The 144,179-nt window shown below is 48.2% G+C and overlaps 4 protein-coding genes across 6 annotated transcripts in view; 3 read left to right on the top strand and 1 right to left on the bottom strand.

Moving 5' to 3' along the window:
* Nucleotides 1-10,283, top strand: part of LOC134966748 (pannexin-3-like) — a 13,222-nt gene extending 2,939 nt beyond the window's left edge. The window contains exons 2-5 of the mRNA XM_063943732.1: nucleotides 5,046-5,188; nucleotides 6,703-6,917; nucleotides 8,805-9,469; nucleotides 9,956-10,283. Coding sequence (XP_063799802.1) covers nucleotides 5,046-5,188; nucleotides 6,703-6,917; nucleotides 8,805-9,469; nucleotides 9,956-9,981 — 1,049 coding nt within the window. The 3' untranslated portion in view covers nucleotides 9,982-10,283. The remainder of the gene's footprint in view (nucleotides 1-5,045; nucleotides 5,189-6,702; nucleotides 6,918-8,804; nucleotides 9,470-9,955) is intronic.
* An 8,935-nt stretch (nucleotides 10,284-19,218) lies between these two features.
* Nucleotides 19,219-24,475, top strand: LOC134965394 (pannexin-3-like; the record flags this gene model as incomplete). Its single annotated transcript, XM_063941856.1, has 4 exons — nucleotides 19,219-19,380; nucleotides 20,895-21,109; nucleotides 22,997-23,661; nucleotides 24,148-24,475. Coding segments are annotated over 4 exons (1,068 nt in total), but the record flags the coding sequence as incomplete, so codon positions are not given.
* Nucleotides 24,476-44,630: 20,155 nt separating this feature from the next.
* TBRG1 (transforming growth factor beta regulator 1) lies at nucleotides 44,631-90,567 on the bottom strand. Its single transcript, XM_063943731.1, has 10 exons — nucleotides 90,453-90,567; nucleotides 76,985-77,129; nucleotides 69,542-69,612; nucleotides 49,134-49,342; nucleotides 48,870-49,009; nucleotides 47,494-47,640; nucleotides 46,856-46,953; nucleotides 45,519-45,629; nucleotides 45,259-45,401; nucleotides 44,631-44,849 (listed from the first exon to the last, which is right to left on the bottom strand). The coding sequence occupies exons 2-10, from the start codon at nucleotides 77,111-77,113 to the stop codon at nucleotides 44,719-44,721; spliced, it is 1,179 nt and encodes a 392-aa protein (XP_063799801.1). The 5' UTR covers nucleotides 77,114-77,129; nucleotides 90,453-90,567; the 3' UTR covers nucleotides 44,631-44,718.
* Nucleotides 90,525-110,051, top strand: LOC134966746 (zinc finger BED domain-containing protein 4-like). Of its 3 annotated transcripts, XR_010188702.1 has the most exons (5): nucleotides 90,525-93,762; nucleotides 96,247-96,366; nucleotides 98,220-98,262; nucleotides 99,915-100,041; nucleotides 109,296-109,380. XR_010188702.1 is itself a non-coding variant. In XM_063943730.1 (4 exons), the coding sequence occupies exons 1-4, from the start codon at nucleotides 91,965-91,967 to the stop codon at nucleotides 109,330-109,332; spliced, it is 1,998 nt and encodes a 665-aa protein (XP_063799800.1). In that variant the 5' UTR covers nucleotides 90,525-91,964; the 3' UTR covers nucleotides 109,333-109,433. The 3 variants fall into 3 exon arrangements, 2 of the variants coding, with proteins under 2 accessions (XP_063799800.1, XP_063799799.1); XM_063943730.1 differs by lacking the exon at nucleotides 99,915-100,041 and having other exon boundaries at nucleotides 109,296-109,433; XM_063943729.1 differs by lacking the exons at nucleotides 98,220-98,262; nucleotides 99,915-100,041 and having other exon boundaries at nucleotides 90,530-93,762; nucleotides 109,296-110,051.
* The last annotated feature ends 34,128 nt before the right edge of the window (nucleotides 110,052-144,179 follow it).

The following is a 144,179-nucleotide window of genomic DNA, read 5'->3' as shown; positions in this document are numbered from 1 at the left end:
GTACAGGGGCTCGTTCTCCTAATGCCACAGAAAGGGGGGTCTGTATACCCAGGAGGGGGGTCTGTATACCCAGGAGGAGGGTCTGTACACCCAGGAGGGGGGTCTGTACAGCCAGGAGGGGGGTCTGTATACCCAGGAGGGGGGTCTGTACAGCCAGGAGGGGGGTCTGTACAGCCAGGAGGAGGGTCTGTACAGCCAGGAGGGGGGTCTGTACAGCCAGGAGGGGGGTCTGTACAGCCAGGAGGAGGGTCTGTACAGCCAGGAGGGGGGTCTGTACACCCAGGAGGGGGGTCTGTACAGCCAGGAGGAGGGTCTGTACAGCCAGGAGGGGGGTCTGTACACCTAGGAGGGGGGTCTGTATACCCAGGAGGGGGGTCTGTACAGCCAGGAGGGGGGTCTGTACAGCCAGGAGGGGGGTCTGTATACCCAGGAGGAGGGTCTGTACACCCAGGAGGGGGGTCTGTATACCCAGGAGGGGGGTCTGTATACCCAGGAGGGGGGTCTGTACAGCCAGGAGGGGGGTCTGTACAGCCAGGAGGGGGGTCTATACACCCAGGAGGAGGTTCTGTACACCCAGGAGGGGGGGTCTGTACACCCAGGAGGAGGGTCTGTACACCCAGGAGGGGGGTCTGTACACCCAGGAGGGGGGGAGGGGGTCTGTACACCCAGGAGGGGAAGGGGGTATGTACACCCAGGAGGAGGGTCTATACACCCAGGAGGGGGGTCTGTACAACCAGGAGGGGGGTCTGTACACCCAGGAGGGGGGTCTGTACACCCAGGAGGGGGGGGGGTATGTACACCCAGGAGGAGGGTCTATACACCCAGGAGGGGGGTCTGTACACCCAGGAGGGGGGGGGGTCTGTACACCCAGGAGGGGGGTCTGTACACCCAGGAGGGGGGGGGGTCTGTACACCCAGGAGGGGGGGGTCTGTACACCCAGGAGGGGGGTCTATACACCCAGGAGGGGGGTCTGTACACCCAGGAGGGGGGTCTGTACAGCCAGGAGGGGGGTCTGTATACCCAGGAGGGTCTGTACACCCAGGAGGGTCTGTACACCCAGGAGGGGGGTCTGTATACCCAGGAGGGGGGTCTGTATACCCAGGAGGGGGGGTCTGTATACCCAGGAGGAGGGTCTGTACACCCAGGAGGAGGGTCTGTATACCCAGGAGGGGGGTCTGTATACCCAGAAGGGGGGGCGGGTATGTACACCCAGGAGGAGGGTCTATACACCCAGGAGGGGGGTCTGTACACCCAGAAGGGGGGGGGTCTGTACACCCAGGAGGGTCTATACACCCAGGAGGGGGGTCTGTACACCCAGGAGGGGGGGGGGGGGGTCTGTACACCCAGAAGGAGGGTCTATACACCCAGGAGGGGGGTCTGTACACCCAGGAGGGGGGGGGGGGTCTGTACACCCAGGAGGGGGGTCTGTACACCCAGGAGGGGGGTCTGTACAGCCAGGAGGGGGGTCTGTACAGCCAGGAGGGGGGTCTATACACCCAGGAGGAGGTTCTGTACACCCAGGAGGGGGGGTCTGTACACCCAGGAGGAGGGTCTGTACACCCAGGAGGGGGGTCTGTACACCCAGGAGGGGGGGAGGGGGTCTGTACACCCAGGAGGGGAAGGGGGTATGTACACCCAGGAGGAGGGTCTATACACCCAGGAGGGGGGTCTGTACACCCAGGAGGGGGGTCTGTACACCCAGGAGGGGGGGGGGTCTGTACACCCAGGAGGGGGGGGGGGTCTGTACACCCAGGAGGGGGGGGGGGTCTGTACACCCAGGAGGGGGGTCTATACACCCAGGAGGGGGGTCTGTACACCCAGGAGGAGGGTCTGTACACCCAGGAGGGGGGTCTGTACACCCAGGAGGGGGGTCTGTACAGCCAGGAGGGGGGTCTGTACAGCCAGGAGGGGGGTCTGTACACCCAGGAGGAGGGTCTGTACACCCAGGAGGGGGGTCTGTATACCCAGGAGGGGGGTCTGTATACCCAGGAGGAGGGTCTGTACACCCAGGAGGGGGGTCTGTACAGCCAGGAGGGGGGTCTGTACAGCCAGGAGGGGGGTCTGTACAGCCAGGAGGGGGGTCTATACACCCAGGAGGAGGGTCTGTACACCCAGGAGGGGGGGTCTGTACACCCAGGAGGAGGGTCTATACACCCAGGAGGAGGGTCTGTACACCCAGGAGGAGAGTCTATACACCCAGGAGGGGGGTCTGTACACCCAGGAGGAGGGTCTATACACCCAGGAGGGGGGTCTATACACCCAGGAGGGTCTGTACACCCAGGAGGAGGGTCTATACACCCAGGAGGGGGGTCTGTACACCCAGGAGGGGGGGGTCTGTACACCCAGGAGGGGGGGGATGTACACCCAGGAGGAGGGTCTATACACCCAGGAGGGGGGTATGTACACCCAGGAGGAGGGTCTATACACCCAGGAGGGGGGTCTGTACACCCAGGAGGGGGGGGGGGGGACTGTACACCCAGGAGGGGGGGGGGGTATGTACACCCAGGAGGGGGGTCTATACACCCAGGAGGGGGGTCTGTACACCCAGGAGGGGGGTCTGTACACCCAGGAGGGGGGTCTGTACACCCAGGAGGGGGGTCTGTACACCTAGGAGGGGGAGTCTGTACACCCAGGAGGGGGGTCTGTACACCCAGGAGGGGGGGGGGGTCTGTACACCCAGGAGGGGGGTCTATACACCCAGGAGTGGGGTCTGTACACCCAGGAGGAGGGTCTATACACCCAGGAGGGGGGTCTGTACACCCAGGAGGGGGGTCTGTACACCCAGGAGGGGGGTCTGTACACCCAGGAGGAGGGTCTATACACCCAGGAGGGGGGTCTGTACACCCAGGAGGGGGGTCTGTACACCCAGGAGGGGGGTCTGTACACCCAGGAGGAGGGTCTATACACCCAGGAGGGGGGTCTGTACACCCAGGAGGGGGGGGGGGGGGTCTGTACACCCAGGAGGGGGGGGGGTATGTACACCCAGGAGGTGGGTCTATACACCCAGGAGGGGGGTCTGTACACCCAGGAGGAGGGTCTATACACCCAGGAGGGGGGATCTATACACCCAGGAGGGGGGATCTATACACCCAGGAGGGGGGTCTGTACACCCAGGAGGGGGGTCTGTACACCCAGGAGGGGGGTCTGTACACCCAGGAGGAGGGTCTATACACCCAGGAGGAGGGTCTATACACCCAGGAGGGGGTCTATACACCCAGGAGGGGGATCTCAATGTTTCAGGATGTATGCATTTGTCCATGGCCATAGTGCCGACACGGCAATGCAGACAGCGGAATTACAAACACGGCATGCCGACACGGCACTAATGTGATTTACAGCATTGAGCTGTGTCGGCATTAGAAATTAAACACAACACGGCATACTGATGTCCAATGTTTCACCAGCGAAAACACCCCATTCACGAACACACCCGCTACTACCATAAACCACAGTAAACCGGCTGCCGAGAAGTGTGTGGGGTCATATCCCAGCAGTACCTACACACTGGTGGCTATACCCAAGCTCAGCCATGTCTATTCTGGTACTTCTAGTTCCACAGCCTAACCTTTGTTATAAGCCACAGACAGGAATAAATACATCAGGGTTACTGTGCTCAGGGGTCACGCCCATGTGGGATGCATCACTACTTCCTACAGGCCATGTGTCATACCGTCTATTCCCGCTGTATGGGCCCCATTCCCCAGTGCACCCCATTCCCCAGTGATACCTCATACCCTGGTGCACCCCATCCACCAGTGACACCCCATACCACAGTGCTCCCCATCCACCAGTGATATCCCATACCACAGTGCATTCCATCCACCAGTGATACCCCATACCCTGGTGCACCCCATCCACCAGTGATATCCTATACCACAGTGCATTCCATCCACCAGTGATACCCCATACCCTGGTGCACCCCATCCACCAGTGATAGCCCATACCACAGTGTACCCCATCCACCAGTGATACCCCATACCACAGTGTACCCCATCCACCAGTGATACCCCATACCACAGTGTACCCCATCCACCAGTGATAGCCCATACCACAGTGTACCCCATCCACCAGTGATACCCCATACCACAGTGCACCCCATCCACCAGTGATACCCCATACCCTGGTGCACCCCATACCACAGTGATACCCCATCCACCAGTGATACCCCATACCACAGTGCACCCCATCCACCAGTGATACCCCATACCACAGTGCACCCCATCCACCAGTGATACCCCATACCCTGGTGCACCCCATACCACAGTGATACCCCATCCACCAGTGATACCCCATACCACAGTGCACCCCATCCACCAGTGATACCCCATACCACAGTGTACCCCATCCACCAGTGATACCCCATACCCTGGTGCACCCCATACCACAGTGTACCCCATCCACCAGTGATACCCCATACCACAGTGTACCCCATACCCTGGTGCACCCCATCCACCAGTGATACCCCATACCACAGTGATACCCCATACCACAGTGATACCCCATACCCTGGTGCACCCCATCCACCAGTGATACCCCATACCCTGGTGCACCCCATCCACCAGTGATACCCCATACCACAGTGTACCCCATCCACCAGTGATACCCCATACCCTGGTGCACCCCATCCACCAGTGATACCCCATACCCTGGTGCACCCCATCCACCAGTGATACCCCATACCCTGGTGCACCCCATCCACCAGTGATACCCCATACCACAGTGTACCCCATCCACCAGTGATACCCCATACCACAGTGTACCCCATCCACCAGTGATACCCCATACCCTGGTGCACCCCATCCACTAGTGACACCCCATACCACAGTGCTCCCCATCCACCAGTAACACCCCATACCACAGTGCTCCCCATCCACCAGTGACACCCCATACCACAGTGCACCCCATCCACCAATGATACCCCATACCCTGGAGCACCCCATCCACCAGTGACACCCCATACCACAGTACACCCCCTCCCCCAGTGACAACCAATCAGAGCACAGAGAGCCTGCAGCCCCACCTGTGACGTGTTCTCTCTATTTCAGGGTCACAAATCCTCTGCTTCCCTCCAAATAATTTTACAGAGAAACAAGTCCAGTATGTAGACAAGCACTGCTGGCAGTCCCTCACCCACCACGACTTCTCCTCTGCCAGCAACCCGTACGTCAGGTCGCTATGGATACATAAGGTGAGAACTGCATCAATAAACATTTATTGTCTTTGCCCCCGCCCAAGCTGCATCACCAGGGAATATAGAGGTCAATCATCTACAGATATAGGAAGTCACACCTCCTGACCTGGGGGCGGTGGTGGGGTATGGAGAGCGGCGCTGGGGGAGGAGCAGCTGTTGAGAGAACAAGCAATAACTTACATAGAGATTAATAGTATGCTGGTGCTGTTATAGTGTGGTGTGGGTTATAGTACCTGTCATTTAAGTACCTCTGATTTATTTTTATTGTCTTACGGGGTACCAGAGCAAACAATTTTGGTCAGCAGACCACACATGCACAGTAGCGCTGCGGAGGCACAAAACAGAAGTGAAATGACCCCTAATATGATCACTTTGTTTCTTACACATCACAGGGATGAGCTCCTTTAGGAGTACCTGCATGTGTTATATAATACATTCATGTGAAGTTTATACCCCCTGTGAAGGCTTCTGGCGTGTCTGCAATCTTTGCTTGTAACTTCCTATTGTAAGTTATTTTAGTCCAGGGAGAGGCAGAGGGTGACAGGGGGATGCAGGATGCAGAGGGTGACAGGGAGATGCAGGGAGTGACAGGGGGATACAGGATGCAGAGGGTGACAGGGGGATGCAGGATGCAGAGGGTGACAGGGGGATGCAGGATGCAGAGGGTGACAGGGGGATGCAGAGAGTGACGGGAAGAGGCATTGAATGACAGGGGGAGGCAGAGAGTGACAGGTGGATACAAGATGCACAGAGTGACGGGAAGAGGCAATGAATGACAGGGGGGGAGGCAGAGAGTGGCAGGAGGATACAGGATGCAGAAGCCGACAGGGGGATACAGGATGCAGAGGGTGCCAGGAAGAGGCATTGAATGACAGGGGGGAGGCAGAGAGTGACAGGGGGATACAGGATGCAGAGGGTGACAGGGGGATGCAGAGAGTGACGGGAAGAGGCATTGAATGACAGGGGGAGGCATAGAGTGACAGGGGGATACAGAATGCAGAGGGTGACAGGGAGAGGCAGTGAATGACAGTGGAGAGGTACTGGATGACAGGGCAGGCAGAGGATGATAAGGAAAGGATGGGTGACAGGGAGAGTCAGTGGATGACAGGGGGAAACAGATAGTGACAGGGGGAGGCAGTCAGAGACAGAGGGCGGATGATAAGGGGAGGCACTGGGTGACAAGGGAGGCAGAGGGTGATCGGGAGAGGATGACAAGGAGAGGCGCTGGGTGAGGGAGATGTAGAGGGGGGCAGGTGACGGGAGACAGTGAGTGTTTAAATGATGTGTGCCACCTGTCCCATTTTATATTTAATTAATGCGTGCTTGAATTAATTTATTCCACATGCCCCCTTACATGTTTACGTTGTTGCACCTGCCGCCCCTTACATATTTAATTACATTGTGCCACCTGCCCACCCCTTCTATATTTTAACATTTAAGTTGTGCCCCGTCCCCCCTTACATATTTAATTTGTGCCCCGTCTTCCCTTCTATATTATCTTATTCCTCCAGGTGTTTCCCTTTACATTGACGATTGTGGCTATTGCGATGTATATTCCGGTCGCTCTCTGGAAATATATTTCCAAGTCCGCACTTTACCCAGATCTGCTCTTTATTATTGATGAACTGGACAAGTCTTACAACCGGTCAATCAAACTGGTGCAACACTTACTGAAGACTCACCGGACCTGCCCGGACCCGCAGCTGTTCTGGGAGGAGCTGAAAAGGTGCCGAGCATTGCTCTTGCTATAATAATCTGTGCCACTAGACCTGTATTTATACATTCATTACACCAGGTACCCACCATAATAAGGGCTCATCCCCACCAGCGCTGTAACGTGATGTGCACGAGCTTGGAAATGGGTTTACATTTAAAACACCTGTATTGTTAGTCACATGTGTTGTAGAATAAATATAAATAAAAATTTAGGGCGCTATTTACGAAGCGGCGGCTTATCTTCCTGGCGGCTTGAAGATGAAAAGTAAAAATGGCATCTGCAGGTAGAGTAAAGTGCGCCAGGCTTTAAATCAACTGCGAGTGCCGATTTACATTTTCACCCCAACCCGCCAATAAGCGTCAGCTTACATAAGCCGGCGTTTCGTAAATAAATCACGCAGAGCATAAATTTCATTGTGGAGAACAAGCCATGAGAATAATCATACAGCAACTTTTCACACACACATGCAGAGGCCCCACCTGCGGAGACATACAGATTGGCAAGGGAAGTGCTCAGTCTTCTATGAGGAGCTGCGCAAAGGGCGGAGCCACACCTTGCACATACAATCATTTCCACATTGCTGAATTTGGGGCCACAGGACGTAACGTAACTGTCCCCCAGCACCTACGCCAGTCTACTCTGTAAGGCTCTGTCAGTAATAACCTCATATTGGGTGCGATTCAGAGGTGGGCGCAGATCAGGTGCGGCCCCGATTTCTCACGGATTCTCAAGTGCAAAAATATGCAAATGTGAGTATAAACATTCCTCGGGTACTAGGGTGCGTCGGACTCCGCAAGCCCTGCAACGTCCACTTTGCACCATCGGACGCGACAAACTTTTTGAGCTGTCCCTGCCTGACAGAGTCTCCTATGTAACTTTAAGATATGGCCGCTGTGGCGCTGCAAACGAGATCCCAGCCGCATGCTGAGACACGCCCATGGCGCCTTCTCTTTCTGCAAAGACTTTAGGTCACTTCCCAGTCTACACCCTAATTGTCCCACAGATCGCAGAAGCAGTCTCAGAAAATAGCGATGTCATACACAAGTGTTTACGCCACTGCACTTTTTCGCTGGTGCACAATACGGATTTCTTCTGTGCTGCGTATACGCAGTTTGCCGGTCATCGCTCCTAACGCGCGATCTCTCAACTGCATCCACCACTGAATCAGGGAACATTAAAAGAGGCTAGATCAGAGGTTCTTCAACGCGGTCCTCAAGGCAAACCAATGGTCCAGATGTTGGCTCAGATCCAAGGCTCAGTACAGATGGTTAAATCAAATTGACTGTGGCCAAGCATGGATATACTTAAAACCTAGACCGTTGGGGTGGCTTGAGGACTACGTTTGAGAACCTCTGGGTTAGATGAAAAATTTGTAGAAAACTCCTAGGACCCAGGACAGACATAACATAACAAAGTGTTTCCCAACTCTAGTCCTCAGGGACCCCTAACAGTCCATATTATACAGATCTCCCCAGTATCACGGGTGAGATAATCAGCACCACCTGCAGGTCTTTTAAAATGTGTCAGCCAGTAATGGGAACACCTGTGCACCAACTAGGAGATCTGGAAAACATGCACTGTTAGGGGTCCCTGAGGACTGGAGTTGGGGAACACTGACATGACGGATAAAGCAGAGCCGGATCATCTATCAGGTTCCCTGGGGCCCAACAAGCACTGAGGGGCCCCGATTATTTTATCACGTTCTTATTTGGGCTCTTTTGACTATCAGGTGTGAAGGCTCCAAACCTATGGTGCCTAAGGCAGAGGCACCAAGTGATGGCATATCTAATTGCACAGATATTATACCCAGAACATTATATTGCATATAGGGTGTATTCTGGCATGAGTGTTGGGTTTATTTGGAATAATGGGCACTAAATCGGGGCTGTTTTTCAGTGCTCGCCACGTGCGCTACTTTGAGTTCCCCCTGTTGGAGAAGTACCTGACCTGCAAGCAGCACTCACATTACATCGCACTGACTTACGTCATGAGGAACATCCTCCTCCTCATCCTCATTGTCTTCACCTGTTTCTACCTGGGATTCTTTCACCTCAACATCTTCCACCAAGAGGAGTTCAACTGCCACGTAACGCCCGACTTCCACTCGTCCGCAGCCACGTTCGTCAAGTGCAAATTAATATCATTATCTATATTCCAAATCATTAGCGTGGTGAATGCGGTCATCTACGTTCTCTTGGTGCCCGTCATCCTTTATAACATAAGCAAGCTCTTCCACTGGGACAAGCAGTTCTTAAATGTCTACGAGATGCTTCCGGCTTTTGACCTCCTGAGTAAGAAGATGCTCGGCTGCCCCATCAACGACTTAAACATTATTATTATGTTCCTTCGGGCCAATATCTCCCAGCTGAAGTCCTTCAGCCGGCTCAGCGTTCTCTGTACGCTCAAAGACAAGACCAAGAACAAGGAGAATATCGACACAGTTGTGGACTTTATGACTCTGCTGGTGGGGATGGACGAAGATATCGAAACGCTCAACAATGCAGGGTGCGACGGGAACGGAGTGACTGGGCACCAGCCAACGGCGAAAGCAGAGATCTATGGTAAGGCTTGTCTTCTGTTGTGGGACTGGTCAACGCTACAACGCACTGCCTTCTGGGACATGGACCAGTGGTGGCACCATGGTCGCTCTGATGGGTCCATATTAATGGTTTCAGGGCCAGTAAGACACAGGGCTGAGAGCACAATACTTGGATTCAGGTGATTTATTTGTATTTAATTCATGATTGCGACCTATTATTACTCACCTAATATTGCACCAAAACCTGTTTACTAACCCAAGGTATTAGCCTCATTTGTGAGCTAGGAGCGCTCTTCGGCTTGGAAGGCGCTGTCCAGCATGCGACGGGGAAAACTTTTCCTCCTTCTCTGGAGCCACCCAAGGCTTCAATTTAGCCTGTAAGAACTCTGCGCTATCCTCGCTGTAGAGCGTTGAGAATCGCAGATGCGTGCCGCAATCCTGCTACCCTGCCGTAATTACATTGTGTTTATTGGTGAATAACGCATGTATACATTTATATCTTTTACAGAAATGGAAAGAAAAGACCAAAAATAGAAGAAAGCCGAACCTGGGAGAAGGTTTTCCGATTATCTTTCACTTCTGTCCTTTTATTTAATTTTCTTACTTAAATTAAAATGTGTTTAATCATCGGAATTTAGTAACGATCGGTGACACGGTTTAATTTTATAGATACGAATGTTAATGTATATTATGGACATTTATTAATTAAAAAAGAAAAATGTACAGACTTCTCCTAGCTTCCTGACCGGGCCACTTCTATAAATTACACTGGCCATTCCTTAATTAATTATTGACTGTTTAATTATGGTGTATGAAAAACAGAAACAATACAAAAAACAACAACAAAATAACCATGAATAAAATACGGCTAAAGAAGTAATAAATAAAAGAAATCCAACAGAGGAGAATCAGAAGCCACTAAGTAGTGTTGTGAACATACGGTGTTACATAATGAGTGTTACTGTATATTATTATCCGTTATTTATATGGCGCCACAAGGGGTCCGCAGCGCCCATTACACAGTACATAATCAAATGAGCAGACAAGATTACGGCACTTACAGTACAAGACAGTATAGGACAGGTATAGAAAACCCGGGGTCAGGTGACATCAAAGGGGGTATGGAGTATAAGATACTGTAAGTAAGAGAAGGAAAGGCACATGAGGAAAGAAGTCCCTGCTCTTATGAGCTTACAATCTAAAAGGTGAGGGGCTAATAGACCGGAGTGACACAGGAGGGGTAGACAGTGAGCATAGACAAGAGGGTTAGGAGGAGAGTTGGCTGGGTTTGGTGAAGAAGTGGGTCTTGAGAGCCCATTTGAAGTTTTGTAGAGAGGGGGAGAGTCTGAGGGGGAGAGGTAGGGAATTCCAGAGAGAGGGAGCAGCACGTGAGAGGTAGGTAGGAATGGGAGGAGGTAATCCGTTGGCAGGAGAGACGACGTGCATTAGCAGAGCAAAGAGGACGGGTGGGAATGTAAAGAGAGATAAGGTCAGAGATGTAGATGGGAGAGGAATGGGTGAGGGCTTTGTATGTATCATCAGTCCCGGGACTTACATACAGTAGGTCCTGGGACACCAAGTGGCTTCTAACATCCTTTTATCTTACAGCAGGGGAACAATATTCCTTATATTACATTACACCAAGTGACTTGTCTGAGATGATTCCCAAATCCGGATGTGTGTTACCATCAGTCACCGTCTTACTGTACACAGTGATTCAGACTCAGTTAGACACTAGGGGGGAAACGTCAAAATACTGGCGAATCTGATGTTTTAAAGTGGCAAGCAATTACAAGGCATAACTAGGTTGGTTTTGCCTTTGAAATTAATCCCACTTTAAAAACACTGGACAGACTCGCTGATGCCTGCAAGTTTCAGGCTATTATATCCCCCCCCAGGTGTGTTAATACTCAGGGAGATATTACTCTAGGGAAACCTCGCTCATCAATGCTTGCAAATAGAAGAAATTGTTTTGCCTACCGTAATAACCAGGACAGAGGACCATGGTGGCTAATCAAAGATGACCTCATCATGTGACACTGTCACATGATGTCACTGTCATGTGACATCACTACTCTCCAAATAGAACAGGCCTGGTCATCCTGTGGCTCTCCAGCTGTTGTGAAACTACAAGTCCCAACATGCTCTGCCATAGTTTTGCTATTAAGGAATGCTAAATCTGTGGCAGGGCATGCTGGGATGTGTAGTTTCACAACAGCTGGAGAGCCACAGGTTGGCCAGGCCTGAAATAGAACATATAATACATACATGACATTTTAGTGACGTATAAAAAATAAAATAAAATAATGGGGCAGATGTACTAAGCCGTGGAGAGAGATAAAGTACAGCCTGTAACATGGCATTTAGGAGTGAATTGGCTGCTACTTTATCTCTCTCCACGGCGCTGAGTAGTAAATCTGGATGGACAATAGAACTTCCGTACTGTCCTCATATTAAGTCGCCCACTTACACGTGTTATTTTGGAGCAGTGCTGTCAGTTTTGATATACTGCGCTCATATCAGGAGTGACAGGCTATCCGAGGCTGGCCACGTGTACAAATTGTCACAATCCTAAAATATGCTGCTACCTGTTGATTTTAGGAAAGCACTGAAACAAAACACGGCATAGTACTACGCCAAATGTCCTAAAAACGTGGAGAAGTGTGAGACACGTGGGTTTATTGTAAATAAATATAGAGATATACACATAAAACGAGACAAGCGAAACGCGTCGTGCATCCTCACTCTGGAGACTCTGACGGACTGTAGTGGTTAGAGGAGGATTTCAGATGCTGGGAGGGAGACAGAAACATTTCCTGGTACGTGGAGATATAATCGTGTGAGGCCTGGATTTCCAGGAGATCCAGCGTTCCTGGGGGTAAAGAACATTTCACGGTTATCATGAACGCCGAAACGCAGAAATCCGGACATAGGGGGTAATTCAGAGTTGATCGTAGCAGCAAATTTGTTAGCAGTTGGGCAAAACCATGTGCACTGCAGGTGGGGCAGATATAACATGTGCAGAGACAGTTAGATTTGGGTGGGGTGTGTTCAAACTGAAATCTAAATTGCAGTGTAAAAATAAAGCAGCCAGTATTTACCCTGCACAGAAACAATATAACCCACCCAAATCTAACTCTCTCTGCACGTTACATCTGCCCCACCTGCAGTGCACATGGTTTTGCCCAACTGCTAACAAATTTGCTGCTACGATCAGGTCTGAATTACCCCAAATGGCTGGATTTGTATGGAAATCCCCCCAACAGTTGGTGACGCTACCTACCTGCTAGCACATTGTCCGGTTTAATCCCATCAAACGACTGTCTTTGGAAAGCCTCAAAGTTTATTGAGGCGCTATTCTCAGACAGCTCCTGTGGAACGGGACCGTCACCCGGCTTCCATACTTCAAACTTCACCCACTCGTAGCTGAAATATAAAAGGGACGCTGTACTGGGAAACACTTGCGCATTGTATGAGGCCTACAGACAAATGTCAGGGTAAGGGATTCTTCTGTTAATGTACCCCAGTGATGGTAAAGCTCACCTTGCACATTTGCGGGCCCCAGGGCAGCTTTGTATTAAATGCTGAATAGTGGGGTGTGAGAAGCCGAAGAAATAGGCACCGGCGTTTTCCGGCGACGTGACCCCTTGTCCACTGGGAAAGAGAAGAAACCCCGTATTACGGTACGGGCAGGAGAGACACATAGCAGGAGAGATACTGTTAGGTGATCAGCTGTGATTAAAGTCTTGATATTATTTTGTTATATTACTAGTATGATGGACCCGCTCAGTCCTGCCGCCTCTCTGCTGTTCCCCGCTCGGTCGCGGCTCCTCTGGCCCGAATACTGCGCCCCCCTCCAGTTGGCAAACATCTTTTAACAGTCATTTTACCGACCCTCAGTGAGATGTCGGCCGACCTTGGACGTTTTTTTAATGGGTAATCACTTACAGGGCATGGTTTTGCCTTGTTAGTTTCTGCCCCTTTAAAAAAAATTTGATTGGCCGACATCTCGCACCTCCTGCGATTTCGGACTCAATTACATCCCGCCGTGTGTTTGAAAAATGACAATTAGGAGCCGATTGGTTGGTAGTTTCTCTCTCTCCAAGGGTTGATACATCTCCCCCTGAATTTGACGATCCTGAAAACAACTGAACCTCCTGCCAGCTGGGAGAATGCTGGGATGACCTTAGTCTTGTCGGTGTATACCGGGGAAGAAACGCCTGATCTGCAGACACAGTCCATATTATCAGCAGAGTGGAGGTCGGAGCAGGGAAACTGCGCGTTTCTGCTGCGAGGCTCCAGCGTCAGCGAGAGTTATGTCACCATCTATTAGCCAGCAAGTGGAAAAGCCTAAGGAAGGGCATTCCAGACATTTGGGCCTATCCCTTCAGGGCCTGGGACGTCCACACTCCTTCCTGTCGGCTGTGAGACGTGCTTATTGAGAGAGAGAACATAGGCTTCAATCCACCAGAGCGTCACGGTTATCTCTGCTAAGGTGTATCGATACGCTGACCGATGTATGTTACTGGACTTGTAACCCCGATTGAGGCACAGTAGATTGTACTTTGCAGAAGACCCAATAACCAGTTGTGTCACTGCAGGGGCATCTTCATGGCAAGAGACTAAACTAAGACACACGGCCACCTATCCTCAGTAAAAACCCTTTATGTTACATGGCTAATCTGGAAACACAGCAGTAAAGCACTGCTGCCTTTCTGGCGATTTACTATCGCTCCTCCAGCAGTCCACCAATGAGTTCAGGGACATTCCTGGAGAATTGAGGAGCTCGTAAAGGCAAACGTGTAGGTGGAAAGACCTATACCCCAGGTTGGCTGTGTCTCCCAATAGTCCTGCATGTAAAGAGGTAAGGTCCCACTCACCGGACAGCGGCAATATTTTTCAGAAGGGTGGCGTGACATTCAGCGGCCGAGACGGAAATAATGGAATTCTGAGGATCATCCTCCGGCACAATCTCGAACTGGGAAAAAGAAACGATTTCTTAGCACTGAGAAATGACGGAAGGTCTGACGCTCGCTTTAGAAGTGTGAAATTATCTGCCGTACACCAGTCAGCACACACCCTGCGTAGTTACACAGCGTTGGGGGCACTACTGGGGTCAAGGAAATAAAACATCTAAACTAGCTCTGTCCTTTACATTTGCTGATAGCAGACACAGGGCCTAAGTCAGACCTGATCACAGCAGCAAAATCCTTCTCTAATGGGCAAAACCATGTGCACTGCAGGTGGGGCAGATGGGGGGGTCTGTACACCCAGGAGGGGGGTCTGTACACCCAGGAGGGGGGGGGTCTGTACACCCAGGAGGTGGGGGGTCTGTACACCCAGGAGGGGGGTCTGTACACCCAGGAGGGGGGTCTGTACAGCCAGGAGGGGGGTCTGTACAGCCAGGAGGGGGGTCTGTACACCCAGGAGGGGGGTCTGTATACCCAGGAGGGGGGTCTGTATACCCAGGAGGGGGGTCTGTATACCCAGGAGGGGGGTCTGTATACCCAGGAGGAGGGTCTGTACACCCAGGAGGAGGGTCTGTATACCCAGGAGGGGGGTCTGTATACCCAGGAGGGGGGGGGGTATGTACACCCAGGAGGAGGGTCTATACACCCAGGAGGGGGGTCTGTACACCCAGAAGGGGGGGGGGGTCTGTACACCCAGGAGGGGGGTCTGTACACCCAGGAGGGGGGTCTGTACACCCAGGAGGGGGGGGGGGGTCTGTACACCCAGAAGGAGGGTCTATACACCCAGGAGGGGGGTCTGTACACCCAGGAGGGGGGGGGGTCTGTACACCCAGGAGGGGGGTCTGTACACCCAGGAGGGGGGTCTGTACAGCCAGGAGGGGGGTCTGTACAGCCAGGAGGGGGGTCTATACACCCAGGAGGAGGTTCTGTACACCCAGGAGGGGGGGGTCTGTACACCCAGGAGGGGGGTCTATACACCCAGGAGGGGGGGAGGGGGTCTGTACACCCAGGAGGGGAAGGGGGTATGTACACCCAGGAGGAGGGTCTATACACCCAGGAGGGGGGTCTGTACACCCAGGAGGGGGGTCTGTACACCCAGGAGGGGGGGGGGGGGGGGTCTGTACACCCAGGAGGGGGGGGGGGTCTGTACACCCAGGAGGGGGGGGGGGGGGTCTGTACACCCAGGAGGGGGGGGGGGGGGTCTGTACACCCAGGAGGGGGGTCTATACACCCAGGAGGGGGGTCTGTACACCCAGGAGGGGGGTCTGTACACCCAGGAGGGGGGTCTGTACAGCCAGGAGGGGGGTCTGTACACCCAGGAGGAGGGTCTGTACACCCAGGAGGGGGGTCTGTATACCCAGGAGGGGGGTCTGTATACCCAGGAGGAGGGTCTGTACACCCAGGAGGGGGGTCTGTACAGCCAGGAGGGGGGTCTGTACAGCCAGGAGGGGGGTCTGTACAGCCAGGAGGGGGGTCTATACACCCAGGAGGAGGGTCTGTACACCCAGGAGGGGGGGTCTGTACACCCAGGAGGAGGGTCTATACACCCAGGAGGAGGGTCTGTACACCCAGGAGGAGAGTCTATACACCCAGGAGGGGGGTCTGTACACCCAGGAGGAGGGTCTATACACCCAGGAGGGGGGTCTATACACCCAGGAGGGTCTGTACACCCAGGAGGAGGGTCTGTACACCCAGGAGGGGGGGGGGATGTACACCCAGGAGGAGGGTCTATACACCCAGGAGGGGGGTATGTACACCCAGGAGGAGGGTCTATACACCCAGGAGGGGGGTCTGTACACCCAGGAGGAGAGTCTATACACCCAGGAGGGGGGTCTGTACACCCAGGAGGAGGGTCTGTACACCCAGGAGGGGGGGGGGGATGTACACCCAGGAGGAGGGTCTATACACCCAGGAGGGGGGGTCTGTACACCCAGGAGGAGGGTCTATACACCCAGGAGGAGGGTCTGTACACCCAGGAGGAGAGTCTATACACCCAGGAGGGGGGTCTGTACACCCAGGAGGAGGGTCTATACACCCAGGAGGGGGGTCTATACACCCAGGAGGGTCTGTACACCCAGGAGGAGGGTCTGTACACCCAGGAGGGGGGGGGGGATGTACACCCAGGAGGAGGGTCTATACACCCAGGAGGGGGGTATGTACACCCAGGAGGAGGGTCTATACACCCAGGAGGGGGGTCTGTACACCCAGGAGGAGGGGGGGTACTGTACACCAAGGAGGGGGGGGGGTATGTACACCCAGGAGGGGGGTCTATACACCCAGGAGGGGGGTCTGTACACCCAGGAGGGGGGTCTGTACACCTAGGAGGGGGGTCTGTACACCTAGGAGGGGGAGTCTGTACACCCAGGAGGGGGGTCTGTACACCCAGGAGGGGGGGGGGGGTCTGTACACCCAGGAGGGGGGTCTATACATCCAGGAGTGGGGTCTGTACACCCAGGAGGAGGGTCTATACACCCAGGAGGGGGGTCTGTACACCCAGGAGGGGGGTCTGTACACCCAGGAGGGGGGTCTGTACACCCAGGAGGGGGGTCTGTACACCCAGGAGGGGGGTCTGTACACCCAGGAGGAGGGTCTGTACACCCAGGAGGGTCTATACACCCAGGAGGGGGGTCTGTACACCCAGGAGGGGGGTCTGTACACCCAGGAGGGGGGTCTGTACACCCAGGAGGAGGGTCTATACACCCAGGAGGGGGGTCTGTACACCCAGGAGGGGGGGGGGGGGGTCTGTACACCCAGGAGGGGGGGGGGGTATGTACACCCAGGAGGTGGGTCTATACACCCAGGAGGGGGGTCTGTACACCCAGGAGGAGGGTCTATACACCCAGGAGGGGGGATCTATACACCCAGGAGGGGGGTCTGTACACCCAGGAGGGGGGTCTGTACACCCAGGAGGGGGGTCTGTACACCCAGGAGGGGGGTCTGTACACCCAGGAGGAGGGTCTATACACCCAGGAGGAGGGTCTATACACCCAGGAGGGGGTCTATACACCCAGGAGGGGGATCTCAATGTTTCAGGATGTATGCATTTGTCCATGGCCATAGTGCCGACACGGCAATGCAGACAGCGGAATTACAAACACGGCATGCCGACACGGCACTAATGTGATTTACAGCATTGAGCTGTGTCGGCATTAGAAATTAAACACAACACGGCATACTGATGTCCAATGTTTCACCAGCGAAAACACCCCATTCACGAACACACCCGCTACTACCATAAACCACAGTAAACCGGCTGCCGAGAAGTGTGTGGGGTCATATCCCAGCAGTACCTACACACTGGTGGCTATACCCAAGCTCAGCCATGTCTATTCTGGTACTTCTAGTTCCACAGCCTAACCTTTGTTATAAGCCACAGACAGGAATAAATACATCAGGGTTACTGTGCTCAGGGGTCACGCCCATGTGGGATGCATCACTACTTCCTACAGGCCATGTGTCATACCGTCTATTCCCGCTGTATGGGCCCCATTCCCCAGTGCACCCCATTCCCCAGTGATACCTCATACCCTGGTGCACCCCATCCACCAGTGACACCCCATACCACAGTGCTCCCCATCCACCAGTGATATCCCATACCAAAGTGCATTCCATCCACCAGTGATACCCCATACCCTGGTGCACCCCATCCACCAGTGATATCCTATACCACAGTGCATTCCATCCACCAGTGATACCCCATACCCTGGTGCACCCCATCCACCAGTGATAGCCCATACCACAGTGTACCCCATCCACCAGTGATACCCCATACCACAGTGTACCCCATCCACCAGTGATACCCCATACCACAGTGTACCCCATCCACCAGTGATAGCCCATACCACAGTGTACCCCATCCACCAGTGATACCCCATACCACAGTGCACCCCATCCACCAGTGATACCCCATACCCTGGTGCACCCCATACCACAGTGATACCCCATCCACCAGTGATACCCCATACCACAGTGCACCCCATCCACCAGTGATACCCCATACCACAGTGCACCCCATCCACCAGTGATACCCCATACCCTGGTGCACCCCATACCACAGTGATACCCCATCCACCAGTGATACCCCATACCACAGTGCACCCCATCCACCAGTGATACCCCATACCACAGTGTACCCCATCCACCAGTGATACCCCATACCCTGGTGCACCCCATACCACAGTGTACCCCATCCACCAGTGATACCCCATACCACAGTGTACCCCATACCCTGGTGCACCCCATCCACCAGTGATACCCCATACCACAGTGATACCCCATACCCTGGTGCACCCCATCCACCAGTGATACCCCATACCCTGGTGCACCCCATCCACCAGTGATACCCCATACCACAGTGTACCCCATCCACCAGTGATACCCCATACCCTGGTGCACCCCATCCACCAGTGATACCCCATACCCTGGTGCACCCCATCCACCAGTGATACCCCATACCCTGGTGCACCCCATCCACCAGTGATACCCCATACCACAGTGTACCCCATCCACCAGTGATACCCCATACCACAGTGTACCCCATCCACCAGTGATACCCCATACCCTGGTGCACCCCATCCACTAGTGACACCCCATACCACAGTGCTCCCCATCCACCAGTAACACCCCATACCACAGTGCTCCCCATCCACCAGTGACACCCCATACCACAGTGCACCCCATCCACCAATGATACCCCATACCCTGGAGCACCCCATCCACCAGTGACACCCCATACCACAGTACACCCCCTCCCCCAGTGACAACCAATCAGAGCACAGAGAGCCTGCAGCCCCACCTGTGACGTGTTCTCTCTATTTCAGGGTCACAAATCCTCTGCTTCCCTCCAAATAATTTTACAGAGAAACAAGTCCAGTATGTAGACAAGCACTGCTGGCAGTCCCTCACCCACCACGACTTCTCCTCTGCCAGCAACCCGTACGTCAGGTCGCTATGGATACATAAGGTGAGAACTGCATCAATAAACATTTATTGTCTTTGCCCCCGCCCAAGCTGCATCACCAGGGAATATAGAGGTCAATCATCTACAGATATAGGAAGTCACACCTCCTGACCTGGGGGCGGTGGTGGGGTATGGAGAGCGGCGCTGGGGGAGGAGCAGCTGTTGAGAGAACAAGCAATAACTTACATAGAGATTAATAGTATGCTGGTGCTGTTATAGTGTGGTGTGGGTTATAGTACCTGTCATTTAAGTACCTCTGATTTATTTTTATTGTCTTACGGGGTACCAGAGCAAACAATTTTGGTCAGCAGACCACACATGTACAGTAGCGCTGCGGAGGCACAAAACAGAAGTGAAATGACCCCTAATATGATCACTTTGTTTCTTACACATCACAGGGATGAGCTCCTTTAGGAGTACCTGCATGTGTTATATAATACATTCATGTGAAGTTTATACCCCCTGTGAAGGCTTCTGGCGTGTCTGCAATCTTTGCTTGTAACTTCCTATTGTAAGTTATTTTAGTCCAGGGAGAGGCAGAGGGTGACAGGGGGATGCAGGATGCAGAGGGTGACAGGGAGATGCAGGGAGTGACAGGGGGATACAGGATGCAGAGGGTGACAGGGGGATGCAGGATGCAGAGGGTGACAGGGGGATGCAGGATGCAGAGGGTGACAGGGGGATGCAGAGAGTGACGGGAAGAGGCATTGAATGACAGGGGGAGGCAGAGAGTGACAGGTGGATAGAAGATGCACAGAGTGACGGGAAGAGGCAATGAATGACAGGGGGGGAGGCAGAGAGTGGCAGGAGGATACAGGATGCAGAAGCCGACAGGGGGATACAGGATGCAGAGGGTGCCAGGAAGAGGCATTGAATGACAGGGGGGAGGCAGAGAGTGACAGGGGGATACAGGATGCAGAGGGTGACAGGGGGATGCAGAGAGTGACGGGAAGAGGCATTGAATGACAGGGGGAGGCATAGAGTGACAGGGGGATACAGAATGCAGAGGGTGACAGGGAGAGGCAGTGAATGACAGTGGAGAGGTACTGGATGACAGGGCAGGCAGAGGATGATAAGGAAAGGATGGGTGACAGGGAGAGTCAGTGGATGACAGGGGGAAACAGATAGTGACAGGGGGAGGCAGTCAGAGACAGAGGGCGGATGATAAGGGGAGGCACTGGGTGACAAGGGAGGCAGAGGGTGATCGGGAGAGGATGACAAGGAGAGGCGCTGGGTGAGGGAGATGTAGAGGGGGGCAGGTGACGGGAGACAGTGAGTGTTTAAATGATGTGTGCCACCTGTCCCATTTTATATTTAATTAATGCGTGCTTGAATTAATTTATTCCACATGCCCCCTTACATGTTTACGTTGTTGCACCTGCCGCCCCTTACATATTTAATTACATTGTGCCACCTGCCCACCCCTTCTATATTTTAACATTTAAGTTGTGCCCCGTCCCCCCTTACATATTTAATTTGTGCCCCGTCTTCCCTTCTATATTATCTTATTCCTCCAGGTGTTTCCCTTTACATTGACGATTGTGGCTATTGCGATGTATATTCCGGTCGCTCTCTGGAAATATATTTCCAAGTCCGCACTTTACCCAGATCTGCTCTTTATTATTGATGAACTGGACAAGTCTTACAACCGGTCAATCAAACTGGTGCAACACTTACTGAAGACTCACCGGACCTGCCCGGACCCGCAGCTGTTCTGGGAGGAGCTGAAAAGGTGCCGAGCATTGCTCTTGCTATAATAATCTGTGCCACTAGACCTGTATTTATACATTCATTACACCAGGTACCCACCATAATAAGGGCTCATCCCCACCAGCGCTGTAACGTGATGTGCACGAGCTTGGAAATGGGTTTACATTTAAAACACCTGTATTGTTAGTCACATGTGTTGTAGAATAAATATAAATAAAAATTTAGGGCGCTATTTACGAAGCGGCGGCTTATCTTCCTGGCGGCTTGAAGATGAAAAGTAAAAATGGCATCTGCAGGTAGAGTAAAGTGCGCCAGGCTTTAAATCAACTGCGAGTGCCGATTTACATTTTCACCCCAACCCGCCAATAAGCGTCAGCTTACATAAGCCGGCGTTTCGTAAATAAATCACGCAGAGCATAAATTTCATTGTGGAGAACAAGCCATGAGAATAATCATACAGCAACTTTTCACACACACATGCAGAGGCCCCACCTGCGGAGACATACAGATTGGCAAGGGAAGTGCTCAGTCTTCTATGAGGAGCTGCGCAAAGGGCGGAGCCACACCTTGCACATACAATCATTTCCACATTGCTGAATTTGGGGCCACAGGACGTAACGTAACTGTCCCCCAGCACCTACGCCAGTCTACTCTGTAAGGCTCTGTCAGTAATAACCTCATATTGGGTGCGATTCAGAGGTGGGCGCAGATCAGGTGCGGCCCCGATTTCTCACGGATTCTCAAGTGCAAAAATATGCAAATGTGAGTATAAACATTCCTCGGGTACTAGGGTGCGTCGGACTCCGCAAGCCCTGCAACGTCCACTTTGCACCATCGGACGCGACAAACTTTTTGAGCTGTCCCTGCCTGACAGAGTCTCCTATGTAACTTTAAGATATGGCCGCTGTGGCGCTGCAAACGAGATCCCAGCCGCATGCTGAGACACGCCCATGGCGCCTTCTCTTTCTGCAAAGACTTTAGGTCACTTCCCAGTCTACACCCTAATTGTCCCACAGATCGCAGAAGCAGTCTCAGAAAATAGCGATGTCATACACAAGTGTTTACGCCACTGCACTTTTTCGCTGGTGCACAATACGGATTTCTTCTGTGCTGCGTATACGCAGTTTGCCGGTCATCGCTCCTAACGCGCGATCTCTCAACTGCATCCACCACTGAATCAGGGAACATTAAAAGAGGCTAGATCAGAGGTTCTTCAACGCGGTCCTCAAGGCAAACCAATGGTCCAGATGTTGGCTCAGATCCAAGGCTCAGTACAGATGGTTAAATCAAATTGACTGTGGCCAAGCATGGATATACTTAAAACCTAGACCGTTGGGGTGGCTTGAGGACTACGTTTGAGAACCTCTGGGTTAGATGAAAAATTTGTAGAAAACTCCTAGGACCCAGGACAGACATAACATAACAAAGTGTTTCCCAACTCTAGTCCTCAGGGACCCCTAACAGTCCATATTATACAGATCTCCCCAGTATCACGGGTGAGATAATCAGCACCACCTGCAGGTCTTTTAAAATGTGTCAGCCAGTAATGGGAACACCTGTGCACCAACTAGGAGATCTGGAAAACATGCACTGTTAGGGGTCCCTGAGGACTGGAGTTGGGGAACACTGACATGACGGATAAAGCAGAGCCGGATCATCTATCAGGTTCCCTGGGGCCCAACAAGCACTGAGGGGCCCCGATTATTTTATCACGTTCTTATTTGGGCTCTTTTGACTATCAGGTGTGAAGGCTCCAAACCTATGGTGCCTAAGGCAGAGGCACCAAGTGATGGCATATCTAATTGCACAGATATTATACCCAGAACATTATATTGCATATAGGGTGTATTCTGGCATGAGTGTTGGGTTTATTTGGAATAATGGGCACTAAATCGGGGCTGTTTTTCAGTGCTCGCCACGTGCGCTACTTTGAGTTCCCCCTGTTGGAGAAGTACCTGACCTGCAAGCAGCACTCACATTACATCGCACTGACTTACGTCATGAGGAACATCCTCCTCCTCATCCTCATTGTCTTCACCTGTTTCTACCTGGGATTCTTTCACCTCAACATCTTCCACCAAGAGGAGTTCAACTGCCACGTAACGCCCGACTTCCACTCGTCCGCAGCCACGTTCGTCAAGTGCAAATTAATATCATTATCTATATTCCAAATCATTAGCGTGGTGAATGCGGTCATCTACGTTCTCTTGGTGCCCGTCATCCTTTATAACATAAGCAAGCTCTTCCACTGGGACAAGCAGTTCTTAAATGTCTACGAGATGCTTCCGGCTTTTGACCTCCTGAGTAAGAAGATGCTCGGCTGCCCCATCAACGACTTAAACATTATTATTATGTTCCTTCGGGCCAATATCTCCCAGCTGAAGTCCTTCAGCCGGCTCAGCGTTCTCTGTACGCTCAAAGACAAGACCAAGAACAAGGAGAATATCGACACAGTTGTGGACTTTATGACTCTGCTGGTGGGGATGGACGAAGATATCGAAACGCTCAACAATGCAGGGTGCGACGGGAACGGAGTGACTGGGCACCAGCCAACGGCGAAAGCAGAGATCTATGGTAAGGCTTGTCTTCTGTTGTGGGACTGGTCAACGCTACAACGCACTGCCTTCTGGGACATGGACCAGTGGTGGCACCATGGTCGCTCTGATGGGTCCATATTAATGGTTTCAGGGCCAGTAAGACACAGGGCTGTGAGCACAATACTTGGATTCAGGTGATTTATTTGTATTTAATTCATGATTGCGACCTATTATTACTCACCTAATATTGCACCAAAACCTGTTTACTAACCCAAGGTATTAGCCTCATTTGTGAGCTAGGAGCGCTCTTCGGCTTGGAAGGCGCTGTCCAGCATGCGACGGGGAAAACTTTTCCTCCTTCTCTGGAGCCACCCAAGGCTTCAATTTAGCCTGTAAGAACTCTGCGCTATCCTCGCTGTAGAGCGCTGAGAATCGCAGATGCGTGCCGCAATCCTGCTACCCTGCCGTAATTACATTGTGTTTATTGGTGAATAACGCATGTATACATTTATATCTTTTACAGAAATGGAAAGAAAAGACCAAAAATAGAAGAAAGCCGAACCTGGGAGAAGGTTTTCCGATTATCTTTCACTTCTGTCCTTTTATTTAATTTTCTTACTTAAATTAAAATGTGTTTAATCATCGGAATTTAGTAACGATCGGTGACACGGTTTAATTTTATAGATACGAATGTTAATGTATATTATGGACATTTATTAATTAAAAAAGAAAAATGTACAGACTTCTCCTAGCTTCCTGACCGGGCCACTTCTATAAATTACACTGGCCATTCCTTAATTAATTATTGACTGTTTAATTATGGTGTATGAAAAACAGAAACAATACAAAAAACAACAACAAAATAACCATGAATAAAATACGGCTAAAGAAGTAATAAATAAAAGAAATCCAACAGAGGAGAATCAGAAGCCACTAAGTAGTGTTGTGAACATACGGTGTTACATAATGAGTGTTACTGTATATTATTATCCGTTATTTATATGGCGCCACAAGGGGTCCGCAGCGCCCATTACACAGTACATAATCAAATGAGCAGACAAGATTACAGCACTTACAGTTCAAGACAATACAGGACAGGTATAGAAAACCCGTTAGGTGACATCAAAGAGAGTATGGAGTATAAGATAGTGTAAGTAAGAGAAGGAAAGGCACATGAGGAAAGAAGTCCCTGCTCTTGGGAGCTTACAATCTAAAAGGTGAGGGGCTAACAGAGTCGGGTGACACAGAAGGGGCACACAGTGAGCATAGACAAGAGGGTTAGGAGGAGAGTTGGCTGGGTTTGGAGAAGAAGTGGGTCTTGAGAGCCCGTTTGAAGTTTTGTAGAGAGGTGGAGAGTCGGATGGGGAAAGGCAGAGAATTCCAGAGAGAGGGAGCAGCACGTGAGAAATCTTGTAGGTAGGAGTGGGAGGAGGTAATTAGTTGGCAGGAGAGTCGGCGTGCATTAGCAAAGTGAAGAGGACAGGTGGGAGTTGACAATGCAAAATTCCTTTGTCGTATAACAACCCTTTATGAAGCTAAGAACACTGTACGCTGTTTACTTAAGAAGTACCGTAATGGTACGCTAGTTGCGTAACGATCGCTCAGCCGTAGGCGAGACGCTCAAGCGTCACGTTCGCTCACGGCCCAGCGATCACAGGACACGTTATTGGCTATGTCTAGGGTAATGATTCGCTATGGCGTAGCTTACGCTCGAGACCACGAGGAGGTCACCAGCGATGCAGACGCTCACAACACTATACCTTAATGTTTAAACCTTATACCAAAGAAATACAAAGAATACCTTAATGTGAGTACAGGGTGTAAGTGCAACCTTGTGTAACCTGACTAACTACAAAGCTGCTTGAGCGTCACCGACACTCAAGTGAACACTTAACACTATAGGAAATACACAGATGCTGGTTTAGGTTCCAAAGCCTATTAACTGTATTATATCTAATATACTTGTAAAAGGGGATAACAGTACAAATGATACACTACAATATAACAGAGACTTCCTAACCACAGAACTAAACAATAAATACAAAAAAGACAATACTACACTGACCTAAATGCAATACAATACAATACTATCTAATACAATACAATACTAGCCTAGTCTAGGGGAGATATGAGAGAACAGGACAGAGAGAGAGAGAGCGAGAGAGAGAGAGAGAGAGATTGGCTCACAGAAAGACAATGATAACGGAGAGAAACTTACGCACAAAGGGTATGATCGCCTGCGCCTCGATATCCAGCTCCCGGCTATCAGCAGATAACCGTTGATGAGAGAGTGAGAGCTGGATGTGGTCGGCCTGCCTATTTATGCCCCACACACAATGCAATCTCCTGGTCCTACAATCCCATTGTCCATTGGCCGAAGGAATTCGGCCCTGCATCATAACAAAAGGTCATAGGGTGATTCATACAGGTGGGCTGTGACGATTTCCAACAGCTCAGGTGGGTGGGAAACTGGGTTTCCCGCCGCATACCTGAGTATGTGTAATTAATAGAAATGGACATAAACTTCTTATGTCCATAACTATTCGCACGAGCGATTAATACGCTCCAAACCAACACCGGAATATTGCTAATTAAATACTCTTCCGATGGGTACCAAACACTGCTGTATGATTCCTGTTAGACCCTTCGTACGATATAAAGAGGGATTCCTCAGCTCTGGGGCATTGTATTTTAACCAAACTTTCAGAATCTATCAAAGGGACCATGATCTATAAACTACATTAATTGTGAAAATATGTAACGAATGAGTCGCACGCTACGACTATATAAACTCTACCGTAAATACGCATACCGCGCCTGCGAGTGCACGCTATTGCGGGTATGCGCCTCCACGGGAGAGCGTACGCACGCGCAGCGCGGACCAGTGTGCGGTGCAAATATGGCAACGTGCATTGAGACATTTTTCTGACTTTGACAGTCCACCCTTTGGCAGTCAATAATAACTGCCACAAAACATTTAAGGAGAAAAATGTAAGTCAGGGGTTAATTGATTTCCATGGTTGGGTAAGGGAGGAGAGAGGAGAAGGTGTGAAGAGGGTATGACCTAGTGAGATAGCAGAAGCATGTGTGTATGAATCCATGTTTGGGGGGTCATGTATCATCGTGCCGTACGTGTTGTAAATCAAGCTTCGAGGTATTGCGAAGTATACATTTGAATTCCTTCTTATCCTGTGGTACAGGTCTGTGGATGGGCTGTCAAACTTTACCGAGCTCATTTCGGCTGTGGTTGTAACAAAATGGGGATGCACATTTTAGTTGATGATACATGAATGGGGGAGGTATGTGGTTGCTGATATCTGTGCCTGTATTCCCTATCGTCTATGTGTGTCGTTACCTGAGGGTTGTAGAGATGAAGATAAAGAACACTTACGAAAAATGCAATGATATTCTATGTCAGGGAAATGTACATCTGTTGTTGAAGTTGTGTTCGGTATCTGTTGAGAGTCGTCTTCTTTGCGCTGTTTTGCTCCTTAGGCATGAGCAACAAGCTTTGTCAGTGCCATCAGATTTACAAAAATGTTGGGCTAGCGTGAGTTTAAAAATACTAGGGAAACTGGGGATCCATGGCAAAGTTCATCAAGTGTCCATATTTAAAGTTGTCAAATCTTCTTCTTTGGTCAATCCGTTGTCTGTATACATCTCGTCTCGTCAGCTTCCTCGTCCAAGGGGGTCTTTGTATCTTGGAGAAAAGCAGAAGAACAGGTGAAAGAAACGGACCGTATAATCGCATTTTCATCACATCCTGGTTTCTATCATTGGGTCATAAATCAAATCCAGGTTAATTACGGTTTCCTCACTCCTCAAGCTCATCACTTTTGTACTTTGTTTGCACCTCATTAAAGCCTGCCCGCATCTAAATATCAATCCAATCGATATAACGACACCCAAGATACATAGTAGAAACTTTCCAACATCCATTATGACTCCTTGAGCCCACTCTCCCAAACCGGAGAACCAATTCCGCGGGTTCAACCATGACACCCAACCAGTCAGCTCATTACCTACAGCAGCAAGGGTGAGATTGTGTTTTCGACGAAATTCCCACTTCAATTGGAGAATATCATCCATCTTTTGGTCTATGACCTCTACCGGGTCCTCGGTGCTATTCGTGATATACGTGCAACACTTTATGCCGTACTGTGTTGCCAATGTAACACAATATCCGCCTGTTACTGCTGTAAGATAATTAAGAACCATCCTATGCTGAACTAGTTCTGTTTTATAAGCTTGAAGTTCTCTTCCAGTGTATCTAAACGTGTCATCATACATTTCAGTGATATTATCTAACAAATTGGCGAGTGCGGAAATGTATCTATAATTCATCACTCCCCGAGCGGTACGAGTGAAATCTAACGCTACCAGAACCTGAATCCCGGTGGATTCATGGATAAGATCAGAGGCCGGATGCTCTAACCTTTCTGACAGTTGTCTTTTAACTCGGTGCTCGTAATGAGTGTGAGTATAAGGAGCTTGGGCACCACGGTGTATGTCCTTCATTTTGTCATGTGTAACAGTCATCACTTCAGGCAATACTTTTCCAATATAACACAATCCTTCAGAGTTTGGGGCAAGCCACTTGTACGCCTTTCTCCCGCATATGAAATATGCATCATCGGGGAGAACATAAGGGACGGAGAAGGACATGATCATGTTACAAACCTTCCAGGTGAAATCTCCTGACCCTAATTCTTCCATCTGCTTAATGCACGTATCGGTTTGTACGATATGTGCACAGTATCCTGGTGATACCTCTCCAACTCTAGTAATCCTATTTCCTAAGGTATATCGATACCGGAAAGATTTTCCTCTACTGGCTATGTGGCGTACGAGCTCTGTATCTGTAGGCATTCTATCTGCTCTGTGTGAAAAGGTCATGGTAAGGTTGCTCCATGACACTTCCCAATTTCCCGGTTTTCTGGGATTGGAGATGTTAAAACATATGAGGGACCTATCCACATGGTATTGGTGGAGCTTCAAACTAGGAGGGCTGGAGATGTTAAACCTCCGGTCCACCGGTCTCCCACCACTTAGCTCAAGTACCTCCCCTAACGTTAAAGGAAACGGTACTAGCCCTGATTTGCTGTGACCCTGAGGTACTTGAGAGCATACCCAACAATCTGTTTGGTTTAACACGTTACCCACTAAGGAGTGATAGTCACTCAATGGATGCCGGTCTATATGGATATTAAAACTAGATTGGCATTTCTTTATGCATCCATCTTCAACCAGATTATCACAGAGCCTACAGATACAATTTTCTTCAGCTAACAATCCATCACAATTTCTTCTATCGGATCGTTTTCTGATACTCGCCTTTGCTTGTTGGTTTGGTTGATCTTGGAAAACTACGCCTCCATCATCATAATCGGAACCCATTCCAGAACCTCTTTCGACCTCTATGGTACTCTCGCCGGAACAGACTGCTCTGGTCAACATCATGGTTAACATCAAAATCCGGATCACAGTCTCTTGGGGCAAGTCCATCTTTGAGGAGGAAATAGAGAAGAATGAGAAGGGGGAAAAAGAAATTTTAAGGGAGAGGGGCTGGGAAGTGGAGAAAAACAATAAAAGGGAGAAGGGAGTCGACAACTGCTTTCGGTCTTCAAGGCTCAGGTGCCGCCTCAGTCCTCCTGGAACAGACACTCCAGTGATACAACCTCTACCGTCTGTTCCTTATCACGGGACTTCTCTGGATCGGCCACCTTTTTGCAGTGGGATGAATGGACCCAAGTCTCTCTCTCAGCAACCTTCAATGCTGTGGTGCTAGTCAATAAGACCTGGTATGGTCCTTCCCATCTATCAATAAGACAACCTGAGCGTAGAAAATTTCGTATCATTACATAATCCCCAGGTTCAATGTCATGACAATTACTATCTGGTAAATCAGGAATCATCAACTTCAGATTATCATTTTGATTCCTCAACTGCTTACTCATGTTAATCAAGTACTTTACAGTTACTTCATTGTTACATTTCAAATCATCCTGAGGGTTAATCATGACATGCGGTTGTCGACCAAACAAGATTTCAAAAGGGGACAGATTAAGAGGGGACCTGGGAGTGGTTCTGATGCTATACAAAACAATGGGTAAAGCTTCTGGCCACGTCAATCCTGTCTCTGCCATTACTTTACTCAATTTATTTTTAATAGTGCTGTTCACTCTTTCGACCTTCGCACTCGCCTGTGGACGGTACGGAGTGTGCAGCTTGCTATCAATACCCATCAATTTACACATTCCTTGAAAGACATCACCTGTAAAATGGGTACCCCTATCACTTTCAATGATTCTAGGGATACCATATCTACATACAAATTCCTGCACAATTTTCTTAGCTGTAAACATAGCGGTATTTGTAGCTGCTGGAAAAGCCTCGACCCAATTCGAGAAAACATCTATACAAACAAGTACATATTTCAAATTTCGACATGGGGGCAATTGAATGAAGTCAATTTGTATTACCTGGAAAGGGCCGCCGGCAGGTGGGATATGGGATGGTTCTGTAGGTATTGCTTTTCCAATATTCTTTCTCAGACAGGTAAGGCATGACATTGCTCTTTTACCCGCATGAGAGGAGAATCCTGGGGCGCACCAGTATGCTCTTACCAATTTGCACATCCCCTCCTTGCCTAGATGAGTCAGCCCGTGAGCTGCTTCAGCCAGACATGGAAGGTATGCCCTGGGGGCCACTGGTTTACCATGTCCATCCGTCCAGAGCCCTGAGGACTCCTGGCCATATCCCTTTGCCTTCCAGACTGCTCTTTCCTGTGTGGAACACAAATTCTGCATCTCACACAACTTCTGTGTGTTGATGGTATTAAATACCATCAACTGTGTGGTGTTTGTCCGTGTGGGGGTAGCAGCTGCAAGCTTTGCGGCTTCGTCTGCTCGGCTGTTACCAAGGGATACTGGGTCTTGGCTATATGTATGTGCTTTACATTTGATAACAGCCACTCTGTCGGGTTCCTGTATCGCTGTTAGAAGCCTTTTTATGTGAGCTGCATGCGCTATCGGTGTACCAGCTGCCGTCATGAAATTTCTGAGCCGCCATAGCGCTCCGAAATCATGGACTACCCCGAACGCGTATCTGGAATCGGTGTAGATATTGGCTGACTTACCCTTAGCCAATTCACATGCTCTGGTTAGGGCGACCAGTTCAGCAACCTGGGCTGAGTGAGGTGGGCCTAGCGGTTCCGCTTCTATGGTGTCTTGGTCATCTATGACTGCGTATCCAGTACACAAGTCTCCCGAGTCTGACTGTCTGTGACAACTACCGTCCGTGTAGAACGTGAGTTCTGCATCTTCTAGTGGATTGTCACTGATGTCAGGCCTTGCGGTAAAATTTTGGGTCAAATATTCCATACAATCATGTGTATCTTCCTTTGCATTAAATCCTCCTTCCCCATCACTCTCACCTTCCACCCTTTGTGTCTGACCAGGCACACCTGGGAGAAATGTTGCAGGATTTAATGCGCTGCATCTCCTTATGGTGATGTTTACGGGGGCCATTAATGCCAATTCCCATCTTGTAAACCTTGCTGATGAGACGTGTCTGGTTTGGGCAGAATTCAATAAGGCAGATACCGCATGCGGTGTATGGATTGTGAGGTTGTGGCCTAGCACAACATCTTCGCTTTTCGTCACTAGCAATGCTATCGCCGCAACGCTACGCAAGCATGTGGGGAGGGATCGCGCTACCGTGTCTAGCTGAGCGCTGTAGTATGCAATTGGCCTGCTGGCATCACCGTGTTTTTGTGTTAGTACACCTGCTGCGCACCCAGCACTTTCTGTTCCGTATAGTTCAAAGGGTTTCCCATAGTCTGGCATACCTAGTGCTGGTGCCTGCGTTAGGCACTGTTTGAGTCTCTCAAATGCTGTTTCAGATTCGTCTGTATGCGAAATCCGATCAGGTTTGTTTGAAGAGACCATTTCCTGCAAAGGTAGCGCCAATATGGAAAACCCTGGGATCCAATTACGGCAATACCCACACATTCCTAAAAACGTCCTGATCTGTTGCTGGGTTTGTGGCAGTGTCATGTCTCTAATGGCTTGGATTCTATCAGCGGTCAGGTGTCTCAGTCCTTGTGTTAGACAGTGTCCCAAATATTTTACCTTAGCTTGGCATAATTGCAACTTGTCTTTGGAAACCTTGTGACCTGTGTCTGAAAGATGAAACAGGAGCTGTTTCGTATCCTTCAGAGATGCTTCCAGTGAATCTGAACACAGTAATAAATCGTCCACATACTGTATCAATACTGATCCACTGTCTGGTCGGAAAGACTGTAAACAATCATGCAAAGCCTGAGAAAATATACTTGGACTATCTATGAAACCTTGGGGTAACCGAGTCCACGTGTATTGGACTCCTCTGTATGTGAATGCAAACAAATATTGGCTGTCAGGGTGCAGAGGTACCGAAAAGAAAGCGGAGCAGAGGTCAATAACAGTGAAAAATTTGGCAGTGGGAGGAATTTGCATTAGGATGACAGCTGGATTTGGCACTACGGGGAACTGACTCTCAACTATTTTGTTAATCCCCCTTAGATCCTGCACTAGCCTGTAACCCCTCCCCCCACTCTTTTTAACAGGGAAGATGGGACTATTTGCTGTGCTGGACGTTCTTACTAGAATGCCCTGTTGTAGCAAGCGCTCTATTACGGGAAAAACTCCTAACTCCACCTCTGGCTTCAGAGGATACTGTGGGATTTTTGGAGCTATCCTACCATCTTTTACTTGCACAACTACTGGAGCTACGTTTGCCATTAATCCAGTGTCCTGTCCATCTTTTGTCCAAAGTGACTCTGGTATCTGAGATATCATCTCTTCTACTTGGGATGGATTCCTATTTGTCATAATGGAATGTGACATTAATTTTGATGGGGAGTCTAACATGTCTCGTACTTCCTGAGCGTGATTCTCAGGGATGTCCAAGAATACACCTTCAGGAGTACAATAAATGACGCAACCCATTTTACATAGTAAGTCTCTTCCCAGGAGATTGGTTGGTGCCGATGCAGCCAGCAAAAAGGAATGCTTGGTATGCAAAGGCCCTATTGTAATCTCGGCTGGTTTGCTAACAGGGTAGTGCTGGACTACTCCTGTTACTCCCATGGCTGGAATTGTCCTACCAGTGGTTCTCATGCCCACTGTCGAATTTATCACTGACTTGGCCGCCCCTGTGTCTACAAGAAAGTTTAAAGTTTTACCAGCCACATTGATTGCAATCTCTGGTTCGCTTCCAAGACTGGCAATCAACTTAACTGGCTGCAGATTACAGGTATGGCCACACCCCTATTGGGTATGCTGACCTCCCTGAATCCCGCTGGCAGCAACTACTTGTGAGGGAGTTAGCTGGGAACTACCAGAGGCATGCCAATCTCTGTTCGGGGGATATCTTTTTGTTTCCCCTGTATGTGGCTCAAAACTCCGCCTCTGTGGACCCTGCTCCCAATGTCGTGTGTTGTGTTGTTGTCTAGGGGGTTGAAAAGATCTTTGTACATTCTTTGTTCTACATTCTCGTGCAAAGTGTCCCGGTCTGTTACAAGAAAAACATGTTATTACACTTGCCTTACCCACAGGATTCGGTGGTACATACGCAGGCTGCCTTGTGGTCAGCGCCTGTATACTTACGGACATCAACTTATCACTTTGCGATTCCCTGTGCCTAGTGATGTTTCTGTCGTGATCAATAGCAGCCTTTCTCAATGTGGACACTGACAGACCTCGCCAACATGGTTGTGTGGTCTGTACCCTAGCTTTTAATGTTTCTTTCAAACCATCCATCAGTACAGATACTGCTACTTCTCGATGGTTTGGGTTGGTCTTAATGTCTTCTATACCAGTGTACTTTGCCATTTCTAATAGTGCCCGGTGAAAATATTCTGTTGCCGTTTCGGACTCCTTTTGCTTAATGGAAAATATTTTATTCCATTTAACAACGGCTGGGAAATACTCCTTTAGCTGTAAATTTATCCTTTTTACATTATCCTTGTTGTACACGTCTGTAAGCGGTACATCTTTATCCAATGCACAATCAGCTAAAAACTGAGTTGCATCAACATTGGAAGGTAAACAAGCTCTTAGCAGTATCTGCCAATCCTTGTTGTTGGGTTCTACAGTGTTACCTAGATCCCTGATGTATTTTTGGCTAGCAACTAAATCCTTCCTGGGGTCAGGAAATTCGGACACTATTGTTCTTAATTCCATTCTGGAAAATGGAGTGTACATGGCAATGTTCCTTATGGGAGTGGCTCCAGACACATCTGTTTTTCCATTGGGAACTGCTATTACCCTTACAGGAGCAATTCTAACAGCCTCTTCCTGTGTAGATTCTACAGCTTGTTGTGGTACAATTGTTTCAGTGTAGTGCATGGTGCCGTACTTACCCGTTGACACGACCTCACCTATCCCTCCGCTAGGGGCTTTCACTAATCTCGTGGGTGTCGCTGTGCCTACTGTGGTTTCTGCTATGGTGGCTGCAAGAGAGAGAGCTGAAATTGTTGCTGAATCGTCTTCTTGATCACACTCCTGAGGAAGGTTCAAAACAGGGTACATCTTGCACGGGTTAATACTTGCATGAGTTATTTGGTTAACATCATTAACATTTACAGTGTTACTAAGAGTTTGTGTTTTACAACCCAGTGCGTTTCTCTCCGCAATCAACTTCTCTCCTGCAATGTATGGTGGAGGAGGAGCTGTGGCAATCAACTTCCTGACTGCCCCAGATCCTGCCGCCAGAGCCAAACCTCTCTGTATCTCACCTTCCTGGTGCCATAACTGTAAACAATCATGATGTTGAATTCGTCTCTTTGTTGATTTTACGAGACATATCCTCCTCCTTAAATTTTGTAACACTTCTGGACTGAAGCTACCTATTCTTGGGAATTTGTCCCTGTCTTGTACAGTCATTCTCTCCCATTCATCACATAAAGATTCGGTGTGAATTCCATATTTTTCACACATTACATATCGTGCCGACCCAATTGGTCGGTTCACAGAATCAACCTGAACCAGGGTTGATCGCCCCCTACCTGAGCAACTGGCCCCCATAGTCTGCAGGTGTTGCTTAGTCCTCCTTGGATCTCTGTATCAAGGTTTTCAGCAAGCCTTTACAGACAACCAAATTACTCCACAGTAGGCCGGCGGTGGCGGTTTACCGAGTACCCCACTCACTCGCCCACCTCGACCAATACGACCTGATCACACCGATATGGTGCTGGCGTACTCGATACAGGGCCCCTATGGAACCTTCAGTTTACTGGAACATATGAGGGTTACCCGCAGGACACTTACTCTTTCCAGTAAAGTTGGGGTTGTTAGATAGTTCCTGAGTGACCAGCGAACTTCCCTTCCAAAAATAAAAAATTACACAAATCACGTCAGAATGTACAGATAGCGTTTGTGACCACTTTACTCTAATGGTATTAGGTCAGATTACTAACTACTGCACACAATTACGTGTGGTCCAATCGTTCAGTACACGAGCACTACTTGTCATGTACTGAAAGATCAATGGAATCGATGTTTCCGGCCGCGATTCCTTCAGCAAGAGCTTATGGCCTATATGGGTTCTGCACCAACACCCCAGGCGTTGTGCCACTGGACTTTTATAGCGGACCTTTTACCTTACGACCTCCTGGTCTTGTTACCTTATGACCTCCTGGTCTTGTTACCTTATGGTCCGCTATACTCTAATGCTCAAATATTATTTAACCAGGGATGCCTCCCTAGCCACCGTATATGTCACTTACACGTATGTCCCTTGACGAGTACCCGGCTTTCCTTTTGGTTCCACCTTAAAGTTATATAAACTTTTGTATACAAAACACACTCACTCAACACATGTACACTTTTGTTTCTATATCTATTTCTGCGCAGAAATTGTCTTTAGGCCAAAAGTGTTACCAATTAGGAGCAGGATCTGTTAAACTAAATTTCAGATTTTTCCAAAAATAGATTTGCGTTATTTACCGCGTCGCGTTATCTACCGCTGTGCGTTAATTATCGCCTTGCGCTAATTATCGCTTTGCGCTAATTCAACTTTTTCGTGACTTGAGCTACGTGAGCGTAACCAGACGCTACGTTGCGTAATGAACGCTGCGTGCGTCTGCCTTTGGATTGCGTACGCTAGTCTTTGTTAGCGACACGTGTACGCAATATAAAGATCCACCGTAACACAATTTCTATTTTTATCAATGTAAATGATCCCTGATCATCTACCGCAATCCACACTGACTGCCTTGTATCTCAGACAAACCGTGTGTTGTTCTATACTTTAACTATTACCTCTACTATTAAATAACAGCAAATCTCTTTTTAGCACTTTCTATCAACTATAAAATTGGCAAACAGGAATAGTGATATACGAAAATGAAACAGAAATGCAGATATATGCGTGCGTACGCAAGACAAAAGAAAAATAAACAGTTTTAAAAAGACACAAGCGTTTTGTTCTTACTTCCGGTTCCCGGATTCCTTCAGCACTCTTTATCTAAGCGAAGCAGACGCTTATCCCGCCAGCACTATGAGACAACCTCCCACCCTTTGCTGGAGGGATAATGTCTGCTGATCTACCTAGTGCAGATATGAGAAGGATAGGACGAGTCCCCAATTGACAATGCAAAATTCCTTTGTCGTATAACAACCCTTTATGAAGCTAAGAACACTGTACGCTGTTTACTTAAGAAGTACCGTAATGGTACGCTAGTTGCGTAACGATCGCTCAGCCGTAGGCGAGACGCTCAAGCGTCACGTTCGCTCACGGCCCAGCGATCACAGGACACGTTATTGGCTATGTCTAGGGTAATGATTCGCTATGGCGTAGCTTACGCTCGAGACCACGAGGAGGTCACCAGCGATGCAGACGCTCACAACACTATACCTTAATGTTTAAACCTTATACCAAAGAAATACAAAGAATACCTTAATGTGAGTACAGGGTGTAAGTGCAACCTTGTGTAACCTGACTAACTACAAAGCTGCTTGAGCGTCACCGACACTCAAGTGAACACTTAACACTATAGGAAATACACAGATGCTGGTTTAGGTTCCAAAGCCTATTAACTGTATTATATCTAATATACTTGTAAAAGGGGATAACAGTACAAATGATACACTACAATATAACAGAGACTTCCTAACCACAGAACTAAACAATAAATACAAAAAAGACAATACTACACTGACCTAAATGCAATACAATACAATACTATCTAATACAATACAATACTAGCCTAGTCTAGGGGAGATATGAGAGAACAGGACAGAGAGAGAGAGAGCGAGAGAGAGAGAGAGAGAGATTGGCTCACAGAAAGACAATGATAACGGAGAGAAACTTACGCACAAAGGGTATGATCGCCTGCGCCTCGATATCCAGCTCCCGGCTATCAGCAGATAACCGTTGATGAGAGAGTGAGAGCTGGATGTGGTCGGCCTGCCTATTTATGCCCCACACACAATGCAATCTCCTGGTCCTACAATCCCATTGTCCATTGGCCGAAGGAATTCGGCCCTGCATCATAACAAAAGGTCATAGGGTGATTCATACAGGTGGGCTGTGACGATTTCCAACAGCTCAGGTGGGTGGGAAACTGGGTTTCCCGCCGCATACCTGAGTATGTGTAATTAATAGAAATGGACATAAACTTCTTATGTCCATAACTATTCGCACGAGCGATTAATACGCTCCAAACCAACACCGGAATATTGCTAATTAAATACTCTTCCGATGGGTACCAAACACTGCTGTATGATTCCTGTTAGACCCTTCGTACGATATAAAGAGGGATTCCTCAGCTCTGGGGCATTGTATTTTAACCAAACTTTCAGAATCTATCAAAGGGACCATGATCTATAAACTACATTAATTGTGAAAATATGTAACGAATGAGTCGCACGCTACGACTATATAAACTCTACCGTAAATACGCATACCGCGCCTGCGAGTGCACGCTATTGCGGGTATGCGCCTCCACGGGAGAGCGTACGCACGCGCAGCGCGGACCAGTGTGCGGTGCAAATATGGCAACGTGCATTGAGACATTTTTCTGACTTTGACAGAGTGTAAAGAGAGATAAGGTCAGAGATGTAAGAGGGAGACGAGTGGGTGAGGGCTTTGTAGGTGAGTGTATGTATCATCAGTCCCGGGACATACATACAGTAGGTCCTGGGACACCAAGTGGCTTCTAACACCCTTTTATCTTACAGCAGGGGAACAATGGCCCTCATTCCGAGTTGATCGCTAGCTGCTGTTGTTCGCAGCGCAGCGATCAGGCTGAAAATCAGCATTTCTGCGCATGCGTATGGTGCGCACTGCGCACGCGTGACATACTTTCACAACAGCCGATGCAGTTTCACACAAGGTCTAGCGACGCTTTTCAGTCGCACTGCTGGCCGCAGAGTGATTGACAGGAACTGGGTGTTTCTGGGAGGTAACTGACCGTTTTCGGGGAGTGAGTGAAAAAACGCAGGCGTGTCGGATAAAAACGCAGGAGTGGCTGGGGAAACGTAGGCGTGGCTGGCCGAACGCAGGGCGTGTTTGTAAAATCAAAACAGGAACTAAACAGTCTGAAGTGATCGCTAGCTAGGAGTAAGTCTCGAGCTACTCTGAAACTGCACAATCATTTTTTGCAGCAATGCTGCGATCCTTTCATTCACACTTCTGCTAAGCTAAGATACACTCCCAGAGGGCGGCGGCCTAGCGTTTGCACTGCTGCTAATAGCAGCTAGCGAGCGATCAACTCGGAATGAGGGCCAATATTTCTTATATAACATTACATTACATTACACCAAGTGACTTGTCTGAGATGATTCCCAAATCCGGATGTGTGTTACCATCAGTCACCGTTATACTGTACACAGTGATTCAGACTCAGTTAGACACTAGGGGGAAAACGTCAAAATCCTGGCGAATCTGATGTTTTAAAGTGGCAAGCAATTACAAGGCATAACTAGGTTGGTTTTTCCTTTGAAGTTAATGCCACTTTAAAAACATTGGACAGACTCGCTGATGCCTGCAAGTTTCAGGCTATTATATCCCCCCCAGGTGTGTTAATACTCAGGGAGATATTACTCTAGGGAAACCTTGCTCATCAATGCTTGCAAATAGAAGAAATTGTTTTGCCTACCGTAATAACCAGGACAGAGGACCATGGTGGCTAATCAAATATGACCCCATCATGTGACACTGTCACATGATGTCACTGTCATGTGACATCACTACTCTCCAAATAGAACAGGCCTGGTCATCCTGTGGCTCTCCAGCTGTTGTGAAACTACAAGTCCCAACATGCTCTGCAATAGTTTTGCTATTAAGGAATGCTAAATCTGTGGCAGGGCATGCTGGGATGTGTAGTTTCACAACAGCTGGAGAGCCACAGGTTGGCCAGGCCTGAAATAGAACATTTCTCTGACGTCCTAGTGGATGCTGGGAACTCCGTAAGGACCATGGGGAATAGCGGGCTCCGAAGGAGGCTGGGCACTCTAGAAAGATCTTAGACTACCTGGTGTGCACTGGCTCCTCCCACTATGACCCTCCTCCAAGCCTCAGTTAGATTTCGTGCCCGGCCGAGGTTGGATGCACACTAGGGGCTCTCCTGAGCTCTTAGAAAGAAATAGACTTAGGTTTTTTTATTTTCAGTGAGACCTGCTGGCAACAGGCTCACTGCAGCGAGGGACTAAGGGGAGAAGAAGCGAACTCGCCTGCTTGCAGCCGGATTGGGCTTCTTAGGCTACTGGACACCATTAGCTCCAGAGGGATCGACCGCAGGCCCAGTCCTTGGTGTTCGGTCCCGGAGCCGCGCCGCCGTCCCCCTTACAGAGCCAGAAGCAAGAAGATGGTCAGGAAAATCGGCGGCATGAAGACTCAGTCTTCACCAAGGTAGCGCACAGCACTGCAGCTGTGCGCCATTGCTCCTCTCACACTTCACACTCCGGTCACTGAGGGTGCAGGGCGCTGGGGGGGGGGGGGCGCCCTGAGGCAGCAATAAAAACACCTTGGCTGGCAAAAATACCTCAATATATAGCCCCAGGGGCTATATATGAGGTAAATACCCCTGCCAGATTCCATAAAAAAGCGGGAGAATAGGCCCCGGAAAAGGGGCGGAGCTATCTCCCTCAAGCACACTGGCGCCATTTTCCCTCACAGCTCCGATGGAGGGAAGCTCCCTAGCTCTCCCCTGCAGTTTACAACACAGAAAAGGGTTAAAAAAGAGAGGGGGGGGCATTTAATTTAGGCACAGTATACATTATATAAAAAAAGCAGCTATAGGGGACATAACTCAGTTAGTCCCTGCATTATATAGCGCTCTGGTGTGTGCTGGCATAATCTCACTCTGTCCCCACAAAGGGCTTTTGTGGGTCCTGTCCTCGTTTAGAGCATTCCCTGTGTGTCTGCGGTGTGTCGGTACGGCTGTGTCGACATGTTGAATGAGGAGGCTTATATGGTGACGGAGCAGAGGCCGATATATGTGATGTAGCCCCCTGTGGGGCCGACACCAGAGTGGATGGATAGGTGAAAGGTATTAACCGACAGTGTCAACTCCTTACATAAAAGGGTGGATGACGTAACAGCTGTGGGACAGCCGGCTTCTCAGCCCGCGCCTGCCCAGGCGTCTCAAAGGCCATCAGGGGCTCAAAAACGCCCGCTCTCTTAGATGGCAGACACAGATGTCGACACGGAGTCTGACTCCAGTGTCGACAAGGTTGAGACATATACACAATCCACTAGGAACATCCGTGACTTGATCCCAGCAATAAAAAATGTGTTACACATTTCTGACATTAACCCAAGCACCTCTAAAAATGGGTTTTTAGGTTTGGGGAGAAAAAACAGGCAGTGTTTTGTTCCCCCATCAGATGAATAAATGAAGTGTGTGAAAAGCGTGGGTTCCCCCGTTTAGAAAATGGTAATTTCTAAAAAGTTACTGATGGCGTACCCTTTCCCGCCAGGAGGATAAGTTACGCTGGGAGATATCCCCTAGGGTGGATAAGGCGCTCACACGGTTGTCAAAAAAGGTGGCACTGCCGTTTTAGGAACGGCCACTTTGAAGGTACCTGTTGATAAAAGACAGGAGGATATCCTGAAGTCTGTATTTACACACTCAGGTACTAGACGGAGACCTGCAGATCGTGCTGCTGCAGCGTGGTCGGTGACCCTGTCAAACATGAGAACATATTAAAGACGTCGTCTTATATATGAGGGATGCACAGAGGGATATTTTGCCGGCTGGCATCCAAAATGAATGTAATGTCCATTCTGTCAGGAGGGTATTAGGATCCCTGTTTCTTTCAAGAAGTATGTCAGGGGTACAAGCTGGAATTCGAGATGTCTCCCCCCCGCCGTTTCCTAGATTATGGCTTGCCGACAACTCCCTCAGGCAGGGAGGCTGTACTAAAGGCAATTAATAAGCAGTATTCCCAACAGGTAATACTCAAGTGCCCCTACTTCAACAAGGACGGGGTTACTATTCTACACGGGTTGGGGTACCGAAACCGCATGGTTCGGTGTGACCCATTTATATTAAAATCCTTGAACACATACATAAAAAAATTCAAGTTCAAGATGGAATCGCTCGGGGCGGTTACTGCAAGCCTGGACGAGGGGGATTACATGGTATCCCAGGACATCAAGGATGCTTACCTGCATGTCCCCATTTACCATCCTCGCCAGAAGTACCTCAGATTTGTGGTACAGGATTACCATTACCAAGTCCAGACAGGACTGTACAAGGCACCGAGGGTGTTTACCGGGGTAATGGCCGAAATGATGATACTCCTTCGAAAAAAGGGAGTTTTAATTATCCCGTACTTGGACAATCTCCTTATAAGGGCGAGGTCCAAGGAGCAGTTGCTAGTCGGGGCAGCACTATTTTGGAAAGTGCTACAACAGCAGAGTTGGATTCTAAACAGTCCAAAGTCACAGCTGGTTCCTATGACACGTCTACTGTTCCTGGGGATGGTTCTGGACACAGACCAGAAATAAGTGTTTCTCCGGGAGGAGAAAGCCAAGGAGCTGTCATCTCTAGTCAGAGACCTCCTGAAGCCAAAACAGGTATCGGTGCATCATTGCACGCGAATCCTGGGAAAAAGGGTAGCTTCCTACGAAGCAATCCCATTCGGCAGGTTCCATGCAAGAACTTTTCAGTGGGACCTGTTGGACAAGTGGTCCGGATCGCATCTTCAAATGCATCGGCTGATAACCCTGTCTCCAAGGACCAGGGTATCTCTAAAATGGTGGCTGCAGAGTGCCCATCTTAAGGAGGGCCGCAGGTTCGACATACTGGACTAGGTCCTAGTGACCATGGAGGCCAGCCTTTGAGGCTGGGGGCAGTCACACAGGGAAGAAAATTCCAAGGACTTTGGTCAAGTCAGGTGACTTCTCTACACAGGCAAGGCCTCTGCTTCAAAACCAGCCGGTACTGATCCAATCAGACAACATCACGGCGGTCGCCCATGTAAACCAACAGGGCGACACAAGAAGCAGGATGGCGATGGCAAAAGCCACAAGGATTCTCCGATGGACGGAAAATCATGTGTTAGCACTGTCAACAGTGTTCATTCCCGGAGTGGACAACTGGGAAGCTGATCTTCTCAGCAGACACGACCTCCACCCGGGAGAGTGGGGACTTCATCCAGAAGTCTTCCAAAGGATTGTACACCTTTGGGAAAGGCCACAGGTGGACATGATGGCGTCCCGCCTCAACAAAAAGCTATAAAAGATATTGCGCCAGGTCAAGGGACCCTCAGGCGATAGTTGTGGACGCTCTGGTAACACAGTGCTGTACCAGTCGTTTTATGTGTTCCCTCCTCTGCCCCTCATACCAAAGGTATTGAGAATAATAATAAGAAGGCGAGGAGTAAGAACGATACTCGTGGTTCCGGATTGGCCAAGAAGAGCTTGGTACCCAGAACTTCAAAAAATTATATCAGAGGACCCATGGCCTCTGCTGCTCAGACAGGACCTGCGGCAGCAGGGGCCCTGTCTGTTCCAAAACTTACCGCGGCTGCGTTTGACGGCATGGCGGTTGAACGCCGGATCCTGAAGGAAAAGGGCATTCCGGAGGAAGTCATTCCTACGCTTATTAAAGCTAGGAAAGAGGTTACAGCAAATCATTATCACCGCATATGGCGGAAGTATGTTGCATGGTGTGAGGCCGAAAAGGCCCCAACAGAGGAATTTCAACTAGGTCGATTTCTGCATTTCCTGCAAGCAGGAGTGAATAAGGGCCTAAAACTGGGCTCCATTAAGGTACAGATCTCGGCTCTGTCGATTTTCTTTCAAAAAGAACTAGCTTCAGTACCTGAAGTTCAGATTTTTGTAAAGGGAGTGCTGCATATTCAGCCCCCGTTTGTGCCCCCTGTGGCACCTTGGGATCTCAACGTGGTGTTGAGTTTCTTAAAATCACATTGGTTTGTACCACTAAAAACCGTGGATCTGAAATATCTCACGTGGAAGGTGGTCATGTTATTGGCCTTGGCTTCGGCCAGGCGAGTATCAGAATTGGCGGCTTTGTCCTGTAAAAGTCCTTATCTGATTTTCCATATGGATAGGGCAGAATTGAGGACTCGTCCCCAGTTTCTCCCTAAGGTGGTGTCAGCGTTTCACCTGAACCAGCCTATTGTGGTGCCTGCGGCTACTAGGGACTTGGAGGACTCCAAGTTGTTAGACGTGGTCAGGGCCCTGAAAATATATGTTTCCAGGACGGCTGGAGTCAGAAAATCTGACTCGCTGTTTATCCTATATGCACCCAACAAGCTGGGTGCTCCTGCTTCTAAGCAGACTATTGCTCGTTGGATTTGTAGTACAATTCAGCTTGCACATTCTGTGGCAGGCCTGCCACAGCCAAAATCTGTCAATGCCCATTCCACAAGGAAGGGGGGCTCATCTTGGGCGGCTGCCCGAGGGGTCTCGGCTTTACAGCTTTGCCGAGCTGCTACTTGGTCAGGGGCAAACACGTTTGCAAAATTCTATAAATTGGATACCCTGGCTGAGGAGGACCTGGAGTTCTCTCATTCGGTGTTGCAGAGTCATCCGCACTCTCCCGCCCGTTTGGGAGCTTTGGTATAATCCCCATGGTCCTTACGGAGTTCCCAGCATCCACTAGGACGTCAGAGAAAATAAGAATTTACTCACCGGTAATTCTATTTCTCGTAGTCCGTAGTGGATGCTGGGCGCCCGTCCCAAGTGCGGTGTATCTGCAATACTTGTACGTAGTTATTGTTAACTAAATCGGGTTATTGTTGAGCCATCTGTTGAGAGGCTCGGTTGTTTCATACTGTTAACTGGGTTTCATATCACGAGTTATACGGTGTGATTGGTGTGGCTGGTATGAGTCTTACCCGGGATTCAAAATCCTTCCTTATTGTGTACGCTCGTCCGGGCACGGTGTCCTAACTGAGGCTTGGAGGAGGGTCATAGTGGGAGGAGCCAGTGCACACCAGGTAGTCTAAGATCTTTCTAGAGTGCCCAGCCTCCTTCGGAGCCCGCTATTCCCCATGGTCCTTACGGAGTTCCCAGCATCCACTACGGACTACGAGAAATAGAATTACCGGTGAGTAAATTCTTATTATAATACATACATGACATTTCAGTGACGTATAAAAAATAAAATAAAATGATGGGGCAGATGTACTAAGCCTTGAATAGAGCTACAGTGGAGAGAGATAAAGTACAGCCTGTAACATGGCATTTAGGAGTGAATTGGCTGCTACTTTATCTCTCTCCACGGCGCTGAGTAGTAAATCTGGATGGACAATAGAACTTCCGTACTGTCCTCATATTAAGTCGCCCACTTACAAGTGTTATTTTGGAGCAGTGCTGTCAGTTTTAATATACTGCGCTCATATCAGGAGTGACAGACTATCCGAGGCTGACTACGTGTACAAATTGCCACAATCCTAAAATATGCTGCTACCTGTTGATTTTAGGAAAGCACTGACACAACACACGGCATAGTAATACGCCAAATGTCATAAAAACGTGGAGAAGTGTGAGACACGTGGGTTTATTGTAAATAAATATAGAGATATGAGAGGTACACAAATAAAACGAGAGAAGCGAAACGCGTCGTGCATCCTCACTCTGGAGACTCTGACGGACTGTAGTGGTTAGAGGAGGATTTCAGATGCTGGGAGGGAGACAGAAACATTTCCTGGTACGTGGAGATATAATCGTGTGAGGCCTGGATTTCCAGGAGATCCAGCGTTCCTGGGGATAAAGAACATTTCACAGTTATCATGAACTCCGAAACGCAGAAATCTGGACATAGGGGTAATTCAGAGTTGATCTTAGCAGCAAATTTGCTAGCAGCTGGGCAAAACCATGTGCAGTGCAGGTGGGGCAGATGTAACATGTGCAGAGAGAGTTAGATTTGGGTGGGGTGTGTTCAAACTGAAGTCTAAATTGCAGTGTAAAAATAAAGCAGCCAGTATTTACCCTGCACAGAAACAAAATAACCCACCCAAATCTACTCTCTCTGCACGTTACATCTGCCCCACCTGCAGTGCACATGGTTTTGCCCAACTGCTAACAAATTTGCTGCTACGATCAGGTCTGAATTACCCCCAATGGCTGGATTTGTATGGAAATCCCCCCAACAGTTGATGACGCTACCTACCTGCTAGCACATTGTCTGGTTTAATCCCATCAAACGACTGTCTTTGGAAAGCCTCAAAGTTTATTGAGGCGCTATTCTCAGACAGCTCCTGTGGAACGGGACCGTCACCCGGCTTCCATACTTCAAACTTCACCCACTCGTAGCTGAAATATAAAAGGGACGCTGTACTGGGGAACACTTGCGCATTGTATGAGGCCTACAGACAAATGTTAGGGTAAGGGATTCTTCTGTCCATGTACCCCAGTGATGGTAAAGCTCACCTTGCACATTTGCGGGCCCCAGGGCAGCTTTGTATTAAATGCTGAATAGTGGGGTGTGAGAAGCCGAAGAAATAGGCACCGGCGTTTTCCGGAGATGTGACCCGTTGTCCTCTGGGAAAGAGAAGAAAAACCGTATTACGGTACGGGCAGGAGAGACACATAGCAGGAGAGATACTGTTAGGTGATCAGCTGTGATTAAAGTCTTGATATTATTTTGTTATATTACTAGTATGATGGACCCGCTCAGTCCTGCCGCCTCTCTGCTGTTCCCCGCTCGGTCGCGGCTCCTCTGGCCCGAATACTGCGCCCCCCTCCAGTTGGCAAACAGCTTTTAACAGTCATTTTACCGACCCTCAGTGAGATGTCGGCCGACCTTGGACGTTTTTTTAATGGGTAATTACTTACAGGGCATGGTTTTGCCTTGTTAGTGTCTGCCCCTTTAAAAAAAACGTGATTGGCCGACATCTCGCACCTCCTGCGATTTCGGACTCAATTACATCCCGCCGTGTGTTTGAAAAATGACAATTAGGAGCCGATTGGTTGGTAGTTTCTCTCTCTCCAAGGGTTGATACATCTCCCCCTGAATTTGACGATCCTGAAAACAACTGAACCTCCTGCCAGCTGGGAGAATGCTGGGATGACCTTAGTCTTGTCGGTGTATACCGGGGAAGATACGCCTGATCTGCAGACACAGTCCATATTATCAGCAGAGTGGAGGTCGGAGCAGGGAAACTGCGCGTTTCTGCTGCGAGGCTCCAGCGTCAGCGAGAGTTATGTCACCATCTATTAGCCAGCAAGTGGAAAAGCCTCAGGAAGGGCATTCCAGACATTTGGGCCTATCCCTTCAGGGCCTGGGACGTCCACACTCCTTCCTGTCGGCTGTGAGACGTGCTTATTGAGAGAGAGAACATAGGCTTCAATCCACCAGAGCGTCACGGTTATCTCTGCTACGGTTTAGCGATACGCTGACCGATGTATGTTACTGGACTTGTAACCCTGATTGAGGCACAGTAGATTGTACTTTGCAGAAGACCCAATAACCAGTCGTGTCACTGCAGGGGTATCTTCATGGCAAGAGACTAAACTAAGACACACGGCCACCTATCCTCAGTAAAAACCCTTTATGTTACATGGCTAATCTGGAAACACAGCAGTAAAGCACTGCTGCCTTTCTGGCGATTTACCATCTCTCCTCCAGCAGTCCACCAATGAGTTCAGGGACATTCCTGGAGAATTGAGGAGCTCGTAAAGGCAAACGTGCAGGTGGAAGGACCTATATCCCAGGTTGGCTGTGTCTCCCAATAGTCCTGCACGTAAAGAGGTAAGGTCCCACTCACCGGACAGCGGCAATGTTTTTCAGAAGGGTGGCGTGACATTCAGCGGCCGAGACGGAAATAATGGAATTCTGAGGATCATCCTCCGGCACAATCTCGAACTGGGAAAAAGAAACGATTTCTTAGCACTGAGAAATGACGGAAGGTCTGACGCTCGCTTTAGAAGTGTGAAATTATCTGCCGTACACCAGTCAGCACACACCCTGCGTAGTTACACAGCGTTGGGGGCACTACTGGGGTCAAGGAAATAAAACATCTAAACTAGCTCTGTCCTTTACATTTGCTGATAGCAGACACAGGGCCTAAGTCAGACCTGATCACAGCAGCAAAATCCTTCTCTAATGGGCAAAACCATGTGCACTGCAGGTGTGGCGGATGTAACATGTGCAGAGAGAGTTAGATTCGGGTGGGTTATATTGTTTCTGTGCAGGGTAAATACTGGCTGCTTTATTTTTACACTGCAATTTAGATCTCAGTTTGAACACACCCCACCCAAATCCAACTCTCTCTGCACATGTTACACCTGCCCCACCTGCAGTGTACATGGTTTTGCCCACTAGAGAAAAATGTTGCTGCTGTAATCAGGTCCGAATTAGGCCGACAGCAAACTAGCCATGGCCATAATACGAGGAAATGATCACCTTGGGCCCGGACCAGCCATCTTTGATCTGACACGTGTACAGACACTTCTGTTCAGGGTTCCTCATGCTGACGTAAACTCTTGTACTACAAAAACCTACAGGATAAATGGCAGCTTTGTGATGGAAGCTTTTCCGGTCCGATACAATCTGTGGGAAACATATGAAGACGTTGTCATTAGGAAGAGAGCACTGAGTGTGGGTTACAGAAGCAACATGTTCTTAGTACATTCCACAATTTATAATAAGGATGGAAACGGGTGAAAACTTTCTTTACAGCTATTAAAGATATAGTGTGCGTTTATAAATCCTCTATCTGGGCAGCATGATTGGTGCAGTGGTTAGCATTACTGTCTCACAATTCTAAGTTTTAAAACACAATCTGTGTGGAGTTTGTATGTTTGTGTGGGTTCCCTTGGGTGCTTCGGAGGAACTTTAAAGATTATGGTATGTTATCGCAGAGCAGTCAGTGTGCAGGCGGAACTAATACCCGGCCTATCAGTGTACTAGAAACCAGTATAAGGACCTGAGTGATGTCACAACTTCCTTGTGAATTAATAGATTATAATGCATATAGGTTCACTCCAGCAGGTGGTGGGCACAAAAAACCTAAAAACAAACTCTGTCCCACAGCACGTTTTAGGGGATGGAATGATGTCGAATCTGTCTCCTCCCACTCTCTCATTTGCATTAAAAAGCCTCTGACTTTAGGGAGGAGCTACCAATACAGGATGGCAATTTTGGGTATAGCTTAAGAGATGAGGTCAATTTTTGAATGACCGTATAAATCAGAAGAGAGGATTAGCGCATTCCACAAACATTCTGTATATAGGGGGTCATTCCGAGTTGATCGCTAGCTGCCGCTGTTCGCTACGTATCGATCAGTGAAAAAAAAGGCTAATCTGCGCATGCGTATGCACCGCAAAGCGCACGCGCGTCGTACGGGTACTAAGTCCATTGTGGTTCTAGCCGTTCGCAAGGAGATTGACAGGAAGAGGGCGTTTGCAGGGCGGGTATCTGACGTCATTACCGTGTCACTCGTCGCAGCAATCATCGCACAGAATAAGTAACTACAGGGCTGGTCTTGTTTTGCACAAAATGTGTTTGCAGGCGCTCTGCTGCACAGGCGTTCGCACTCCTGCAAAGCGAAAATACACTCCCCACATGGGCGGCGACTATTTTGTTTGCACGGCTGCTAAAAACTGCTAGCGAGCGAACAACTCGGAATGACCCCTATAATGAGGTCGATTCAATTAGACGCCGCCCCCTATGCTTTTGCATTAAATATTATTGCACTTTTTAAATTCCGGGATCAAAACCAGAGGGAATCCCAAGACTGCAATAGCTGCCGTTTAGTAAATCTAGCACTTTGTCCTCACCTCTCCAAGACTGTAAACCGTCAACCCATCCAACACAATAGGGAACACCGGCCGCCCGCACGGATCTAAGAGTATCGGCTGAACCCATCTGCGGGTGGAACCTTCTGTAACTCTCTTCCTCTTGGATAATTTTTTCATAGCTACAAACAGGGGGGAGAGGAAATAAAAGGCTCCGTCAGCCACACGCGTTCCGCCGCACACATCTCACCTGATTAGGTAGTAGATATGTTTTCACTAATGAATGTTACACGCGTGGTGACTTGCCTTCCGACTTGTTTTCTTTGCCTTTTTCTCGCTTGTCTTTCTTCAGCTTTTTACCCAGACCATCGTCAACCACGCTGGACAAGCCCATGTCCAGGTTCCCATCGCTCATTCCGGCCATGTCGAAGCTGAGAGATAAGCTGGAACTATGAGTTCCGGCCGGATCCTCCTCACTTAACGCCTGCAGCTGTAGAAGCCTTTTTAATAAAAATCTGGAGCCGATAAAGAAATAAAAAGTAAAAATCAAAAAGTTATATAAAAGACGCATGAGTGTATCTACTCTTTTCAGGATTGCATATAGTGTTATCTTCTGACATCCATGGAGAAAATATTCTGCAAATACATCCTCTTGCTACTATGTGGGGGGAATTCAATTGTTTAATCGCGCCCGATCTCCCGTCTAAAGTGATGGTAAATCGCGGGGCAACATTAAATTGTCCCCCCGTTATCACGCTGATCACGCCCACATGGCAAAACCAGACTAAACAAATGGGCGTTACGCGAAAAAGTTCCATTTTGGGTGCCCAAACAGGTCACTTTTCGTGCATTTCAGCTCGCAATCCCCAGGTGTACCGAGCTGAAATTAAAGACTCGCTTCCGCTGGCAGGAACATCTGAATAGCTGCCAGTGGGCACGCGGTTGAGGGGACCCGCGATAACAATTGAATTCCCCCCTATGCATCTACGATGGTTAGAAACATAGAATGTGACAGCAGAAAAGTACCACTCGGCTCATCTATCTGCCCTAAACACACACACTTGGGCTATTTTTTGGGGGAGCCAATTAACTTACAGTATAAGTCTCTGGAGCAAACCCACGCAAGCACGGGGAGAATATACAAACTGCACACGGTTCGGCCATGGTGGGAATGGAACCCATGACCTCAGTGCTGTGAGGCAGTAATACTAACCACTACACCGTCCGTGCTGCCTCTGTTGCAGATACTATGGGGTAAATGTACTAAAGCTTATAAAAATGAAAAGTGGTGATATTGCCCATAGCAGATTCTGTCTATCATTTTCTAGGATGAAATAGAGAAATGATAGACAAAATCTGATTGGTTGCTACGGGCAATAGCACCACTACCGGTAAATCCTTTTCTCTTAGTCCATAGAGGATGCTGGGGTCACATCAAGAACCATGGGGTATAGACGGGATCCGCAGGAGACATGGGCACTTTAAGACTTTAAAAGGGGTGTGAACTGGCTCCTCCCTCTATGCCCCTCCTCCAGACTCGTTATAGGAACTGTGCCCAGGGAGACGGACATTTCGAGGAAAATGATTTATTTAATTTTTAAACTAAGGTGAGATACATACCAGCTCACACCTCAAACACGCCGTACAACATGGCATTCAACACAACGCATGCAACGGCATGACTAACATCAGCCACAGACTGACAGGACTCAACACAACATGTGTGTAACCATAACCAATAAACTGCAGATACAGCCCGCACTGGGACGGGCGCCCAGCATCCTCTACGGACTAAGAGAAAAGGATTTACCGGTAGGTATTAAAATCCTATTTTCTCATACGTCCTAGAGGATGCTGGGGATGCTTCAAGAACCACGGGGTTTATTCCAAAGCTCTAGAACGAGCGGGAGAGTGCAGATGACTCTGCAGCACTGATTGACCAAACAAGAGGTCCTCCTCAGCCAGGGTATCAAAATTGTAACCCTTTGCAAAAGGTGTTTTAGCCCGACCAAGTAGCAGCTCGGCAAAGCTGTAATGCTGAGACCCCTTGGGCAGCCGCCCAGGATGAGCCCACCTTTCTGGTAGAATGGGCCTTCACCGATTTCGGTAACGGCAATCCCGCCGTAGAATGAGCCTACTGAATCGTATTACAGATCCAGCGTGCAATAGTCTGCTTGGAAGCAGGAGCCCCAATCTTGTTGGAATCATACAAGACAAACAGAGCCTTCGTTTTCCTAATCTGAGCCGTTCTGGCTACATACATTTTCAAAGCTCTTGACACATCTAGAGACTTCGATTCCGCTAAGGCGTCAGTAGCCACTGGCACCACAATAGGTTGGTTCATGTGAAACGATGACACCACTTTCGGCAGAAATTGCTGACGAGTTCTGGAAGATCAAATAGGGGCTCTTGTGAGACAAAGCCGCTAATTCGGACACCCGCCTTGCAGAGGCCAAGGCCAACAGCATGATCACTTTCCAAGTGACGAATTTCAACTCTACCTTACGTAAAGGTTCAAACCAATGAGATTGCAGGAACTGCAACACCACGTTAAGATCCCATGGTGCCACCAGGGGCACAAAGGGAGGTTGGATGTGCAGCACGCCTTTCACGAAAGTCTTTACTTCCGGAAGGGAGACCAATTCCTTTTGAAAGAAAATAGGTAAAGCCGAAATCTGCACTTTGATGGAACCCAATTTCTGGCCTGCATCCACGCCTGCCTGCAAAAAATGGAGGAAACGACCTAGCTGAAAGTCCTCCGCCGGAGCTTTCTTGGCTTCATACCACGACACATATTTTCTCCAAATACGGTGATAATGCTTCGCCGTGACCTCCTTATAGCCTTAAGGAGAGTGGGGATGACTTCCCCAGGAATACCCTTTCGAGCTAGGATTTTGCGTTCAACCTCCGCACCGTCAAACGCAGCCGCGGTAAGTCCTGAAATACGCATGGCCCCTGCAGTAACAGGTCCTCTCTGAGAGGAAGCGGCCAAGGATCTTCTATGAGCAATTCCTGAAGATCCGGATACCAGGCCCTCCGTGGCCAATCTGGCACGACGAGTACTGCCGGAACCCTTGTTCGTCTTATGATCCTCAACACCTTTGGAATGAGAGGAAGTGGAGGGAACACATATACCGACTGAAACACCCACGGAGTTACCAGGGCGTCCACTGCACTGGCTTGGGGGTCCCTTGACCTGGAACAATACCTCGGAAGCTTCTTGTTGAGGTGAGACGCCATCATGTCTATTTGAGGAATTCCCCAACACCTTGTCACTTCCGCAAATACCTCTTGATGAAGAGCCCACTCTCCTGGATGGAGATCGTGTCTGCTGAGGAAGTCTGCTTCCCAGTTGTCCACGCCTGGAAGGAAGACTGCTGACAGAGCGCTCACGTGCTTTTCCGCCCAGCGGAGAACCCTTGTGGCCTCCGCCATCGCCGCTCTTTGTTCCGCCCTGGCGGTTTACGTACGCTACCGCTTTTACGTTGTCAGACTGAATCAGGACAGGTAGACCTCGAAGAAGGTGTTCCGCTTGCAGAAGGCAGTTGTAAATGGCTCTTAACTCCAGAATGTTTATGTGGAGACAAGTTTCCTGGCTTGACCATTTTCCCTGGAAACTTCTTCCTTGTGTGACTGCACCCTAGCCTCGGAGACTTGCATCCGTGGTCAGCAAGACCCAATCCTGGATTCCGAACCTGCGTCCCTCTAAAACAGGGGTGGGCAATTATTTCAGCTGAGGGGCCACTTGACATTTCTTGTCAGTATCCGAGGGCCACATACAAAATAGCAGCTCCCCCCACTTGCCAAAAATATAGGGACGTGCTTCATGTGGAAGGGGTGTGGGCAAAAAATAATACAGATTCATATTAGGCTGCACAATAGTCTCCATTATTCAAATTGCGCCACACAGCGCCACTTACACACATTACACCAGATAGAGCCCCTTTTACACAGTATGGAAGGTAGAGCCCCTTTTACACATTACAGCAGGTAGAGCTCCCTTTTACACATTAACATTTTATTTAGGATAATTATTGTGCAGCAAGCAAATTATCCAGTGTCTTATGGCCCCTGGGGAAAGGTGTGACACAGTGACAGAACACGGGGAGGGGGGGTGACAGTGACAGAACACGGGGTGTGTGACACGGTGACAGAACACGGTGGGGGTGACACGGTGACAGAACACGGTGGGGGTGACACGGTGACAGAACACGGTGGGGGTGACACGGTGACAGAACACGGTGGGGGTGACACGGTGACAGAACACGGTGGGGGTGACACGGTGACAGAACACGGTGGGGGTGACACAGTGACAGAACACGGTGGGAGTGACAGTGACAGAACACGGTGGGTGTGACAGTGACAGAACACGGGGGGGGGGGGGGGTGACACAGTGACAGAACACGGTGGGTGTGACACGGTGACAGAACACGGTGGGGGTGACACAGTGACAGAACACGGTGGGTGTGACACGGTGACAGAACACGGTGGGGGTGACACAGTGACAGAACACGGTGGGGGTGACACAGTGACAGAACACGGTGGGGGTGACACAGTGACAGAACACGGTGGGGGTGACACAGTGACAGAACACGGGGGGGGTGACACAGTGACAGAACACGGGGGGGGGGGTGACACAGTGACAGAACACGGGGGGGGGGGGTGACAGTGACAGAACACGGGGGGGTTATACATGACATAACACGGGGGTGACATGGTGACAGTACACGGGAGCTAAAGATCTCTCCCCCAAACTTAAAAACAGACTGACGCCACTGCCTGCACACAAAAATATACGCACACTATCACACACACACACGCCTTTCTTTCTTTCTCTCACTCACTTTTCCCATTAACTTTACTGATCTGGCTGGCTGGCAGTGGCAGGAAGGATGAATCTATTCTGTACAAGTCTGGCTCTTGTCCCATGTAGCCCCGCCCCCTCATTGACACGTAGCTCCACCCCTTTTCGGCTGAACCCAGCCGTTGTCACTGGGGACTCTGGAGGAGGGAGAAGGCTGCTACAACGCAGCAGCAGGGGAGAGAGGCGCCGCCGGCAGCTTGGAGGTACTGCAGCTCAGAGCAATGACAAGCAGCTCAGCCGTTCGGGCCGCTTGTCATTGTTCGCTGGTGGGAGGCAGTGGGCCGGACAGGATCGGTTTGCGGGCCGCATCCGGCCCGCGGGCCGTATTTTGCCCACCCCTACTCTAAAAGGTGATAACTTTGCAGCCACCACAGGAGAGAAATTCTGGTCCTGGAAGATAGACTTATTTTCCGGTGCATGTGCAGGTGAGACCCGGACCATTTGTCCAGCAGGTCCCACTGAAACACCCGGGCATGAAACCTGCCAAACGGAATGGCTTCGTAAGCCGCAACCATCTTCCCTAGCACTCGAGTGCATTGATGAATCGACACTCTTGCCGGTTTCAGAAACTCCTTGACCATGCAAAGGATTTCCAGAGCTTTTTCCGCCGGAAGAAACACTCTCTGTAGTTCCGTGTCTAGGATCATGCCCAAGAAGGGCAGCCGAGTTGTCGGGATCAACTGAGACTTTGGCAAATTTAGAATCCAACCGTGATGTCGCAGAACCGTCAGGGAGAGTTCCACATTTCGTAGCAACTGCTCTTTTGATCTCGCCTTTATCAGGAGATGGTCCAAGTACGGGATAATTGTGACACCCTGCTTGCGTAGGAGTACCATCATCTCCGCCATCACTTTGGTGCAGACCCTCGGGGCCGTAGAAAGCCCAAACAGCAACGTCTAAAATTGGTAATGACAATCCTGCACCGCAAATCTCAGGAAGGCCTGATGTGAAGGATATATCGGGACGTGTAAGTAGGCATCTTTTATGTCGACTGACGCCATAAAATCCCCCCCTTCTAGGCTGGAGATCACAGCTCGAAGAGATTCCATCTTGAACTTGAAAGTTTTCAAATAGAGATTGAGGGATTTTAGGTTCAGGATCGGTCTGACCGAGCCGTCCGGCTTTGGCACGACAAAGAGGCTCGAATAGAACCCTTCCCCCCCGTTGGGGCGGGGGAACCGGGACAATGACCCTCTGTTGACACAGCTTTTGTATCGCAGCATCTACTACTACTCTTTCTGGGATAGAAACTGGCAAGGCTGATTTGAAAAATCGGTGGGGGGGCATCTCCTGAAACTCCAGTTTGTACCCTTGGGACACTATGTCTAAGACCCAAGGATCTAGGCCCGATTGAAACCAGACCTGACTGAAGATTCGGAGACGGGCCCCCACCAGCACGGACTCCCGTAGGGGAGCCCCAGCATCATGCGGTGGACTTAGCAGAGGCGGGGGAGGACTTTTGGTCCTGGGAGCTAGACACAGCAGGCGACCTTTTACCCTTCCTCTACCTTTTGAAGCGAGGAAGGACGAGCCCCTTCCTTTTAAGTATTTATTAGGCCAGAAGGACTGCATCTGATAATGGGGCGCCTTTTTCTGTTGTGCAGGAACATAAGGAAGAAAAGATGACTTACCCGCAGTAGCGGTAGACACCAGGTCAGCGAGGCCGTCACCAAACAAGACACTACTTTTATAAGGGAGAGCTTCCATAGCTTTCTTGGAGTCGGCATCAGCATTCCATTGGTGAATCCACAGCGCCCTCCTGGCCGAGACCGCCATGGCATTGGTCCTTGATCCCAAGAGGCCAATATCCCTCGCCGCATCCTTTAGGTAAGCTGCAGCATCCCTGATATAACCGAGAGTCAAAAGAATGTTATCCATATCAAGGGTATCCATGTCAGATGCCAAATTATCAGCCCACTTAGCAATAGCACTACTCACCCATGCCGACGCCACGGCAGGTCTGAGGAGTGCACCCGTAGTGACATAAATGGCCTTTAATGTCGTTTCCTGCTTGCGAACCGCGGGATTCTTGAGGGCAGCCGTGTCAGGAGACGGAAAAGCCACTTTTTTGGACAGTCGGGACAGAGCCTTGTCCACATTTGGAGATGACTCCCACTTTTCCTTGTCGTCAGAGGGGAAAGGATATGCCATAAAAATTCTCTTGGGAATCTGCCACCTTTTGTCAGGCGACTCCCAAGCCTTTTCACAAAGAGCGTTCAGTTCATGAGAGGGGGGAAACTTCACCTCAGGCTTTTTCCCTTTAAATAAACAAACCCTAGTATCTGGAACAGGAGGTTCCTCAGAAATATGTAAAACATCTTTAATAGCCACAATCATGTACTGAATACTCTTTACCAATTTTGGATGTAAACTGGCTTCACTAAAGTCGACACTGGAATCAGAGTCCGTGTCGGTATCCGTATCTGCCATCTGGGTAAATGAACGCTTTTGTGACCCTGAGGGGGCCTGTACCTGGGACAAGGCGTCCTCCATGGATTTTCTCCACGTTTGTGTCCGAGAATCAGATTTATCCAGCCTCTTAGACAATAACGCCACATTTGCATTCAATGTACTCAACATATTCATCCAATCAGCAGTTGGCGGTGCCGACAGAGTCACTCCCAAATCCTTCTCTGCGCCCCCAGCAACTTCCTCCGGGGAGGAGCACTCAGCCTCAGACATGTCGACACACTGTACCGACACACACACACTCGCACTGGCAATAGGGGACAGACCCACAGGGAAGCCTGTTAGAGAGAACACAGAGGGAGTATACCAGCTCACACCCCAGCACCTATATACTACTAAAAAAAAAATAAGAATTTACTTACCGATAATTCTATTTCTCGGAGTCCGTAGTGGATGCTGGGGTTCCTGAAAGGACCATGGGGAATAGCGGCTCCGCAGGAGACAGGGCACAAAAGTAAAGCTTTTACCGGTCAGGTGGTGTGTACTGGCTCCTCCCCCTATGACCCTCCTCCAGACTCCAGTTAGGTACTGTGCCCGGACGAGCGTACACAATAAGGGAGGATTTTGAATCCCGGGTAAGACTCATACCAGCCACACCAATCACACTGTACAACCTGTGATCTGAACCCAGTTAACAGCATGATAACAGAGGAGCCTCTGAAAGATGGCTTCCTAAACAATAACCCGAATTAGTTAACAATAACTATGTACAAGTATTGCAGATAATCCGCACTTGGGATGGGCGCCCAGCATCCACTACGGACTCCGAGAAATAGAATTATCGGTAAGTAAATTCTTATTTTCTCTATCGTCCTAAGTGGATGCTGGGGTTCCTGAAAGGACCATGGGGATTATACCAAAGCTCCCAAACGGGCGGGAGAGTGCGGATGACTCTGCAGCACCGAATGAGAGAACTCCAGGTCCTCCTTTGCCAGGGTATCAAATTTGTAAAAATTTACAAACGTGTTCTCCCCTGACCACGTAGCTGCTCGGCAGAGTTGTAATGCCGAGACCCCTCGGGCAGCCGCCCAAGATGAGCCCACCTTCCTTGCGGAATGGGCCTTAACAGATTTAGGCTGTGGCAGGCCTGCCACAGAATGTACAAGTTGAATTGTGCTACAAATCCAACGAGCAATCGTCTGCTTAGAAGCAGGAGCACCCAGCTTGTTGGGTGCATACAGTATAAACAGCGAGTCAGATTTTCTGACTCCAGCCGTCCTTTAAATGTATATTTTTAAGGCTCTGACAACGTCCAACAACTTGGAGTCCTTCAAGTCGTCTGTAGCCGCAGGCACTACAATAGGCTGGTTCAGGTGAAACGCTGATACCACCTTAGGGAGAAAATGCGGACGCGTCCGCAGCTCTGCCCTATGTCGAATGGAAAATTAAATAAGGGCTTTTATAAAACAAGGCCGCCAGTTCAGATACTCTCCCGGCCGAAGCCAGGGCCAGTAACATAGTCACTTTCCATGTGAGATATTTCAAATCCACATTCTTTAGTGGTTCAAACCAATTGGATTTGAGGAAATCTACAACTACATTTAGATCCCACGGTGCCACCTTAGGCACCACAGGAGGCTGTATATGCAGTACTCCTTTGATAAAAATCTGGACCTCAGGGACTGAAGCCAATTCTTTTTGAAAGAAAATCGACAGGGCCGAAATTTGAACCTTAATAGATCCCAATTTGAGACCCAAAGACAATCCTGATTGCAGGAAATGTAGGAAAACGACCCAGTTGAAATTCCTCCGTCGGAGCACTCCGCTGCTCGCACCACGCAACATATTTTCGCCAAATACGGCGATAATGCTTCGCGGTGACTTCCTTCCTTGCCTTTATCAAGGTAGGAATGACTTCTTCTGGAATGCCTTTTCCTTTTAGGATCTGGCATTCAAACGCCATGCCGTCAAACGCAGCCGCGGTAAGTCTTGAAAAAGACAAGGACCCTGCTGAAGCAGGTCCCTTCTCAGAAGTAGAGGCCACGGATCGTCCGTGACCATCTCTTGAAGTTCCGGGTACCAAGTCCTTCTTGGCCAATCCGGAGCCACTAGTCTTACTCCTCTTTGCCGTATAATCCTCAATACCTTTGGTATGAGAGGCAGAGGAGGAAACACATATACCGACTGGTACACCCAAGGTGTTACCAGCGCGTCCACAGCTATTGCCTGCGGATCTCTTGACCTGGCGCAATACCTGTCCAGTGTTTTGTTGAGGCGAGACGCCATCATGTCCACCATTGGTTTTACCCAACGGTTTAATAGCATGTGGAAAACTTCTGGATGAAGTCCCCACTCTCCCGGGTGAAGTTCGTGTCTGCTGAGGAAGTCTGCTTCCCAGTTGTCCACGCCCGGGATGAATACTGCTGACAGTGCTATCACGTGATTCTCCGCCCAGCGAAGGATCCTGGCAGCTTCTGCCATTGCCCTCCTGCTTCTTGTGCCGCCCTGTCTGTTTACATGGGCGACTGCCGTGATGTTGTCCGACTGGATCAACACCGGTCTTCCTTGAAGCAGAGGTTCCGCCTGGCTTAGAGCATTGTAGATTGCTCTTAGTTCCAGAATGCTTATGTGAAGAGACTTTTTCAGGCTCGACCACACTCCCTGGAAATTTCTTCCCTGTGTGACTGCTCCCCAGCCTCTCAGGCTGGCATCCGTGGTCACCAGGATCCAATCCTGCATGCCGAATCTGCGGCCCTCCAATAGATGAGCCTCCTGCAACCACCACAGAAGGGATACCCTTGTCCTCGGCGACAGGGTTATCCGCAGGTGCATCTGAAGATGCGACCCTGACCATTTGTCCAACAGATCCCTTTGCATGGAATCTGCCGAAAAGGATTGCTTCGTAAGAAGCTACCATTTTTTCCCAGGACTCTTGTGCATTGATGTACAGACACCTTTCCTGGTTTTAGGAGGTTCCTGACCAGGTCAGATAACTCCTTGGCTTTTTCTTCGGGAAGAAAAACCTTTTTCTGAACTGTGTCCAGAATCATCCCCAGGAACAGCAGACGAGTTGTCGGCATTAATTGGGATTTTGGAATATTCAGAATCCATCCGTGCTGCTTTAGCACCTCTTGAGATAGTGCTAAACCCATCTCTAGCTGTTCTCTGGACTTTGCCCTTATTAGGAGATCGTCCAAGTATGGGATAATTAATACGCCTTTTCTTCGAAGAAGAAATATTATCTCGGCCATTACCTTTGTAAAGACCCGAGGTGCCGTGGACAAACCAAACGGCAGCGTCTGAAACCGATAGTGACAGTTTTGTACAACGAACCTGAGGTACCCCTGGTGTGAGGGGTAATTGGAACGTGGAGATACGCATCCTTGATGTCCAAGGATACCATAAAGTCCCCTTCTTCCAGGTTCGCTATCACTGCTCTGAGTGACTCCATCTTGAACTTGAACTTCTTTATGTACAGGTTCAAGGACTTCAGATTTAGAATAGGCCTTACCGAGCCATCCGGCTTCGGTACCACAAAAAGAGTGGAATAATACCCCTTCCCTTGTTGTAGAAGAGGTACCTTGACTATCACCTGCTGAGAATACAGCTTGTGAATGGCTTCCAAAACCGTCTCCCTTTCTGAGGGGGACGTTGGTAAAGCAGACTTCAGGAAACGGCGAGGTGGCTCTGTCTCTAATTTCAACCTGTACCCCTGAGATATTAACTGCAGGATCCAGGGATTTACCTGCGAGTGAGCCCACTGCGCGCTGTAATTCTTGAGACGACCGCCTACCGCCCCCGAGTCCGCTTGCGAAGCCCCAGCGTCATGCTGAGGCTTTTGTAGAAGCCGGGGAGGGCTTCTGTTCCTGGGAAGGAGCTGCCTGTTGCTGTCTCTTCCCTCGTCCTCTGCCTCGTGGCAGATATGAATAGCCCTTTGCTCTCTTATTTTTAAAGGAACGAAAGGGCTGCGGTTGAAAGGTCGGTGCCTTTTTCTGTTGGGGAGTGACTTGAGGTAGAAAGGTGGATTTCCCGGCCGTAGCCGTGGCCACCAAATCCGATAGACCGACCCCAAATAACTCCTCTACGCATCGCCTGTCCACTGTCGTGTCCATAAAGCTCTTCTGGCCGAAATGGACATAGCACTTACCCGTGATGCCAGTGTGCAGATATCTCTCTGTGCATCACGCATATAAAGAAATGCATCCTTTATTTGTTCTAACGACAGTAAAATATTGTCCCTGTCCAGGGTATCAATATTTTCGATCAGGGACTCTGACCAAACTACCCCAGCACTGCACATCCAGGCAGTCGCAATAGCTGGTCGTAGTATAACACCTGCATGTGTGTATATACCTTTTTGGATATTTTCCATCCTCCCATCTGATGGATCTTTAAGTGCGGCCGTCTCAGGAGAGGGTAACGCCACTTGTTTTGATAAGCGTGTTAGCGCTTTGTCCACCCTAGGAGGTGTTTCCCAGCGCTCCCTAACCTCTGGCGGGAAAGGGTATAAAGCCAATAACTTCTTTGAAATTAGCAGTTTTTTATCGGGGCACCCCACGCTTCATCACACACGTCATTTAATTCTTCTGATTCGGTAAAAACTACTGGTAGTTTTTTCACACCCCACATAATACCCTGTTTAGTGGTACCTGTAGTATCAGCTAAATGTAACATCTCCTTTATTGCCAAAATCATATAACGTGTGGCCCTACTGGAAAATACGGTTGATTCGTCACCTTCACCACCGGAATCAGTGCCTGTGTCTGGGTCTGTGTCGACCGACTGAGGCAAGGGGCGTTTTACAGCCCCTGACGGTGTTTGAGGCGCCTGGACAGGCACTAATTGAGTGTCCGGCCGCCTCATGTCGGCAAACGACTGCTTAAGCGAGTTGACGCTATCCCGTAATTCCACAAATAAAGGCATCCATTTTGGTGTCGACCCCCTAGGAGGTGACATCCTCATATTTGGCAATTGCTCCGCCTCCACACCAATAACGTCCTCATACATGTCGACACACACGTACCGACACACAGCAGACACACAGGGAATGCTCTATACGAAGACAGGACTCACTAGCCCTTTGGGGAGACAGAGGGAGAGTCTGCCAGCACACACCAAAAAACGCTATATATGACAGGGATATCCTTATGATTAAGTGCTCCCTTATAGCTGCTTTTATATTAATATATTGCCATTTATTTTGCCCCCCCTCTCTGTTATACCCTGTTTCTGTAGTGCAGTGCAGGGGAGAGACCTGGGAGCCTTCCTGACCAGCGGAGCTGTGACAGAAAATGGCGCCGTGTGCTGAGGAGATAGGCCCCGCCCCTTTTTCGGCGGGCTCGTCTCCCGCTATTTAGTACATTTAGGCAGGGGTAAATATCTCCATATAGCCTCTGGGGCTATATGTGAGGTATTTTTAGCCTTTTTTTTTTTTTTAAAGAACTGATTTTTATTGAGGTTTTCCATATATGAGAAATATGCGTTTGACAATAAAACATCAACATCATAATGTGGCGATCTCTAGAACATAGGGAACGCATGAAGAATGGATCAATACAAGATTGTTTAAGCCAAACAACAATATGCAGTAGGAAAAATATGGAAGTATAGTCAAGCATGGGGTGGGGGGGGGGGGGGGTGGGAGGGGGGGGGGGGTGGAAGGTCGGGGAGCTGTCGGCCCATCAAAGGCTGAAGAGCCCTGTTAGGGTGGGGTTATGAACATACAAACATACATCATTATACATAGTTCCTAATCAGTTAATTGTAACTGAGCTGGTATACTATTACATTATTAAATATGATGACAAGCTAGGCATGTAGAATATATATAAGACAAGAGAGGAGAAGGACTCTATTAGATTCTATAAGATTGACGAGGAGAGAAAAAGAAGAATAGGAGTAGGAGAAGAATGAAGTTAGGTTATCTGGACATTTTCCACTGAGAATTTTCAAATGCTGCAATTATCGTGGATTGAGTGGTCTGGTCTAGTGTAGCCATATAGGGGCCCCATTTTTTGTTGAACCCGGCGAGGCCAGAGGGACCCGTAAGAAGAGTGGACCTTCGATCAAAGTATAAATATTGTAGCATGATTTTCTGAACTTCAGCTAAGGAGGGGGTCGATCTAACAACCCAGTGTTTCAGAATTGCCTTTTTGGTTATTGTAAACAACATGGTCAACATAGGGAAAAGTAGGCTAATCCCTTTTTCTGATCTCCATATAGAGAAATTTATGCAAAGACATGCCAGCGGGTCTGGTCTCAGTGCCATGTGGAAATGGGTATTTATGAACACAAATAATTTGTTCCAGAAGCGTTGGATTCTGGTACAGCTCCAAAGGCAGTGGTAGAAAGAGGCTTTAGCTCCTTTACATTTAGGGCACCTATTAGGGATTGCAGGATCAATGTGTATCTGTTCAAAGGGAGGCAAGTATGCTCTATGGATGGATTTTACATGTACCTCTTGTAGGTACGCAGAACTAAGAATTGACATGGTCCGGTGGTGGTGGTCTAAGAGGAGGTCACAGGAGGTCACGCTTGGGATGTCTGCTTGCCAGGAGGCAACCAGTCTGGGAATGTATGGCAAGGCTGGGATATTTACAATGAGTGAGTAAATTTGCTTTAGTTTGTAGGGATGGGATTCCCAGTGCTTTAGAACTTTTGCTAGAGGGGAAGAGGGAGACGAGGGGATAGAGTCGATGTGCAATGAATGGAGGTAGTGTCTCACTTGTAGATACATATAGAAGTGGGAGGACGGAATAGAGTACCTGTCTCTCAGTGTTGTAAATTGAGCCATGTGGCCACCCGGGTCGAAGACCTGTGAAGCAGCACACAGCCCCCTCTCCCGCCATCGGACAAAAAGAGCATTGTGAAGGGAAGGAGGAAAAGAAGGGTTTCCCCAAAGGGATATATAAGAGGAAACAGTGTGGTCAGATTTGAGTTTTCTGTGTAATTTCACCCAGCTTAAGTACGTGTCTCGGAATAGAGGGTGTTTCAGGATTGAAGAAGGTATGTCAGTTTTTTTGGTGTGTAGGAGGGCACATGGGGAATATGGTCGAAAAGCATCAGTATCTAGAGCCAAGTCAGTGTATGTGCTTTTTCCTAAAAGCCAATCAGCTGCATATCGGAGAAAGATTGTAAGAGAGTAAGAAAGAAAGTCCGGGACACCCAGTCCGCCCAGTGACTTGTCCATTGCTAGTTTTGCAAAGGCCACTTTTGGTTTCTTCCCATGCCATATAAATCGGGTCATAGCTTTGCGCAATACAGCGCCATCCGCTTCTCTGAGACTGAATGGAAGAGATTGCATAATATAAAAGATTTTGGGAAATATTATCGATTTGAGGACTGCAATCCTCCCAAGCAATGAGAGCGGAAGGGTAGCCCATCCCTCTAGCTTAGTAAGCACGGCCTTAATGGCCGGTGTGAAGTTGATTTCGTAGATCCGTGCAATATCACGTGCAATATTTACCCCAAGGTATTTAAAATGGGACTGAGTGATCGTGAAGGGTGATGCTTGAGTGAGAGAGGATAGTGTGGCAGGGGGGACGTGTATAGGAAGTAATTCTGATTTTGTGACATTGATCTTATAACCAGCCGTTTCACCAAAGTCTGAAATCAAACGCAGGATTTCCGGGACTGACGTGAGAGGGTTTGAGACAAATAACAACATGTCGTCAGCGAACAGGGCGACTTTAAGCTCAGTGTTACCGACAGAGATGCCAGTAATGGAGGGGGAAAGCCTAAGAGCTAATGCTAGAGGTTCTAGAGCGATGGCAAAGAGGAGTGGGGAGAGAGGGCACCCCTGTCTAGTACCTTTTTCTATATAGAAGGGGTTGGAAAGGAGACCGTTGCACGAAATTTGAGTGGCCGGGGCTGAATATAGTGCACGGATAGCCTTTATAAACGCATCAGGGAATTTAAATCGTGTCAGGGTTGCGTAGAGGTGAGGCCATTCGACGAGGTCGAAGGCCTTTTCCGCGTCCAAGGATATGATGGCATATCCCGAAGAGGACATGTCACCGTGGCAGGAGTGTAAGGCTGCTATCACCCTTCTCACATTGACCACCGAGTGTCTTCCTGCAATGAAGCCTGTCTGATCAGGGTGAACAATGTGGGGGAGTATGAGTTTCAGACGGTCGGCCAGTATCTTGGCGAACAATTTATAATCTAAGTTTAGCAAAGATATTGGTCGATAGGAGCCTGGGAGGGATAAATCTCTGCCTGGTTTAGGGAGCAATTTGAGGAGTGCCGAATTAAAGTGAGGTGGGGGAGTCTGAGCTAGTAATAATGAATTGAAAATGTCTACCAAAATGGAGTCAAATTTATGGGAGAGGAGTCTATAGAACTCCCCACTATAGCCGTCAGGGCCAGGGGCCTTATTGGGTTTTAATTGTTTGATCGCTGATCGGACTTCAGTGATAGTGATCGGGGATAGAAGTTGAGTGGCCATGTCATCTGTAAGAGCAGGGTAAGGTAGGGCTTCCCAAGAGAAAGGGGGGTTGGTAGACTTGTCAGCGGGGATGGGGGGAGGGTGTGGCGGTTGAGAGCAGGATGTCGAGGGGTGTGAAGGTGGCGAAGGCGGTTGCGGGGTGTTTGGAATGGTGGTTGAGTATAATTGTGAGAAATAAGACTGCATAATATGTGCAATCTGTTTGTTTGTGGAAGTCAGTGTGCCTTGCTGTGTGCGGAGAGGGTGAACCACGGCAGGTGAAAATGTGCCACGAAGTAAGTTAGAGAGTAAGCGGCCAGACTTGTTCCCGAATTTGTGGAACTTGTAGTGGACAGAAAAAAGGTATTTATTTCCCATTTCGGAAATGTGTTCGTCAAAGTGGGTTTTTGTGAGTAGATATGTTTGCTTAGTGACTGGTGAAGGCATTTGTTTGTATGCCTGAAAGGCCGCAGTGAGGGCGTTCTGGAGCGCCAGATACTGCTTTGAATAGTTCTTGTTGGAGGCTGCGGTAAAGGACATAATCGCCCCTCTGAGAACTGCTTTCGCTGACATCCAGAACAGAAAGGGATTCGTCTGAAGATGTTCAGAATTGGTAGAGTAAAAGTCGTCCCAAGCAGCCTCCAAGAAGGACTTGAAAGTATCAGAATGACAGAATCTATTTGGAAATTTCCATAACCTAGTCGTGTCTCCGTCATCTGGAAAGTGGATAGTCAAGGAAATCATAGCATGGTCTGACAGAGAGATGGGGGCGATAGAGCAGTCTGTGACCTGAGGGAAAAGAGCATGAGAGATGAAGAAATAGTCGATGCGAGAGAGAGAGCCGTGCGCCGCTGAGAGACAGGTGTACTCTCGTTCTGTTGGGTATAGGGCTCTCCACAGGTCAATAACCTGTAAGGTGGAGGTGAAGAGGGGGATGCCAACCTTAGGGAGTGGAGGAGGGGTCCCGCGGGTGTTTGATCTGTCTAATATGGAGGAAGAAATCAGGTTAAAATCTCCACCAATGATCAAATTGTCACCCATGAAGGGGGTCAGAAGGGTAATCAAGCTCTGGAAATATGACTTAGAGTAGGGAGGGGGAATATATACATTAGCCAGCGTGAGTCTCCTGCCCAATATATCCACCGAGACCACAACATATCTACCTGTATCGTCAGTAACAACGCGGTGTACCTCATGAGCCAGGTTGCGTTTTACCAGAATAACCACTCCTCTTGCCTTGGAACTGTAGGAAGAAGACGCCAATACAGACCATCCTAGCATTCCCAATTTTGCAGATTCAGCGGGAGTCAGATGAGTTTCCTGGAGGAATGCCACGTCCACGCCAGATTTTTGTAAGAAAATCAATATTTTCCTGCGTTTCGCCGGAGAATTAATTCCTCCAACGTTCCAGGTTGCATAGCGTAGACTAGGCATCCCTGCAGGGAACAGGGAAAAAAAGAAACATCATCTTAAAGCGTAAAAAGACACAGAGGGGAACTTTTAGCATAACGATGTCGAAGGATATCATACAGTCTCGCCAAGTTACATAGGGTAGGACAGCGCCCCCTGGGATTGGAGGGGGATACCAGGTAGTGAAGGAGGGGAGGGGTGTGCGGGAGGGGAGATAGGGAGCATAAATGAAAAGAGGCATACAAATGCCAGCATTTGATGCCAGACTTCCAAGTAAAAGCACATAGAGTAACATATCAAAAAGGACACACATCCAGCACGACGGGGCGTGTCCGCCCCCGATCCCTAACGTATTACAAAATACTGATGTAAAACTGTATAACTGTATAACTGTATAACTGGGGCCCGTAGGTCCTGGCAGCGCGTTACACCTAAGAACATTAAGATAACATATAATGTAGAGAAAATGAGCCACTAAATGTGGAGTGAGAAAAAAAAAAAAAAAAAAAAAAAAAAAATTAGCGGTTTAAACTCTGAAATCACTAAACAGACATGGGATCATGCAGAACAGGGAGAACTTAATAAGGCAGTTTAGAACAAGGAGCACAGTCCTTCATTTAGCTGAATCAGAGATGTCTGCATCCTTGGCCTGGGACAGCTCCTGGAGGTAAGCCACAGCGTCAGGCGGGGTGGAAAAGTCCTTAAATGAAGACCCGTCATAAATGCGAAGCCTGGCAGGATATAACAGGCCAAATTTGCGCCCTTCAGCGACTAATTGAGAGCAAACAGGGGAAAAGGATTTCCTGGCCCGTGATAATTCAGCGGAGTAGTCTTGAAAAATATGAAGCTTATGTCCTTCCCATGACAAAGATTTAGCTTTGCGAGAGGCCGACCATATCTCCATTTTGTGTAGGTAATTTAAGCAGCGGAACAGGGTAACGCGGGGTCTCGGCCTGTTGGGGGTCGGAGTCGGTCCTACCCTATGGACCCTCTCTATTACCATGTCCTGGCAAACCGCCTCTATGCCTAAAAGCGAGGGTAGAGTGTTGCGGACAAAATGGGCCATAGCGGGCCCCTTGATAGATTCAGGGAGGCCGACCAGCCTAATATTATTTCGACGCGATCTGTTCTCAATATCGTCTATCTTGTTCCACATCTGATAGGAATCGTTAGTGAGACGTTTCACGGTGTGTTGCAAGTCTCCTATGTCATGGGATACTACGCTGATCTGTTGTTCCGTGTTAGAAACCCTGTGGGTCAAATGTTGTAGCTGACTAGTGATATCAGCTACTGCTTTGGATAGAAGGGGAGTCATGGTAGCTGTAATGGCTGCTACCACCTCTGAGTAGGTCACAGGGGCATCGCAGCCCGCACTCACGTGTCCCCCAGGTCCTTCGGCCGCGGATTTCTTATGCAGAGGGGGTGCACTCTCCACTGCAGAGTCTGCCTGCATGGTCCCTGCAGCCCGGCGCTTCTCCTGGCGTGGAGGCTGCGGCGGCTGCTGCTGCTGCTGGTCCGATTGGGGTTGCGGCGTCAGCGGTGCTAAAAAGCGGTCCATATTGGCTACGGAGGTGCAAGGTCACTGCAGGAGGATTCCGGGCTCAAAACGAGGCTTTAAAAGCCTAGTAAAAGGTGTCTGATGGGGAGCGGGGGACGGAGCTCAAAACGGAGCTCAGGTCTCCATGAAGCCGGAACCGGAAGTCATTTTTAGCCTTTTTAAAGGTTTTCATTTGCCTCCCAGGGCGCCCCCCCCCCCAGCGCCCTGCACCCTCAGTGACTGCCGTGTGAAGTGTGCTGAGAGGAAAATGGCGCACAGCTGCAGTGCTGTGCGCTACCTTAAGAAGACTGCAGGAGTCTTCAGCCGCCGATTCTGGACCTCTTCTTGCTTCAGCATCTGTGAGGGGGCCGGCGGCGTGGCTCCGGTGACCATCCAGGCTGTACCTGTGATCGTCCCTCTGGAGCTTCATGTCCAGTAGCCAAGAAGCCAATCCATCCTGCACGCAGGTGAGTTCACTTCTTCTCCCCTCTGTCCCTCGTTGCAGTGATCCTGTTGCCAGCAGGAATCACTGTAAAATAAAAAACCTAAGCTAAACTCTCTAAGCAGCTCTTTATGAGAGCCACCTAGAATTGCACCCTTCTCGGCCGGGCACAAAAATCTAACTGGAGTCTGGAGGAGGGTCATGGGGGGAGGAGCCAGTACACACCACCTGACCTGTAAAAGCTTTACTTTTGTGCCCTGTCTCCTGCGGAGCCGCTATTCCCCATGGTCCTTTCAGGAACCCCAGCATCCACTTAGGACGATAGAGAAAATATATGATCACTGCGCTGTTTTTAAATATATATATATATATATATATATATATATATATATATATAAAAGAGAGAGAGAGAGAGAGAGAGAGAGAGAGCACCAAATTACTGTGCCCCCCCCCCCCCCTGTTTTTCTCCCTGTACTTGTTAAGGAGAGTGGAGGTCCGGGCCAGCGTCTCTTGCATTGTGAAGAGAGAAAATGGCGCTGGTAAGCTGTGCGGCTAAGCCCCGCCCCCACCCGGCGCGCTGTAGTCCCGCTCAAATTCAAAAGGTTATACTGGCGGGGGTTTTATATTGAGTGCCCAGGCACCGATATATGCTCTTTGCCAGTGAGAAAAAACTCCAGTAACCTGCTGCCCAGCTGCGAGTGCCGTTGGTGTATGTGTGGGAGCCTGGAGCGCAGCGCGACCGCTGCACTGTACCTCCGTTACCGAAGTCTTCTGCCGTCACTGAAGTCTTCTTTCTTCTGAATACTCACCTGGCTTCTTTCTTCTGGCTTCTGTGAGGGGGGTGACGGCGCGGCTCCGGGATCAAGCAGCTAGACGCACCAAGTGATCAAACCCTCTGGATCTAATGGTGTCCAGTAGCCTAAGAAGCAGAGCCTTTGAACTAAGAAGAAGTAGGTCTGACTTCTCTCCCCTCAGTCCCTCGATGCAGGGAGCCTGTAGCCAGCAGGTCTCCCTGAAAATAAAAAACCTAACAAAAGTCTTTTCAGAGAAACTCAGTAGAGCTCCCCTGTGTGTGCTCAGTCTCTCCTGGGCACAGAATCTAACTGAGGTCTGGAGGAGGGTCATAGAGGGAGGAGCCAGTTCACACCCATTCAAAGTGTTATAGTGTGCCCATGTCTCCTGCAGATCCCGTCTATACCCCATGGTCCTTTTGGAGTCCCCAGCATCCTCTAGGACGTAAGAGAAAATATATATAAAATCACAGGTCGCACAGCAGACACAAAACATATTGTCTGGCTGCCAGACAGTCTCACACAACTCTCAGTAGGTCATGTGATGGGGGAAGAGGAGGGGGAAGGATGTCACAGTACAAACAGAGCTGGGAGGAGTGCTCATAATCGTGTGAGCTCACTGCATCATGTGCCACTAGACTGTGGTTGCCATGGCAGTCACATGATATTGCAAATAGTAGGGAATGAGAAATCATTAATAGCAGCCATACCAGGGGAAATTATAATTTCCGAGCTTCATCTTAAAGCCTGCCAGAGTGATTTAAAAATAAAAATTTTTATATGACACCTGCTTTATATGACACCGAATATGAGAAACATATACAATTAGTAATCACCTCCTCTCTTCCTTCGCTTTGATGAATTTACTCTCAATCCGTGCAATTTCATCAGAGAAAGACGCATTTTCCTGAAAAGTACAATAAACCCATGGCAAAGTACAGACATAGTGAGAAATAGAAGTCCATTTACTAAACTTACATAGGACTACAGAACCAGCATATAAAAAAAAAGACAACTAAAACCTTTTTTTTTTTTCTAGTCCAAATAAAATCAATTTAGATATCGCTACAGCCCTCCCATCCTAAACGTTTCCCCATCGCACCTTATATATATATATATATTTCCTTATAGTCCTCACTCCTTCTGCCCTATTGGGGTATATGCAACTACAGTCGGAAGTTCCGACAGGGCGGAAAGACGGCACTTTCCGCCAATAATCTGAACTTTCCGACACTTCAATATTCAACTGAAGTGCCGTTTTTCCACCCTGTCGAAAAACACATGGATGAGCAGAATTCATGTGTTTTCGACCATTTGAGAGAGGGCGGAAATGAATGGTCGGAATGGGAAGGGAAACGGGCGGAAATGGCCCACTACTGAATACTGACATGTAGGATCCGACTGTAATTGAATATACCCCATAGTGGATTCATCTCTGACGTAATGGAACCCAAAACATTGAACAATGGAAGAGTAAACACTGGTGTGTACAAATAGTGCCAAAAAATACAGATTCAATAAAAAGAAATAAATAAAAAATATAAATAACAAAAATGATCACGAGGTAATAAAAAAATGGAAGTAATACAATGCTGCGCCTGGGAAACGGGAAAACACACACTAAAAGCCTCAACAGCCCATGGAGAGACAATTAGCCGCACTGATTAACTTTAGCCAATTGGATATCCCCCTAAGGGGTATATTTACTCCGGGCATGTATTCAAAGCCACCGATCATCTATGGATTTGACCGATAGGTTTAAATCGGCAATAGAAATAATAAGATTTTACTCACCGGTAAATCTATTTCTCGTAGTCCGTAGTGGATGCTGGGAACTCCGTAAGGACCATGGGGAATAGCGGCTCCGCAGGAGACTGGGCACAACTAAAGAAAGCTTTAGGTCACCTGGTGTGCACTGGCTCCTCCCACTATGACCCTCCTCCAAGCCTCAGTTAGGACACTGTGCCCGGACGAGCTGACATAATAAGGAAGGATTTTGAATCCCGGGTAAGACTCATACCAGCCACACCAATCACACCGTATAACTCGTGATACTATACCCAGTTAACAGTATGAATATAACTGAGCCTCTCAACAGATGGCTCAACAATAACCCTTTAGTTAGGCAATAACTATATACAAGTATTGCAGACAATCCGCACTTGGGATGGGCGCCCAGCATCCACTACGGACTACGAGAAATAGATTTACCGGTGAGTAAAATCTTATTTTCTCTGACGTCCTAGTGGATGCTGGGAACTCCGTAAGGACCATGGGGATTATACCAAAGCTCCCAAACGGGCGGGAGAGTGCGGATGACTCTGCAGCACCGAATGAGAGAACTCCAGGTCCTCCTCAGCCAGGGTATCAATTTTGTAGAATTTAGCAAACGTGTTTGCCCCTGACCAAGTTGCAGCTCGGCAAAGTTGGAAAGCCGAGACCCCTCGGGCAGCCGCCCAAGATGAGCCCACCTTCCTTGTGGAATGGGCTTTTACAGATTTTGGCTGCGGTAGTCCAGCCGCAGAATGCGCCAGCTGAATTGTGCTACAAATCCAGCGAGCAATAGTCTGCTTAGAAGCAGGAGCACCCAGTTTGCTGGGTGCATACAGGATAAACAGCGAGTCAGTTCTCCTGACTCTAGCCGTCCTGGAAACATAATTTTTCAAGGGCCTGACTACGTCCAGTAACTTGGAATCCTCCAAGTCCCTAGTAGCCGCAGGCACTACAATAGTTGGTTCAAGTGAAAAGCTGATATCACCTTAGGGAGAAACTGGGGACGAGTCCTCAATTCTGCCCTATCCATATGGAAAATCAGATAAGGACTTTTATATGACAAAGCCGCCAATTCTGATACACGCCTGGCCGAAGCCGAGGCCAATAACATGACCACTTTCCGCGTGAGATATTTTAGATCCACGGTTTTTAGTGGCTCACACCAATGTGATTTTAAGAAACTCAACACCACGTTGAGAACCCAAGGTGCCACTGGAGGCACAACCGGGGGATGAATATGCAGCACTCCTTTTACAATGTCTGAACTTCAGGTACTGAAGCTAGTTCTTTTTGGAAGAAAATCGACAGAGCCGAGATCTGTACCTTAATGGAGCCTAAGTTTAGGCCCATAGACACTCCTGCTTGTAGGAAATGCAGAAATCGACCTAGTTGAAATTCCTCTGTTGGGGCCTTTTTGGCCTCACACCAAGCAACAAATTTTCGCCATATGCGGTGATAATGTTTTGCAGTTACATCTTTCCTGGCTTGAATCAGCGTAGGAATGACTTCCTCCGGAATGCCCTTTTCCTTTAGGATCCGGCGTTCAACCGCCATGCCGTCAAAACGTAGCCGCGGTAAGTCTTGGAACAGACAGGGCCCCTGCTGCCGCAGGTCCTGTCTGAGCGGCAGAGGCCATGGGTCCTCTGATATAATTTCTTGAAGTTCTGGGTACCAAGCTCTTCTTGGCCAATCCGGAACCACGAGTATCGTTCTTACTCCTCGCCTTCCTATTATTCTCAGTACCTTTTGTATGAGAGGCAGAGGGAGGAACACATAAACCGACTGGTACACCCACGGTGTTACCAGAGCGTCCACAGCTATCGCCTGAGGGTCCTTTGACCTGGCGCAATATCTTTTATAGCTTTTTGTTGAGGCGGGACGCCATCATGTCCACCTGTGGCCTTTCCCAATGGTGTACAATCCTTTGGAAGACTTCTGGATGAAATCCCCACTCTCCCGGGTGGAGGTCGTGTCCGCTGAGAAGATCTGCTTCCCAGTCGTCCACTCTGGGAATGAACACTGCTGACAGTGTTAACACATGATTTTCCACCCATCGGAGAATCCTTGTGGCTTCTGCCATCGCCATCCCGCTTCTTGTGCCGCCCCGTTGGTTTACATGGGCGACTGCCGTGATGTTGTCTGATTGGATCAGTACCGGCTGGTTTTGAAGCAGAGGCCTTGCCTGACTCAGGGCATTGTAAATGGCCCTCAGTTCCAGAATATTTATGTGTAGGGAAGTCACTTGACTTGACCAAAGTCCCTGGAAGTTTTTTCCCTGTGTGACTGCCCCCCAGCCTCAAAGGCTGGCATCCATGGTCACTAGGACCTAGTCCTGTATGCCGAACCTGCGGCCCTCTTGCATGGAACCTGCCGAATGGGATTGCTTCGTAGGAAGCTACCATTTTTTCCCAGGACTCGCGTGCAATGATGCACCGATACCTGTTTTTGCTTCAGGAGGTCTCTGACTAGAGATGACAGTTCCTTGGCTTTCTCCTCCGGGAGAAACACTTATTTCTGTTCTGTGTCCAGAACCATCCCCAGGAACAGTAGACGTGTCGTAGGAACCAGCTGTGACTTTGGACTGTTTAGAATCCAACTGTGCTGTTGTAGCACTTTCCAAAATAGTGCTACCCCGACTAGCAACTGCTCCTTGGACCTTGCCCTTATAAGGATATTGTCCAAGTACGGGATAATTAAAACTCCCTTTTTTCGAAGTAGTATCATCATTTTGGCCATTACCTTGGTAAACACCCTCGGTGCCATGTACAGTCCAAACGGCAGTGTCTGGACTTGGTAATGGTAATCCTGTACCACAAATCTGAGGTACTCCTGGCGAGGATGGTAAATGGGGACATGCAGGTAAGCATCCTTGATGTCCCGGGATCCCATGTAATCCCCCTCGTCCAGGCTTGCAATAACCGCCCTGAGCGATTCCATCTTGAACTTGAATTTTTTTATGTATGTGTTCAAGGATTTTAAATATAAAATGGGTCACACCGAACCATGCGGTTTCGGTACCCCAAACCGTGTGGAATAGTAACCCCGTCCTTGTTGAAGTAGGGGCACCTTGAGTATTACCTGCTGGGAATACAGCTTATTAATTGCCTCTAGCGCAGCCTCCCTGCCTGAGGGAGTTGTCGGCAAGGCATATTTGAGGAAACGGCGGGGGGGGAGACATCTCGAATTCCAGCTTGTACCCCTGAAATACTACTTGAATGAAACAGGGATCCACCTGTGAGCGAGCCCACTGATCGCTGAAATTTTTGAGATGGCCCCCCACCGTACCTGGCTACACCTGTGGAGCCCCCGCGTCATGCTGTGGACTCAGAGGAAGCGAGAGAAGAATTTTGATTCTGGGAACAGGCTGACTGGTGCAGCTTTTCCCCTCTCCCCATGTCTCTGTACAGAAAGGAAGCGCCTTTGACCCGCTTGCTTTTCTGAAGCCGAAAGGACTGTACCTGATAATACAGTGCTTTCTTAATCTGTGAGGAAACCTGAGGTAATGGATACGAGGTCCCAGAGACCATCCCCAAATAATTCCTCACCCTCATAAGGCAGAGTCTCTATGCGCCTTTTAAAGTCAGCATCACCTGTCCAGTGACAGGTCTCTAATACCCTCCTGACAGAATGGTCATTACATTCATTTTGGATGCCAGCCGGCAAAATATCCCTCTGTGCATCCCTCATATATAAGACGACGTCTTTAATATGTTCTCATGTGTGACAGGGTCACCGACCACGCTGCAGCAGCACGATCTGCAGGTCTCAGTCTAGTACCTGAGTGTGTAAATACAGACTTCAGGATAGCCTCCTGCTTTTTATCAACAGGTACCTTCAAAGTGGCCGTTCCTAAAACGGCAGTGCCACCTTTTTTGACAACCGTGTGAGCGCCTTATCCACCCTAGGGGATATCTCCCAGCGTAACTTATCCTCTGGCGGGAAAGGGTACGCCATCAGTAACTTTTTAGAAATTACCAGTTTCTTATCGGGGGGAACCCACGCTTTTCACACACTTCATTCATTCATCTGATGGGGGAACAAAACACTGCCTGCTTTTTCTCCCCAAACATAAAACCCTTTTTTAGTGGTACTTGGGTTAATGTCAGAAATGTGTAACACATTTTTTATTGCCGGGATTAAGTCACGGATGTTCCTAGTGGATTGTGTATATGTCTCAACCTTGTCGACACTGGAGTCAGACTCCGTGTCGACATCTGTGTCTGCCATCTGAGTGAGCGGGCGTTTTTTGAGCCCCTGATGGCCTTTGAGACGCCTGGGCAGGCGCGGACTGAGAAGCCGGCTGTCCCACAGCTGTTACGTCATCCACCCTTTTATGTAAGGAGTTGACACTGTCGGTTAATACCTTTCACCTAACCATCCAGTCTGGTGTCGGCCCCACAGGGGGCGACATCACATTTATCGGCATCTGCTCCGTCACCATATAAGCCTCCTCATTAAACATGTCGACACAGCTGTACCGACACACCGCACACACACAGGGAATGCTCTGACTGAGGACAGGACCCCACAAAGCCCTTTGGGGAGACAGAGAGAGAGTATGCCAGCACACACCAGAGCGCTATATAATGTGGGGATTAACACTATAACTGAGTGAAATTTCCCCAATAGCTGCTTGTATATATAATATTGCGCCTAAATTTGGTGCCCCCCCTCTCTTTTTAACCCTTTGAGCCTGAAAACTACAGGGGAGAGCCTGGGGAGCTGTCTTCCAGCTGCACTGTGAAGAGAAAATGGCGCCAGTGTGTCTGAGGGAGATAGCTCCGCCCCTTTTTCGCTGACTTTTCTCCCGCTTTTTTCTGGATTCTGGCAGGGGTATTTACCACATATATAGCCTCTGGGGCTATATATTGGGGTATTTTTGCCAGCCAAGGTGTTAATATTGCTGCTCAGGGCGCCCCCCCCCAGCGCCCTGCACCCTCAGTGACCGGAGTGTGAGGTGTACATGAGGAGCAATGGCGCACAGCTGCAGTGCTGTGCGCTACCTTGGTGAAGACTGATGTCTTCTGCCGCCGATTTTCCGGACCTCTTCTTGCTTCTGGCTCTGTAAGGGGGACGGCGGCGCGGCTCCGGGACCGAACACCAAGGACTGGGCCTGCGGTCGATCCCTCTGGAGCTAATGGTGTCCAGTAGCCTAAGAAGCCCAATCCGGCTGCAAGCAGGCGAGTTCGCTTCTTCTCCCCTTAGTCCCTCGCTGCAGTGAGCCTGTTGCCAGCAGGTCTCACTGAAAATAAAAAACCTAAATCTATACTTTCTTTCTAAGGGCTCAGGAGAGCCCCTAGTGTGCATCCAACCTCGGCCGGGCACAAAATCTAACTGAGGCTTGGAGGAGGGTCATAGTGGGAGGAGCCAGTGCACACCAGGTGACCTAAAGCTTTCTTTAGTTGTGCCCAGTCTCCTGCGGAGCCGCTATTCCCCATGGTCCTTACGGAGTTCCCAGCATCCACTAGGACGTCAGAGAAATAAATGCTAAACCAGCCTGATTAAGCATTTATTCCAATTGCCGATTTAAACCAAAGTTGCCGATGACCGTCAGCTTTGATGAGCTGGCAATTAGTAAATATGCCCCCCTTAAGGATAACAACAGAGTTTAGATTATTATACAGTGACTAACTTTCTAATTCAGTCTCTTTCTGCAGATAATTTTTCCTCCTGTCACCCGGAGCTGACCCTATTTCTGTCCGCCGCAGTGGGCACTGCAGGAAGTGCCCAGACTCCGAGCAATCACACCTCACGTTGGCGGCAGAATAGTCACAAGTGACACATCCTTGGACTGACTGTGAGGTTCCTCAGACACGTGAGGGAATACTGCAGAACAGAAATGAAAAGACGGCAGGGGTAATATGCCAAAACATCTACATATAGGGGGTCATTCCGAGATGACAGCTACAATCATTCACACTGACATGCGGGGGGGACGCCCAGCACAGGGCTATTCCTCCCCGCATGTTAGTGCCGCCCCCGCCCCGCAGAAGTGCAAAGGTATCGCACAGCGGCAATGCCTTTGCACTTCAAGAGTAGCTCCCGACCAGCGCAGCTTTAGCGTGCTGGCTGGGAGCTACTCATCGTTCCCCGGCCCGCAGCGGCTGCGTGCGATGTCACGCAGCTGCTGCGGCCCGCCCCCCTCCCCCCATTCGGTCCGGCCACGCCTGCATTGGCCGGACCGGACCCACGAAACGACAGCCAAACAACCCCCGCCCCTGCCTGTCAATCAGGCAGAGGCGATCGCAGCGGCCCGATGGCCTTCGACAGTCTGGCATGCGCCGGTGCATGCACAGTTCTGACCCGATCGCACCACTGCGATAAACGGCAGTGTGCGATCGGGTCAGAATGACGCCCATAGTAGTGTGCCCCAGAGCCCTAACAGCTCACCAGGAATCACCAGGACCCGCCACCTCTATGATGTCATTGGCACCATGTAGATTGATAGGCTGTATTCAAAATTAATATGGGTTTATATAATAGTATATAACATGCACGTTACGCACAAACACCATGGCTTTAGCGATTCTCCGCAGCCGCAGGCACTTCAGCCGGTACTTCTCCTTGTGACTTCTCCGCTTACTCTTCATCTTCACATCGTAGTAAGAGGCGTGTGACGGGAATGTAGGGTTCATCCTTCCCGGGCGCGCACTGGGGCAGAAGCAATGGGCAGATTATAATGTAATTACACCAGCGCACATCTATATATCTCATCACGTGTAACATTCAGCAACGCAATTCTAAAGAGAGTAATGGCAGCCTGTTACGTATCACCCAATCATCCATCCCATTGGTGGGCACAAAACGTGTATAAACTAAAGAAATCGCCCACACATACTGCATTACCTGGCACAGGAAAAACTGCCCAGCTGTGGAAGTAATGACCGGGAACATGGCTGCTGGACGGGTAGACGTCGCCACGTCATGCTTAGGATAATTTAGGTATATAACAGCCCATCATATATAATGTGACGTCACTGCCTCACCTCCGCGTGCAAGGTTTCTCCCGTGCTGCCCCTCTACTGTGGAACTCACCCCCTACTACTCAGACATTCTGCCAGTCTACAGACTCATCTATTCAGAAGTCATATCACTCATAACACACTACTTACCCCTCTGAACACCACAGCTACCCTCTACTTACCCCTCCACCCTAACTGCATCATTGTTTCTAGACATCCTATATATCCCTGTATACTGCCCTCTATATCACTGTGCAGCTCTGTGGACACTGTGTGGCCCCCGCAAAATAACTTCCTGCAACAAAGTTTCTCCAATATACAAAGTTAGTCCCCAGGAAATGACCCTACTCTGCAGTTGTGACATGTGCGGTGGCACCATCAAGTGGAGATGGATTTCAGCACTTTTATAGGCATTTTTTAGCATGCACATTTAAAAAAATAATAAAGCACACATAAAAAGACAAGACTCAGAAAATAGAAAACTGTGACAATATGTACACACACATCACGTTGCGATTAAGACGCATTTTCGGAAATAAAGAAGCCCTATGCTAGAAGAGTATCACGTGACCTGGCATGCCAAAGGGGGCTGTAAGGTGTGACTGCAGGAAAGATGTATGGGGACACATCTGTACATAGCCACACACACACATACAGTGTGTGTGTGTGTGTATATGTGTATATATATATATATATATACACACACACACATACAGTGTGTGTGTATATATATATATATATATATATATATATATACACACACACACACACACACATACACACACACACATACAGTGGGGCAAAAAAGTATTTGGACAGCTACCGATTGTGCAAGTTGACCCACTTAAAAAAATGAGAGAGAGGTCTGTAAATTCCATCATAGGTTCACTTCAACTGTGAGAGAGAGAGAGAATCTGGAAATCACATTGTATGATTTTTAAACAATTTATTTGTATATTCTTGCGGGAAAAAAATATTTGGACAATCAAAAAGTTTAACTCAATACTTTGTAATATAACCTCGGTTGGCAATTACAGAGGTCAAACGTTTCCTGTAGTTCTTGACCAGGTTTGCACACACTGTAGCAGGTATTTTGGCCCACTCTTCCATGCAGATCTTCTCTAGATCTGTCATGTTTGGGGCTGTCGCCGGGCAACACGGACTTTCTACTCCCTCCACAGATTTTCTATTGGGTTGAGGTCTGGAGACTGGCTAGGCCACTCCAGAACCTTGAAATGCTTCTTACGGAGCCACTCCTTAGTAGCCCGGGCGGTGTGTTTGGGGTCATTGTCATGCTGGAAGACCCAGCCACGTTCCATCTTCAATGCTCTTACTGAGGGAAGGAGGTTTTTGCCCAAAATCTCACAATACATGGCCCCATTCATCCTCTCCTTAATATGGATCAGTCGTCCTGTCCCCTTTGCAGGAAAGCAGCTACAAAGCATGATGTTTCCACCCCCATGCTTCACAGTGGGTATGGTGTTCTTGGGATGCCATTCATCATTCTTCTCCCTCCAAACACGGCAAGTGGAGTTTATACCAAAAAGTTTGATTTTGTTCTCATCTGACCACATTACATTCTCCCAATCCTCCTCTGGATCATCCATATGGTCACTGGCAAACTTTAGACGTGCCTAGACGTGTGCTGGCTTAAGCAGGGGGACCTTTCGGGGGCTGCAGGATTTCAATCCATGACGACGTAGTGTGTTACTAATGGTAACCTTTGTGACTGTGGTCCCAGCTCTCTTGAGGTCATTGACCAGGTCCCCCCGTGTAGTTCTGGGCTGATTCCCCACCATTCTCAAGATCATTGATACCCCATGAGGTGAGATCTTGCATGGAGCCCCAGGTCGAGGGAGATTGTCAGTGATCTTGTATTTCTTCCATTTTTTAATAATTGCGCCAACAGTTGATCTCTTCTCACCAAGCTGCTTGCCTATTGTTGAGTAGCTCATCCCAGCCTTGTGCAGCTCTACAGTTTTGTCCCTGGTGTCCTTAGACAGCTCTCTGGTCTTGGCCATGGTGGAGAGGTAGCAGTCTGACTGTTTGAGGGTGTGGACAAGTGTCTTTTATACAGATAACCAGTTCAAACAGGTGCGATTAATACAGGTAACGAGTGGAGGATAGAAGAGCTTCTTAAAGAAGAAGTAACAGGTCTGTGAGAGCCAGAAATCTTGCTGCTTGGTAGGTGCCCAAATATTTATTTTCCACAAGAATATACAAGTAGATTGTTTAAAAATCATACAACGTGATTTTCTGGGGTTTTTTTTTTTTTTCAGGTTCTGTCTCTCACAGTTGAAGTGTACCTATGATGGAAATTACAGACCTTTCATCTTTTTAAGTGAGTCAACGTGGACAATCGGTGGCTGTCCATATACTTTTTTGCCCCACTGTATGATCTTATTTGATCCTGGGTTTTTTCTATTGTTGAAGTCCCGTGAATGCCACTTCCTCATCTACATAGATAGATAGAGATATATATATATATACACATACATATATATATACACACACACACACACACACACACACACACACACACACACACACAGGTTGAGTATCCCTTATCCAAAATGCTTGGGACCAGAAGTATTTTGGATATGGGATTTTTCCGTATTTTGGAATAACTGCATACCATAATGAGATATCATGGTGATGGGACATAAGTCTAAGCACAGAATGTATTTATGTTACATATACACCTTATACACACAGCCTGAAGGGCATTTCATACAATATTTTTAATAACTGTGTATTAAACAAAGTTTGTGTACATTGAGCCATCAGAAAACAAAGGTTTCACTATCTCACTCAAAAAAATTCTGTATTTCGGAATATTTGGATATGGGATACTCAACCTCTATCTATCTATATATAGATTTACACGGTCACACACACATACATACACACACCTTTACACACACACACACATACGTACAGTCACACACCTCTACACATACATTCCTACAGTCACACACATATACACACAGGGGGGTATTCAATTGGCTCCGGTTTTTACAGAGCTTTAGAATTTACACCACTGCGTATTCAATTGTGGGCCGTTTTCGCTCATTTGTAAGGAATTTTCAGCAATGCCTTTTCACTTTTTTTTGTGTGAAAAGGCACTGGCGAAAAAATGCCTCAAAATCAGCTATAACAGCCCACGTTTTCGACGGCGCATATGTGCGAAAACAAGTGGATTTCCCGATCCACGTGTTTTTTTTTTGCTCCTGCCGAATGTTTCGCCTAAACAAAACAAAAACGGCCCTGCTGTTGCATAGGGCGAATCCTCATTCACCCTAAAAAATAGCGACAAGTAACTGAATACCCCCCACAGTCATACGTAGTCACACACTTATACACACACATACATAGTCACACACATATACACACACATACCTACAGTCACACACATAGTCACACACATACGTAAAGTCACATACATACAGTCACACACATATACACACATGCATACAGTCACACACATATACACACATGCATACAGTCACACACATATACCTACAGTCACACACTTATACACATACAGGCACACATATGTACTGTCACACATTTATACTAGAGATGTGCACTTGAAATTTTTCGGGTTTTGTGTTTTGGTTTCGGTTCCGCGGCCGTGTTTTGGGTTCGACCGCGTTTTGGCAAAACCTCACCGAATTTTTTTGGTCGGATTCGGGTGTGTTTTGGATTCGGGTGTTTTTTTCAAAAAACACTAAAAAACAGCTTAAATCATAGAATTTGGGGGTCATTTTGATCCCAAAGTATTATTAACCTCAAAAAACATAATTTCCACTCATTTTCAGTCTATTCTGAACACCTCACACCTCACAATATTATTTTTAGTCCTAAAATTTGCACCGAGGTCGCTGGATGACTAAGCTAAGCGACCCTAGTGGCCGACACAAACACCTGGCCCATCTAGGAGTGGCACTGCAGTGTCACGCAGGATGGCCCTTCCAAAAAACACTCCCCAAACAGCACATGACGCAAAGAAAAAAAGAGGCGCAATGAGGTAGCTGTGTGAGTAAGCTAAGCGACCCTAGTGGCCGACACAAACACCTGGCCCATCTAGGAGTGGCACTGCAGTGTCACGCAGGATGGCCCTTCCAAAAAACACTCCCCAAACAGCACATGACGCAAAGAAAAAAAGAGGCGCAATGAGGTAGCTGTGTGAGTAAGATAAGCGACCCTAGTGGCCGACACAAACACCTGGCCCATCTAGGAGTGGCACTGCAGTGTCACGCAGGATGGCCCTTCCAAAAAACACTCCCCAAACAGCACATGACGCAAAGAAAAAAAGAGGCGCAATGAGGTAGCTGTGTGAGTAAGATAAGCGACCCTAGTGGCCGACACAAACACCTGGCCCATCTAGGAGTGGCACTGCAGTGTCACGCAGGATGGCCCTTCCAAAAAACACTCCCCAAACAGCACATGACGCAAAGAAAAAAAGAGGCGCAATGAGGTAGCTGTGTGAGTAAGATAAGCGACCCTAGTGGCCGACACAAACACCTGGCCCATCTAGGAGTGGCACTGCAGTGTCACGCAGGATGGCCCTTCCAAAAAACACTCCCCAAACAGCACATGACGCAAAGAAAAAAAGAGGCGCAATGAGGTAGCTGTGTGAGTAAGATAAGCGACCCTAGTGGCCGACACAAACACCTGGCCCATCTAGGAGTGGCACTGCAGTGTCACGCAGGATGGCCCTTCAAAAAAATACTCCCCAAACAGCACATGACGCAAAGAAAAATGAAAGAAAAAAAGAGGTGCAAGATGGAATTGTCCTTGGGCCCTCCACCCACCCTTATGTTGTATAAACAGGACATGCACACTTTAACCAACCCATCATTTCAGTGACAGGGTCTGCCTCAGCCGTTCCTTGCCACTCCGTGTGGTAAATGGCATATTGGCAAGTTTACGCTTCTCCTCCGACAATTTTATTTTAGATTTTTGAGTCATTTTTTTACTGATATTTGGTGTTTTGGATTTTACATGCTCTGTACTATGACATTGGGCATCGGCCTTGGCAGACGACGTTGCTGGCATTTCATCGTCTCGGCCATGACTAGTGGCAGCAGCTTCAGCACGAGGTGGAAGTCGATCTTGATCTTTCCCTATTTTTGGAACCTCAACATTTTTGTTCTCCATATTTTAATAGGCACAACTAAAAGGCACCTCAGGTAAACAATGTAGATGGATGGATACTAGTATACTTATGGATGACGAGCGACTGCCGACACAGAGGTAGCTACAGCCGTGGACTACCGTACTGTGTCTGCTGCTAATATAGACAGGATGATAATGAGATAAAATTAAAATATATATATATATCACACTAGTACTGCAGCCGGACAGGTATATATTATGTAATGACGGACCTGCTGGACACTGTCTGTCAGACTCAGCACTGCAGACTCCTAAAGTAAGCTACTAGTATCAAGAAGATAGAAAAAAAAAACCCACGGGTAGGTGGTATACAATTATGGATGGACGAGCGACTGCCGACACAGAGGTAGCTACAGCCGTGGACTACCGTACTGTGTCTGCTGCTAATATAGACTGGATGATAATGAGATAAAATTAAAATATATATATATATATATCACACTAGTACTGCAGCCGGACAGGTATATATTATGTAATGACGGACCTGCTGGACACTGTCTGTCAGCACTGCAGACTCCTAAAGTAAGCTACTAGTATCAAGAAGATAGAAAAAAAAAAAAAAAACACGGGTAGGTGGTATACAATTATGGATGGACGAGCGACTGCCGACACAGAGGTAGCTACAGCCGTGGACTACCGTACTGTGTCTGCTGCTAATATAGACTGGATGATAATGAGATAAAATTAAAATAAGATTTTACTTACCGATAAATCTATTTCTCGTAGTCCGTAGTGGATGCTGGGACTCCGTAAGGACCATGGGGAATAGCGGCTCCGCAGGAGACAGGGCACAAAATAAAAGCTTAAGGATCAGGTGGTGTGCACTGGCTCCTCCCCCTATGACCCTCCTCCAAGCCTCAGTTAGGATACTGTGCCCGGACGAGCGTACATAATAAGGAAGGATATTGAATCCCGGGTAAGACTCATACCAGCCACACCAATCACACCGTACAACTCGTGATCTGAACCCAGTTAACAGTATGATAAACGCAAAGGAGCCTCTGAAAAGATGGCTCACAACAATAATAACCCGAATTTTTGTAACAATAACTATATACAAGTATTGCAGACAATCCGCACTAGGGATGGGCGCCCAGCATCCACTACGGACTACGAGAAATAGATTTATCGGTAAGTAAAATCTTATTTTCTCTGACGTCCTAGTGGATGCTGGGACTCCGTAAGGACCATGGGGATTATACCAAAGCTCCCAAACGGGCGGGAGAGTGCGGATGACTCTGCAGCACCGAATGAGAGAACTCCAGGTCCTCCTCAGCCAGGGTATCAAATTTGTAGAATTTAGCAAACGTGTTTGCCCCTGACCAAGTAGCTGCTCGGCAAAGTTGTAAAGCCGAGACCCCTCGGGCAGCCGCCCAAGATGAGCCCACTTTCCTTGTGGAATGGGCTTTTACTGATTTTGGTTGTGGCAATCCTGCCACAGAATGTGCAAGCTGAATTGTACTACAAATCCAACGAGCAATCGTCTGCTTTGAAGCAGGAGCACCCAGCTTGTTGGGTGCATACAGGATAAACAGCGAGTCAGATTTTCTGACTCCAGCCGTCCTGGAAACATATATTTTCAAGGCCCTGACAACGTCAAGCAACTTAGAGTCCTCTAAGTCCCTGGTAGCCGCAGGTACCACAATAGGTTGGTTCATGTGAAATGCAGAAAACACCTTAGGTAGAAATTGAGGACGAGTCCTCAATTCCGCCCTGTCAGAATGAAAAATTAAGTAAGGGCTTTTATATGATAAAGCCGCCAATTCTGACACACGCCTGGCTGAAGCCAAGGCTAACAGCATCGACACCTTCCATGTGAGATATTTTAAGTCCACAGTGGAAAGTGGTTCAAACCAGTGTGACTTTAGAAAACTCAACACAACATTGAGATCCCAAGGTGCCACTGGAGGCACAAAAGGAGGCTGTATGTGCAGCACCCCTTTTACAAAAGTCTGAACTTCAGGTACTGAAGCCAGTTCTTTCTGGAAGAAAATCGACAGGGCCGAAATTTGAACCTTAATGGACCCCAATTTTAGGCCCATAGACAGTCCTGTTTGCAGGAAATGAAGGAAACGACCCAGTTGAAATTCCTCTGTAGGGGCCTTCTTGGCCTCACACCACGCAACATATTTACGCCAAATGCGGTGATAATGTTTTGCGGTTACGTCCTTCCTGGCTTTGACCAGAGTAGGGATGACTTCTTCTGGAATGCCTTTTTCCCTCAGGATCCGGCGTTCAACCGCCATGCCGTCAAACGCAGCCGCGGTAAGTCTTGGAACAGACAAGGCCCCTGCAGTAGCAGGTCCTTTCTTAGAGGTAGAGGCCACGGTTCGTCCGTGAGCATCTCTTGAAGTTCCGGGTACCAAGTCCTTCTTGGCCAATCCGGAACCACGAGTATAGTTCTTACTCCTCTCCTTCTTATGATTCTCAGTACTTTTGGTATGAGAGGCAGAGGAGGGAACACATACACTGACTGGTACACCCACGGCGTTACCAGAGCGTCCACTGCTATTGCCTGAGGGTCCCTTGACCTGGCGCAATATCTGTCCAGTATTTTGTTTAGACGTGACGCCATCATGTCCACCTTTGGTTTTTCCCAACGGTTTACAATCAGGTGGAAGACTTCTGGGTGAAGTCCCCACTCTCCCGGGTGAAGGTCGTGTCTGCTGAGGAAGTCTGCTTCCCAGTTGTCCACTCCCGGAATGAACACTGCTGACAGTGCTATCACATGATTTTCCGCCCAGCGAAGAATCCTTGCAGCTTCTGCCATTGCCCTCCTGCTTCTCGTGCCGCCCTGTCTGTTTACGTGGGCGACTGACGTGATGTTGTCCGATTGGATCAACACCGCCTGACCCTGAAGCAGAGGTTTTGCTTGACTTAGGGCATTGTAAATGGCCCTTAGTTCCAGAATGTTTATATGAAGAGATGTTTCCATGCTTGACCACAAGCCCTGGAAATTCCTTCCCTGTGTGACTGCTCCCCAGCCTCTCAGGCTGGCATCCGTGGTTACCAGGATCCAATCCTGAATGCCAAATCTGCGGCCCTCTAGTAGATGAGCACTCTGCAGCCACCACAGGAGAGACACCCTTGTCCTTGGCGACAGGGTTATCCGCTGATGCATCTGCAGATGCGATCCGGACCATTTGTCCAGTAGATCCCACTGAAACGTTCTTGCATGGAATCTTCCGAATGGAATCGCTTCGTAAGAAGCCACCATTTTTCCCAGGACCCTCGTGCACTGATGCACTGAGACCTGTCCTGGTTTTAGGAGGTTCCTGACTAGCTCGGATAACTCCCTGGCCTTCTCCTCCGGGAGAAACACCTTCTTCTGGACTGTGTCCAAAATCATTCCTAGGAACAGTAGACGTGTCGTTGGAATCAGCTGCGATTTTGGAATATTTAGAATCCACCCGTGCTGACGTAACACTACCTGAGATAGTGCTACTCCGACTTCTAACTGTTCCCTGGATCTTGCCCTTATCAGGAGATCGTCCAAGTAAGGGATAATTAAAATGCCTTTTCTTCGTAGAAGAATCATCATTTCGGCCATTACCTTGGTAAAGACCTGAGGTGCCGTGGACAATCCAAACGGCAGCGTCTGAAACTGATAATGACAGTTTTGTACTACAAACCTGAGGTACCCTTGGTGAGAAGGGTATATTGGGACGTGGAGATAAGCATCTTTGATGTCCAGAGACACCATATAGTCCCCTTCTTCCAGGTTCGCTATCACTGCTCTGAGTGACTCCATCTTGAATTTGAACCTTTTTATGTAAGTGTTCAAGGATTTCAGATTTAAAATTGGTCTCACCGAGCCGTCCGGCTTCGGTACCACAAACAGCGTGGAATAATACCCCTTTCCCTGTTGCAGGAGGGGTACCTTGATTATCACCTGCTGGGAATACAGCTTGTGAATGGCTTCCAAAACTGCCTCCCTGTCGGAGGGAGACTTTGGTAAAGCAGACTTCAGGAACCGATGAGGGGGAAACGTCTCGAATTCCAGTTTGTACCCCTGCGATACTACCTGTAGAATCCAGGGATCCACTTGCGAGTGAGCCCACTGCGCGTTGAAATTCTTGAGACGGGCCCCCACCATATCTGAGTCTGCTTGTAAAGCCCCAGCGTCATGCTGAAGACTTGGCAGAAGCAGGGGAGGGCTTCTGCTCCTGGGAAGCGGCTGCATGGTGCAGTCTTTTTCCTCTTCCTCTGCCCCGGGGCAGAAAGGAGTGGCCTTTTGCTCGCTTGTACTTATGGGAACGAAAGGACTGAGTTTGAAAAGACGGTGTCTTTTTCTGCTGATGTGGAGTGACCTGGGGTAAAAAGGTGGATTTTCCAGCCGTTGCCGTGGCCACCAGGTCCGATAGACCAGCCCCAAATAACTCCTCCCCTTTATACGGCAATACTTCCATGTGCCGTTTGGAATCCGCATCCCCTGACCACTGTCGCGTCCATAACGCTCTTCTGGCAGAGATGGACATAGCACTTACTCTTGATGCCAGGGTGCAAATATCCCTCTGTGCATCACGCATATATAGTAATGCATCCTTTAAATGTTCTATAGTTAACAAAATATTGTCCCTATCCAGGGTATCAATATTCTCGGTCAGGGAATCCGACCATGCGACTCCAGCACTGCACATCCAGGCTGAGGCGATTGCTGGTCGCAGTATAACACCAGTATGTGTGTATATACTTTTTAGGATATTTTCCAGCCTTCTATCAGCTGGTTCTTTGAGGGTAGCCGTATCAGGAGACGGTAACGCTACTTGTTTTGATAAACGTGTGAGCGCCTTATCTACCCTAGGGGGTGTTTCCCAACGCGCCCTAACCTCTGGCGGGAAAGGATATAATGCTAATAATTTTTTAGAAATTAGCTGTTTTTTTATCGGGGGAAACCCACGCTTTTTCACACACCTCATTTATTTCCTCTGACTCAGGAAAAAATATTGGTAGTTTTTTCTCACCCCACATAATACCCTTCTTTGTGGTACTTGTAGTGTCAGAAAGGTTCAATGCCTCTTTCATTGCCGTGATCATGTAACGTGTGGCCCTACTGGACATTACGTTTGTCTCGTCACCGTCGACACTAGACTCAGTATCTGTGTCAGGGTCTGTGTCGACTCACTGAGGTAACGGGCGTTTTAGCGCCCCTGACGGTGTTTGAGACGCCTGGACAGGCACTAATTGATTTGCCGGCTGTCTCATGTCGTCAACAGTTTTTTGTAAATTGCTGACATTATCACTTAATTGTTTAAATACAATCATCCAGTCAGGTGTCGACTCCCTAGGGGGTGACATCACCAACACAGGCAACTGCTCCGCCTCCACATCATTTTCCTCCTCATACATGTCGACACACGCGTACCGACACACAGCACACACACCGGGAATGCTCTGATAGAGGACAGGACCCCACTTAGCCCTTTGGAGAGACAGAGGGAGAGTCTGCCAGCACACACCCAGCGCTATATATATATATATAGGGATAACCTTATATAAGTGTTACTCCCTTATAGCTGCTGTTAATATATTTATTTGCTGCCAAACGTGCCCCCCCTTCTCTTTTTTACCCTGATTCTGAAGCAGGACTGCAGGGGAGAGTCAGGGAGCCGTCCTTCCAGCGGAGCTGTGAGGGAAAATGGCGCTTGTGTGCTGAGGAGATAGGCTCCGCCCCTTCACGACGTCCTTATCTCCCGCTTTTTTGTGTAAAATGGCAGGGGATTAAAATACATTCATATAGCCCAGGAGCTATATGTGATGTATTCTGTTTTGCCACCTAAGGTATTCTGTTATATTGCGTCTCAGGGCGCTCCCCCCCCAGCGCCCTGCACCCTCAGTGACCGGAGTGTGAAGTGTGCTGAGAGCAATGGCGCACAGCTGCGGTGCTGTGCGCTACCTTAGTCTGAAGACAGGATGTCTTCTGCCGCCGATTTCACCGGACCTCTTCGTCTCTTCTGGCTCTGTAAGGGGGACGGCGGCGCGGCTCCGGTGACCCATCCAGGCTGAACCTGTGATCGTCCCTCTGGAGCTAGTGTCCAGTAGCCTAAGAAACCCGATCCACTCTGCACTCAGGTGAGTCCGTTTCTTCTCCCCTTAGTCCCACGATGCAGTGAGCCTGTTGCCAGCAGGACTCACTGAAAATAAAAAAAACCTAACTAAACTTTTATTCTAAGCAGCTCAGGAGAGCCACCTAGATTGCACCCTTCTCGGCCGGGCACAAAAATCTAACTGAGGCTTGGAGGAGGGTCATAGGGGGAGGAGCCAGTGCACACCACCTGATCCTTAAGCTTTTATTTTGTGCCCTGTCTCCTGCGGAGCCGCTATTCCCCATGGTCCTTACGGAGTCCCAGCATCCACTAGGACGTCAGAGAAAATATATATATATATCACACTAGTACTGCAGCCGGACAGGTATATATTATGTAATGACGGACCTGCTGGACACTGTCTGTCAGCACTGCAGACTCCTAAAGTAAGCTACTAGTATCAAGAAGATAGAAAAAAAAAAAAAACACGGGTAGGTGGTATACAATTATGGATGGACGAGCGACTGCCGACACAGAGGTAGCTACAGCCGTGGACTACCGTACTGTGTCTGCTGCTAATATAGACTGGATGATAATGAGATAAAATTAAAATATATATATATATATATATCACACTAGTACTGCAGCTGGACAGGTATATATTATGTAATGACGGACCTGCTGGACACTGTCTGTCAGACTCAGCACTGCAGACTCCTAAAGTAAGCTACTAGTATCAAGAAGATAGAAAAAAAAAAACCACGGGTAGGTGGTATACAATTATGGATGGACGAGCGACTGCCGACACAGAGGTAGCTACAGCCGTGGACTACCGTACTGTGTCTGCTGCTAATATAGACTGGATGATAATGAGATAAAATTAAAATATATATATATCACACTAGTACAGCAGCCGGACAGGTATATATTATGTAATGACGGACCTGCTGGACACTGTCTGCAGAATGCGTTTATAAAAACACCACACGACGAGTGTTTAACTTTTTCAGGCAGACAATCACAATATACTGGTGGTCAGCAGACAATCACAATATACTGGTGGTCAGTGGTCACTGGTCAGTCACACTGGCAGTGGCACTCTGGCAGCAAAAGTGTGCACTGTACTTAAAATATGTACTCCTGCTATAACTGCTCCCCAGTCTCCCCCACAATTAAGCTGAGTGAGCAGTGAGCACTCAGCACAGTCAGATAATGATATACAGTATTACATATGATGCAGCACACTGGGCTGAGCACAGATATGGTATGTGACTGTGTCACACTGTGTATCGTTTTTTTTCAGGCAGAGAACGGATTAATTAAAACTGGTGCCTGGTGGTCACTGGTCACACTATCAGCAGCAAGTAGTACTCCTCCTAATAATATGCTCCCCAAAATTTGTGTCTCTCTCTAGTACTCTAGTCTAAACGGTGAGGACGCCAGCCACGTCCTCTCCCTATCAATCTCAATGCACGTGTGAAAATGGCGGCGATGCGCGGCTCCTTATATAGAATCCGAGTCTCGCGATAGAATCCGAGCCTCGCGAGAATCCGACAGCGGTATGATGACGTTCGGGCGCGCTCGGGTTAACCGAGCAAGGCGGGAAGATCCGAGTCGCTCGGCCCCGTGTAAAAAAACCTGAAGTTCGGGCGGGTTCGGATTCCGAGGAACCGAACCCGCTCATCTCTAATTTATATACACATACATAGTCACACACCATACCTCGGCTCTGCCCCCTACTCCCCCTCTGTATATGTATACACAGTATATACATCACGTTACATACTCACTCCTCCAGTACTCACCTCTGACACTGACCACACACAGCTGGAGCCTGGAAATATTGGGCAGGGACCAGAAGGACCACCCGCTCTGCACACACTTCCGGCCTCACTCTGTGGTAACGGCGCACTTCCGGGGAGACGTCCCGCTACTTCCGCCCACAGCTGGTCAGCCGAAGATGCCCAATGGAAGCGCAGGTAGCTTCCGCGCAGCCCGCGTAGTGATATGAGAGAGGCGCTGTGATAGGCTGGAGCCTGTAGCTGCTCCCGTTTCCTATTGGTAGCTGCAGTTACCCGCCGGGCGGTTACCCCACGCTTCTTCTCTCACAACAAGTTCTGCATCAGCGGCGCTCGGTGTGTCCACGCCGCCGTCACCCGGAGCCCAGAGGCGGAGGCGTGCAGACAGCGCCTTGGTCCTAGTATAGGGACTGTATACAGAGCCTGGGTCCTAGTATAGGGACTGTATACAGAGCCTGGGTCTTAGTATAGGGACTGTATACAGAGCCTGGGTCCTAGTATAGGGACTGTATACAGAGCCTGGGTCCTAGTATAGGGACTGTATACAGAGCCTGGGTCCTAGTATAGGGACTGTATACAGAGCCTGGGTCTTAGTATAGGGACTGTATACAGAGCCTGGGTCCTAGTATAGGGACTGTATACAGAGCCTGGGTCCTAGTATAGGGACTGTATACAGAGCCTGGGTCCTAGTATAGGGACTGTATGCAGAGCCTGGGTCCTAGTATAGGGACTGTATACAGAGCCTGGGTCCTAGTATAGGGACTGTATACAGAGCCTGGGTCCTAGTATAGGGACTGTATACAGAGCCTGGGTCCTAGGATAGGGACTGTATACAGAGCCTGGGTCCTAGTATAGGGACTGTATACAGAGCCTGGGTCCTAGGATAGGGGCTGTATACAGAGCCTGGGTCCTAGTATAGGGACTGTATACAGAGCCTGGGTCCTAGTATAGGGACTGTATACAGAGCCTGGGTCCTAGGATAGGGACTGTATACAGAGCCTGGGTCCTAGGATAGGGGCTGTATACAGAGCCTGGGTCCTAGGATAGGGGCTGTATACAGAGCCTGGGTCCTAGTATAGGGACTGTATACAGAGCCTGGGTCCTAGGATAGGGGCTGTATACAGAGCCTGGGTCCTAGTATAGGGACTGTATACAGAGCCTGGGTCCTAGTATAGGGACTGTATACAGAGCCTGGGTCCTAGTATAGGGACTGTATACAGAGCCTGGGTCCTAGTATAGGGACTGTATACAGAGCCTGGGTCCTAGTATAGGGACTGTATACAGAGCCTGGGTCCTAGTATAGGGACTGTATACAGAGCCTGGGTCCTAGTATAGGGACTGTATACAGAGCCTGGGTCCTAGTATAGGGACTGTATACAGAGCCTGGGTCTTAGTATAGGGACTATACAGAGCTTGGGTCTTAGTATAGGGGCTGCATAGGTATACAGAGCCTGTGTAGTGGTGTATAGCTATTAAGAGAGCATTTGTAATATATAGAGACCATACATAATCGGGAAAATGCGTCAGAAGAACAATATATGGGAGTACTTCGATAGGCCCTCGGATTCAGTAGCCATCTGCAAGTTCTGTGGTAAGCAATTAAAATTTGTTAGCACCACCTCCAATCTCAGGCAACATCTTGTAAGGAAGCACCCCGATGCACTGCAGCTGCTTGTCCCTGCTGCAGGAGTGGCCAAACCCAGATTTGTCAACGTGGATGGGCTCATTCTGAATGTGGTCCAAGTCTCGGAGGAAGCCGAAGCCACTACAAACGGTGACGAGGCACCACGGGCAGAGCCTGGGCCATCTGCTCCGAAGGCAAAAAGGGCGGCGATGCTGGCCACCAGAATCCACGCATTGGACAGATACGGGCTCAGTAACGTAGTCACCCAGGGCCAGGTCCACCTAGCTGGCCAGAGCCAGGTCCACCTAGCTGGCCAGAGCCAGGTCCACCTAGCTGGCCAGAGCCAGGTCCACCTAGCTGGCCAGAGCCAGGTCCACCTAGCTGGCCAGAGCCAGGTCCACCTAACATGCCAAAGCCAGGTCCACCTAGCAGCCCAGAGCCAGGTCCACCTAGAAGAACAGGGCCACTTAGCCCAGAGCCCGGATCCCCTAGCAGCCCAAAGCCCAGGTCCCGTAGCCGTCCAGATCCCCGGTCCCCTTGTAACCCAAGCAGTTGTTGATATGGTCTGTAAGGACAGTCAGCCAACTTACATTGTGGAAAATGCTGGATTTAATAATTTATTAAAAACGTTGGCTCCTCACTATGACGTTCCGACTCGGAAAAGCATCAATCAACATGTCATGGAAAAATATAACACCCTAAGCGGCATCATGAGGAAGAAACTTGTAAACAAGAAGTGCACCCTTACGACGGATGTATGGACTGATGACCAAATGCAGAGTTTCCTTAGTCTTACTATCCATGCTTATGATGAGGATGAACTACTTAGTGGGACAATTGGTGTGTTACCGCTCGAGGAAGGACACACAAGTGAAAGCCTTGCCGAGCGTCTCAAGCAGTGCTGCCTCGAATGGGGCATAAGGCCGGAAACGGAGGACGTGACTGCCATCGTGACAGACGGTGATGGAAATATAAAAAAAGCAGCGGAATTAGCGTTCGGAGAAGAAAAACACATTCCGTGCTTTGTGCATTCTCTTCACTTAGTTGTGGGCAGATGTCTGGGAATAGAGACCATGTCACCCCTTCTTTCCAAATCAAAGGCAATTTTGACCTGGTTTAAGCAGAGCGTTGGGGCCAGTGATGAGTTGCGGCAGATCAGTGAGAACAGGCTGATCCAATTGATCCCCAAGAGGTGGAACGCAACGTGTCACGTGTTTCAGCAGCTGAGAGAGCTGCAACCTTACATCAGTGAGGTCATCGACCAGCACCCGAGTGCGCCTCCCATGCTGACTGCCTCCGAATTTGAGGATGTGAATGAAATACTTGACATATTAGAGCCTTTTGAAGCCGCAATAAGACAGATTAGTGGGGAACACTACTTAACAAGTAGCTTGGTGATACCTATTACTTCCATAATCCTTCAGGAACTTGAGAAACTACATCCAAACAGTGAAACCCCAAAGGCTGTTCTAAACGAAGCCATTAGTGCGATGAAGGAAAGATTTGGCAGCGTCGAGCATGTCTTTTTATTAGCGGTTGCCACAGTGTTAGACCCTCGCTTCAAGAAACTCTACTTCAGGGATCCTACTGCATTGTCCAAACAGGTCACTTTCCTGAGCAACTGGCTGACAAAGGATTCTGCGGAAAGTGCCAAAGGCAACGACTTGTCAGGTTCCTCACCTGAAAGTGAAGGTAAGGTGGCTCATTTTAGTACGTATTCCTAAGTATTTTAGACATATTAAAATGTTTAAGAATAATAATTGTAAATATTTGTTAAATGCAGAGTTCCCCAAACTCTGTTATTCCAGTCCAGGTTTTAAGGCTCTCCATGCTTGAGTCCAAATGGTTAAATCAATTGACTTAAGTGCTATTTAAGTTACCTGTGCTCCAGGATGTATATCCTTAAACATTAACTGTATAGTACAATTCCAGAAAATGTCAATATTGCAATGTACTTCAATACCCTGGATGGGTATGTTCTTTGAAGACGTTTTCTGAAGATGGAGGATTTCTTCTTTATATTTCAATATTGAGACCCTCGCACCAGAGTTTGTCCAAAAGACAGATCAGGGAAAGGGGGGACATGATAGAAACTTTGAAATATATGAAGGGTTTTAACAACTTGGAAGCAGTGCAAGGAGAGGTGGGAAACATTAAAATGTGCAATATTGAAGGCAACAGACCTTTGTATCAAAACTGTTAGGAAAAACACAAGGAAAAGGAAGCCAGTGTGGTTTGCAAAAGAAGTAGCAAATATTGTGAGAGCAAAAAAGATGGCTTTTAGGAAATATAAGCAGACACAAAATAATGAAGACAAAGAGATATATCTTGTCAGACAGAAGGAGACTAAGAAGGTAATCAGATGTGCAAAGGCACAAGCTGAGGAGAAAATGGCCCAGTCAGTGGGTAAAGGAGGCAAAAATTATTTCACAGAAAGGGTAGTGGACAAGTGGAATAGCCTCCCATCAGAGGTGGTAGAGGCTAAGACAGTAGAGCAATTTAAACATGCATGGGATAGACATAAGGATATCCTTACAAAGAAATAAGGATCATATATAAGGTTAGAGATAAAAATAATGTAAAAAAAAAAAAAAAAAAAGGGGCAGACTAGATGGGCCAAGTGGTTCTTATCTGCCGACAAATTCTATGTTTCTATGTAACAAGGACCAGGAGGGAAACGTTCACCAAATGAAGAGAAGTAATATTACACGAGGGGGGGAGGTTCAGGGGAAATTTGAGGGAAAAATGACTTCACAGAAAGAGTAGTGGACAAGTGGAATAACCTCCCATCAGGGGTGGTAGAGGCTAAGACAGTAGAGCAATTTAAACATGCATGGGATAGACATAAGGATATCCTTACAAAGAAATAAGGTTTGAGATAAAAATATGGTAAAAAAAGGGGGAGACTAGATGGTCCAAGTGGTTCTTATCTGCCGTCACATTCTGTGTTTCTATAATCGAGTGATTTAGGAGTCATTTGTAGTTAAACTTCATGTGTGAACTCGTATACACCAAGTGTGCTCACTTTTTTCTATTGCATTAATCATTCAACGCGTTTCGTCGAATTAGCGACTTCCTCAAGAGTGTGACAACAGAAGTAAAACATGGGTGTCTCATCAGTAATCTTATATAAATGACAATATATTTTTTTCCAAATAAACCTATTCAGAATAATTGCGTTTAAGTAAAAAATAAATTACTAATCAATGTTTCGATGCTAGTCTAAACATTAATTTATTTTTAACTTAAATCTGATCATACTGAGGAAGTTTACATGAAAAATATAGTGTAATTTATATAAGATTACTGATGAGAACACCCATGTTCTACTTTTTTTTCCCCCCAAGACTCCCCTGAGGAAGTTGAAAATTTGATGAAATGCGTTGGTTGATTAATGCAATAGTGAAAAGTGGGCACACTTGGTGTGTGTGAGCTCGCACATCAAGTTTAACTACATCTGGCCCGCCTAAATCAGCTATGTTAGATCCTTTTAAAACTTATATGAATAAAATCATTTTAAAAGATATATACATACACACACACAAGAATTGAATTTGTGTTTTGGGTGAACTCTGGTGTGAGGGTCTAATTATAGAAATATAAAGAAGAAAACCTCCATCTTCAGAAAACATCTCCAAGGAACACAAGATATATACAAGAATTGAATTTGTGTTTTGGGTGAACTTTGGTGTGAGGCTCTAATTATAGAAATATAAAGAAGAAAACCTCCATCTTCAGAAAACCTCTCCAAGGAACATATCTCATCAAGGGTACTGAAGTGTTATTTCAACGTGTATAAAGATATGGGCACATCCTAAAGACCCCCCCCCATTCTACTAAAACTTCATTTGCCCTTGGATTGGCAAAATGACAGACTTTGTGATTGCAGCCTAAGATTTTAGTATATTGTAGGTCATTATAATTACCATATACATTAACCATTTAAACCCAGCAGTTTAGACAAGGAAAGATTCAATAAAATGAACACCTAGAACCGCAGTGCATGAACACCTAGAACCGCAGTGCTACAAGTGTTTCTTAAGGGCATTAGATTGTTCAATTTGAGTTATGAAGCGCGAAATAGAAGTTTGGTGTTTTTGTTTTTTTTATCCAACCCAGTCATTATACATAAATGCATAAAAATTTATATTACCTATACAAAGTTGGTTATTTCAGATGTTCAGAAACCAAAGAGAAGTCTTTTCAGTGACCACAACAAAATAGTGCAAAACACCTGGCAACAACATGAGGAGCCCACGAGTTCCGAGCTGCCGCAGGAGCTATCTATATACTTAGGTAAGTCAGCTCCTTTTACAATTAAAAGTAAGGTAAGTCATTTTGTTGTGCTGCGTAGATTAAAAATATAATCTACATATTTGAGTAACTTTTGAATTTGTAAATATTTTGTTTAAAAAACGTTTTGGTGGTCAGTGTTTTTTGAATTATTTTTTTTTTAATATGAAAAACACTGATTTCTTTTTTTTTTAGGGTTTAAAGATTTTTATTCGTTTTAACAATTATATGTCATATATAACATTACAAGAGAAAGTTAGAAACAGAATAGTCCATGTGGACTGGAGTATAACAGCGTTGTAACGTGAACATTCATCGAATTATAGATGAAAAAAATCAATGGAACGATGCATTCAGGAACTTGTACAGAGCAATAGTAGTCATAGCTGTTTGGTATATACTATAATGGAGTCATCTGAATAATTGCTAGCATTAGAATATCATACTCAAGACAAAGATAATGTTAATCTAAGAAACAAGAGAAAAGACGAAGACATTGAAGGGGGAGGAATGGGAGGGGGGTAGGAAGAGGCATGTTGAACCATAATACATTAGCAAGCATATAAGTGCTTAACAATCAAAGGAGTGGTTGAGAAGTAGTAGTCAGATTATACCAAATATCTTTTTTAGTCTCATCATCTAGAGAGGCGATGTATCTTCCCCATTTTTGAGTAAATTTCTTGACTTGACCATTGGGATTGAGAAAAAGAGCTCTCTTATCGAAGTAGATCAATTGCAGTAGTTTGTCCTTTAGTTCCTGAATGGATGGAGAGGATTTCTCAATCCAGTGTATAAGGATGAGTTTCTTTGCCATAGTTAAAGTGATAATAAGAAAAGGGGGGAGATTACGATCCAATGTGGGAAGGCTCCAACTCTCAAAGTTCAGACATAGGCAAGCTAGGGGGTTCATCTAATTTTACATGAAGGGAAGAGTTAAGGAAAGCCAGAACTTTAATATCTTTGCGCAGGCCCAGAAGGAGTGAAAGAATTTTGCATTCGACATAGAGCATTTAGGGCATATGCCAGATTCTAAATTTGAAATATGCCTTCTTTGGGCGGGAGCTATATATATTCTATGTATTGATTTGAAGTGAACTTCTTGTAGATATACTGACTGGAGAATGCTCATTATCTTAGGGGTTCGAGTGTTGAATAGATCTTTTCCTGAAATAGAGGGGATATTTAGTGCATCCAGATAATTCTTTCTGGGGAGTAGACAGAATGTGATAAAGTGACTTGGATTTAAATGCTTTCTTGCAAAGTGAGTTAAGAAATGATTCCAGAGGGTGGGTCACTGTGTGCCTAGAGTTGATTGATTTTAGGGATAGGGCAAAGTGACGGGCTTGAAGATATAAATAAAAATGGGAGTTAGGGAGATTATATGAATCTTTGAGGGAAGAAAAGGGTAGTATGAGCCCTCCTGGGTCAAATAACTTTGTTGCTAGGTTGAGCCCTTTCTCAGACCATTGATGGAAGTTACTGTTTGAGATGGATGGAGGGTAGCTAGGGTTACCCCAGAGCGGGATGAATGAGGATCTGGTATGGGAGGATTTAAGGATTTTATTTATTCTAATCCAGCTATTGTAGGTATCACGAAATAAAGTATGCTGTAAAATGTGTTTGGGTATGAGACTGGTTGGTGTATGGAGAAGCGCCCCGGGAGAGAATGGGTGGAAGATATGTTGTTCCAAAGTTTTGTCTGAATGGATGGAAGTTTCCATGAGCCAATCAGCGATATAGCGGAAATGGGTTGTGAGAGCATATAGAGAAAAGTTAGGGAGATTCAGGCCACCTGAGGTTTTTGGTTTATAGAGTTTTTTTTTTAATGCTATTCTCGATCTCTTACCATTCCATAGGAAGGAAGAAAAAGCTTTTTCCAGATTGTGAATGTCCTGTTTTGTAAGTAGGCATGGCAACATTTGTAATACATAGTAAATTTTTGGAAAGATAACGCTTTTTAGAACTGCTGCTCTACCAAATAGTGATAACGGAAGTTTAGACCATGACTCTAATTGTGTGAAGATTTTTGAGAGAAGAGGGGTAAGTTAGCTGAGTAAAGTGTCGAGGGGTTATTAGTAATTTGGATACCTAGGTACGTGACCTGTGAGGGTTGAATCTGAAATTGGGATAGGGCAGAATGGGATCTGAGTGTGGTGCTTAATGGGTGAATGGGTAGGATTACTGACTTGGAAATATTTATCTTATATCCTGAGATGGGACTGAACGAGGCAATGATGTCTAGAATTACTGGTAGGGATTTCATCGGATTGGAGATAAAGAGGATCATGTCATCGGCAAATAATGAGAGTTTTAATTCTGAGGCAGAAATGCGTATACCCGAAATTTGAGTTGCTGAGCGGAGTGCAATTGCGAGTGGTTCAATTGCCAGGGCGAATAGAAGAGGGGATAGGGGACATCCCTGCCGTGTTCCTTTCTGTATTGGGAAAGGGGGGGAGAGGAAGCCATTACAGGCTATTTGGGAAGATGGTAGAGTGTATATTGTCTTAAGGAAGGTTATGAAGGTGTGAGGGAATCCAAAGCGCTCTAGTGTAAGGAACAGATGGGACCACAGTACTAGATCAAAAGCCTTCTCGGCATCTATGGAAAGGATGATTTTTCCATCGGACCCATCTGTTCCCTCCATATCAGTCTGGACTGTAGCCAGTACTTTGCGAATGTTCGTGACTGAGTGTCTGCCTTTAATGAATCCTGTCTGATCCGGATGGATCACTGCGGGAAGGAGTGGATTTAACCTGGTTGCTAAACTTTTTGTGAGAAGTTTGTAATCACAATTTAATAATGAGATAGGTCTGTATGACCCTGGGAGAGCGGGGTCTTTTCCCGGCTTTGGTAGTAATTTAATTATCGCTGAATTGAAATATAAAGGAAGTGAGCCGTTAGATAAAATATTATTGTAAAATGATGTTAATATTGGGGACAGACGATCAATGAATAATTTATAGAATTCCCCGCAGAACCCATCCGGACCAGGTGTTTTAGCTGGTTTTAAGGAATTGACAGTCTCTCTAACCTCTTCGACTGTGATTGGCTGAATTAGTGATGGTATTAGATCTTGGGGGTATGAAAGTTCCTGCCACATGGAATGAGAAGTATCCGAGGTGGAGGGGGAGTTACGAGTATGTGTATCAGGAGACTTTTCAGGAGGATTAGAGGATAAGGAGGACTGGTTGGAGGCATATATATCAGCGAAAAATTCTCTCATTATTTAAGTTATCTGTTTATTCGAGGAGGTGTGTGTTCCATCTGGAAGGAGCAATGGGTGCACTCTCATTGGGGGCCTGGTCCCGTTTAGTATATTAGTTAAAAATTTGCTGGTCTTATTTCCGAATCTATGATAACGGAAATTAGAAGAGAATTGGTATTTATCTGACAGTGATTGTAGTAATTCATCAAACTTAATTTTAGCTGTTAAGTTTAAGGATTTGTTGGAGGAAGAGGGGTTTAAGCTATATGTAGAATAGGCGTTAGAGAGTGATTGTTGGAGAGACATATAGGAGTCTGAATTTCTTTTCTTTACCTGGGATTCGTAGGACATGATGGAACCTCTAAGGACTGCTTTTGCAGACATCCAATAAAGGGACGGGTCTGATGCAAGAAGGTGTTTGTTATGCTCATGATAATCTTCCCAAGCTTGATTTAAGTATGCAGTAAATTTAGGTGAGTTGTTTAGTTGTGCTGGGTACCTCCAAGTTCTGTGTGTGGAGATTTCATTTTGGGTTTTTAATGTGAGCCATACCAAGGCATGGTCTGATATTATTATTGGTTCAATGCCCGAATCTGTGACTTGGGTAAAGAGGGTATCAGATAGCGTGATATAGTCTATACGGGATAAGGTATTGTGTGCGGAGGATAAACATGTGTATTCACGTTCAGTAGGATTGAGGGCTCTCCACACGTCAACCAGTTGAAGCATATTTAGGAAGTAGGGTATTCCTAATTTAGGTAAGGGCTGGGGTGATACCTTATATTGGGATTTATCTAGATAAGGATGTGATATTAAATTAAAATCACCTCCTAGAACTATCTTAGAGGAGGCGTAAGGTAAGAGCTTCTGGATTAATGTAGAAAGGAAAGGTTTGGGTTTGGAGTTAAGGGCGTATAAGGAGCATAAGGTGTAAGTGGTGGAGTATATTTTAACCGAGACTATAACAAACCTGCCCTCTGGGTCTACCTCAGTGGATAGGATTTCACATGGGATAGTTTTAGAAATCAGAATAACAACTCCCCTAGATTTAGAATTAAAGGGTGCGGATGCTAGGAGTCGCCAATTGAGCATCTGTAATTTGGCTGTTTCCTTGCTGTGAGGTGAGATTCTTGAATAAAGACTATATCTAATTTCTGTCTATTTAGATAAACCAATACCTTACGTCGCTTTGCTGGAGAGTTGAAGCCTCCCACATTGATCGAGCCAATCTTTAGCGAAGACATGTGAATTCGACTATAGATAACATCAGCAGCACAGTATATACTTTAATAATGTTGCTGGTAGGCCTAGATGTAATGGGGAAACATAAGGAGGGAAGACAAGAAGGGGGGGGGGACAAGACAACGTAACAACAAAAGAAAATAAATTTTCCATGAGTGCGGCCCTCATGACAAGTAATACTTTCATATACCTTGCGGTATATCGCTTCCGCAGCATGTAAAAATACAATAAGAACCATATAGCACTTTTTAGAGTGCTTGTGTAACTAGGGTGAGACGTATCGGAGCATGTCAGGTGTTCTAGTACCCGAAATAGTAATTAATGAAACCTCTTTGAGATTAACATAGATGTCAATTGTGTATTGGAGTATGAAAATATGTGTATATCAGCAATAGAAGAAAGAATAAAGATCAAGGGGAGGAGTGAGTGATGCAGTGTAGTCTGTGAAGTCAGTAGTAGTAGGGGGTGTTTAGTATAAGATAAATGAAAGTAAGGGAGGGGGGGGGAGAAAGGGAGAGTGGGGGGGGTGTGCAGGGAAAGGTGGTGGGGGAGAGGGAGGCATGTGCGTGACCTATAAGTTCAGAAGATCTGGTGTCCATATTGCAAAGAAGCTAGTCTGCCTAGTGAGTATATATCTAACAACGTTTAGATATATAAACTCGCTTAAAACATTACAAGATAACAAGACATAACTGAGCGTGGGGAATAAAGCAATGTCTATTTTTGTGAAGGAGGTGGGTCAGAGATATCTTCAGGCGTCCGACGATTCTCTTCTCTCAGAAAGGCTTGTGCATCATCTGGGGTGTTGAAATCATAATGTTTATCATCATAGAAGATGTGTAGGCGTGCCGGATACATAAGTGCAAATCTTCTTTTTCCTGAGACGAGGGATGAGCAGATTGGTGAAAAGGCTTTTCTCGCCCTGGAGAGCTCGACCGAAAAGTCTTGAAAGAGACGTAGACGCTTGCCCTCCCATGTCAGGTCTGGAATCTGTCTGGAAGCTTTCCAGATAGCAAGCTTGTGCAAATAGTTTAGGCATTTGAATATAATAACCCGAGGCCTTTTGTCATGTGGTTTAGGAGGGGGGCCTATCCTATGGGCTCTTTCGATCACTAGGTCTTTACATTCTGCTTCTATCTTCAGGAGCTTTGGGAGGGTGGTGGTTATAAAGGATATTATATCAGAACCTTTTACTGATTCTGGGACTCCCAACTATTCTGATATTGCATCTTCTTGATCTGTTCTCAGTATCATCAACTTTATTCCAAAGCTGGTGATTTTCTTTTTGGAGCCGTAAAATGTGGCACTGAGCTTCAGATAAATCATGAGAGATTGTGCCAATATGGTTTTCTGCATCAGAGACCCTTCCCTGTAGCTGCTGGGTAATTTCTGACACTGCCTGTGTCAGTAAAGGTGTCATAGTGTTTTTTTAATTGCTTCCACTATGTCCCTGTATGTAACAGGGGAGTCAGGTGAGCGCCGTACCTGAGGTGAGTCAGGATCCTCTGTTGCTGCGGCAGCAGCTTTCTTATGTGCTGGGTGCTGTGTCCGTGTCCGGCGCCATGATGGGATCAGCGCGGGGCTGCGGCGGCTTGGTAGCGGGCGGAGAAGCCAGAAACTTCTCCATCTGGGTTCACTGTACCCCTGTGCAGCTGGGAGAGAGGTGTTGGAGGCGTTTTACTGCCTTGTAAAGGTAGGATTGTCGGGTGCAGAACGGAGCAGCGGAGCTAAGCTGCGTCCTGCATGAGACCGGAAGCGGAAGTCCTCGATTTCTTTTTTTTTTTTAATAAACGGAACTCCTGCCAATTTTGTATATAGCAGTGTGCTTTAGTAGGGTATTTTCTCATAAAAGCTGATTTGTGGGATATTCTGGAAATGGTAAATGTTAATGGGCCTGTTATTTATGCAAAGTTTCGTCTGATTACTGTGTAAGCAGAGAGTAAGGGGCCTATTTACTAAACTTTGGATGGAGATAAAGTACCAGCCATTCAACTCCTGTGATGTCACAGGCTGGGTTTGAAAAATGACAGGATCTGATTGGCTGGTACTTTATCTGTACTTTATCTCCATCCAATGCTTAGTAAATCTACCCCTAAAGGGGTTATCCAGTTACCTGGTAATTATATCGCTAGGAGGCTATCCTATTAGCTCTGATGTGACGCGCTCCTTCACCCGATGCCGGCACTGAGGCACCCGAAGCATAATCCGTGATAAGCAGGCTGCCGGAGCCGCAGTAACACATGGGATCAGGTACTTATCCCTGTTTCCATGTGTTTTTGCGGGTCTGTTATCGACCGATGAAAACGGCCCATAATAAGCTACCGCGATAATAACCATCGGTCATTAATAGCGATAGCTGGCTGTTTTCGTCAGCCGAAAATGGATCGAGGGTTAAGGGGTATATTTACTAAAGTGTGGGTTTTTAGCAACTTCTAGAAGATAATCGCTAAAATGTGATTGGTTGCTATGGGAGCATCTCCACTTCTTAAACCCACTCTTTAGTAAATATACTCCTAAGTGTGTGCTTTGATACTATTTCCTGACACCCCTGATAAAACATTGAACACTCGAGTACCCATTTCGTCCCTTCTCTCTTTTTATATCTATAATTTATTTTTATTTCTCTTACGTCCTAGAGGATGTTGGGGATTCTGTAAGTACCATGGGGTATAGACGGGCTCCGCAGGAGACATGGGCACTCTAAGACTTTAGATGGGTGTGAACTGGCTCCTCCCTCTATGCCCCTCCTCCAGACCTCAGTTAGATCCTGTGCCCAGAGGAGACTGGATGCACTTCAGGGGAGCTTTACTGAGTTTCTCTGAAAAGACTTTTGTTAGGTTTTTTATTTTCAGGGAGCACTGCTGGCAACAGGCTCCCTGCATCGTGGGACTGAGAAGAGAGAAGCAGACCTACTTAACTGATAGGCTCTGCTTCTTAGGCTACTAGACACCATTAGCTCCAGAGGGTCGGAACACAGGTGTCGTCTTTGCTGTTCGTCCCGGAGCCGCGCCGCCGCCCTCCTCGCAGAGCCGGAAGATAGAAGCCGGGTGAGTATAAGAAGAAAGAAGACTTCACAGGCGGCAGAAGACTTCAGATCTTCAATGAGGTACCGCGCAGGTCACGCTGCGCGCCATTGCTCCCACACTCACGCACAGTAAGGGCGCAGGGGGGGCGCCCTGGGCAGCAATCATTACCTCAAAGGACACTGGCATAGATATCAGATACTGCGGAGGCAGTATATTATAAAAACCCCGCCAGTATAAAAAAAATTGAGCGGGACCGAAGCCCGCCGTCGAGGGGGCGGGGCTTGATCCTCCAGCACCATTTTCTCCACAGCAAGCTGCAGAGAAGCTGCTCCCGGACTCTCCCCTGCTGAACCAAGTACAGAGGGCAAAAACGAGGGGGGGGGGGGGCACATTTATTTGGCGCAAAAAGAGTGTATAATATATATAAAAGCGCTGTATAGACTGGGACCTTGTTTCAGTATCTAGTGGCGCTGGGTGTGTGCTGGCATACTCTCGCTCTCTGTCTCTCCAAAGGGCCTTAGTTGGGGGGCTGTCCCCATATTGGTATATCCCAGTGTGTGTGCGGGTGTCAGCACGTGTGTGTCGGCATGTCTGAAGCGGAAGGCTCGTCTAGGGAGGAGGCAGAGCAGATGATTGTGGTGTCTCCGTCGGCACCGCCGACACCTGATTGGTTGGATATGTGGAATGTTTTAAATGCAAATGTGACTTTATTACATAAAAGATTGGACAAAGCAGAGTCCAGGGAAAAAGCAGGGAGTCAATCCATGGCTTTGACTGTGTCACAAGGCCCTTCGGGGTCTCAAAAACGTCCCCTTTCCCAGATAGCAGACACTGATACCGACACGGATTCTGGCTCCAGTGTCGACTATGATGATGCAAGGTTGCACCCAAGGGTGGCCAAGAATATTCAATATATGATTATTGCAATAAAAGATGTTTTGCATATCGAGGGTCTGCATGTTTAAGGAAAAGAAACCTGAGGTAACTTTTCCCCCATCTCATGAGCTGAACGCTTTATTTGAAAAAGCTTGGGCAACTCCAGACAAGAAACTGCAGATTCCCAAGAGAATTATTATGGCGTATCCCTTCCCCTCACAGGACAGGTTACGGTGGGAATCCTCGCCCACGGTGGACAAGGCTTTGACGCGCTTGTCCAAAAAGGTGGCGCTACCGTCTCCAGACACAGCAGCCCTCATGGATCCTGCTGATTGCAGACAGGAAACTACCTTAAAATCAATTTACACACATACGGGTGCCCTGCTCAGACCGGCTGTAGCGTCGGCATGGGTGGGTAGCGCAATTGCAGCGTGGGCAGATAACTTGTTATCTGACATTGACACCCAAGATAAAGATAGCATTTTGTTGACCTTGGGTCACATTAAGGACGCAGCGTTATATATGAGAGAGGCTGCGAGAGATATTTGGCTGTTGGGTTCAATTTCGGCTAGAAGGTCCCTGTGGACCCGCCAATGGACAGGTGATGCCGATTCAAAGAGACATATGGAGACTTTACCTTACAAGGGGTGAGGTTTTATTTGGGGCGGACCTGGTTTCCACAGCTACCGCGGGTAAGTCTTCTTCTTTTTTGCCTTACGTTCCCCCACAGCAAAAGAAAACACCTCAATATAAGATGCAGTCCTTTCGGTCGCATAAGTTCAGAAAGGGTCGGGGCTCTTCCTTCCTCGCCAGAAGTAGAGGGAAAAGAGCGCCTGCTACGGCTGGTTCCCAGGAACAAAAGTCCTCCCAGACCTCTACAAAATCCACCGCATGACGCTGGGGCTCCGCTGAGGGAGTCCGCACCGGTGGGGGCACGTCTTCGACTGTTCAGCCAGGTCTGGGTTCAGTCGGATTTGGATCCTTGGGCGGTCGAAATTGTATCCCAAGGCTACAAACTGGAGTTCGAAGAAGTGCTTCCTCGTCGATTTTTCAAATCGGCTTTGCCAGCTTCTCCCCCAGAGAGGGAAATAGTTTCAGCTGCCATACAAAAGCTGTGTCAACAGCAAGTGATTATCAAGGTTCCCCTAATGCAACAGGGGAAGGGGTATTATTCAACCCTATTTGTGGTCCCGAAGCCGGATGGCTCGGTCAGACCCATTCTGAATCTAAAATCCCTGAACCTGTATTTGAAAAGGTTCAAATTCAAGATGGAATCTCTCCGGGCAGTGATCTCCAGCCTGGAAGGGGGGGATTTTATGGTGTCGCTAGACATAAAGGATGCATACCTTCATGTCCCCATTTATCCCCCTCATCAGGCGTACCTGAGATTCGCTGTACAGGATTGTCATTACCAGTTTCAGACGTTGCCGTTTGGGCTTTCCACAGCCCCGAGAATTTTCACCATGGTAATGCCGGAAATGATGGCGCTCCTGCGCAAGCAGGGAGTCACAATTATCCCATACTTGGACGATCTCCTGATAAAGGCAAGATCCAGAGATCAGGTACTGAGAATCGTGTCTCTCTCCCTGAGAGTACTACAACAACACGGCTGGATTCTAAATCTACCAAAGTCGCAGTTGTTTTCCGACAACTCGGCTGTCATTTTTGGGCATGATTCTACACACGGAAAAAAAGTGGGTTTTTCTCCCAACGGAAAAAGCCCAGGAACTCCAGAACATGGTCAGGGACTTGCTAAAGCCAAAAAGAGTGTCAGTTCATCAATGCACTCGAGTATTGGGAAAGATGGTGGCGGCCTACAAGGCCATTCCGTTCGGCAGGTTCCATGCGAGAACTTTTCAATGGGACCTTCTGGACAAGTGATCAGAGTCCCATCTACAAATACATCAGAGGATAAGCCTGTCCCCCAGGACCAGGGTATCTCTCCTGTGGTGGCTTCAGAGTGCTCACCTTCTAGAGGGTCGCAGGTTCGGCATTCAAGACTGGGTTCTTGTAACCACGGACACGAGCCTCCGAGGATGGGGAGCAGTCACACAAGGAAGAAATTTTCAGGGAATTTGGTCAAGCCAGGAGGCTTGTCTACACATCAATGTGCTGGAATTAAGGGCCATATACAACGGCCTACAACAAGCGGAGAGTCTTCTTCGCAACCTACCTGTTCTGATTCAGTCAGACAACATCACAGCCATGGCGCATGTAAACCGCCAAGGCGGGACAAGGAGCAGAGCAGCAATGGCAGAAGCCACCAGGATTTTTCGCTGGGCGGAAAATCATATAAGCGCCCTGTCAGCAGTCTTCATTCCGGGAGTAGACAACTGGGAAGCAGACTTCCTCAGCAGACTCTATCTCCATCCAGGAGTGGGGACTTCATCAAGAAGTCTTTGCAGAGGTAACAAGTCGTTGGGGACTTCCTCAAATAGCATGATGGCGTCACGCCTCAACAAAAAGCTTTGGACGTATTGTTCCAGGTCGAGGGACCCTCAGGCAGTGGAGGTGGACGCCCTAGTGACACCGTGGGTGTTTTAGTCGGTCTATGTGTTCCCTCCACTTCCACTCATCTCAAAAATATTGAAAATCATAAGACGAAAAAGAGTGCAGACAATACTCATTGTTCCAGATTGGCCTCGAAGGGCCTGGTATTCAGATCTTCAGGAAATGCTCACAGAAGATCCGTGGCCTCTTCCTCCCAGGGAGGACCTGTTGCTACAGGGGCCCTGTGTGTTCCAAGACTTACCGCGGTTACGTTTGACGGCATGGCGGTTGAACACCAAATCCTAGCTAGGAAAGGTATTCCGGGAGAAGTCATCCCTACTCTAATCAAAGCTAGGAAGGAGGTAACGGCGAAGCATTATCACCGTATCTGGAGGAAGTATGTATCTTGGTGTGAAGCCAAGAATGCTCTTACGGAAGATTTTCAGCTGGGTCGTTTTCTCCACTTTCTACAGACAGGAGTGGATATGGGCCTAAAATTAGGTTCCATTAAGGTGCAGATTTCGGCCTTATCTATATTCTTTCAGAAGGAATTGGCTTCTCTCCCAGAAGTCCAGACTTTTGTAAAGGGAGTGCTGCACATCCAACCTCCCTTTGTGCCCCCAGTGGCACCGTGGGACCTTAACGTGGTGTTACAGTTTCTTAAATCTCACTGGTTTGAACCTCTTCAAACGGTTGAATTAAAATTTCTCACTTGCAAGGTGGTCATTTTGTTGGCCTTGGCTTCTGCGAGGCGGGTGTCCGAATTGGCGGCTTTGTCTCACAAGAGCCCATATCTGATTTTCCATGTGGATCGAGCAGAGTTGAGAACTCGTCCTCAATTTCTACCTAAGGTGGTTTCGTCGTTTCATATGAACCAACCCATTGTGGTGCCTGTGGCTACGGGTGACTTGGAGGATTCCAAGTCCCTTGATGTAGTGAGTGCCTTAAAGATTTATGTAGCCAGGACGGCTCGGGTTAGGAAAACAGAGGCTCTGTTTGTCCTGTATGCAGCCAACAAAGTTGGCGCTCCTGCTTCTAAGCAGACTATTGCTCACTGGATCTGTAACACGATTCAGCAAGCTCATTCTACGGCTGGATTGCCGTTGCCTAATTCGGTAAAGGCCCATTCCACTAGAAAGGTGGACTGTTCTTGGGCGGCTGCCCGAGGCATCTCTGCATTACAGCTTTGCCGGGCACTTACTTGGTCGGGTTCAAATACTTTTGCAAAATTCTACAAGTTTGATACCTTGGCTGAAGAGGACTTCATGTTTGCTCAATCGGTGCTGCAGAGTCATCCGCACTCTCCCGTCCGGTCTGGAGCTTTGGTATAATCCCCATGGTCCTTACGGAGTCCTCAGCATCCTCTAGGACGTAAGAGAAAATAAGATTTTAAACCTACCGGTAAATCTTTTTCTCCTAGTCCGTAGAGGATGCTGGGCGCTCATCCCAGTGCAGACTATTTCTGCAAGGCTTGTATATAGTTGTTGCTTACATAAGGGTTATGTTACAGTTGAGATCAGTCTCGGGCTGATGCTGTTTTGTTGATACTGTTAACTGGTTTCGTATATTCCATGTTATACGGTGTGGATGGTGTGGGCTGGTATGTATCTCGCCCTTAGATTAACAAAAATCCTTTCCTCGTACTGTCCGTCTCCTCTGGGCACAGTTCTTTAACTGAGGTTTGGAGGAGGGGCATAGAGGGAGGAGCCAGTGCACACCCATCTAAAGTCTTAAAGTGCCCATGTCTCCTGCGGGGCCCGTCTATACCACATGGTCCTTACGGAGTCCCCAGCATCCCCTACGGACTAGGAGAAAAAGATTTACCGGTAGGTTTAAAATCTTATTTTTTTTCATCTGACCCCTTGCCTGATTTCTGTAACAAATTGTGCAGTAAAACTTTTGCCCATTTCTAATCTTAAAGCATTAAATTAAATTAATTAGTGATAGTCTTGATTTCTTTTTTTTTTTTTCCTTTCCTTTTTTTTCTTACTCTTGATGTTTTTTGAGGACTTTCAGTTTTAGGAAAATGTATAACGATGAAGAACAAGTTTGGCTTGCAAGCACCAAATCATGTCTTCAAAATCTTGTTCCAGGTGCTCCGCCGGAGAAAATAGAGGAGAACCCTCTTAGGTTTTGGAAGCAAATGGAGACGGCGTACCCTAATCTAAGAAAAGTTGCAAGGCAGTATCTGACAACCATGGCCACCTCGGTCCCTTCCAAGCGGCTTTTCGACAAGGCTGGTGAAATGAAGAGCAAATCAAGAAATATAACGGAGGAAAAGCTCCTTTCAGAGTTACTGTTTTTGCAGAGCGTTACAATCGGACAGGACTCTGGCGGACTCTGTGCTATTTCCAGGCAACAGCCCCTTTGCGGTTCTTCTAATGTCACGGCGCTTCCGGCTGTTGCCATGGAGACTTGTGACAGCGTTTCCTCTTCATCTAGACCACCGCCTACTGACTTCCTAGGTGCACTGGATTTGCACAAGGATGGCCAAGCGTCTCCGGCAGCAGCTGATGGCTCATCCCCCTCTGCTAGTTATAGTATGATTCTCTCTGTGAGCTGACCTGTTGGATTGATCTTTCATAGTTTGCCTATTTGTGACATTGGGTGTTGCTGCTGCCAACCCTAACACACTTCTTTTGTACCTGAGCAATACCTTATGACGATGAGACTGTATTACTTAGAGTAGAAGACCTGGGGCGTCAAAGTCCCGTTAAGCACATCAAGCTGTAATGCAAAGGTGGATGTTCTAGGTAAAGACCTCCAGAAGCTGTAATGGGGGGATCTTATCACCTCTTCACTGGTATTGCTGGAAAATAAGCTGTTTGATTAAAGTTGCTTTAACTAAATGCTTCACGATTTCTTTTTTAAAGGGCAAATTTCATTATAATATTAAAAACAATGTTTATGTAGTAAGTCTGGAAATATATTTAAAAAAAAAATTTCTCTTACGTCCTAGAGGATGCTGGGGACTCCGTAAGGACCATGGGGATAGACGGGCTCCGCAGGAGACATGGACACTAAGAAAGAACTTTAGGTATGGGTGTGCACTGGCTCCTCCCTCCGTGCCCCTCCTCCAGACCTCAGTTTACTACTGTGCCCAGAGGAGACTGGGTGCATTACAGGGAGCTCTCCTGAGTTTCCTGATAAGAAAGTATATTTGTTAGGTTTTTTATTTTCAGGGAGCCTGCTGGCAACAGACTCCCTGCAGCGAGGGACTGAGGGGAGAGAAACGGACCTACTTTAATGTCAGGCTCTGTTTCTTAGGCTACTGGACACCATTAGCTCCAGAGGGACCGGAACGCAGGTCTCACCCCGCCGTTCGTCCCAGAGCCGCGCCGCCGTCCTCCTCGCAGAGCCAGAAGATAGAAGCCGCGTGAGTATGAGAAGAAAGAAGACTTCAAAGGCGGCAGAAGACTTCAGATCTTCACTGAGGTAACGCACAGCAGTAACGCTGTGCGCCATTGCTCCCACACAGCACACACACGGCAGTCACTGTAAGGGTGCAGGGCGCAGGGGGGGCGCCCTGGGCAGCAGTAAGGACCTCCAAATCTGGCAATAAACATATATACAGGCTGGGCACTGCATATAAAAGAGATCCCCCGCCAGTTTTTGTATATTCCAGCGGGACCGAAGCACGCTGCTGAGGGGGCGGAGCTTGTTCCTCAGCACTCACCAGCGCCATTTTCTCCACAGCACACCGCTGAGAGGAAGCTCCCCGGACTCTCCCCTGCTTACCACAGTGAAAGATGGTTTGAAAGAAGTGGGGGGGGGGGGCACATAATTTGGCGCAAATAGATGAATACAGCGCTATCTGGGTAAACATACTGTTTTTTCCTGGGTCATTGGCGCTGGGGGTGTGCTGGCATACTCTCTCTCTGTCTCTCCAAAGGGCCTTGTGGGGGAACTGCCTTCAGATAAGAGGATTCCCTGAGTGTGTGGTGTGTCGGTACGCGTGTGTCGGCATGCGTGTGTCGGCATGTCTGAGGTTGAAGGCTCTCCTAGGGAGCAGGTGGAGCAAATGAGTGTGGTGTCTCCGTCGACAACGCCGACACCTGACTGGTTGGATATGTGGAATGTTTTAAGTGCTAATGTGATTTTATTGCACAAGCTGAATCCAGGGAACATGCAGGGAGTCTAGCCCTGCCTGCCCCTATGTCGCAGGGACCTTCAGGGTCTCAAAAGCGCCCACTATCCCAAATAATAGACACTAATGCCGACACGGATTCTGACTCCAGTGTCGACTACGATGATGTAAAGTTACAGCCAAAGTTGGCTAAAAGTATTCAATATATGATTATTGCAATAAAAGATGTTTTGCATATCACAGAGGAACCCCCTGTCCCTGACACGAGGGTACACATGTATAAGGGAAAGAAACCTGAGGTAACCTTTCCCCCTTCTCATGAGCTGAACAAGTTATTGAAAAGGCTTGGGAATCTTCAGACAAGAAACTGCAGATTCCCAAAAGGATTCTTATGGCGCATCCTTTCCCGGCTAAGGACAGGATACGGTGGGAATACTCCCCAAGGGTGGAAAAAGCATTCACACGCTTATCCAAAAAGGTAGCGCTGCCATCCCACAAGCAGGAGGCTACCTTGAAGTCCATCTACACACAGTCTGGTACCTTACTCAGACCGGCGATAGCGTCGGCTGGGGTTTTGTAGCGCTGTAGCAGCGTGGACAGATACCATATCGGCGGAAATGAATACCCTGGATAAGGATACCATTTTATTGACCCTGGGTCATATTAAAGATATGGAGGTTTTACCTTACAAGGGTGAGGAATTGTTTTGGGGAAGGTTTCTCGGACCTGGTCTCCACTGCAACGGCAGGTAAAAAAAAAAATGTTGCCGTATATTCCCTCACAGCCTAAGAAAGCGCCACATTATCAAATGCAGTCCTTTCGGTCAAATAGAAACAAGAGAGTACGAGGATCGTCCTTTCTTGCCAGAGGTAAGGGCAGAGGGAAAAGCTGCCAACCACAGCTAGTTCCCAGGAGCAGAAGTCCTCCCCGGCCTCTACAAGATCCACCGCATGACGCTGGGGCTCCACTGACGGAGTCCGCCCCAGTGGGGGCGCGTTTTTGACTTTTCAGCCACATCTGGGTTCACTCACAGGTGGATCCCTGGGCAACTAGAAATTGTTTCCCAGGGTTACAAGCTGGAATTCGAAGAGGTGCCTCCTCGCCGGTTTTTCAAATCGGCCCTACCAGCTTCTCCCCCAGAAAGGGAGATAGTTTTAAATGCAATTCAAAAATTGTGTCTTCAACAGGTGGTGGTCAAGATTCCCCTGCTTCAACAAGGGAGGAGGTATTACTCAACCCTGATTGTATTCCCGAAACCGGACGGATCGGTCAGACCCATTTTACATTTAAAATCCTTGAACCTATACTTGAAAAGGTTCAAGTTCAAGATGGAATCGCTCAGAGCGGTCATCGCCAGCCTAGAAGGGGGGGATTTTAGGGTATCCCTGGACATAAAGGATGCATACCTTCATGTTCCCATATATCCACCTCATCAGGCATACCTGAGATTTGCGGTACAGGATTGTCATTACCAATTTCAGACGTTGCCGTTTGGGCTTTCCACGGCCCTGAGGATTTTCACCAAGGTAATGGCGGAAATGATGGTGCTCCTGCGCAAGCAGGGTGTCACAATTATCCCATACTTGGACGATCTCCTTATAAAAGCGAGATCACGAGAGCAGTTGTTGAACAGCGTGCCACTTTCACTGAAGGTGTTACAGCAACACGGCTGGATTCTCAATATCCCGAAGTCACAGTTAGTTCCTACGACTCGTTTGATCTTCTTAGGCATGATTCTGAATACGGACCAGAAAAGTGTTTATCTTCCGATAGAAAAGGCCCAGGAACTCATGACTCTAGTCGGGGACCTATTGAAGCCAAAACAGGTGTCGGTGCATCACTGCACTCGAGTCCTGGGAAAGATGGTGGCATCTTACGAGGCCATTCCTTTCGGCAGGTTCCATGCGAGGACTTTCCAATGGGACCCACTGGACAAGTGGTCCGGGTCACATCTACAGATTCGTCAGCTGATCACCCTGTTCCCCAGGGCCAGGGTATCTCTCCTGCGGTGGCTGCAGATTGCTCACCTTCTGGAGGGTCGCAGATTCGGCATTCAGGACTGGGTTCTGGTGACCACGGACGCGAGCCTCCGAGGTTGGGGAGAAGCTTCCAAGGTCTTTGGTCAAGTCAAGATACTTGTCTTCACATCAACGTCCTGGAGCTGAGGGCCATATACAACGCCCTTCGTTAAGCGGAGACTTTGCTTCGCGACCTACCGGTTCTGATCCAGTCAGACAACATCACCGCAGTAGCTCATGTAAACCGCCAAGGCGGCACAAGGAGCAGAATGGCAATGGCGGAAGCCACCAGGATTCTTCGCTGGGCGGAAAATCATGTGGGCGCACTGTCAGCAGTGTTCATTTTGGGAGTGGACAACTGGGAAGCAGACTTCCTCAGCAGACACGATCTACATCCAGGAGAGTGGGGACTTCATCGGGAAGTCTTCGCACAGATTGCAAGTCAGTGGGGCCTGCCCCAGATAGACAAGATGGTGTCCCGCCTAAACAAAAAACTACAGAGGTATTGCGCCAGGTCAAGAGACCCTCAGGCGGTGGCAGTGGATGCCCTAGTGACACCATGGTTGTTCCAGTCGGTCTATGTGTTTCCTCCTCTTCCTCTCACCCCCAAGGTGTTGAGAATAATGAGGAAAAGAGGAGTACAGACAATTCTCATTGTTCCAGATTGGCCGCGAAGGGCCTGGTATCCGGATCTGCAGGAAATGCTCACAGAAGATCCGTGGCCTCTTCCTCTAAGACAGGACCTGTCGCAACAGGGGCCCTGTCTGTTCCAAGACTTACCGCGGCTGCGTTTGACGGCATGGCGGTTGAACGCCGGATCCTAGCGGAAAAAGGCATTCCGGATTAGGTCATTCCTACGCTGATAAAGGCTAGGAAGGACGTGACAACATTATCACCGTATATGGCGGAAGTATGTTTCTTGGTGTGAGGCCAGGAATGCTCCTACGGAAGAATTCCATCTGGGCCGTTTCCTTCACTTCCTACAAACTGGAGTGAATTTGGACCTAAAATTAGGCTCCATTAAGGTGCAGATTTCGGCCCTATCCATTTTCTTTCAGAAGGAATTGGCTTCTCTCCCAGAAGTACAGACTTTTGTGAAGGGAGTGCTGCATATTCAGCCTCCTTTTGTACCTCCGGTGGCGCCTTGGGACCTTTAACGTGGTGTTGAATTTCCTTAAGTCGCACTGGTTTGAACCACTTAAAACAGTGGAATTAAAATATCTCACTTGGAAAGTGGTCATGTTGTTAGCCTTGGCTTCGGCTAGGCGAGTGTCGAAATTGGCGGCTTTGTCTCATAAAAGCCCCTATCTGGTTTTCCATATGGATAGAGCGGAATTGCGGACCCGTCCTCAATTCTTGCCTAAGTTGGTTTCATCTTTTCATATGAACCAACCTATTGTGGTGCCTGTTGCTACACGTGACTTGGACGATTCCGAGTCCCTTGATGTGGTCAGGGCTTTGAAAATTTACGTAGCCAGAACGGCTAGAGTTAGAAAAACAGAAGCGCTGTTTGTCTTGTATGCAGCCAACAAGGTTGGCGCTCCTGCTTCAAAGCAGACGATTGCTCGCTGGATCTGTAACACGATTCAGCAGGCTCTTTCAACGGCTCTACAAGTTTGATACCCTGGCTGAGGAGGACCTCATGTTTGCTCAGTCGGTGCTGCAGAGTCATCCGCACTCTCCCGCCCGTTTGGGAGCTTTGGTATAATCCCCATGGTCCTTACGGAGTCCCCAGCATCCTCTAGGACGTAAGAGAAAATAAGATTTTAAACCTACCGGTAAATCTTTTTCTCCTAGTCCGTAGAGGATGCTGGGCGCCCGTCCCAAGTGCGGACTACTTCTGCAAGGCGTGTATATAGTTTTGCTTACATAAGGGTTATGTCACAGTTTTTCATCAGTCTCGGACTGATGCTGTGTTGTTTCATACTGTTAACTGGTTCGTATATCCCAAGTTATACGGTGTGAATGGTGTGGGCTGGTATGAATCTTGCCCTTGGATTTACAAAAATCCTTTCCTCGTATTGTCCGTCTCCTCTGGGCACAGTTTCTCTAACTGAGGTCTGGAGGAGGGGCATAGAGGGAGGAGCCAGTGCACACCCATACCTAAAGTTCTTTCTTAGTGCCCATGTCTCCTGCGGAGCCAGTCTATCCCCATGGTCCTTACGGAGTCCTCAGCATCCTCTACGGACTAGGAGAAAAAGATTTACCGGTAGGTTTAAAATCTTATTATTTTTTTTAAACTGGTAACCGTGGGGCAGAGTCAGACCACAACAACCAGTGGTCACTAGAACTTTCAATACTGCTCACTGCCATTGGAATTGCACTGAGATTTTGTCTCCTTTGCGCCCGAACGGAGCAACAATTGGACTGCTCCTTTGGGAGCCATCTAGTGGCTGCCAGGGTATGGGACTCGGGGATGACACCCATTAGGTCGACAGCGGCTAGGTCGACACCTAGAAACAAGTCGACATGCACAAGGTCGACAAGAGTTTTTCATGTTTGTTTTTGTTGTTGTTTTTTCGTAAAGTGACAGGGAACCCCAATTAGTGCACCGTATCCCCTCGCATGGCTTGCGTTTCAGGCAAGGTGCCTCGCTCCGTTACCGCTGCCCTCGGTACAGGTTACCGCTCCCAATCGTAGTCCACGTGGATCGCAAAGTATGAAAAAGTAAAAAAAAAAAAAAAATACTGATTTTTTTTTTTAAACTCATGTCGACCGTTTTCTATGGCGACCTTCCTGTCGACCTAATAGTCATGTCGACATATTTCTAGTGTTGACATACTCCCTGTCGACCAATGGGTGTTGACCTAAGTGGTGTCGACCCAGAGTCCGGATACCGGCTGCCAGCACGAAAACAATTGAATATTGCCTTATTCAATAATATCCCCTTTGTCCAGGAAGCTGCTAATCTGTGACCTCTCATGCAGGAGAAACACCCCAAACATGCGGCTCAAGCAAAGCGTGTTTCCACCAAGAATTAGTTTTCTTTATTTATGTAATCCTGAATGTTCCTAGGCAAAAAATAAGATTTTACTTACCGGTAAATCTATTTCTCGTAGTCCGTAGTGGATGCTGGGGACTCCGTAAGGACCATGGGGAATAGACGGGCTCCGCAGGAGACATGGGCACTTTAAGAAAGAATTTAGATTCTGGTGTGCTCTGGCTCCTCCCTCTATGTCCCTCCTCCAGACCTCAGTTAGAGAAACTGTGCCCGGAAGAGCTGACAGTACAAGGAAAGGATTTTGGTAATCCAGGGCAAGATTCATACCAGCCACACCAATCACACCGTACAACTTGAGATAAACATACCCTGTTAACAGTATGAACAACAACAGAGCATCAGGTCAACCCTGATGCAACCATAACATAACCCTTATTTAAGCAATAACTATATACAAGCATTGCAGAAGAAGTCCGCACTTGGGACGGGCGCCCAGCATCCACTACGGACTACGAGAAATAGATTTACCGGTAAGTAAAATCTTATTTTCTCTAACGTCCTAGTGGATGCTGGGGACTCCGTAAGGACCATGGGGATTATACCAAAGCTCCCAAACGGGCGGGAGAGTGCGGATGACTGCAGCACCGATTGAGCAAACACAAGGTCCTCCTCGGCCAGGGTATCAAACTTGTAGAACTTTGCAAAAGTGTTTGAACCTGACCAAGTAGCCGCTCGGCAAAGTTGTAATGCCGAGACCCCTCGGGCAGCCGCCCAAGAAGAGCCCACCTTCCTAGTGGAATGGGCCTTAACTGATCTTGGCAGCGGCAATCCAGCCGCCGAATGAGCCTGCTGAATCGTGTTACAGATCCAGCGAGCAATAGTCTGCTTTGAAACCGGAGCACCAAGCTTGTTGGAAGCATACAGGATAAACAAAGACTCTGTTTTCCTGACCCTAGCCGTTCTGGCTACATAAACCTTCAAAGCCCTGACTACATCAAGCAACTCGGAATCCTTCAAGTCCGTAGTAGCCACAGGCACCACAATAGGTTGGTTTATATGAAAGGATGAAACCACTTTCGGCAGAAATTGTGGACGGGTCCGCAATTCTGCTCTATCCTCATGGAAAACCAGATAGGGGCTTTTATGTGACAAAGCCGCCAACTCTGACACACGCCTAGCCGAAGCCAAGGCTAATAGCATGACCACCTTCCACGTGAGATATTTCAACTCTACCGTTTTGAGTGGTTCAAACCAGTGGGATTTCAGGAAACTCAACACCACGTTAAGATCCCAAGGTGCCCCTGGAGGCACAAAAAGGGGGCTGAATATGCAGCACTCCCTTTACAAACGTCTGAACTTCAGGTAGAGAAGCCAACTCCTTTTGAAAGAAAATGGATAGGGCTGAAATCTGGACCTTAATGGACCCCAATTTTAGGCCCAAATTCACTCCCGACTGTAGGAAGTGAAGGAAACGGCCCAGCTGGAATTCCTCCGTAGGGGCATTCCTGGCCTCACACCAAGCAACATATTTTCGCCATATACGGTGATAATGTTGAGCTGTCACGTCCTTCCTAGCCTTTATCAGCGTAGGAATGACCACATCCGGAATGCCTTTCTCTGCTGGGATCCGGCGTTCAACCGCCATGCCGTCAAACGCAGCCGCGGTAAGTCTTGGAACAGACAGGGCCCCTGTTGCAACAAGTCCTGTCTTAGAGGAAGAGGCCACGGGTCCTCTGTGAGCATTTCTTGCAGATCTGGATACCAAGTCCTTCGTGGCCAATCTGGAACAATGAGTATCGTTCTCACTCCTCTTTTTCTTATTATTCTCAGCACCTTGGGTATGAGAGGAAGAGGAGGAAATACATAGACCGACTGGAACACCCACGGTGTCACCAGGGCGTCTACAGCTATCGCCTGAGTGTCTCTTGACCTGGCGCAATACCTCTGTAGTTTTTTGTTGAGGCGGGATGCCATCATGTCCACCTGTGGCAGTTCCCACCGACTTGCAGTCTGTGTGAAGACTTCCTGATGAAGTCCCCACTCTCCCGGGTGGAGGTCGTGTCTGCTCAGGAAGTCTGCTTCCCAGTTGTCCACTCCTGGGATGAACACTGCTGACAGTGCGCTTACGTGATTTTCCGCCCAGTGAAGAATTCTGGTGGCTTCCGCCATCGCTACCCTGCTCCTTGTGCCGCCTTGTCGGTTTACTTGAGCCACTGCGGTGATGGTGTCTGACTGAATCAGAACCGGTTGTTCGCGAAGCAGGGTCTCCGCTTGACGTAGGGCGTTGTATACGGCCCTTAGTTCCAGGATGTTGATGTGAAGGCAAGTCTCCTGACTTGACCACAGACCTTGGAAATTTCTTCCCTGTGTGACTGCTCCCCACCCTCGGAGGCTTGCATCCGTGGTCACCAGGACCCAGTCCTGAATGCCGAATCTGCGGCCCTCGAGAAGGTGAGCACTCTGCAGCCACCACAGGAGAGACACCCTGGCCCTGGGGGATAGGGTGATTAACCGATGCAACTGAAGATGTGATCCGGACCACTTGTCCAGTAAGTCCCATTGAAAGGTCCTCGCATGGAACCTGCCGAAGGGAATGGCCTCGTATGATGCCACCATCCTTCCCAGGACTCGAGTGCAGTGATGCACTGACACCTGTTTCGGTTTTAATAGGTTCCTGACCAGTGTCATGAGCTCCTGAGCTCTCTCTATCGGGAGATAAACCCTTTTCTGGTCTGTGTCTAGAATCATGCCTAGGAAAGGCAGACGAGCCGTAGGAACCTACTGCGACTTTGGAATATTTAGAATCCAGCCGTGTTGCCGTTACACTTTCAGAGAAAGTGCTACGCTGATCAGCAACTGCTCTCTTGATCCCGCTTTTATGAGGAGATCGTCCAAGTATGGGATAATTGCGACCCCTTGCTTCCGCAGGAGTACCATCATTTCCGCCATTACCTTGGTAAATATTCTCGGTGCCGTGGAGAGACCAAACGGCAATGTCTGAAATTGGTAATGACAATCCTGTACCACAAATCTGAGGTACGCCTGATGAGGTGGATAAATGGGGACATGAAGGTATGCATCCTTTATGTCCAGAGACACCATAAAATCCCCCCCTTCCAGGCTTGCGACGACCGCTCTCAGCGATTCCATCTTGAACTTGAACCTTTTCAAGTATATGTTCAGGGATTTTAAATTTAATATGGGTCTGACTGAACCGTCCGGTTTCGGGACTACAACATGGTCGAATAATAACCCCCTCCTTGTTGAGGGAGGGGAACCTTGACCACCACCTGTGGAAGATACAATTTGTGAATTGCAGTTAACACTATTTCCCTCTCGTGGGGGGAAGCCGGCAGGGCCGTCGGTGAGGGGGCATCTCCTCGAAGTCCAGCTTGTATCCCTGAGACACAATATCCATTGCCCAGGGATCCAACAGGGAGTGAACCCACTTGTGGCTGAAATTTCGAAGACGTGCCCCCACCGGGCCTAGCTCCGCCTGTGGAGCCCCAGCGATATGCGGTGGATTTTGTAGAGGCCGGGGAGGACTTCTGTTCCTGGGAACTAGCTGTGTTGTGCAGCTTCTTTCCTCTGCCCCTGCCTCTGGCAAGAAAGGACGCACCTCGGACTTTCTTGTTTCTTTGTGATCGAAAGGACTGCATTTGATAATGTCGTGCTTTCCTAGGCTGTGCTGGAAAATAAGGCAAAAGATCAGAATTACCAGCTATAGCTGTGGAGACCAGGTCCGAGATCCCTTCTCCACACAATCCTCAGCCTTGTAAGGTAAACCTTCCATATGCCTCTTAAGTCGGCATCACCTGTCCATTGCATGTTCCACAGGACACGTCAAGCAGAAATCGACATAGCGTTGACTCTAGAACCCAGTAGACTAATGTCTCTTTGGGCATGTTTTTTATATATATATATATATATATATATATATATCCTCATAGAACAAACAGCGGCACTCAGGAGTCTTTTTTAAAGATAAGGTGCAAAGATTTAATCCATATTAAACATCAGGTGACCAACGTTTCGGGGCCGTGTCGCCCCTTTGTCAAGGTGATACACGGCCCCGAAACGTTGGTCACCTGATGTTTAATATGGATTAAATCTTTGCACCTTATCTTTAAAAAAGACTCCTGAGTGCCGCTGTTTGTTCTATGAGGATATGTGTATGTTTCCAGAGGGCACCGGAGCAGTAATATCCACTCAAGGGAGAGTGCCAGTTCTATAAGACGGTATAACAGCATCTTTTATATATATATATATATATATACATACATACATACATACATACATACATACATACATACATACTAGGGTCTCAATCTCTGCTGATAAGGTACTTGTCCACGCTGCTACAGCGCTATAAACCCATGCCGACACAATCGCCGGTCTGAGTAGTGTACCAGAATGTGTACGCTATCCGCAGGATCCCTGAGAATAGCTCTTAAGTCAGGGCTACCTTTTGGGCAGACGTGACACCCTAGGGGAAGATTCCCATCGTATCCTGGCCCTAATAGGGAAAGGATACTCCCTGAGAATTCTTTGTGGGAAACTGCAGTCTCTTGTCTGGAGATTCCCGCTCTTTTTCATCATGAGAGGAGGGAAATTTACCTCAGCTTTCTTCCCCTAAAACATGTGTACCCTTGTGTCAGGGACAGATGAGTCATCAGTGATATGCCAATCATATTTTATTACAATAATCATATATTGAATACTTTCCTGCCATTTTGGCTGTAACTTTGCATTATCGTAGTCGACACTGGAGTCAGACTCCGTGTCGATATCAGTGTCTATTATTTTGGAAAGTGAGCATTGAGAGACTCTGGAGGTCTCTGCGACATAGGGACAGACATGGGTAGATTCCCTGTCTGTTCTCTAATCTTTTGTGCAATAAATTTTCCTTAGCACTTAATTTCACATATCCAAACAGGTGTCGGCGTTGTCGACGGAGACACCACTCACACACACACATTTGCTCCACCTCCTTAGGGGAGCCTTTTACCTCAGACATGTCGACACGCACGTACTGACACACCACACACTCAGGGAATGCTCATCTGAAGACAATTCCCCCACAAGGCCCTTTGGAGAGACAGAGAGAGAGTATGCCAGCACACACCCCAGCGCTATTAACCCAGGAATAACACAGTAACTTAATGTTAACCCAGTAGCTGCTGTTGATATTGATTTTTGCGCCTAATTATGTGCCCCCCCTCTCTTTACCCTCTTCTACCGTGTATCTGCAGGGGAGAGCCTGGGGAGCTTCCTCTCAGCGGAGCTGTGGAGAAAAAAATGGCGCAGGTGAGTGCTGAGGAAGAAGCCCCGCCCCCTCGACGGCAGGCTTTTGTCCCGCTTAAATATACATTTTCTTGGCGGGGGCTCATACATATATACAGTGCCCAACTGTATATATGTGTACTTTTGCCAAAAGAGGTCCATATGCTGCCCAGGGCCCCCCCCTGCGCCCTGCACCCTTACAGTGACTGGAGTATGTGAGGTGTGTGGGAGCAATGGCGCACAGCTGCAGTGCTGTGCGTTACCTCAGTGAAGAACGGAGTCTTCTACCGCCGCTTTCGAAGTCTTCTTGCTTCTCATACTCACCCGGCTTCTGTCTTCCGGCTCTGCGAGGGGGACGGCGGCGCGGCTCTGGGATCGGACGACGAGGGTGAGATCCTGTGTACGATCCCTCTGGAGCTAATGGTGTCCAGTAGCCTAAGAAGCAGGACCTAGCTTCAGAGAGTAGGGCTGCTTCTCTCCCCTCTGTCCCACGATGCAGGGAGTCTGTTGCCAGCAGAGCTCCCTGAAAATAAAAAACCTAACAAAATACTTTCTAACAGCAAGCTCAGGTGAGCCCACTGAACAGCACCCAGCTCGTCCGGGCACAGTCTCAAACTGAGGTCTGGAGGAGGGACATAGAGGGAGGAGCCAGAGCACACCAGAATCTAAATTCTTTCTTAAAGTGCCCATGTCTCCTGCGGAGCCAGTCTATTCCCCATGGTCCTTACGGAGTCCCCAGCATCCACTAGGACGTTGGAGAAATAGGATTTTGGTACCTACCGGTAAATCATTTTCTCATAGTCCGTGGAGGAGGCTGGGGTCCACATTAGTACCATGGGGTATAGACTGGTCGACCAGGAGCCATTGGCACTTTATGAGTTTGAGAGTGTGGGCTGGCTCCTCCCTCTATGCCCCGCCCACCAGACTCTGTCTAGAAACTGTGCCCGAGGAGACGACATACTTCGAGAGAAGGATTAGCTTCATACAAGGCACGTCAAGTCAACTAGCTTGAACTACTCAGCAACTGCTGAAACCTTACTTACCAAGTAACAACGCAGTACTCAACTAAAACGAAGTTGTACTGAACCAAATGACAATTGAAGGAAAATGAAGCGCTGGGCGGGCGCCCAGCATCCTCCACGGACTACGAGAAAAGGATTTACCGGTAGATAATTTAAAATCCTATTTTCTCTTACGTCCTAGAGGATGCTGGGATCCACATTAGTACCATGGGGATATACCAAAGCTCCCAGAACGGGAGGGAGAGCGCGGAGGCTCCTGCAAAACTGATTGACTGAACTTCAGATCATCAGAGGCCAAAGTATCGAACTTGTAGAACTTTGCAAACGTGTTCGACCCTGACCAAGTTGCAGCTCGGCAAAGTTGCACTGCCGAGACACCCCGGGCAGCCGCCCAGGAAGACCCCACCTTACGAGTAGAGTGGGCCTTAACAGATTTTGGACACAGCAGTCCTGCCGTAGAATAAGCGTACTGGAACCTAATCCAGCGAGAAATATTCTGCTTAGAAGCAGGACACCCAATTTTCTTGGGATCATATAGGACAAACAGAGAGTCCGACTTCCTGTGACGAGAAGTTCTCTTCACATATATGTTCAGAGCCCTTACGACATCCAAGGAGTTTGAAGTAATTGAGGATTCAGTGGTCACTGGCACCACAACAGGTTGGTTGATATGAAACGCCGACACCACCTTCGGAAGAAACTGCTGACGAGTCCGGAGCTCAGCTCTATCTTCGTGGAAGATCAAGTAAGGGCTTTTACAGGATAAAGCCCCCAGCTTGGACACACGTCTAGCAGAAGCCAAGGCCAACAGAGTGACCGCCTTCCATGTAAGGAATTTGAGCTCCACCTCCTGTAGAGGCTCAAACCAATCCGACTGGAGGAACTACAACACCACGTTAAGGTCCCAAGGCGCTGTAGGCGGTACAAAGGGAGGTTGAATGTGCAGAACTCCCTTCAAAAAGGTCTGAACCTCAGGGAGGGCAGCCAATTGTTTTTGAAAGAAAATGGATAGGGCTGAAATCTGGACCTTCACAGATCCCAACCTCAGACCCATATCCACTCCTGCTTGCAGGAAGAGGAAACGTCCCAGTTGAAACTCCACCGTAGGAAACTTCTTGGACTTACACCAAGAGACATATTTCTTCCACAGACGATGGTAATGAGTAGACGTTACCCGTTTCCTAGCCTGTATAAGGGTTGGAATAACTTTCTTCGGAATACCCTTCCGAGCAAGAATCAGGCGCTCAATTTCCATGCCGTCAAACGTAACCGCGGTAAGTCTTGGTAGGCGAACGACCCCTGCTGTAGCAGGTCCTCCCGAAGAGGAAGAGGCCTCTGTTCTTCTTGCAGTAGATTCAGAATGTCCGCGTACCAAGCCATTCTTGGCCAGTCTGGGGCAATGAGGATCGCTTGAACCCTTGTTCTCCTTATGAGCTTTAGGATTCTTGGGATGAGTGGGAGTGGTGGAAACACGTACACTGACTGGAACACCCACGGAGACACCAGGGTGTCCATGCCACTGTCTGTAAGTCCCTCGACCTGGAACAATAACGCCAAAGCTTCTTGTTGAGACGAGAGGCCATCATGTCTATTTGGGGTAGACCCCAAAGATGGGTGTAGTACGGCTGATCGGCGGTCTCCTGACCGCCGGTCAGCTTACAGACGCCGGGATCCCGGCAGCATACCGACGCTGGGATCCCGGCGGGGAGGGGAGAGTGCAATAGACCCCTTGCGGGCTCGCTGCGCTCGCCACGCTGCGGGCTCGGTGGCGACCTGCGGTCGTGGACACCCACGAGTGGAAATAGTCCCTGTTGGTCGGCATGCCGACCATCGGGACAGTGACCCGTCGGGCTGGTGGAGGAGGTCACGTGACTGTCGGTCAGCTGACCGACGGTCACATGAATACCACCCACAAAGATCTGTTACTTCCTTGAACACCTCCACTTTCCTGGATGGAGATCATGTCTGCTGAGGAAGTCTGCTTCCCACTTGTCTACTCCCGGAATGAAGGTGGCTGACAGCGCCAACGTGTGCTTTTCTGTCCAGAGGAGTATTCTTGTCACCTCTGACATTGCTGCTCTGCTCTTCGTTCCGCCCTGTCGGTTTATGTAAGCCACTGTTGTTACGTTGCCCGACTGTACTTGAATGGCCCGATTTCTTAGAAGAGGGGCCGCCTGAAGAAGACCGTTGTAGACGGCTCTTAGTTCCAGAATGTTGATGGGCAGGCCGGCTTCCAGGCTTGACCACCGTCCTTGGAAGGACACTCCTTGAGTGACTGCTCCCCAGCCCCGGAGGCTCGCATTCGTTGTTAGCAGGACCGAATCCCGAACCTGTGGACTTCCAGGAGGTGAGGTAATTGGAGCCACCAGAGGAGCGAAATCCTTGCCCTTGGCGACAGACGAATTCTCTGATGCATGTGGAGGTGAGATCCCGACCACTTGTCCAGGAGATCCAGTTGGAAGGTCCGAGCATGGAACCTCCCGTACTGGAGAGCCTCGTAAGAGGCCACCATCTTTCCCAATAGGCGAATGCATTGATGAACCGACACCCGAGGTGGCTTCAAGACATCCCGGACCATGGATTGGATCACCAACGCCTTGTCCCACGGAAGAAACACCCGCTGCACTTCCGTATCGAGAATCATTCCCAGAAATGACCATCTCTAGGTTGGTTCCAAATGTGACGTTGGAAAATTCAGAATCCAACCGTGACTCTGGAGCAGTCGTGTTGTGAGAACAATGGACTGCAGCAGCTTCTCCTTGGACGATGCCTTTATCAGGAGATCGTCCAGATAAGGAATGATGTTCATACCCTGCTTGCGGAGTAGTATCATCATTTCCGCCATCACCTTGGTAAACACCTTTGGTGCTGTGGAGAGGCCGAATGGCAGGGGCTGGAACGGAAAATGACAGTCCAGCAATGCAAAGCGGAGATCAGCCTGATGCGGCAGCCAGATCGGAATGTGAAGGTACGCATCCTTGATATCAAGTGATGCCAGAAATTCCCCCTCTTCCAGACCTGATATCACCGCCCTGAGAGATTCCATCTTGAACTTGAACTCCTTTAGAAAGGGGTTCAATGACTTTAGGTTCAGAATGGGCCTGACCGAACCATCCGGTTTCGGTACCACAAAAAGGTTCGAATAGTAACCTTTGTTCAGCATGTGAGGAGGCACCGGCACAATGACTTGTGCTTCCACCAGCTTCTGGACAGCGTCTTGAAGCACTGTGCTGTCCTCCAACAGAGTTGGTAAGCCCGACTTGAAAAAGCGATGGGGAGGGAGACTTTGAAATTCCAGCCTGTATCCCTGAGACACAATATCTATCACCCAGGGATCCAGGCCGGATGATACCCAGACATGACTGAAATGTCTGAGTCTCGCTCCCACAGGCCCCACCACCAGGTCTTGCAGTCCACCGTCATGCGGAGGACTTTGGGGTACCTGAAGCAGGCTTTTGTTCCTGGGAACCTGCAGCGGCAGGTTTCTTGGACTTAACCCTACCTCCCCTAAAGAAGGTATTGGATGTTCTGGCCTTTCTAGGCTTGTTAGGCCGAAAGGACTGCTGCGCAGCTGAGGAGAAAGATTTCTTTGGAGCAGGTGCTGCTGAGTGAAGAAATGGAGACCTATCTGCCGTAACGGTGGATATTCACGCGTCTAGAGCTTCCCCAAAGAAAGCCTGACCTGTATAGGGTAGCGACTCCACACTTCTGGATTCCCCGTCGGACGACCACTGGCGCAGCCACAGTCCCCGACGAGCTAAAACAGACATGGAAGAAATTCCGCAGCTATGGAACCCAGGTCTTTCATGGATGGTAAAACCTGCAGAATCATGAATGTTGCGTAAACACAATGCAACGTCATCCCTATCCATCGTATCCCAATCCTCAAGCAAGGTAGCTGACCACTTCACAATCCATGCACTAGCAATAGTGTGACGTAATATGGCCCCTGAAGCAGTATACATTGATTTAAGTGTGTTATCAATCTTTCTATCTGCCGGCTCCTTTAAGGCGGTAGATCCCGGAACAGGTAAAACCACCTTTTTTGAGAGTCTGGATACAGATGCATCAACAATCGGCGGGTTTTCCCACTTTTTCCTATCCTCTTCAGGGAAAGGAAACGCCACCAGAACCCTTTTAGGGATCTGAAACTTCTTTTCAGGGTTCACCCATGCTTTTTCAAATATAGCATTCAGCTCCTTTGACGCAGGGAAGGTTAGCGAGGCTTTCTTATTTTCAGTGAAAAAAGCCTCCTCAACCTGCTCAGGTGTGGTATCATTAACATTGAACACATCCCTGACAGCCTCTATCAACAATTGCACCCCTCTTGCAAGAGATGCGGACCCCCCCAACACATCCCCACCACCATCTGTAGTGTCAGAGTCGGTATCTGTGTTGTTTTGTGTGACATGCACAAGCGCACGTTTGTGGGGGTATATAGCGGGGTGTCCTGAGGTAGCAGACATGGGCCATACTGCCATAGAGCTCTGTAATACCTGGGTTGCAGATTCATTACTTGCAACCTTGTCAGAAATCTGAGAAATCCAAGTTTTGATAGAGGAAAACCACTCTGGTTCCCTTGCTGGTATCTGTGCTAAACCAGTGCTAACCTGATTACATGGAATGGGATCATCCTGGGTGGATAAATCCTCTGCAGCATATGACAGTGTCCCTAGACATAGCTAAAGGAGACTCCCAGACACTCTACACACACAGGTGGGGCAGACAGCGTTTCCCCCCCAAGAAAGGCAAGAGGGAGACAGAGATTGGAGCCAACCCACACACTGCTTTTTAGCCAAGGGAGAACCCTTGTCAGCGCTGACTGTGCACCTTAATAGGAGACACAGTCTTATTACAGCCTCCCCTCCCTTCTACAAGCCCCTAGTACCGTGTACAGATAGCTGGAGTTGCTGTGGAGGGACCTGATCTTCCTCTCAGCGCTGTGCAGGCAGGAAAATGGCGCTGGCTCCGCTCTGAAGAGAAGCTCCGCCCCCTTAATGGTGCTGTCTTCACGCTCTTCAGATGATTATACTGGCCTGAGGAAAGTTGCTGGCTGAGATCCGTGGACCCCGACAGGCTTGCTGACCAGTGTGGGGGGGGGTAAGCACTGGCCCAGGGCGCCCCTCACAGCGCCGCACTGTGTGCCTCTGGTACCAACCAGGAGTGCAGTTAATACTGCGCTCCCTCCCCATTGCTGCCATCTTCACACCGGCCCCCCGCTTGCTAGGGGGGTCGGTGACTCACCACTCTTCAGCTCTGTAAGGGGTTGGCGGCATGCTGCTGGGGCAAGCGGTTCCCCTGTAGCGGAGAACGATCCGACCCCTCTGGAGCTCAGTGTCCAGTCAGCGGAGCCAGTGGCTCAGACCCTGCAGGGCGGACACTACTCCCCCCCTTAGTTGCCAACAGGCTCCTGTAAAAAAATTAACTCTAAAATAACACTACTAGAAATGCTCAGTAGAGCTCCCCTAGCGGTGACCGGCTCCTCCGGGCACATTTTCTAAACTGAGTCTGATGGGAGGGGCATAGAGAGAAGAGCCAGCCCACACTCTCAAACTCTTACAGTGCCAATGGCTCCTGGTGGACCCGTCTATACCCCATGGTACTAATGTGGACCCCAGCATCTTCTAGGACGTAAGAGAAATAAATATAAGATTGAAGGTTACTATAAAGTGACACTACATGTACCCCAGTGACCCCCCAGACTCGTATAACAATCTACTACTGATAACCAGACTGCAGAGATACAAACACAGTTTTTCTCTATCGTCCTAGTGGATGCTGGGGTTCCTGAAAGGACCATGGGGAATAGCGGCTCCGCAGGAGACAGGGCACAAAAAGTAAAGCTTTAGGATCAGGTGGTGTGCACTGGCTCCTCCCCCTATGACCCTCCTCCAAGCCTCAGTTAGATTTTTGTGCCCGGCCGAGAAGGGTGCAATCTAGGTGGCTCTCCTAAAGAGCTGCTTAGAAAAGTTTAGCTTAGGTTTTTTATTTTACAGTGAGTCCTGCTGGCAACAGGATCACTGCAACGAGGGACTTAGGGGAGAAGAAGTGAACTCACCTGCGTGCAGGATGGATTGGCTTCTTGGCTACTGGACATTAGCTCCAGAGGGACGATCACAGGTACAGCCTGGATGGTCACCGGAGCCTCGCCGCCGGCCCCCTTGCAGATGCTGAAACGAGAAGAGGTCCAGAATCGGCGGCAGAAGACTCCTCAGTCTTCTTAAGGTAGCGCACAGCACTGCAGCTGTGCGCCATTTTCCTCTCAGCACACTTCACACGGCAGTCACTGAGGGTGCAGGGCGCTGGGAGGGGGGCGCCCTGGGAGGCAAATGAAAACCTTTTTTGGCTAAAAATACCTCACATATAGCCTCCGGGGGCTATATGGAGATATTTAACCCCGGCCAGAATCCGTTAAGAGCGGGAGACGAGGCCGCCGAAAAAGGGGCGGGGCCTATCTCCTCAGCACACAGCGCCATTTTCCCTCACAGAAAGGCTGGAGGGAAGGCTCCCAGGCTCTCCCCTGCACTGCACTACAGAAACAGGGTTAAAACAGAGAGGGGGGGCACTAATTTGGCGTTAGAAATATATAAAAAAGATGCTATAAGGGAAAACACTTATATAAGGTTGTCCCTATATAATTATAGCGTTTTTGGTGTGTGCTGGCAAACTCTCCCTCTGTCTCCCCAAAGGGCTAGTAGGTCCTGTCCTCTATCAGAGCATTCCCTGTGTGTGTGCGGTGTCGGTACGTGTGTGTCGACATGTATGAGGACGATGTTGGTGAGGAGGCGGAGCAATTGCCTGTAATGGTGATGTCACTCTCTAGGGAGTCGACACCGGAATGGATGGCTTATTTAGGGAATTACGTGATAATGTCAACACGCGCCAAGGTCGGTTGACGAAATGAGACGGCCGACAAACAATTAGTACCGGTCCAGACGTCTCAAAAACACCGTCAGGGGTTTTAAAACGCCCGTTTACTTTAGTCGGTCGACACAGACACAGACAGGGACACTGAATCCAGTGTCGACGGTGAATAAACAAACGTATTCCTTATTAGGGCCACACGTTAAGGGCAATGAAGGAGGTGTTACATATTTCTGATACTACAAGTACCACAAAAGAGGGTATTATGTGGGATGTGAAAAAACTACCGTAGTTTTTCCTGAATCAGATAAATTAAATGAAGTGTGTGATGATGTGTGGGTTCCCCCCGATAGAAAATATGGGCGGTATACCCTTTCCCGCCAGAAGTTAGGGCGCGTTGGGAAACACCCCTTAGGGTGGATAAGGCGCTCACACGCTTATCAGAACAAGTGGCGGTACCGTCTATAGATAGGGCCGTCCTCAAGGAGCCAGCTGACAGGAGGCTGGAAAAATATCATAAAAAGTATATACACACATACTGGTGTTATACTGCGACCAGCGATCGCCTCAGCCTGGATGTGCAGAGCTGGGGTGGCTTGGTCGGATTCCCTGACTAAAAATATTGATACCCTTGACAGGGACAGTATTTTATTGACTATAGAGCATTTAAAGGATGTATTTCTATATATGCGAGATGCACAGAGGGATATTTGCACTCTGGCATCAAGAGTAAGTGCGATGTCCATATCTACCAGAAGATGTTTATGGACACGACAGTGGTCAGGTGATGCAGATTCCAAACGGCACAAAGGTGTATTGCCGTATAAAGGAAGAGGAGTTATTTGGGGTCGGTCCATCGGACCTGGTGGCCACGGCAACTGCTGGAAAATCCACCGTTTTTACCCTAAGTCACATCTCTGCAGAAAAAGACACCGTCTTTTCAGCTTCAGTCCTTTCGTCCCTATAAGAGTCATATCTGCCCAGGGATAGAGGAAAGGGAAGAAGACTGCAGCAGGCAGCCCATTCCCAGGAACAGAAGCGTTTCCACCGCTTCTGACAAGCTCTCAGCATGACGCTGAGACCGTACAGGACCCCTGGATCCTACAAGTAGTATCCCAGGGGTACAGTTTGGAATGTCGAGACGTTTCCCCTGCGCAGGCTCCTGAAGTCTGCTTTACCAAGGTCTCCCTCCGACAAGGAGGCAGTATGGGAAAAAATTCACGAGCTGTATTCCCAGCAGGTGATAATTAAATTACCCCTCCTACAACAAGAAAAGGGGTATTATTCCACACTATATTGTGGTACTGAAGCCAGAAGGCTAGGTGAGACTTATTCTAAATCTAAAAAAATTTGAACACTTACAAAGGTTCAAATCAAGATGGAGTCACTCAGAGCAGTGATAACGAACCGGGATCCATGTCCCAAATTTGCCCTTATCACTAAGGGTACCTCAGGTTCGTGGTACAGAACTGTCACTATCAGTTTCAGACGCTGCCGTTTGGATTGTCTACGGCACCCCGGGTCTTTACCAAGGTAATGGCCGAAATGATGGTTCTTCTTCGAAGAAAAGGCGTCTTAATTATCCCTTACTTGGACGATCTCCTGATAAGGGCAAAGTCCAGGGAACAGTTGGAGGTCGGAGTAGCACTATCTCGGATACTGTTACAACAGCAGGGGTGGATTCTAAATATTCCAAAATCGCAGCTGATCCCGACAACAAGTCTCCTGTGCTTAGGGATGATTCTGGACACAGTCCAGAAAAAGGTGTTTCTCCCGGAAGAGAAAGCCAGGGAGTTATCCGAGCTAGTCAGGAACCTCCTAAAATCAGTGCATCATTGCACAAGGGCCATGGTAAAAAAAAATGGTGACTTCCTTCGAAGCAATTCCAGTCGGCAGATTTCATGCAAGAACTTTTCAGTGGGATCTGCTGGACAAATGGTCCGGATCGCATCTTCAGATGCATCAGCGGATAACCCTATATCCAAGGACAAGGGTGTCTCTCCTGTGGTGGTTACAGAGTGCTCATCTTCTAGAGGGCCGCAGATTCGGCATTCAGTTTTGGATGTTGGTGACCACGGAGGCCAGCCCGAGAGGCTGGGGAGCAGTCACACAAGGAAAAAATTTCCAGGGAGTGTGATCAAGTCTGGAGATTTTTCTCCACATAAATATAGCTAAGGGTAAATTTATAATGCTCTAAGCTTAGCAAGACCTCTGCTTCAAGGTCAGCCGGTATTGATCCAGTGGGATAAAACATCACGGCAGTCGCCCACGTAAATAGACAGGGCGGCACAAGAAGCAGGAGGGCAGTGGCAAAAACTGCAAGGACTTTTCGCTCGGCGGAAAATCATGTGATAGCACTGTCAGCAGTGTTTCATTCCGGGAATGGAAACTGGGAAGCAGACTTCCTCAGTAGGCACGACCTCCACCCGGCAGAGTGGGAACTTCATGGGGAAGTTTTCCACATAATTGTAAACCGTTGGGAATTACCAAAGGTGGACATGATGGCGTCCCGTCTGAACAAAAAACGGGACAGGTATTGCGCCAGGTTAAGAGACCCTCAGGCAATAGCTGTGGACGGTCTGGTAACACCGTGGGTGTACCAGTCGGTGTATGTGTTCCATCCTCTGCTTTTCATACCTAAGGTACTGAGAATTATAAGACGTAGAGGAGTAAGAACTATACTCATGGCTCCGGATTGGCCAAGAAGGACTTGGTACCCGGAACTTCAAGAGATGCTCACAGAGGACTTATGGCCTCTGCCGCTAAGAAGGGACTTGTTTCAGCAAGTACCATGTCTGTTCCAAGACTTACCGCAGCTGCGTTTGACGGCATGGCGGTGGAACGCCGGATCCTAAGGGAAAAGGCTTTCAGGAAGAGGTCATTCCTACCCTGGTCAAAGCCAGAAAGGAGGTGACCGCACAACATTATCACCACATGTGGCGAAAATATGTTGCGTGGTGTGAGGCCAGGAAGGCCCCACGAAGAAATTTCAACTCGGTCGATTCCTGCATTTCTTGCAAACAGGAGTGTCTATGGGCCTCAAATTGGGGTCCATTAAGGTTCAAATTTCGGCCCTGTCGATTTTTCTTCCAGAAAGAATTGGCTTCAGTTCCTGAAGTCCAGAAGTTTGTCAAGGGAGTATTGCATATACAACCCCCTTTTGTGCCTCCAGTGGCACTGTGGGATCTCAACGTAGTTCTGGGATTCCTCAAAACACATTGGTTTAAAACCAGTCAAATCTGTGGATTTGAAGCATCTCACATGAAAAGTGAACATGCTCTTGGACCTGGCCTGGACCAGGCGAGTGTCAAATTGGTGTTTTTTTCTCAAAAAAGCCCATATCTGTTTGTCCTTTCGGACAGGGCAGAGCTGCGGACTCGTCCCCAGTTCTCTCCCTAAGGTGGTGTCAGTGTTTCACCTGAACCAGCTTATTGTGGTGTCTTGCGCCTACTAGGGACTTGGAGGACTCCAAGTTGCTAGATGTGGTCAGGGCCCTGAAAATATAGGTTCCAGGACGGCTGGAGTCAGGAAAACTGACTTGCTGTTATCCTGTATGCACCCAACAAACTGGGTGCTCTTGCTTTTAAGCAGACTTTTGCTAGTTGGATGTGTAATACAATTCAGCTTGCACATTCTGTGGCAGGCCTGCCACAGCCAAAATATGTAAATGCCCATTCCACAAGGAAGGTGGGCTCATCTTGGGCGGCTGCCCGAGGGGTCTCGGCTTTACAACTTTGCCGAGCGGCTATTTAGTCAGGGGCAAACACGTTTGTAAAATCCTACAAATTTGATACCCTGGCTAAGGAGGACCTGGAGTTCTCTCATTCGGTGCTGCAGAGTCATCCGCACTCTCCCGCCCGTTTGGGAGCTTTGGTATAATCCCCATGGTCCTTTCAGGAACCCCAGCATCCACTAGGACGATAGAGAAAATAAGAATTTACTTACCGATAATTCTATTTCTCGGAGTCCGTAGTGGATGCTGGGCGCCCATCCCAAGTGCGGATTATCTGCATTACTTGTACATAGTTACAAAAATCGGGTTGTTATTGTTGTGAGCCATCTTTTCAGAGGCTCCGCTGTTATCATACTGTTAACTGGGTTCAGACCACAGGTTGTACAGTGTGATTGGTGTGGCTGGTATGAGTCTTACCCGGGATTCATAAATCCTTCCTTATTGTGTACGCTCGTCCGGGCACAGTACCTAACTGAGGCTTGGAGGAGGGTCATAGGGGGAGGAGCCAGTGCACACCACCTGATCCTAAAGCTTTACTTTTTGTGCCCTGTCTCCTGCGGAGCCGCTATTCCCCATGGTCCTTTCAGGAACCCCAGCATCCACTACGGACTCCGAGAAATAGAATTATCGGTAAGTAAATTCTTATTATCAGGAGTACTGTATATAGCAGATGAGGCTGACATGCAGCATTAATGTGACATAGTTGTATTGTACTCGGTGTCTGTACATGAGACTTCACATACATCCAGATTCTAATATCTGCATATACAGGTTGAGTATCCCATATCCATATATTCCGAAATACGGAATATTCCGAAATACGGACTTTTTTGAGTGAGTGAAATAGTGAAACCTTTGTTTTTTGATGTCTCAATGTACACAAACTTTGTTTAATACACAAAGTTATTAAAAATATTGTATTAAATGACCTTCAGGCTGTGTGTATAAGGTGTATATGAAACATAAATGAATTGTGTGAATGTAGAGACACTTTGTTTAATGCACAAAGTTATAAAAAATATTGGCTAAAATGACCTTCAGGCTGTGTGTATAAGGTGTATATGTAACATAAATGCATTCTGTGCTTATATTTAGGTCCCATCACCATGATATCTCATTATGGTATGCAATTATTCCAAAATACAGAAAAATCCCATATCCAAAATACCTCTGGTCCCAAGCATTTTGGATAAGGGAGACTCAACCTGTACTGTACTATTAATTGCATCAGGAGAAATGTTTAGTTACAACATCTGCCAGTAGGGGGAACTATGGAGCCAAACCAGATAAAATACAGGAACAGGTAGCAATTTAATAAGAGAAACCTGAAAATAAATAATTTTTATTTTTCCTGTATTTTCTGTAAAACCTGAACAAGAAACGGAGCTGACAGCGGGAGGTCTGCACTCACAGCTCCAAACTCACAGGTGATAGTAGTGTTCTAATGATTTATGTATGAAGCAGTGATAAGAGCGGAGAAGTGAGCCAGTGGAGAAGTTGCCCATGGCAACCAATCAGCATTGAAGTAACATTTATAATTTGCATACTATACAACTGTACGGAGCAGCTGATTGGTTGCCATGGGCAACTTCTCCACAGGCTCACTTCTCCAGTCTTTTCACTGCTTCATGAATAGACCCCATAGTGAGATGGGCGGAGCACATCCGGCCATATTCGAGCCCCCTGGAGGCGCTTACCAGTCACACGACAGCATTGAGTGGCTAGCGCTGATTAAGGAGGAGGGGTCAGCCACCTGGAATCTGCCCAGACTCTCAAACCTTTGTTTGACTATAGTATTGCTGAACATAGGGAGTTGGGGCATAGAGCCGTGCCATGATAGGATATGCTATATTCACATTCAGTGCTGACTAATTGCCATCTGTAGCATCGTTTTATTGTGACACTCAAAGATACATAGGGATGGAATCTGCACTGGCGACGCTAGTTATGCAGTTCTTCTTTTTCTAGAAGGCACCTAAGCCCAAAAACATTAGTTATACAAAAAGAAAATGACATACAAGGCGCTATCCTAGTCACCGCAAGAAAATACAAATCACTTCCCGTAAGTCAGTGTGTCAGTGCATTTCAAGCCTCTAGGGCTCTTCCTCAGGAAGAGTGTGACACACAGCCCTGAGGAAGAGCCCTAGAGGCTCGAAACGTGTTTGTGGCATCAGTCTCATAATGCGCAATCCTAGTAGAGATCTGAGATATCATTCCCTTAATATAAGCCACCCCCTGGGGCTCGGATTCGGAAGGCTGAGACAAAATATTACATTCCTGTGTACATATGGATTCCGCTGGAGAAGATACATATTCTGCCGCACAAGACACAGAGGGGGTCATTCCGAGTTGATCACTAGCTGCCGTTGTTCGCAGCGTAGTAATCCGGCTAAAAAATAGGATTTTGGTACTTACCAGGTAAATCCTTTTCTTTGAATCCATAGGGGGCACTGGAGTACTCTTGGGATATGGACGGCTTCCGCAGGAAACAGGGCACTGAATATTTAAATTTAGAACTCTCCACCCCTCCATATCCCAGAGTACCTCAGTGTTTTTTACTGAGCCGAACAGGAGCTATAGAGAGGTTGACAATGGAGAATTACATATAACATAACGGACAACAACGAAGTTGACACATAACGTTACTGACAACGAAACAGTTGACACCATAACCGATAGAACTTTATAATTTGAACCAGTCGGTGAAAATGTGTTACCATAAGATCCCCTGAGCTTACCACAAACCAGGTAAAACTGCTCTGGGTGGGCGTCCAGTGCCCCCTATGGATTCAAAGAAAAGGATTTACCTGGTAAGTACCAAAATCCTATTTTCTTTTTCATCCACTAGGGGTCACTGGAGTACTCTTGGAACGTACCAAAGTTTCCCGTGTGGGCAGGAGAGCTATTTGGCACCTGTAACACTATGCGGCCAAAGCTAGATGCTGATGCCGCCAACGTATCAAACTTGTAACAGCGCACAACCGTGTGCACTGATGACCATGTAGCCGCACGGCAAAGCTGCGTCGTAGAAGCCCCACGACCAGCTGCCCATGAAGCTCCCACAGAACGTGTGGAATGAGCTGTTACTGATGTAGGCGACTGTAACCTAGCATGAAGGTAAGCCTGACGTATGGTCAGTTTTATCCATCTGGATAAGGTCTGCTTAGAAGCTGGCCAACCCATCTTGGCAGCATCATAGAGAACAAACAACGTATCCGTCTTTCGAACTGTAGACGTTCGGGATACATAAACGCGGAATGCGCATACCACATCTAGAGTTCCAGAATGTCTGGTTAACACAGGAACTACTATTGGTTGATTGATGTGAAAAGATGACACTACCCTTTGGTAAGAAAGCGGGATTCGGTCGAAGTTCCGCTCTGTCATCATGAAACACCAAATACGGTGGCCTGCGTGACAAGACACCCAAATCTGAAACACGCCTTGCCGAAGCTAAGGCTAGAAGAAAAATTATTTTCCAAGTAATATCCACTTTCAAAATGTGAAGACTGTAATAAATCTAAAACCAGATTCAAGTCCCATGGCACTGTAGGTGGAATGAATGGAGGCTGTACTCTAAGGACACCTTGCAGAAAAGTGTGTACCGACGGCAATAGAGCCAATCGTCTTTGAAAATAAAGTGACAGCGCAGATACCGGCACCTTTAGTGTAGATAAACGCAGTCCTCCATCTAACCCCGTCTGTAGACATAACAAAAGACGGGATAACTTGAAAGATGATGTCGGAAACTTCAGAGTTTCACACCAACCTAGATAGGCACGCCAAATTCTGTAATAATGAGCTGCCGTAACCGGCTTCCTAGCTCGTAACATGGTTGGTATTACCGATTCTGGAATGCCCTCTCTCCTTAAGAGTGCGTTCTCAATAGCCACCCTGTCAAACGCAGCCGCGCTAAATCGGGGTAAAGGAACGGACCCTGTTGTAACAAGTCCGGACGTAGTGGGAGCGGCCAAGGATCGTCTGCGAGTAGTCCGCGGAGATCCGAGAACCAAGCTCTCCGAGGCCAATGAGGCGCCACTAGTATGACTGTGACGGACTCTCTTTTGATCCGTTTTAGCAACAGAGGGAGCAGCGGAAACGGTGGAAACAGATACACGAGGCTGTACGGTCACGCGATTGTGAGAGCATCCACCGCCACTGCCTTTGGATCTCTCGTTCTGGACACATACTGGGGCATTTGGTGATTGTGGCGAGATGCCATCAGGTCCACTTGAGGGTAACCCCACCTCTGGACCAACATGTGAAACACTTCTGGATTAAATGCCCATTCTCCTGGATGAAAATCCCGACGTCTGAGATAATCCGTCTCCCGGAATGAACACTGCCGACAATATCACCTGGTGGTATTCTGGCCAATTGAGGATTCGAGCTACTTCCCGCATTGCCATGCGGCTTCTCGTTCCACCTTGTTTGTTGATGTATGCGACTGCCGTCGCGTTGTCTGACTGCACTTGGACAGTCTGAGAGCGAAGCATGTGTACTGCTTGTCGTAGTGCATTGTAAATTGCGCGGAGTTCCAGGACATTTATAGACAGCAATCTTTCGTGATCTGCCCAGAGACCCTGGCGCTGACAATTTTGAACTACAGCTCCCCAACCTCTGAGACTCGCGTTCGCCGTTAGAATTATCCAATTCCCGCCGCCTGCGGTTAAATTGTGTACCTTGAGCCACCAGAGTAGAGACACCCTTGCCCTTGGCGACAACCTTACCCTGTGGTGAATCTGCAGATGCGAGGCCGACCACTGTGCGAGCACATGCTGTTGAAATGGACGTGAGTGAAATCTTCCGAACTGAAGCGCTTCGAAAGCCACCACCATTGTTCCTAATAGGCGAATACACAAATGTACCGAGACTGTGCGTGGCTTGAGCACTAATTGTACCAGATGGAGAATAATCTGTACTTTCTGTTGTGGTAGGTAAATTCTTTGATTTACCGTATCGAGAATCATACCTAGGAATTGATGATTTCTTGAAGTTGACACTCCAACCGTGGTGAACCAGTACATTGTACGTTAGCAGCGCATGTTGGAGGAGCATCTGTTGAGACGGAGCTTTTATGAGCAGATCGTCTAAGTACGGAACGATTGTCACTCCCAGGGATCTGAGATGAGCTATCATCACAGACATCACTTTGGTGAATACCCGAGGCGCTGACGAGAGGCCAAACGGTAGAGCCTGAAACTGGTAATGGTTGTGGCGTATTGCAAAACGCAAGAACCTCTGATGAGGTGACCAAATCGGAATGTGTAAGTACGCATCCTTGAGATCTAGCGCAATCATGCAATCTTGTGGCTCCAAATCTGCAATTACTGACCGCAGAAATTCCATCTTTAATCTGTAGTAAGTGACTTACTGAATGAGACTGTGACGGAGCCCTCCGGCTTCGGTACCACAAACAGACTGGAATAATAACCCTGACCTTGTTGGTGTACCAGGTCTGGAATTAAAACTGCTGAATCCAGCAGAGACTGAATGGCAATTTGCCAAAACGCCTTCTTGTTGTCCGACAGAGGCCGTCCCGTCTTGAAAAAGCGCAGTGGCGGGAGACATCTTTCTTTTAACACTAAATTGCGGATACATCCATCAGTGGATGTCTGGAATCCCGGCAAATATAACGTCTGAAGGCGCGCTCCCACAATTGGAAAACCGAGATGGCCTGGGAGCCCGTCAAGCCACTGGCTTGTCGGTGACTTTAGCGCCCTGGCGTTACAAGGCGTGACTGTTTCTCTACCACAGCCTTGAAAGGACTGAAGTCTAAATGATTTGAACGCCGGACCAGAGTATTTCCGTCTCGGTACCGGTGGAGGCAATGACAGGAAACTAGACTCCCCCCCCCCCCCCCCCCCCCTCCTCCCTCTTGGCCTGAGAAATGCATTTGTCCAATTTAGGACCAAACAACTTCTGGCCACCGTATTCTATTGACCTCTGACTCCGCTTGCCAAGAACGCAGCCAGAGTACTTGTCGTGCTGTAACTAGCGATAAAAAGCGAGAAGCGAGCTGACAGCCGGCAGCAGAAGCTGTACATAGATACTCAGCAGCTTCTCAGATTTGATTAGTGATAAGTATAACGTGATCGTCATGTTCTGTTATCCATACAAATAGCGCCTTAGTGACCCAAATGCCCTTCTATCTTACGTCTGAAGGGTCTTTATAAGGTTTGACACAGACGAATCCACCAATGGCAGATTCTCCAATGTAGATGTCACTGTGTGGAAACGTAAGTAGACTTAAATCTGTGAGGTATAGAACCGGTTATTCGGTTCTTTCGTGTTTCTACTAACATCTTATTAAGATATTCCTAAATAAGAACCCCATTGGAGATCTCTGTCGTTTAGTAAATACGACTTATTATATGTTAGAGGCTGCATTTCTGCGTATGCACTGCAATGCGCACGCGCGACGTACAGGTACAAAGGCCGTTGCGGTTGTGCACAGGTTCTAGCGAAGTTTTCAGTTGCACTGGCGGCCGCAAGAAGATTGACAGGAAGGGGGCGTTTCTGGGTGTCAACTGACCGTTTTCAGAGAGTGTTTGCAAAAACACAGGCGTGTCTGAAAAAACGCAGGCGTGGCTGGGCGTTCACTGGGCGGGTGTGTGACGTCAAATCCGGACACGAATAGGCTGAAGTGATCGCAAGCGCTGAGTAGGTTCAGAGCTACTCTGAAACTGCACAAACTGGTTTTGCAGAGCTCGGCTGCACAAGCGTTCGCACTTCTGAGCTAAAATACACTCCCCAGTGGGCGGCGGCATAGCGTTTGCACGACTGCTAAAACTAGCTAGCGAGCGATCAACTCGGAATGACCCCCAGAGGCCATGGACATGGTAATTAGAGAATATGCACACACACAGAGGAAAATGTCAGACACAGTTTCCCCCCCAAGTACCTTCAGAGAGAGACCGAGTAATGGTGCCAGCACCCACACAGCGCAGACCCTCCCAACATGACCCATTCCACTAGGTACAAAACGCTCTGTTCCTGGACTTCCCTCTTAATTTATGATTTCCATCACCTGTGTTGAACTAGTTAAATTATAAGAAAGCTGTTTCTTCACAGTTGATGGCAATAATAAATTAAGAGGGAAATCCAGGAATAGAGCATTATGTACCTAATGGAGTGGGTCATGTTGGAGGGGGGATCCGGTCTGAAGATCGACAGTGTCTAGGTCGACAATGTTTAGGTCGACCACTATAGGTCGACAGTCACTAGGTCGACATGGATGGAAGGTCGACAGGGTTTCTAGGTCGACATGTGCTAGGTCGACAGGTCTAAAGGTCGACATGAGTTTTTCACATTTTTTTTCTTTTTTTGAATTTTTTCATACTTAACGATCCACGTGGACTACGATTGGAACGGTAAAGTGTGCCGAGCGAAGCGGTAGCGGAGCGAAGGCACCATGCCCGAAGCATGGCGAGCGAACGCGGTGCACTAATTTGGGATCCCGGTCACTCTACGAAGAAAACGACACAAAAAATAAAATAAAATCCTCATGTCAACTTTTAGACCTGTCGACCTAGCACATGTCGACCTAGAAACCCTGTCGACCTTCCATCCATGTCGACCTAGTGACTGTCGACATATAGTGGTCGACCTAGACATTGTCGACCTAGACACTGTCGATTTGATGAACCACACCCGTTGGAGGGTATGACAGCGCCCCAGAAGGCTGATACAGAATCTGTGCCTGGTGCTGACTGTAACCTTAATAGATTGCACAGTTGTGACTAAACAATCCCCCCCCCCCCCCCCCCATCCTCTTCTACAACCCCCTGGTACCGCACAGGATAGCTGGAGTCGTGTGGAGGGTCAGCGTTGTCTGCGTCTCTCAGTGATGATTTGCAGGGAGGGAAATGGTGCTGGTGTGCTGCTGGGTCCGCCCTGAGGAGAAGCTCCACCCCCAAACATGGTGCGTCTTCCCGCACTTTGTAGGATTATACTGACCTGAGGTATATTATCTAACTGCAGAACTAACGTTCCTGATCGCAATTGTGACCGGTTTTCAAGGGTACCTGCGCTGGCTCAGGGCGCCCCTCACAGTGCCGCACCGTGTGTAACGCTGAGCCTTCCGGAGCGCAGTGTCACTACTGCGCTTCCACCCTGATGCCGCCATTTACACCGGTTCCCCGCTTGTCAGGTCGCCGGTGTCACACTCCCCACCTTGATCTTCTGGCTCTGTTAGGGGGGGTGGCGGCATGCTGCGAGAGTGAGCGGTCGCCTCGTGGGCTAACGATCATCACCCTCCGGAGCTCAGTGTCCTGACAGCGGAGATAGTGGCCATTATCCTCAGAGGGTTGGACACTACTCCCCCCCCCCCCCCCCCCCCCCTAAGTCCCACGAAGCAGGGAGGCTGTTGCCAGCAGCCTCCCTGTGCCTAACATTTTAATAAAATAATAAAACTAGAAAAGGCCCTAGGAACTCCCCTAGCTGTGACCGGCTCCACCGGGCACATTTTCTAAACTGAATCGGGTAGGAGGGGCATAGAGTGAGGAGCCAGCACACACTATTAAACTCTTAAAGTGCCAATGACTCCTAGTGGACCCATCTATACCCCGTGGTACTAATGTGGACCCCAGCATCCTCTAGGACGTAAGAGAAAAACCCAAAATAAAATATATAGCCATCAAATATAAACATCTTTGAGTGTTCATACAAAGCGGTAGATAAATCTGTAATTAGGTAATTACCAATACGACGTTTCTAAATTGACACCTGCCTTCATTTTATCCTTAGCAGCAACAAGGGGTGCTGATCATTAGATCGACAGTGTCTAGATCGACCACTATAGGTCGACAGTCACTAGGTTGACAAGGTTTGAAGGTCGACATGTTCTAGGTCGACAGGTCAAAAGGTCAACATGAGTTTTTCATGTTTTTTTTTTTAAATTAGTGCACCGTGTCCCCTCGGTGCCTCGTTCCGCTACTGCTTCGCTCGGCACAGGTTACCGTTCCAATCGTAGTCCACGTAGATCGTTAAGTATGAAAAAGTTCAAAAAAAGAAAAATGTGAGAAACCCTGATGACATAGTGACTGTCGACCTTCAGACCGAATCCCGCAACCAGATCCGAGTTCTGCAATAGCAATTTGTATTACCTGCTTTGTATGGTCACTCCAATAGTACACAATGGTCTCATTATTCACTATTCTTCCTGATGAAGAAGAGAGCATCTGGTTGCTGTTTATTACCAGTTATTTATATAGCGCACACATATTCCACAGCGCTGCACAGAGAATATTTGGTCAGTCACATCAGTCCCTGCCCCAGTGGAGCTTACAATCCATTTTCCCTACCACATGTACACACAGACACAATCACACTAGGGTTAATTTTGTTGGAATCCAATTAATCTACCAGTACAGTTTTGGATTGTGGGAGGAAACCGGAATACCCGGAGGAAACCCACGCAAGTACGGGGAGAATATACAAACTCCACACAGTTAGGGTCATGGTGGGAATCGAACCCATGACCTCAGTGCTGTGAGGCAGCAATGCTAACCACTACACTGTCCGTACTGTTAAGAGTAAAATCAAGGGGGGGTGTCAATTTAGAAGCCACAAATTGGTGATGACCTAATTAGAGATAGAACATCTACTGCTTTGTATGAACACTCAGACGTTTATGTTTGATGGCTGTGTGTGCTTTTTCTTTATACTTCAAATTTTTATGGCTAAATATTTTAGTGTCATCAGCTGACATCTTACAGTGATTAATGGAATTAAACTTTATTGGATAATAAATCCAATTTTATAATACTGATTGCCAGCACTTCCTTTTTGCTATTTGACATATTATTATTATCAGTTATTTATATAGCGCACACATATTCCGCAGCGCTGTACAGAGAGTATTTAGCCATTCACATCAGTCCCTGCCCCAGTGCAGCTTACAATCTATATTCCCTACTACACATACATGCACACACATTCACGCTAAGGTTAATTTGTATATGTAGAGAAGTCATCACTGTGTGGTATAATGTGAGTGGTGGGCACTGCTGTGTGACATATGTACAGAAGGCATCAGTGTGTGGTATAATGTGAGTGGTGGGCACTGCTGTGTGACATATGTACAGAAGGCATCAGTGTGTGGTATAATGTGAGTGGTGGGCACTGCTGTGTGACATATGTACAGAAGTCATCACTGTGGTATAATGTGAGTGGTGGGCACTGCTGTGTGACATATGTACAGAAGACATCAGTGTGTGGTATAATGTGAGTGGTGGGCACTGCTGTGTGACATATGTACAGGAGGCATTACTGTGTGGTATAATGTGAGTGGTGGGCACTGCTGTGTGACATGTACAGAAGGCATTACTGTGTGGTATAATGTGAGTGGTGGGCACTGCTGTGTGACATATGTACAGAAGGCATTACTGTGTGGTATAATGTGAGTGGTGGGCACTGCTGTGTGACATATGTACAGAAGGCATTACTGTGTGGTATAATGTGAGTGGTGGGCACTGCTGTGTGACATGTACAGAAGGCATTACTGTGTGGTATAATGTGAGTGGTGGGCACTGCTGTGTGACATATGTACAGAAGGCATCACTGTGTGGTATAATGTGAGTGGTGGGCACTGCTGTGTGACATATGTACAGAAGGCATTACTGTGTGGTATAATGTGAGTGGTGGGCACTGCTGTGTGACATATGTACAGAAGGCATCAGTGTGTGGTATAATGTGAGTGGTGGGCACTGCTGTGTGACATATGTACAGAAGGCATTACTGTGTGGTATAATGTGAGTGGTGGGCACTGCTGTGTGACATATGTACAGGAGGCATTACTGTGTGGTATAATGTGAGTGGTGGGCACTGCTGTGTGACATATGTACAGGAGGCATTACTGTGTGGTATAATGTGAGTGGTGGGCACTGCTGTGTGACATATGTACAGAAGGCATTACTGTGTGGTATAATGTGAGTGGTGGGCACTGCTGTGTGACATATGTACAGAAGGCATTACTGTGTGGTATAATGTGAGTGGTGGGCACTGCTGTGTGACATATGTACAGAAG

This window comes from Pseudophryne corroboree, chromosome 10 (assembly GCF_028390025.1).
Source record: "Pseudophryne corroboree isolate aPseCor3 chromosome 10, aPseCor3.hap2, whole genome shotgun sequence".
NCBI lineage: Eukaryota > Metazoa > Chordata > Amphibia > Anura > Myobatrachidae > Pseudophryne > Pseudophryne corroboree.
This window is presented reverse-complemented; position numbering and strand designations above follow the sequence as displayed.

What these genes read in the sequence shown, in the direction of transcription:
- TBRG1 (XM_063943731.1), bottom strand. Translation starts at nt 77,113, where the DNA reads ATGAACCCTACATTCCCGTCACACGCCTCTTACTACGATGTGAAGATG. An exon ending in TCGCTAAAGCCATGGTGTTT is followed by an intron (nt 69,613 to 76,984) that starts GTGCGTAACGTG and finishes TGTACTTTTCAG; the next exon opens with GAAAATGCGTCTTTCTCTGA. An exon ending in AAAAACATTGCCGCTGTCCG is followed by an intron (nt 45,630 to 46,855) that starts GTGAGTGGGACC and finishes TCTCTTTCCCAG; the next exon opens with AGGACAACGGGTCACATCTC.
- LOC134966746 (XM_063943729.1), top strand. Translation starts at nt 91,965, where the DNA reads ATGCGTCAGAAGAACAATATATGGGAGTACTTCGATAGGCCCTCGGAT. An exon ending in TTCCTCACCTGAAAGTGAAG is followed by an intron (nt 93,763 to 96,246) that starts GTAAGGTGGCTC and finishes TGGTTATTTCAG; the next exon opens with ATGTTCAGAAACCAAAGAGA. An exon ending in GGAGCTATCTATATACTTAG is followed by an intron (nt 96,367 to 109,295) that starts GTAAGTCAGCTC and finishes ATCTTGTTCCAG; the next exon opens with GTGCTCCGCCGGAGAAAATA.